This window comes from Scomber japonicus, chromosome 8, assembly GCF_027409825.1.
Source record: "Scomber japonicus isolate fScoJap1 chromosome 8, fScoJap1.pri, whole genome shotgun sequence".
Lineage (NCBI taxonomy): Eukaryota > Metazoa > Chordata > Actinopteri > Scombriformes > Scombridae > Scomber > Scomber japonicus.
This window is the reverse complement of record NC_070585.1, coordinates 13,489,635-13,611,530: the sequence shown is the minus strand read 5'-3', so window position 1 is coordinate 13,611,530 and position 121,896 is coordinate 13,489,635. Positions and strand designations below refer to the sequence as shown.

The 121,896-nt window shown below is 39.4% G+C and overlaps 1 protein-coding gene across 1 annotated transcript; it reads right to left on the bottom strand.

Annotated features, from left to right (window-relative positions):
- Positions 1–5,714: 5,714 nt before the first annotated feature.
- gria3b (glutamate receptor, ionotropic, AMPA 3b) lies at positions 5,715–88,541 on the bottom strand. Its single transcript, XM_053323369.1, has 16 exons — positions 88,418–88,541; positions 87,770–87,928; positions 63,790–64,029; positions 42,571–42,758; positions 31,478–31,531; positions 30,336–30,497; positions 29,341–29,508; positions 28,751–28,855; positions 26,597–26,701; positions 24,500–24,706; positions 21,849–22,222; positions 21,199–21,397; positions 13,376–13,623; positions 9,492–9,606; positions 7,778–8,025; positions 5,715–5,939 (listed from the first exon to the last, which is right to left on the bottom strand). The coding sequence occupies exons 1-15, from the start codon at positions 88,506–88,508 to the stop codon at positions 7,780–7,782; spliced, it is 2,661 nt and encodes an 886-aa protein (XP_053179344.1). The 5' UTR covers positions 88,509–88,541; the 3' UTR covers positions 5,715–5,939; positions 7,778–7,779.
- Between the last annotated feature and the right edge of the window lie 33,355 nt (positions 88,542–121,896).

The window sequence follows — 121,896 nt, the reverse complement described above, 5'->3', positions numbered from 1 at the left end:
ACAGTCAAAGATGGCATAAATCAGTACAGCACACTCAACACTCATGTGCAGAACATTTGGCTCGGACCAGGCAGGACTTCCTTTTACCTACACGGCAGCGGCATTAATCAAAGTGTGGATTCAGCAAGATGCTAGAAAGGCGCCACAGGGATATACTGTAAGTCCATGCATACTGGAGCTGTCATGCAGTACTTGCAGAGTTTGTAAATATATTGTTCCATCAGGTGCTGAATTTATTTGAGATCTGGGAACTATTAGATCAGATTTAAATAAAAATCCAACTTAACATGATATGTTGTAACTGTTGCCTAACAAATGAATATATCTGAACAGCAACAGTCATGTACTTTCAACCATTAATCCCTTTAGTTGTTTGTTGGTATATTTTGCAACATTATAAGCAGCATATTAATAAATGGTCTATAACACATTATGATGTAGGTGTAAAAATTCAGACATTTTAACTTAACTGTATTATAATGTATATATGTATTTATGTATTTATAAATACTTCCTGATATTAATCAATGTTTATAACATCTGTAATTAGGTATGTCCCAATCGTGGATTTTGGTCCTTTAATATTAGCTGCCTACTTAATATATGTCTATACTTACAGTATATGTTGATTAAATATGTAGGTGGAATATGTTTGAAATAGCAGACGTCCAAATATACTTGATCTGCAATACTGCTGGTCCTGGTTCAAAATTTGTAGGCTTAAATTACATAATATGAATGAATGTGACTCCTGACATTAACATGATGAGCTCGGTTAGATTGTTTCATTGGGGAATACTCAGTGTGTAATAGACCATTTATTAAGTTTTAATACACTGTTTAAAAATGCCAAATAGTATATGGTTTATTGTATTTCTGGGAAGATAAAGATAAGTGACTAAATAAAGATGCTATGATGATAAAGGCAGCTACAATAGATTTTAATCAGCCAACAATATCAAACAATTATTTTTCTTTTCTGGCCCTCAAAGTCATTTTATAAACTCAGCATATTGCACCAACACTAATACTGTGAGGAGGAGAAGTAAATTTCTCCACAGAGCCTCAGCAATTAATAATGTAATGCAGCTGCAAGATATTTTGTGTTTTGAGCAAGGGGTTCAACATCTTCTATAAAACTCTCCCTGAGCACAACTTTCACCTTCTTGGATGGAAATGAAAGAAATGTAGAAATATTATGACCTGAGGTATCACAGAGGCAAGGCTTAGGAAGAGTGAATACAACACTGACGATATGTTATGGAACTGGAGTTGAAAGTGGAGTTTTTCTTTAATCTGCTGCTACATTCCTGAACTAGAGAGTCGATGTGCTCACTCTGACTCTGACTCTGCTTCCACTTGGTCAGTCTCTCAGCCTGAGCAACCCTTGCCATCCTCACCTGACCTTTCAATTAGAGCTGTTTTTGTTGTTAGAGCTGCAGTTGTGTTCTGTGTATTTCTGGATTAATTCTCTATTAAATCTGAAGCCTGAGTCTGTTGTGCACAAAAAAATCTCACGAAGGCAGCTATTTCAGTGTGATACTAAAACTGGCACATCTATTGGCAGGGATCACAGCGATATCAAAGTCATATCATGCATCTTGCCCCTTCAGGTTAAGACAAACTGTAACAGGATCTTCTTTTGCTATCTACATGGTATCTGTGAGTCAGACCAGCATTACTCATCGTCTGGAGTGGTGAAGTTTTACATAAAGGGGAGACATAGCTCCAAAACGCGGTAAATCTTTTATGCAGCTGGTGATGATCTTGTTCAGTGGTGGCCAGAGTTCACGCAAATTGTTATCTCTTCAGTACAGAATGCTAATAGTGTTTCTGTGATAATATTTGTTTTTTTTTTGTATCTCATTCTTTCAACTCTGCCCCAGAGGCTTCACATATGATATCCATGTGTCTTCTTGTTACATCTTTATTGTCTTTGTAGTCATTAAAATGTGCTTTAAAGAGCTGGAAGAGCAGCAAACCAGAAATTGGAAAATGAGGAAAAGCAAATGAGGAAAGTATGAGAAACAGCACAAGTGCATGATTCTTTTGATTAATCTTAGTAATCCATTTGTCAATAAAATGTGCCTTTATTCATTTCATAGAGCCCTTGATGATGTCTTCAAATGTTTTGTTTTGATCAATGCCAAAAGATCCAATCAAATCCAGAGACATTCAGTTTCTCTGTCATGTATTATATGTATAAACCTCAAATCCTCTCATTTTTACTTTAACAATGGCTAAAATTATTATTTGATAATCAAAATAAGTGTCAGTCATAATTGTTTTATGTCAAAAGTCAATGCACAAAAATTTTCCTGAGCTGTTTTTTTGAATAGCACTGTACTGTAAGTGTTTGGGAAGCTGATCAATGTCACCTGAACTTAAATGTCAAGTGCGGTTTTGATTTGCCAGGACAGCCTTTCTCAGGTGCTCTTGAAGATAGTTGAAGAGTTAAAGTGTAGAAAGGAGGGAAATGGAACAAATGAGTTGGAATGTGATTTATTCATTGTGTCCTTGGAGAGAGAGAGATAGGGTGAAAGACTGCAGTACACTGCAAAGTGAGGGAGCTAGTGAACCAGAAAGCTTTTTTTTTTTTTTGCTGTGGCAGTAATCAAAGTAACCTGCCCATGACATGTCCTCGTTCAGCCTTTAGAGTTTTCTCCCTTGCCTCTTTTCTTTCTCACGCACACTCTCTTACTCTTCTTTTTTCCATCACGCACATACACACATACAACCATCGTTCCCTTAGTGGCGGAACCCATGTTAGATCAGATTAACTTTCACAGCCACAGGCCCGAAGAGGCAGCGAGCACCAGAAGCCAAACTAGTCTTACAGTTGCACACATGCAAGAAGTGAGCAGTGACACATACACAGCGAGGGATGATTAGTTGTCCTCTGGTGGAAGGAAATGTACTCTTCTGGTCCTGTGATTAGATTAACAGTCCCTTTCCCCATGTCACTTTCTGAATGAAAGGCTTCGCCCTAATTGCTTGTTGTCTCTCACTTTTTTCCTATTCTTTCAGGACAAAAATCACCACTGTGCTGCCCTCTTTGATAGGTGACTAAACCTATTCCACAGAATAGTCTCATGAGCATCATGTACTGCAGTGCAGTGCCATTCTCGTTCACCACTCCCCCACGTTGTGTTGTTCCTGTTTGAAAGCAGTCCAGGCATAACAATGAAAAAAAGAGAGGCACTGAGGCAAAGAAGAACAAAAAGCAATATCCTTTCATGCTTTGTCAGAAATGGGTTGTTTGGATTGTACAGTAGCATTTCTACAGCCCAAGTCTGTTCCACAGGACTGGTGCAGTGAATAAATCCTGAATCATAGTGTAGTGCATAGTGTCTGCATCCAAAAATGAAAAAAAAAAAAAAAAAAAAAAAAAATCCTGGTCTTTTGCCATGTTTGTTGGATTTGTTATTTGAGCTGTGGCAGGCTGGATCTCTGGAAGGAGGAATTAATTTTTACCACACAATGCAGACCTAGAGACCAGCAAAATGACACAGACTGTCTGGGCAATCCATTGTGTTGATTTACTATACAGTATATGTGAGAATTTACACTGTGGGGATAAGCAGGGTTTAAATGATTAACCATCCCTTTGCTGCATTTATTTAAGTAAATCCTGATGAAAATGCCCTCCCTAAAATATAGTTTTCATAGCTGGAAACTTGTGCTGGAATTATAAGCTACACAACGACCATGTGCCGTATGCTATGTAAGCAGTCGGTGGTTATAATAATACGTTATTGATTGTGTCACAAAGCATCTTATAAAGACAGAGTGAGAGAGAAAGATCACATGCCCGGTGAAGCTGTCAATGGAGCCTTCAATCAGTAGATGCAAGGAAGAAGAGCGAGAGTGAAGCAGATGGTGCTTACTATTGATCCAAAACATGCACACACACTTCCACTGACTAATGGCTCAATATTGGACCATTATAGGAAAAACTCTTCTGTTTGTGTATATGTCTGGAAGGGTCTGGTCAGGCCACTGGCACTCCACTGGTAACACACTGGACTCAAAATATGCAGCGTGTTTAACCGGAGCTGAGATGTGCTCCTGAAGGCCACACAATTCTCCACAGTGTTTTATTTAACATGGACCGCTTCAAATAATGTTGTGAAATGATATTAACACAGACACATTGACCACTTTCTGTACATTTTTATTTACAAAATGTATTAAAATTCTCTGTACAGCGCCTCACTAATGAGGTTCAGCAAATTATGCATGCATCTCTTGCTCTTTTGTACTCACTACTATGCCTGGCGATTTTAGTTTTGCAGAAGGTGAGACTTACAAAAACGAAAAAGGTGAAACAGACTTACAAAAGAATAACCAGGGCTGGATTTCTAACGTTAACCTAAGGTCAGTATGTGAGTAGCAGAGCTCATCAAGCATCACTGATTTCACATGCAATTTCTTAGAAAAGAATCAAGAGAAAAAAGGGAAACCAATCTTTCATCATGTAATATAAATAATTCTCATTTATCTAAATTTACACATCTTTCTCAAGTCATTGTTTTTCTTCACATTATCGGTTTCATTTTTTTAAAATACAAAACTATCTGCCCATGGTTTCAGGTGATTAGATAATTATCTTCCTAAATCCTATGGAATCACAGTCTTTTTGAAAGAAAACAAATTATTACAGCAATATGGAAATGTGCTAAGCTTCAGGACTCTCCCTGGTATAACCTTGTATAAATCTATTTTCTGTTGTATTCATATATTTTTCTTTTTCATTTACTAAGTATAGTCACCAAACACTGTAATGCTCATTAAAGGAAATCAAATTATAAAGCAAACCACAGATCATTGTAAAATGTGCAATTGTTAAAGAAAATGGTAAGGTAATCCAAAATACTACGGTTGAAAAGCCATTACTGTTATCCTTTAATTGGATTGCAGTTAATCTACAATTGAATTACCCTTTTTGTTTGGTTTTACTTTCATGTACAGAAGACTTGAATGACTCTAGACTTCAGGGAAAAACTGTTTGGAGCGACAAACCTCTGTGAGTTAGTGCTCCTTTGATATTTTACAAACTGTAAATCACAAACAGATTTCATAATCAAGCATGAACACTTTGCTTTACGCACTCATTGTCATACAAAACACACTCTTGGCAGTATTGGAAGTGCGTATTGTGACCTGGTTCTGTAGTGCGTAAAAGCCAAACCAGATCATCTTCTTCTCTTCGTGAGTCCCATCATACGTTTAGAAGACAATGGCAGCAGCACCAGAGTTTAGAGTACAAACAACACACTCATAATTGTTTTGGGTTAAATGGCATTTTCACTCAAATGAGATCAATCTGTCTTTTAAAACAAGAACAAGGTCACTATGAGTGACTTACAGCAGTATAAAAGCTAATGTCTAATAACCAGTGTCTTACAGTGCACTGAAGAGATCTAATAAACTTATTTTAACACATAACCAGTGAAAATCTGGCAGCAGAAGGATGAAGAGTAATCTGATCATATTGATTACAAGAAACCAATTAGACCCTTGTTATATAAGATTTGTCTTCTGTCTGGCACTTCAAAATGTGCTTAGGGTTGCAAATGATGGCTTTAGTTCTCTCATTCATTGTAACATGTCAAATGTACTATATATATATATATACATATACATATATATATGTATATATATATATCACTGCACCAGTCTTCTGTTTTATATGAGTTTCAAGCAAAAAGCAATATCATTGTGAGTGAGTTGCATTGATTGGACTCAGAGTTCCATAAGGCACTAAAGGGAGGGAACCGCATTGGCTCTTCCCATGACCAGTCCAGTCGTGTCGTCATTGCAGATTATCCTGCCGTATCCACCGAGAGGATTTGGCTCGATGCTCAATCCCTGTGATCCAGTCCTTTTTATATATGTTTAGTCACAGTTGTAAGGGACAATGGAAATGTTTCCTAAACCTGTGTCAACATACAGAACAAAAGCAAAAATGGCAAGAGTTGAGGCTTCATGTCAGGCAAACTGTGTATAACTCATGTTGGGTAAATACAGACCCCTCGACATTCTTAAAGATTATATATGGATACAAGAAAATATATAATACGCACAACGTCTTATCTTGTTCACTCAAGTTATTATCTTGTGTGAATTAGATCTGTTGCGCCCACAAGATGGAAAAACTTGTATAAAATATATTGTGCACAAGAGAAAATATGCTGTGCGCACAAGATAATATCTTGTTAACTTGTGCACGCGACATATTAAGATAATAATATCATGTGCATGTAAGATAAAAAATATATATTTTGGAACTTTGTGGGAACTGTGCATATCTGTGACAGTGAATTTAAAAAGTAAAATTTAAAGAGTAGTAAAAATGAAAGAATAAATCAGTAAAAATACTTGTAAAAGTACAGTTTATTTCATCCAACTAAAAATAAGCTGATTTTTCTCTAACTACTGTATCTCTATTGCCTCTATCTGTTGTTAAGCTCCTGAAAACTTGGTATAAAATCCACCAATCAACACAAGTTAAAGTTAAGAAAAGTTATTAATAATTTAACATTCAAAATCATCATCTGGATGGAGGGTGTAGTTTGATCAAATATGTAATAAGTAAGACACAGACTGAGAAAACATGTTTTCAGGGTCTGTTGTTGTGCTGTAAGTACAGCTGCACTCCTGTAAACAGACATGCATGCTTGCATATTTAACAAGATACAACAGAACACACATCCAATCAAACACAAGAATAATCATTTATATCAAAATGGTGTGAACACTGTCTGCTTCCCTTTGGCTGGTGCATTGCTTTAGAATTGCTTGAGTTTAATACTAATTTTATTATGAGTGGGCTTACAGTAGGTGGGACTACTTATTAACTTTCTACAGAAGAAATAGCCCCTGTTCACAGTGTATTCTGTGGATTGTTCAGAGTAATGGGAAGACAGGTTTTTAAAGCTCCACTTACAAATATTTTAAATTAACGATGCATTGAATAACTATGTGTAATATGAAAGTGATCGCTCATAGTGACAATCCCGAATTATCACCCATCTCAGATGTTCCCCTCAGCTTTACCGAGCATTTTAGTGTCATTTGATTTATTGTTTTGGATTTATAGTCCCCATTTTTACTGTTTGGGTTGAGTCTCACAGCTGTCGTCAGTGTTTCCAGCTGAAGCAGCCAGCTGTTTTCAGTAGGACCCCCTCCCCCCCACTAAAAAAACAAAAATAACTGATAACCTACCTAGCACCAAAAAAAGATCAAGTTGATGACTAGCCAGTGAACTTAGTGTGTAGCATGTAGTGAGACATGCACATAGCTAAAAGAAGAGTGCATATTGGACTTACTAGAGCCAGAAGATTGATGAATGCTAATGTTGCTCAGTGCCTGCTGGTTGCTATAATTAGGAACTACTTGCTACCACCTTCACTATATAAGCTTTATAAGGTGATAATATACCAATGTTGTGTTTCCAGGTTCTTCTTCTGAACTCAAGTGGCAAAAAAAGTCCATTTTAAAATAACTGTACATCGTGCTTTAGCATTCATGTAGCCTGAGGCACTATCCATGACGCTATACGTTACAAGGTGCAAAAAATATTTAAAAATATTTAAGTAGGCATGTGTGTTCTGTTGTATTCAACATGACAGCCATGAACCATTTCACAAACAGTAGCAATTCAGAAACACATATAAATGAATAATTTACTCTAACTGAAATGACAGGAAGCTAAATGATTCATCTCTTGTGGTACTCGGGGGGGCTTGGAGGACAGTAAGGAGATGCTACCTACCTCTAGATCTTAACGCTCTCGGTTCCGTATACGTTGTAGCCTTCTCTGTATGTGGCAAAGTTCTGGGTGTTGGTCGGGGGAGCCGGCTTAAAATTCTGGGCATTCTTGGCCAATTTCAGCCGTTTGGTTTCTTGTCTTGATTTATAACAGAACTCTATCAGAGCCACCATCATGGCCAGCCCCAGCCCTCCAACCAGAATATAGAAGACACCAGCCACATTGCTTAGGCTGAGAGCACTTGTCTTGTCCTGGGGGAAAGTGAACAAAACAGTTAAGAGTTTTGCAGTGGAGCAAGGACAACAGAATAAAATGCAGCCTGTATCCTTCAAACTGAGCCTCACATAGCCTTGACTGCTTTAGTAAATCATCATATTCTATCTTACTGGTGCTACTGATGGCAGATTATGGATACTAACAGCTACAAGCAACAAAACTGAAAATGTAATGAAGTTTCTATGGTTAGCTCCTATAATTTCGTCTGAACTGATTTTCCTATGGTTGTCACTAAGTTAAGAGGACCTTTAGACTACCATAGTCAAACCATTCTCCACTAAGGAGAAAGAAGCCAACTCTTTAATACACTGTTAATCTGTTGGTGAATGTAGAGCTTCTCCTTCCTTACACTACATGTATGTAAAGTGGCTTCTGCTCTTGACCATGTTAGGAAGCTGGTCAGTATCGCATAGGTCGACATCTCTGTAAATCCCTGTCTTTTCAATCCTCTTAGTGACATGTACGTATAACTCTCATGGCAACATTGTCATACAGTACAGTCAAATTCATAGTAGATGAAGTATATCTCCATTTAAGTTAAAAAAAAACACTAAAAATCAAACCATTTTGCTGCTGCTTACCTACCAAACATATTCATTAAAAATTTGTTCATTAGAGTTTTACTATTTGCAGTTTAACCCTATGAGCATGGACACATGTTGACGCTATCTGACGATCCAAACCTACAGTATAATCTGAGACATTGGTTGTATCTCAGAGGGTTAAATAGTGGGTTTATTACATTCCTCAACTTCTTGTGATGTGCAAACAAAGCCTCTAACCTCAACTCTGAGCAAGCCGCAAGATTTAGAGGACACCCTGCGGCACATTCGCTGCTTAGGGAAGTAGAATTTGTGTAACTCATCACAATAAGAGGCTTTGCCTGTGCACCACACCACAGGAGGCCAAAGAATCTAATAGACACGTCTCTATGCAAACTAGTAACAACACAAATAAATCAAATTTTCATTAACAGTTTGGTAAATAGGAACAGCAGCATAATGGTCAAAGTATCATGAATGTCAAGAGTGAAAATGAGCAAAAATAGCATTTATCAACAACTGGTAACTGCTGTGATTCAATTGAAATTTATCTTGACGGCACTTTAGCAATTTCCCCATAGCATTATCATTACAGTTCTTACAAAAAAGAGAGTTTCTACATTTTATATTGCATAAAAAAGTTTCTAATTTATATAGCATAAAAGAAAAAAAAAAAGAATTTGGGGAAGCAGTGCCTTGTATTAAAGCCACATGTACACTGTGTTACAGTTTGTGGCAGGGCAAAAATTAAAACACTAAAAAAAAAAAAAAAAAAAAAAAATTATGTGTAGCAAATGAACAAAATGTATACTATAGATGTTAGAGAAGTCTTGTCTTGCATATGAACAGTACGTCAAAATGCAATTTGGAATCAGTACAAAAGACCTGCAGCGACTGACCTTACTTCCAGAGTCCTTGGTTCCACATTCACCCTTATCGTACCACCATTTGTTTTTCAGCTTGTCTAAGATGCCTTGTTCACTGAGTTTCAATACTGCAAGGTTTACAGGAGTTCTTCACGTGGGAAATAACATAAATAACATTATATTATGTTATTTTATGTTATTCAACTTTTAAACTACTACATACTTTACAAAGCGATAAAGCAGGGCTCCTGGCTATCAACATCACAGAGAGCAGGCATTCTACCTATTACCTTTATAACCCCTATTCTAAAGCCAGGACCTACCCATATCGCTTTGAGTAATCGGCAGACGCTGTTAGCAGGGCGACAAGCAGGTACTGAAAGTACGATCTGCAGGTCTATGAATATCAAAAAGCACTTGGGTACATTGGATTAGGGTCAGGTCATGAATTAAAAGGGGTTTCTGAACAGCATTTAACAAGTTCAGTCCAACAGGAACTTTGTCTTAACAAACAAAAAAATATAAAAGATAGAGCTTTTGCTTTTTCCATTTCATAATCACTACCTTAACATACACAATATCATACTGTAGCAAATTCTGTGATGGCTAATACTACTGTCATTAGCATGACAACAATCAATTCTGCAGGTGCTACAACCAATTTCATATCCAAGAAACTATGCCCAAAAGTGAAAGCTTAATTAATTCTTATGTGTTTTATCCCGACATATCGCTAATAAAATCTTATCTTCCAATTACACCAGATTAGTGTCAGATGAGTGCATCCCAACCAAACTGCACAGAGCTACAGGACAAAGCTCAAAACTATCAGTGGAATAATGCATCTCTTATTTGCCTGTAGCTGCATAATATAATGTATAACACTGCTGTTTCTTGTTTTTTACATCTGTAGCAGTCACATCATCATGTTGTATTGTACTGTATGTTAACATAAAACATAATTTATTGAACAAAATTACAAGGGAACAAAAAACAATTGTACAGTGGAATGAAGATCGCATTTTGTGGTCATAAACTAACCCTGGACCATTTGTGGTTCAGGTCAGTCTCTCTGAAAAGCAAATTGGAACCACAGAGAAATAGTGCATCGATAAATAAGTGACCCGACTACTCCCTGGGAACAATGTCCCCCAAGGGGATCTATGCAATGCATAATGCACTGAGAGAAGATTACACCACTGTATATCCCTCATAGCCAATCTTGAGAAACGGATCGTGAAGACCGGATCATTGTCTTGGCTCAGAAAGACATTGATTAACAATGCAATTACCCTGTAACATGCTCTGTGTCTGAAACTCAATCTAGGCTGCACTGTGTTGTGCCGGGGGGCAAGAAAGTGTTAACTGTGAGTGAGTGGCTGTGCATGCAGCTGTGTGTATGATTATATGCATCTCCTGATGTCTGTTGGAACATGGAGCTATGAGTGGGATGGGGCCAAACAATGCGCTGTTTGGAACAGAGCGCTCTAGGCCACTTTATTCTGCCTAATCGGGCCTTTCCACTGAGTCCTGGAGAGCCAAAACAAGCCAGGAAACAGACAGTACATACCTGTGCCTGATAAAAGATCGATGACAGCACAAGAGACAGCTGCTTTCAAACGGCTCTTGAACAAGTTCTCAGTTGCACAGCAAGGCTTCCTGAGCTCGCTCAGTAACTACAGGACATAGCAATGTTAGCAATGCAAACATTGAAAAGGTAGACTCTTGAACATTTAAAATAAATAAATAAAATCCTTTCCAAAAATGAACCACAGTCATTTAGGAAGACATGCTTGTGCTGATGCTATTTTGCTATTAATGTGATTTTATGTTGCGTAAGTATTCATTGTGGACCAGGCCAATCCATGACAAATGATATTAAGAAAGTAATGGTGACATCTGCTGTACACAGGACATTGCATCTTGTCTGTTATTCAGCCAATTAACTGACCTATGACAGCATCATTTGTCATTAAATTGACCTGCATTGTAAAGAATATAATGCTGCTGGCTTGTACGTCATTTAGGGAAAATAGAACAATGCTTGATAGAAATATCATTCATCATTCAACAACGGGGGAAGAGGGAAATATCTGATGGTCAAAAAAGGTCAGAGCTGGGTTATTAATGACTTGGGAAAGGAACTGCATCTATTGGACTCAAACCACAGGTGGATCATCAGATGACCCATTAAAAGGAAATCACAAGTCTTTTGTTTAATTAGAGTTCTCACGTTTTCCTGCAATGCTTAGTCCCCTCAAGACGCCGCTGTTCCCCTTGCTTTCCTTTCGGCCTCAGCTGTGCAGCCATTTTGAGGCTTTTGCCATTAACGAAGAATTTGTCATGTTGGCTTTAGAGCTTACAGGTTCTGGGCCAGTGTCATGGATATAAAGCAGCTGTGCAATCAATAACTGCAAAGCCATCTTTTACAGGATAAGAGATTTGTGAGGGAAAGCTGGAGATTTTAAACTTTTTTGATGCAAAATAATCTAATGTTTACTGGCAAATGAAAGCCTATCTTCTTGTTGATTGACACGCCTAAAAATGCTTCATCTCAAACTATCAAAACTACCTAGACAAAGTCCTCACATCTGAGACCAGGTGATCTGCCCTACAGATATGAAAGGATGAATAAGCAAAGCTCAACCTTTCACAACTGTAGGGCAGCACATTCCTCATAGTCTCCTTCTATTAATTCCTAGAATTCCCAGTAAATACAACATAGTCATACAGAAAGAAAATCCCTACCTTAAATTTTATTTGCACTGTATTTAAGTCTGAGTACACTACAATTACAATAACTGCCAAGAACATTTATCTGTTGGCTAAGCAAGGGCTCCTTAGTTTGATCTGAGCTGTTAAACAGTGTGGTCAGGGTATCAGTTAATTTGGTAATCTGCTGTAGGGCAGCAGCAGGTTGATTGAAGTGGACAGTTGGTTTGGTTATGGTTGGGTTGTTGTAACAGCCTTGCCGATTACTCTGCACTATGGTACCCGATTGTGGTGACATCGAGGCTGACCTTGGAGTCACCTCCCCCGCTGCCGCACTCTCCCTTGTCGTACCACCATTTGTTTTTCAATTTGTCCAAGAGGCCTTGCTCATTCAGTTTTAAAACTGCCAGGTTAACAGCATTTCTTGAAACGATAAAACATAACTTGTAAGAAAATGCACAGGTCCGTGAGAAATCTAATGCAAAGTAATAATCGTATTAAGCATAATAATGATAGGTCATGGTAGTGAGACTACCACTGTCTATGCAGGGGCTTACGCACAGAATACTATCTGTTAATCAGAATGATCTAGGAAAGGACAAATTGTTTAAAAATTTAAGGAATATGGAAAGATAAGAAAGGCTCATATAAGGTAAAGACAGTGTTAAATCTTGGAAAAGGTGGCATGAAGGGTTACGTAGTTTAGAACTGAAGTGTGCGGGATGGGGACACTTGTCATTGAGAAGAAAAGTAACAACAACAAACATCATGCAATTAACATTCGTCACAAGTGACAGCGCAGCTTTTAAAGGCTAAATTGAAAAACCATTGAACTGTTAAATTAAAAGTGACAACACAACAGTCAGGTAGGACAGCACACGGGACAGAAGGAGAGATCGAAGGAGAGAGAAAAGCAACAGTAAGAGAGACATTAATAATGAAATGATTGTTAGCGTTAGCCTTATAATCTGGATTTGATTCCTCCACTGTAAAGTAACAACTCTTAACACATATATAAAACTCTATAAAAAGACATTATTACCATTATTAACCTTTGTATCAAAATGCACCGTGGCATACTACCGTTACCTCCATGTCCACCAAAATAACAAGAAAAGGAAGAGAAGAGAATGAAAACAAGGGGACATCAGGGTAGGTGGAATACTATAACAACATGGAAGATATTGTTATATTATCCCACCCACCTTAATGCTGAGCCTTTCGGCGTCGCCACACCGTAGCCTTTAGAGTCGAGGTTCCCTCCAACTTTCATGGTGTCGCATGGCTTCCGCTGCTCGATATACTCGTTCATGGTGGACTCAAGGAGAAAGGCGAACTTGCCTTTTGACTTTCGTACCCGGGCTACGCCATCGGGTGTGGTCTTAACAAACACTGAGGGCTCAGCAGATTTCATGTATGACCACATCTTCTCATACACTGCTATTTTGGATCGCTGTACAGGAAGGAAAAAAGAGAGGAGAAGTAGTTTAGAAACCCAAAAAACATAAGTGTTTAATGGATTTTGTAGGATTTTTTTTGTGCTTAATGATCACTTGATTTAAACTGGCATCATGAAGTATTTATAGACATCTTTTAATGTGGCTGTGTGATATCTTTAAATACTTCCAGGGAATATAGCTGGTGGAGTTTCAGATCATGAGGCACAAAAATTTACAAAATCCATTTCTCCTTATCAGCATAAATGTACTGATTTAAACATTATGTTGCCGCTTGAGGCTCAAATTCACTGAGTTTGAATGAGAATCACATACTGTATCACCTGTATAGTAAGTACTATCATGCAAATTGGATTTTTTGTGGAAAATCTAACATATGTATATCAGTGATTTGTGGGCTTGTTCATGCAAAAATATTCTCAATAATTAAACTTTTGTGACATTGAATTGTCGGTAATGATCACTTATATGAAAAGTGAGCAAAAGTTTTGGATCAGTATGTTGAAAATTCAGCTGAGTGAATTTGAGCCACAGTTGATTGACTCAATTTTAACTTGTAGAACTTATTACAGTCATTCATTTCAACAATACTGCCCCTGATGTTACATCCAAACTGTGACTCAGAGGAAGTGCGCATAGGAAGCAAGAGAAGTGAACAAGAAAGCGGGTTACACAGACACAAGGCAACCCATAACAAAGTGAAACAGATGAGCATTTTTCCAGCGCCTGGGGTCAGGCTTAGCGAGCCTGTAAAATCTGAGAGAGTTGAGCACTATCTATAATAAGCATCAATTAAATTATTCAATGCTGCTGGATTTATTTTGGCATAGGCATTTCACACTTTGAACAGATCCTGGTCCAAGCAGTGATGAGCCAGTCCCTGAGTGGCACTGTGTGTACTGCAGACTAGATCCCACATAAGAAAACATACTTTCTTTCAGTAAAGGCCAGAAAGAAATTGCTGGGGTTGGACGATTTTCAAGAACTGGCTGAATAAAAACATCTACTATCAACCAAAGGCTTTGAAAATGGAAGGACAAGCTGCTGATATACCAATATCTGCCAGAGATACTTTCTAGTTAGTTAAGAAATCTTCCCTCACAAGGTCACAAGTCATTACATTACCAATGAAATAATTAATAATCATCAATAGTAATCAACAAATAAGCAACATTTCTGAAGAAGTCTGCAGCCTCGCTAGTGTACTGAGGCACAGTGCTTTGAGCTAAATGCCAAAATAGTAGGATTCCTCATCTGGGAACCATGCCTGTCTGTACAACAATGTATGTCAATCCATCCAGTAGATGTTGAGGGATTTACCCTCTATGGGGACCATGAATGTGTGTACAAATTACCATGTAAATCCATCACACAGTTGTTGAAATATTCAATTGGAGACCAAAGTTGTGAAGAACCAATGGTTGCAAAGCCACTAGCATGGCTAAAAACTGACCTGATTATGGTTCTGATGATGGTTAGCCATGCTACTGCTGCATCTGGCTTCTCAAATTAAGTATGTTTCATGCCATGGTAAAATTATATATTTGAATGTTTGTACTTTCTTCTGACAGTGTACAGACTTAACACAATATTGAAAAAAACAAACTACAAGGTAATCAATAAAGGTATTAACAATATTTAACAAGGTTTAACGCAGTCCTAATTAACAAGTCGTTCCCTCAGTTATATGAAGTTCCTGTATTGTAAAGCTCAGCTACTGAAGTTGAAAATCAAGTACACTTAAGTAAGTGTCCATGCATACTGAGCTCTACGTCCACACATAAGGAGCAGTACACAGACTCATCGCTGTCCTGAATTTTAAAAAGCAAGAGCATATCCATCTCTAATGCATCCCTATTAATAAACAAAAGCATTAACCTTGACCTAATGGAAGTGCTTTACTGGCTTTATGTAATCACATACAATTTGTTTGTAGGCATCTGTCATGGTGCATCAGGCCAAGGGTGAGGATGAGATGAGACAGCAACAAACACAAATTAAAAAGTCTGCATGATGAATGTTCCCTGCTCAGATGGAAAAGTTTAAAGTTGGGACATTGGCTGTTGTATTTTCATGAAAATACAACAGCTGAGGGGGAAACAGTCAGAGTTAGATGTGATGTTTTTGTTGATAAGCCTGTTAAATGTGTTTCAATTTGCATGTGTCAGACATCCTGAAAAGGACACTAGTTTTAGAGGACAATTTCCCCAAAGACCCAGGGCTCATCTGCTAGGCAGTGGGAAAGCTCCAGACGCCTCTTCAAATGAAGAGAAAAGAATGGATCTGGGCATTGATTACTGACGACAGAGTGTGCTGCCTCAGTGCTTTATGAAGTCAATTCATCAATATCAGAGTGGGGGACAAAGTGCGACCAAAACCTATTCCACTGCAACTAAAGTAACCACTGCGATGCTTTAAGGGGCTTTTTACATGAGAGAAAAAACAAGATACAGTGAGAAAGCCCAGCAGGGAAAGAAAGATATTTGATTATTAACTGTTGGTGCACAAATGTGCATTCTCACAGAAACACACATACACATTTCTACACATGAACACATCATAACTGCATTGAATGTCTGCTCTCATCCCCTTAAAAATGTAATCATTCACATTCCAGTCTACGGTGGTCATTTAAAATTCAATTACGGAACAATGACTGCGAGAGTCCATCATCAATGAACAATTTGTTGAGCAATTATATACTGCCATAGATACAGCTTTATACATGTGGTTCTCTTTCACACCATATAATGGCCCTGTTGGAACATACAGCTGTATTCAAAATGAGCTCCCAGCCAATTAACAGGGAGTGGCTACATTTGAAAGCTATAGAATAAACTAAAGAGACAGGAGTCTATGTTGGGTAACTTGCAAATGGCATTACCTCCTCTTTTAAATGTCTTTCTAGGTAATACTAAAACAGTCATAATGATGCTATATTCATAATGAAGCACCTTAATAGTGGATCTTATCCAACCCTCCCACCTACACAGGCGACACAGTTATATCATCTGTGTAGGTGTTTTTCCTGCTAGTCCATCTGAATCAGTGGGTTTCCTACTGTTTTATAAAAGTCAGAAAACAAATGCAGGTCTCTTTTTCTTGGTGATGGCATAAAATGAAGCTATAGATGCACATGATCTTAATCAGGACACTGAAATTAGGTTCAACTATGGACCATTAGCATTTTTTAATGGGAAGACAATATCTATAACTATAGTTGTACAGATACAGTGCAGAGCCTGTATGTTTGAAATGTGTTTTCCCGAGTGGGGGTGTGTAGGGTCCCCATTTGAGAATGCCACCAACCTCCGAACAACCAGGGAGAGGATATTCATGGTATCATTTTTCTTTGTTGTACTTTTGTCAACTAAAAATTGATCACAAAAAGGTTAATGGTGCACTTGTTAGAATACAGTTGTTCATTTACGCACCCTGCAGCTAGCAACATTAGCATCTATTTGAATTCATGTTTCTGGCCATCAAGTCAAATACTTGCTGTCCTTATAGATCTGTTTTGGATTCCATCAGCTCCTGAGGGAAATATCTGGCTCTTTAGCTGGTAATCGCTCCACTATGTTAATCAGCTGGTCTGTTTGCTACTGTAGTTTGGTGCTAGGCAGGTAGTGTACAGTAGGTTTTGGCCAAACAGTATGCAAGCAGTGAATGTTCATGTTTTAAATGAGTGACAATTTAAATCATTTAATACTCATTTGGTAATTAAAAAACCCAAACAACTCATATTCACAAGTGTTAGCTCTGTTACACTACAAGAAATGACATTTAATTGATACATTTTACACAGTTATGGTTGAATGAACGCACTGTTGTTGTTGCCTTAGAATTTCTCTATTTTCATTGGTAAATGTATAGTTTGAAGATTTTGTTAATCCAGAATTCGTCTGAGAGGGGACAAGTGATTAAAGTGCAAACTCAAAGAAACTGCCCTCTCCATTCTAAGTAACCACTTAATCTGTATTGATCCTGCGGTACGTGTAGCTCCTCCACACCTGTGTCCACAGACCTCCAAACTGCAGCCTATTTTTTATTCTTCCTTTGGCATCGCATACTGCTTTCATTACAGCCTTTCCCCAATACGCTTCACTGCTTGTATATCTAAATGCCATCTCCAAACACCCACCAGTACATTTCCTTCTACTTAACTTGCCCTCCATTTTGTTTGTGGACATCACCACTTTCCCTCAATATCCTCTATGCCAGGTCTACCTGTATCTCAAGTATGCAGAAATGAAAGTTGAGGCTCTGGGGGTGTACTTTGTCATTGAAGTGCCACATGCTACGCCCTGAATACCAATTGCTCATCTTTGATGCTTGCTCTTGGACTCCAGTAGCTCCTTCCGCGCCTGCTGTTGTTGCTCATCTAAAGTTCCATGAGGCCCTCTGAGGACACTGCTTCCCCTTAGAGGTTACGCCTATCTCACACTAGTCTATCATCACTTTTGTCAGCTTTCTCTTTTATGCAAACAGCCTGTAATCTTTATAGGAGCCTCCCCTTCACTCTGCACTGTGCTGAAACACAAAGTGACACGAGCTCAGGGAGTTGTGTTACAATGTGCCGCATACGATTTCAGGGCAACCTAAGGATTCCTTGTATAAATCTCCTTGCCAGTTTCTCTTCATGCAACCCTGGACTAATGCAGGTCTGCTCTGCATAAAAAAGCTACTTACTAAACATTGTGTTGGACCATGCAAAAGCTATAGTGCCTGTGCCACAATAGTTGAGACGTGAAATTGATTTTCATGCTTTGTAAAATGCATTGGTTGCTGCACTCAAGCTGTTGTTCCCATCCTCACCACATCTGCAGATCAGTAAGATGCATGATGTTTGTTGTTGAGACTTTGGATAACGTATCGTCTTTTGAGGGGAAGAGAAAACAATGTTGCAGTCTCATTTCTCTGTGCAATTATCATTCTTTCATTGTTGCACAGTTAAATGAGGTGCATGAAGGGACAGCAGCGTGGTTGTCTTTGATGGTCTCACCCCGGTCTTTACACGTAATTAAACAGCCACATCAGCCCATTTTATCATCTCAGCCATTATTACTATCCAGCTTCTCCTACAATGTACATTTCAAAATGTAACTGAGCCAAGCCTTTTTTTTAATGGAATAAAACCTCATCAAGAGGATAAACATGGCCTCAGTGGCACAACTCATCATTTTCTAATCATCCAAAACACAAATATTCAGCTGACTGCATGAAAAGATCCATGACAAGAATTAAAATGATGAAACAAACCACAGTGGTGCAGCGGCGCATGACAGCTGTTATGTTGGGGAAGAGCAACACAAAGCTTGAAGCTATCCAGCTTTGTCTCAAGGTAAAGAAACAGACAGGCTGAAGACAGAGGAGAGAGGGTGCCCAAACAAGCAGGGTAGTCTAGGGAAGAGGAGCCAAGAGTGGGTTGAGACACACTGCCAAGCGCCTAGAGCCATTCAGTCTTCCGCTGGGCACGTCAACGGGCTCCCAGGCCAGCTGTCCTAGTTGGTTGTGAGCATCAGAACCAGGAGTTTCTGGGGGATCTATACAAGCGCCTCTCCTTTTGAAAATTCCTGCACAGCTTCGACTCATTCCCAACACCAAATGAAGACACAGACAATGCTGTGAATACTACCCATTTTTCAGACACAATAGCCATTTGACTAGCTTAAGGGTTCAAGAAATGGACTTACAGTACATCAAGACTGATTATAGACAATGGTTTTAATTCAGTCTTTCATTAGGGATTTATTAAAATATAAATCTAAACATAAACAAAGAGAAAGTACAACATATATAATATTGTATGTATATACTCTATGTTCTCTTTGTTTATTTGGTAGCTCAGAATTTGTATTGCTGCGTCTTACTTTTTGTCTTATCTTTGTTATCTTATTTAACTTTGCTCTATTTCTCAGGCAGCTTTGTAAAATAAACCAGGTGAAATCATCAAATATTAAAGCCAGGGGTGTCAGAGAAGATGGCATATGTCTTGTTTGAAACATCGGACTCGATTTAAAATTTCCAGCTGGCTGATGCCGTATGGGTCTAATTAAGCCTGAATGTATTTCCTGAAAAACAGATCTGAAATAGAACTTGAACTCCTATTAATCAGTGTGTTTTTTTCCTTGTCAGCCCTCTACAGCTTTAATTAAAAGTCCCTTGGAATAGCAGCTCACACATGTCATTTCTTATTTGAAGACTTGAGGATGTAACTAGGACACTCATTATACAGAACACAAGAAAACTGCGAGTCCCCGACTACCTCTAAGATTGTTCTACCTGCAGATCTGAGGTGGTTCTATTGTCAAGCTAGAAACCTAATCTGTAATTGGCATCCATCAACTCTGTGACACAAAGACATATACAGCACTGTGTATACACCTGTGCTGCAACTCTGATGAAAGGAAAAGTGATGACAGGTTTTGTGAGTTGCTCCACGGAGAATAATGTGTTGCTGTCATACACGTCACATGCCATGTTTCCCAGGATATATTATCTTCATAGTCCTTTTTTTACAACTGTCTCCTGACAGTTTACAGACTTAAAACAAAAGTCTTTTAAAAATGTAACATTGCACACTGTATCTCGTCCTTCTTTGTCTGAAAAAAAAGATTGCATATTTGATTGTGCATTTTGTTGTTCTGAGCATTTCAACCCAGGGGTAACACAAATGAATTGCTCTTTCTGCCAACAGGCTGCAGCTGTGAAACATATGAATTGTTTCTTTCCTGCTGATGAGTAATGAGGGAGTGTAAGATAAAAGACTGTAATATTGCCTTTTCGTCATCACCGGCACAGTGCTGTTTCATTAATTCTTTTTCAACTTATTGCGCTGCAAATGCAAAGGATTGGACTAGCGATGTAGCCATGCCAAAAGCAAAGACATCTATGAATTTCAGAATGAAATATGCAGGGCTGTTAAACTGCTTCCATAGCAAGCATGTGCTGGGCTTTCATTAACACACTCTCGCTGCAGATTTTAGTTAATTTATGCCTTAATTGCTAGGCTAGTCCCTCATGCCATTGGACATATTGCTTATTCCATCTGAACCGTCTTTCAGACTGCTCTGTTTGACCTACAGGGCTCTTCTTCATCAGGTCCAATTTGCCAGCCATGGCCAGCTAGCTAATTATATTTCATGAGCTGACCCCTCTGAGTTTGAGCCTGATGTGGTTCCTTTGATTGGCCTCCTGTTTTTATCACCTCTGAGTCTTCCACGTTGTTATCACACTTTCTGCTGACAGCCCCAGTGCCTCAAGGTTGCACGCTGCAGTACTGCCGCATAAATTTCACGTTCATGTCATGAGAGTTCAAGAACTGCTTCGCTGTCAACATGCCTCATTTGGAGCAATCTTGTGCAGGTCAAGAATGTTGCTTTAAAGGTATAAAATGGAAATCCTGCAAGGAGGAGTTCATCAAGGAATTTAAAAATCTTTTTATGGTTCAACAGACCTGATGTGCAAAATGCTTGGGTCTTTTTGAGATGAAAGTAAAAGAGCCACTTGCTGATTAGTCAGTTGGTGTGCGTGTGTGTGCGTGTGTGAAACCAAACTGTTGCATGACTCACCCTAAAAAACTCCTTTGTGGAGCCTGAGTCCAGAGTGCCATATGCTATCTCTGTCTGCTTGGCCAGATCTTCTGCACTTTCTATAGGAGAGACCATCCTCTCCACTGTTAAGAAGGCAGCCAGGTTGGCTGTGTAGGAGGAGATGATGATGAGGGTGAAGAACCACCACACACCACCAACGATACGGCCTGACAGAGACCTGAGAGAGGGCGGGGGATGACAGGGAAACAAGGAATGTAATTACTTGGTGACATGTGGTGCCTATCATCTGCTAAGATCTACCAGTTGTGTTTGCAGCATCCTAACAGCAACAACATTTCCAACGAAAGTAGTACAAATTGTAGAAAATGTACTCTAATCCAAGCCTTTAAATAGCTGTGAAACAATCAGGATCAAAGTTCATTTCATAGCCTGAAGAAAGTATTGACAAAAGCTTTTTAATAATGATCATTTCAGCAAAAACTGACAAAATCAATTACACTTATAGTAATGGCAATAAATATGAATGCCTAAAGGAAAAAGACATGCTTGGGTGACTCTTTGTACCTATTAAGAACACATCTCATAACACAGAGATAAAATTTCATGTAGCCTATATTTTTCTATTCTGCACTGCTGTCCAGTCCTGGTGTTATTTGGAGCTGACCCACCTGGGAGATATGTCACAGCCCTGCTGCATGAAGGCGCCCAGAGAAAACCAGAGGGAATTGAAGATGCCAAAGTCATTGGGAGGATCAGGTGGTGTCTGTGGGTCTTTGGTCTCATCCTGTTCCTCAAGATTCCACTCATAAGGACTGAATCGACTGACCAGGAACAGAACCACGCTCACCCCAATATAGGCAAATACAATACACATCCAGATCTCATAGGCCAGTGGGTCCAGGAAGGAGAAAACGCCAGGCTTGGACTTTTGGGGCTTCTTTATCATAATGGAGATGCCCAAGCTCATAAATGGCTTGGAAAAGTCTATCACCTCCTCTCGAACCAGAGTAATGGTGAGAGGTGCAACAGCTATATCTGCTCTCTGGAAACAGGGACATGCACAGCAAGCATTAGTTATGACCTGCATAAAGACTCATTTTAAATGTGTATATGTGTGTGCGCGAGCATGCGCATGTGTGTGTGTAAATGACTGGAGCTGATCGTTAGCTAGAGGAGAGAGAGGGAATATAAAAGGATGTTGTTATCACACATTTTACATATGATTATAACAAACAAACCACCGACTGCGACATTTGAAGGCAGGCTGAAAAACACATAGCACACACACACACACACACACACACACACACACACACTCGGGAAAAATAGAGCATTTCACAGTGTTATGACCTGGGATGGCAGCTAATACATCTGAGATTCATACTGTTAAATTAATCAAAGTTTTTACTGAAATGTGGCCACATTGTGGGAGGTAGAAAGAAGGGAAAGCTCATGGAGGCACTGCAAGACTTTCAGAGACAGCTTGGAAAAAAAATCCACCAAAGCAGATGGGTGATTTGAGTCATGTTTGACCAAATGCTTCCTTAATCGGGACCCAAGGAGATACAGAGGGGAAAAAATAAATAAGTTGAGCAATTTTGAAGTACAAGCTGTTTCAGAGTATATCTCACTATAACTTTTCCTGTTTAAGTAACTTAATTTTTTTGCCTTAAAATGCAAAGATGTACGATATCCTTAAAAAGCTGCTTTCAGAGAGTAACCTGTGTTAATAATTGGCAGTGATTTAAATACCACAATGTTAAAAGGCTGCTGTACAGAAAATAGCAAGCTGTGGCTGTGCAGACTTAATCACATGCCATTCAGTAGGCTGGATTTCCCAAACACAGCTTATTCTGGCATTAGCCTTTTTTTTCCCAAGCTGTTTCTCTTTATCTTCCTCCTTTGCTCTGCTGCTTCAATCACATTATATTATCTAAACACATCCATGGAGGTGGTGCTGCCTTTTTGGAAATCACAATGGGTTTCTTTGTAAAAGCAGAAGAAAATAATTAATCACATTAGACAGTGTTACTGCAGCGTGTGTGTATGTGATTAATTAAATAAATGCTTCTCTTCAAAGGAGCCGCTTCGTGAAGGAAAATTATTTGCATTGTGCTCTATTGTCTTTTTTTGTGTCGAAATTGAGAAAACATTGGATTGACGCAGGCACAAGCAGAGACTTTTTTTTTTAACAAGGTCAAACTAGGAGCAACACAAATAGATGCAATAAACATGACTGTTTTCTTTACCCTGTCAACACAACATTGTGAAGGGCTATAACCATTTAATCCTCGTGCAGGCGTAACCAGCACTCAATCAATGCTGTGCGAAACAAAGCAATAAAGAGCAGCCTCGGGCCTAACCTTTAAAAGACAATTAAAATCAAATTAATTTACTGGTCAAAAGGTCAAAATGTACAAAAGTATTAGTCCTGGCCCACCTGCTGTAAACAGGCCTGGAAAGACTTGACAGCAATGTGATTGAGGATATTTTTTTCACCTTCCATCTGCAGGGAGTGGACTTTTCCCATTTGAAAGATAATTTGGTGGCAATAGCACATCAAACCAGGCAATCTCTCAGGCTGATAGTTGGGAAATTGAACAGATGAGAAAGCCTAACGCTCATGCATTTTGTATTTGGCCCCTGTTCAACTATTGTGGAGAAAGGTGGGGAAGGGGGGTAATTTTGGAATGCTCGGGGTGTTGCGAGAGCCTGCTCACTCTGTCAGATGTAAAACACGGCATGACCCTTTGCTAATGTGAGAGGTTCAACCTTTATGGAGCACAACACATATGGATCTTGTTGTTCCTAACCGCAAACCACCATTTAGCTGTTGATTCGAAAGCAGATTTTCTCAGCTGTGAATTTACAATGTGGCATATTCATCATACACATCAAACATTGGACATAATTACACAATCACTTCAAAGGCATACAATCTTTCATTCATCAAAGTGATTACAGTGTGTTTGCCATATGGACTCATTGTTTTCATGTACCTACCTCTGTTTGCGTCTGTAAGAGAGAGAGCTTTCTAGGCTAAGCAAGAAAGATTAATTGCAATGAACAGCACTGAGAAATGATTTCATTTTCTCCGTCTCAAGATGATCACCAACTCCCCAATGCTTGAGGCTGCATTTGACAAATTCACTCACAGCTGAGCTTCCTGAGACAGCATTAGACTTTGAACTGGGCAAGAGCTGATGAGTTCACAACGAGTTGGTGATAACCTTAAGACAGAAAAATGAGATCTCCTCTCATGTTGAAGTTCCTTGCAAACTGTCATGTAATCAGCGAAAACGAGGCTCCCAGTACTCACCCCATAGACCAGTTCACCCACCATCCCGTTCCACGCCTTGGTCTCGGGGTCTCGGGCTCCGTACTTCCCATCCATTACTATAGACAGTTTGTACTTAATTCCAACATGTTTGGCAATCTCAGATGCTAAATCGACGCAGTAGCCTTCATATCTGTCATTCCCCTCCAGATGCATATAATTTTTCTTGTACATCACATAAGGAGCTTCCTGTTGATTCAAACACACGCTGGTTTATTCACTCCCATGCCCTAGCACACATTCAATTATACAGAAATATGCATACATGCGCTCATTTCTGCCCGTGCACACACAATCGCACGCACGCACGCACTCGCACACACCCACCTACCCACCCACACACCCACACATTGAACACACACACAGATTCAAGATATTATAAGCTGCTATGACCACATCCATGCAGTCATGCATACACAGATGATGCCCCGCAAATGCACAAATATGCACTGATATCAGCAACGTGATCATGTGGTCACACTGCTTGCATCAAGCCGTGGCAGCCAGCAGACACCAAGCCCAATTCAGACAACCCATTTTGAACCCAAGGGTGCATAAAGGAAGGGTTAAATTAAGGGAGAGCAGAGTTTTGTTTTTTCTGTAGGAGAGAACAGAGGGCCATGACTATTTTAATAGGGCTGGGAGTCATTGGTAGGCAAGGTGTGGGTCAGCTCAGAGGTGGGTGGGGATGGGAATGGGGATGGGTTTCATAAGTAAATGCCAGTGACAGGAGAGGGATCAGAGAGTGCCCATACTATCTCAACATATTCAGGCACATTGCACCAATGCGCAGTTAAAGGCTGTTTCATTCCAAACATAAATAAATAAATAAATAAATAAATAAGAAATAAAAGAACAAGAGCTGTTATTTGCTATCCAGAAAAAGTGCAAAAATACTCCATAAATAAAATAATTACATCAGGAGAGCGGGAGCGTGCTAGTTTTCCTCTCCTTTTCAAAACGCTGGTGCAGCTTGTCTTTTCTCTTACTGAGCACATCATCATTATCAAACAATAGGACCGCTCAGGAGAGCAGGCATTGTCATTACAGCCACACACAATTAGAGTGCAAGTAGGAGAGCAATGGTTTGTTTGTTCTGTGCTGAACGTATCCCCTCACCTTGGATCCATTCAGTGTTTTCCTCCAGTTAACACATGTTTACCTCATGACTGTATTCCTCATCTAGACGCGTTAAATGTTTCCACTTGCTATTGAGTGACGCTGGCTTATGCCTTGGAATACAAATAGAAATCTAACTGTGCACAAACAGCAGAGATTCTTATCGCTTTCCAAACATTTTTCTTTAGCATTTAAAATGTTTGTTTGCACAGAACGAGGTGCTGCATCAGGTAATTATAATGCCATTACACAGTCAGCAAATCTATTTGCAATGGAAGCTATCCCATAGACCTAAAACATTTAGCTGAGTAAACACAGATAAAAATAAAATGTTTTGTTTGTTTGTTTGTCATAGTTTGCCAGGATGGCATTGAAAAATGCCCAGAAAATGATCCTTCCTGATGCTGCTTCCTGATGTGCTGATTAGAGGTTATACTTCAACACAGAACACGTGGAGGAACAATACAAAATAGATTGGAGAGGGGATAACCAGGAAAATTACCGCCCCCTCTTATCCCTCCTCCAACACTGATTATTTTGCTTTGCCCGGCTGAAGAAACCATTGCAGTATCATCCTCTAGTCATTCTTCGGCCAGTCTATCCCAAGTGTCATTGAACATTTACTTGATGAGGACAGACAGGTCTACTTACGTATGCGTTTGTATGCTTTTGTAATTGATGGAGTCAACCATTATCATTTATACCATTATTGTGATGTCACTGCTACGACAGGCCACTGAAGTATGGAAAATCAAAATGCTTTGACACCCACACGGATACAGTTGAAACACTCCCCTTGTTTCGGATTGACTGTTTCAACGTGTAGTGAGTGGATGGAAAGCAACACAAAAAAGATGTGGTTCTACCCGCCCAGGACAGAATGTATCACTCATTGGAATCAACACCATGACCTTGAGTGGCAGAATACGTGAAACATTTAAAACTGCATGGAAAGTGTACCATAATAGTAGTGACCACAATCGTTCGGTTTTCCACTGAGGAGTCGTTGGTGACCTGCGGGTCCATAATATTTACAAATCGCGTGTACTCGTTCCAGTACCCAATCTGCAAAGAGAAGACAGTGGTTAGTGATGCCGCAGTCTTTTGAACTAAGCATTCTAGCCCTCAGACGATATGTAAGTGAGCATACAGTATAGCAGAGACACTTCTGGGAACTGCCAGGGTGCAGGGCTCATTAAAACAACACTGCATTTCCCAGAGGCCTGCTGAAGTTCGACCAAAATAGCAGTGAACGAGCAGAATACTAAAACAATAGAAGTGGCACAGCATGGAATACACAACAAGTTGGTATTTCTACATTCAGCATGCATAGCATCATGATCACAGCTATTATGAAAATATACTTTAGTTTTTTGATTTTGTCATCCATAGTTCAAACAGCAAACTGTGCAGGAACTAAATTGCTAAAATGCAGCAGACGAGCATACGGCAGACAACTTCAATCCCTCCCACCTTCAGCTTCCCAGGTTTTACGGTAAATAATTGATATTCAGGCCTGTGAACTGCATACACATTTAATAATTTAGCATAATATTCCAGTGGCTCCACAGTTTCTTCTACAAAGTCCTGCCATTGCATTTGCTCTGTTTTCTGCTGTACAGATGCTTAAGTCAAACCGATGTCAAGTGTTTGTTTGCCCATCTGAAATAAGGGCTGGTCTGGCTCACGATGAAACGTGTTGCATATGTTGCTGCCAATAGTCTAACTGTTGCTGGCTAGGATTTTTCCCTTCACATCTGGTCTGCATTTTTTCCCCCTCAGATCTTTAAATGTCTGGGCCAGACAGGTGTACAAGACTGCACAGTTTTTAAAACACCAAGTGGAGGCGCTAGAAAGCAGCAAACTTCTCTAACTTAAAACTCCAAACTGTGGTTACAGTTGTGGATATAGTTAGTGCACTTGCCAGACCGTTGAAAGCTCTAAATGTTTATTCCCCCCGTCTTGTCTGACAGTGATAGGGTATTTGAGAAGTGCCGTTTGGGGGACGAAGCCGTGTGGAGCTGTGTCATAGAGTGCTGCTCCAGAGGCAAAGTCCTGATGTCACCCTTAGCAGCTGGGACAGATATCAGCCCATACATCACTTGTGACAGTCACAGCTAAGAACCCTCATCCTCTAACTGTCACTGGGGTGACTGGGGCTCCAGTTCCTGACAAACTGCTGCCCGGCTTGTCTCATTTTCCCTTGCTCCCTCACTCTCTCCCCCTGACCTCCTTTTTCCCCTCTCTCCATCCCTCTCCCCATTTCTCTCCTCTCTGTTTGGCTTTGTGGGGATGGCTGTGAAGGCCATGTGATGCTAATTGAAGTGTGGGCTGTGAGGCAAGCAGCATAATCAAGCATCATATCAAACTGAGCCTACACTTATCCAGCTAACGAGAAATTCACAGCTGTCTCTTGGAACTCTCTGAGGTTAAAATAAAACCAGAGGTCATCATATGGTACCGGTTATAATGTGAATGTACCATGGGAATTACCGTTTTCAAGAGGAGCCAGAGGAATTCTTGGATCCCCTTTATAGTAATTGGTTATTTGAATGGTAATTACTGTCAGGAGAGGACCAAAAATCATGTCTGTGCTATACCCCGACACAGAAATAGTCTTATATCATTCTTTTGATAGGACAGTTTTAGCTATCAGATTGCAGACTGTGTGCGATTTGTGAGGCTTGTAATGCTTGGCATAGCTCATCAGTGCTGCTACCTAACAGAGGTAGAGAAAAGCAATCAGCATTACTCTGCACTGTCCTTTCAGCTCTGCTGGTCCCACATCACCACAAAAGCCCTTTGCACTTTAATAAATGGAGGTGTGGGCTTGTTTGAAAATGTCACACGATCATCCAAAAAGATTTAGGGCAAAATCTTGGCACGCCTAAACATGGGGTTAATATTCACTGAGTTCTGTTCTTTGGTACAGATTATCAATAAATCATACAAAATTACACGTTGGCCCAATTCCATGATTTTGACAAGTAATGAACCAAACCATGACATGTGCCAGCTGTATACTGTGTTTTGATAAGGACCAGGATTTTTGATCAGGTCTGGATTTGACAGTTGATGGATGGAAACGGATGGAGGTCACTTGCTCTATCTTACCTTCCTTGGCCCACCTGTTTTCATCTCATAACAATCTATGGTGTAGTTGGTCCTGCGGCCATAGTTGTCAAACTGGATGTTCCCAGTCATACCCTGCACTTGGACCTGCCATGTGACATAGACAGACAGACAGACAGACAGACATATACAGGGTAATGTGTAATAGCATTCACTTTGCATACTGCATATAGCTGGTATTAAGGTGCTCATGTCCATGGAGCTACTGGAGTGCGCTTAGTCTGTTAATCAAATGATGAACTGGATACGCTTTAATAAAAGATGTAGTTTTATGGTAATGAAGGCCTGGATTTGAGTGAGCTCTGTGCAGAGATATCTGGAGGCAGAGGGAGGAGAACAGCTCTGCACTCTCTTCCTTTCTCTCTGTCACTTTCCATCTTTATCACACTCTCACGCGCTATCTCTGCTTCACTTCTTCCAGCCTTTTCTTACTTATCAGCTTGCCACTCTCTCTCTCTCTCTCTCTCTCTCTCTCTGTCTCTCTCTCTCTCTCTCTCTCTTTCTCTCTCTCTCTCTCCCTCTCTCTCTCTCTCTCTCTCTCTCTCTCTTTTCATTTCCCACCACCCCCCTACCGTTTTGAGAGCTCTCTCGATGTCGATGCCTTGGCTCCAAGGTACAGCAGGATTGGCTAGACAGTCTCCAGCGCTGCCCCGGCGAGAAACATCCACTCGTTGGCGCCGCAGGTACCTGAAGGCCTCTGCTATCACCAGGATGGCATCATGGGTCAGAGCTGAAGTGTACTGTAAAACACCCAAAAAATACCAAAACACACAGTGAGACAAACATGTGGTGAGAGAGATAAAGATATATTAAGGAATCAAACTGTTTTTTGTATTAAAGCCATCACAGGTTCCTTAAGATGAAATGTATTTATACTGTGCAATGGTTGTGTAATGTTCTTTTTATTAATATGAATAATGACAAATAGCCACTATAGCTTTTATATGATTATCTTTCAAATTGTTCTGTGCAAGTTTTATAATGAGACAATCTCAATGAAAATTCTGGCAGTATCAACTCGTTTATCTGAGTGCCTCGGGGTCAGGTCAGTGTGGGTGGGATGGGAGCATTCTCTGACGCCTTGCTTGTGATAAAAATAGTCTGATTAGACAGATTTGATTAGAAAAGCCAGGGCTTGTCTAGTGGTCAGGACCTCTTTCAAAACTTTTACTGCAGACTAGAGCATTAATGCGTGATTTTATCTCCCACGCACTTCCCCTCCAACTTAGCCTGACCTTTCCACCACTGAGGGTTGGGCAACTTGTTTGTTGACCATTGCACCATGACAAAATCTAATTAAATGCCATTCAAAATCCATTTCTTTCTTGATCATTGTTTAATTAGATGTAAATTGAAGCTACGATATAACCTTGCCTTGCACTGCCTATCAATATATTGATTGCTGGGATGGATGCAAAGCAAAGAGGAGGAAGCGAGGGGTGGGAGGAAGAGAGAATGACAAAGGCAAACAGAGGATGAGAGGAGGGGAAGAACTGATAAAGAACTCTTCAGAGGGTGTGATCGTTGTATTCTGCATGCACAATGAAAGGCCTCGCAAGCAAAGTACCTTCAGCGGAGTGTTTCGGGCTTCTGGGAATTCTCTTTCATCTAGCCGCTCCCAGCGCTGCATAAACTGCTGCACAATCGGGTTCTCAGGGTTGACTATCTGAAACCCTGAAATGTTGGCTCCACCGGCGAAGACTTTGTCCAAGCTCACATTAGAAAATCCCTGAGATGAGACAAAAGGAAAGTGGGGGAGGAGAAGGCTCAAGTAACTTGTTTTTCTTTGAGGTTTTTTAGTATGACCTGGGGCTAAACACCACAAAATATTAGCAGTATTTTGGCCGTGTGCAAGGTGCATTTTATTAAGAACTCTTTGCTGTATGAGACGGCAACATGTGTTTGCTATTACACTGAGGCAACAATCCCTCTTCACACTTTGTGGTGTACTTCATCTACAGACAAACAACCTTCCAATTTATACTGAGGAATTTGTCAGATCAAGTAGAAGACAAAATATTTTACTTGAACCAGCTGACCTACTTTCATTCTGATTTTATTCCATGTTTAAAAAAAACTACATTTTCTAATGCATTTTACAAACCTCTGTTCCTCCATCTGCCTTTAAATTTCATTCTTCACCCTAGAGCCATGACATGGAGTTATTTTTTTTTATGGTCAAATTGCTGTTTTTTAAGTGCAGCATTGTGTCATGGCGTGCAAGGACATGTGTCTGCCTGCTGCATAGCTAATCACATCTTCTAAAGTCTGGGAAACAGCAGCGGGGGATCATCAACTGAGAGCAGGGCTGGCTTCCACCTAAAAACTCTCATGCTAATATCAAGGCTGAATGAACATTTCCATCCCCCAAGTGGGGATGGGATTGGGGGAAGGATGTCTGTCCTCCAAATGTGGTTAAAAAGGTTAAATGATATTTATTTATTACTTTAATTTAAAAATTGATAGGAGTAAATTCACAGGCATATACACAATGTAGTCTGCCAGATTGTGATTGATAAGACATGAAAAACAAAATAAGCCCTATACAGAGAAAAAACACAGGCCTTTTCTTTTCTCATTTCACACAAAAGCCCAAAATTCATTTATTGTGCATGCACATTTGTGTTCATGGCTGAGACTTAGTCCCATCACGTGCAGCCAAAAGCAGGTTCCACTCTCTCCCCAAGGAGTGGTTCGGTCATTACTCACAAGATTGGCCAGAATGTAGTGGTAACCACGACTGTTCTTCCCCAGGGTCACAACCTATGGAAGAAAAACATCGATACAGTAAACCATCCATGAGATGAGAGCTAAGAGCTGTGGCTCATATAAGTGGCTAAAACAATCTCTGTAAATGCAGCAGCGTCCTGCGAGCGCAGGATGCCACTAAAGTTGAAACAAAAGTGAAGATGCCTATATGGAATAACAAAAGGAAGGAAAGGAAGTGTTCATTAAGAAGGAGCTGATAATGAGAGAGAAACAGAAACAATGTGGAACACCCTTGAATACTCCATTCACTTTGAAGTGATTCACGATGCAGGGATGTGAGTCCTCGGCAACTGCTGTACGGAAGGTAAAAACAGGAAAAAATATTTCAAAGAAATTTACAGTGAGACAGTAAGATGTAGATCTCGCTCTGCTTTGAAAAAATCACACCTTTGGAGCATAACAGCATGTTTTAACCCACGCAGCCTGTCTGAAAATAGTAAGTGGTGTTCTAAGCCATTCCATCAGTGTGGTACCTACCATATGCTGCCTTTTATTCTACATTTTCCTTTTGTTCCGCCTTGCAGATATAAATACAATAGTGAAACTCTAAATTGTCCTGGCTCGCTGTGCATTACATGCTGGACATGCTTTTCAATTCAGCCTGTGAGGTCTGTTATTTATGAGTTTCCAGCATGCTGTGGATGGACTTCTGAGTGGCTGCCATGCAGAAACCTGTCAACCATGTCTCAGTTTTCATCTGCGTTCTACAAACACAGCAACACAAGTTTACAGCAAAATCAGCATGTTTGCACATGTTCTGGCTCTGGCTCTGTCACAAAAACAAACTGTCAGTTTATCATCTGTTTGTGTGTGCGTGTTAGGCCGGGGACGTCAGATATTTGTTTCTGTGGATCATTTACGACATTCCCGCTGAGTAGTAGAGAGTGATGAAAAGCAAACTTGTATCTTCACATCTGAGGCAGCAAAGAAAAAGAAAAAAAAAATCTTTGAAGGACGTTTTCAGTTTCAACCATTTCATCTACAATTACAATATTTCATTTAGCTCTGTTGAACTTTAGCTGACCTGGGAGCACAATTATACAGTGGAACCAAACAATTAGATCTTACCCCTACTTAGACTGAGCACCCTCCTAAATTAAATAAACCACTTCTCTCCTTCATTCAGGGACATCTGAAGGTTGTTCACAGAGGGGGAGAAAGTTGGTAGCGTTTCCTACAATAAGAGACACATGATGGAGAACAAACACACAAAACCTCTCTCTCATGCTATCAAGCTGCTTCGCTAGGTCCACATTCTCTGACAACTTCCACATCATTAAGGCTTTAAAACTTCCAGCACTGCAGGATGTCAGACAGACGGAAGCAACCACGAAAGTGAAATAAAAACAAAGAGAAAATGAGCTGATTATAAAGTAGAAATAGCAGGAGTTGGCTTTTAGAACCCATCAATCTGTATTTAATGAGTAAGTGACAGAAACCACCATGAACACCTCTGCTGCAGTGTTATAAGAGCTTGACAGATCGTGGCTACTTCTATTGTAATCGTTCACAAGTCCGACTCTAGGACTTTAACTGTGCTGCATTTTCTTGGACAAATCCCACGGCTGCATGTTCCTTCACCGTGTGCTAACCTTGACTCTGGCCGTAAGGCTCCTAACACCTGCCCTGGAGCTGGGCAGAGAAAGGCCTCACCCCCTGTCTGCAGCCTGCAGCTCACAGCCAGTCTGGCATCAGCTACAAGCAGCGACCTTGGGATGGAGCACGGCAAGACACTGATGACACAGGGATACACAGAACCTCCGGCCAACCTCTCCCCTCAACCTCCTTAATTAGGCAGACAGCAATACCCTGAGATGGGCAGTGGCGATGAACCGCCGTCTGCTCCGTCTGTGAAAACACTTAGATACTGCAGGGCATGATAACTATCTTTAAATAGTGAGATAATTCTCTTTTATTTCTTTTTATTTGAGAAATAATATGCTATTAACCGCAATAACAGTTTCTCAGCTTCAAAATAGGAATATATAAAACATTCCAGCAGAACAAGCAGGCTAAAATGTTTAAAGAAACACGTTAAAAGGCATAATTCAACATATACTTATATACTTTGTTTTTGAGAGAGAAATTATAAGATTAATGTTAAACTACATAGCTGGAGTTCAACATGTGAGCACTGAAAACATGGGGGGAACAGCAATATTCTGTCTAAAATTCAACAATATACCTACCAACACCTCTAAAGCTCAGTGTTTAACATGCCATACCTCATTTATTCAATTCAAACTGCACACACACAAAATATTAATATCAAGGCTAAACATTTCCCCCCAGTGGGATGAAAAAATGTCTGCCCTCCAAAGCTGGTTAAAAGATTAAATGTTATTAATTTCTGCCTAGGATATGAATTTATACTTATACAAGAATATATTCATTTCAGTAAATATGTAATGTGGTCTGACCACCAGATAATAATGGATAAATAGAAGCAAGTGGAACAGCTTGCCCAGTGCTATCCACAATCCAAAAATCCATTTACCATCAACCCTGAAGTTCATTAATTAATATATGTACCTTGTTTTATTAATGGTGCACAATTTTTTAAGGGGAGTTACAAGGAACTGATTCTTGAGGAAAAATGGTTTTAACCATTACAGGGTACAGGTTGCTTGATAGGGTGAATAAGTATTGGTTTTGAGTGTGTACAGCTAGATGTTACTAGTTGAGCAGAGGTAAAACCCTGTTAAATGGATGGATTTAAAACATGAGATTGATTAGTGGGTTTTAGAAATGTTGGAAGGGGTTGACAGAACTAAGCTAATCTATCTATCTTCACCTTTATGCTGCTCTATCTACCAAATCTAATTTTACAATAATCAAATCCTGACTCCAGCTCTGTACTTAATGCATGGACATGAGAGAGGTATCAATCTTCTAATCTCACTCCAAGAAAGAAAATAAGTGAATTTCCTAACATGTTGAATGATTACTTTAACAATGCTAATATGATTTTGCTCATCATTTTTGGCTTAAAATGGATATTTATGCCAGAAGCACAGATTGAAAACTAATTTTGCATTAGCTGTCAAAAAATATTCAGACACATTAAATTTCTATCATCCTGTATTTTTGGCGTCCCATTTTCCTTGAATTGATTCCTGTTGCTATTAATCTATATTACAGCACAAACATACAAATACACACACTCACCAATTATTCTGTTTCCCAGTGACACTGAAGAGAAGCAATGTGTTTAGTGTGTCTACCCCTTCAATAACATGATTCCCTTCTTTTTTCATACAGTGCACCCTCTTGCACATCGATCCACTAGCTGGCTCCAGCACCTTTTGTTCTGCTGCTGAAGGAGAGCCTCTATTTTTGCAGACTGGAGTTTTCCTTAAAGGCTGATGGGGACAGACAACCAGGATGACCTTGACTTCACCATCATCCACACTGGTCATGGCTCAGCCCGCTAGACAGACAGCCCTAAATTTAAAACTACAGCCACATTTTCGATAAACACCAGGCTGTTTTCCTCCAAGTTTGACCTTTCTACTGGGGAGTTTGCCGCAACACAGGAAGAGGCAGACTGAAAATGATAGGTTCCCTATAGTTTGTAAATATCATACCTTTGACTGAGGCATCTGAAAGACCAGTAGATAATGATGCAATTATTTTTTGCCTCTTACTGCACTACCAAAAAGCAAAGAGACCACAACACTTTTTTTATTTTTAACTAACCTGTTTATTATCTTTAAAATGAACTGATTAATCCTATAGTGAATGACATAATAATCATAGTCAGTCATAATTTTGTCCAACAGATACTCCATACCCAAGGATATTAACTTAACTAACTAACTAATTATGATGTAAAATAGAAAGTTTGGACACTGAAAAGGCTGAAAATAATTACTTTTTTGTATTTTCCCTTGATGAATGAATTTAACATTTAATCAGTTTTCAAAACGGTTTATTATCTGTTGATTGACTATTCCATTAGTCATTTTAGCACTAATTTGTATAATCTGTGATTGGGCCATAATGATCCAGGAACGGATCTATTGGGCATTCATCTATTGAAAACTATACACAAGGGAGACTGTATAAAATACTGTACTCCAAGTATACGCAACATAATGTATTTTAGACATATAACAAGTATATTTTATATTTTTTAAAGAAACTTAACAAATGAGAATTTTTTGCTAATTATGTAAATTAAAAAATAAGATAACAATAAAGATAGTACTCCCTTTGTACACACAGGTTTACCTGTGCCACTGATATATTTTAATCAGTATTTTGTTTGAAGTCAACTTAAAGAATTTTAGCAGCAACATAGAGACAGCACATCTGGTTTACTATGTTTATGTTTGTAGGTTATTTTTATTATTCTAATCAAAAGCAGATTATTGGTAGTGACTGCTATGTTGTTGTCAATATTAATAGCAATTGCTCTTGCTGCTGAGCTAATGTTAGCTACATTTTCACAAACATGAAAGGCTGCTGCTCTATATGTGTCCAGTGATCCTGATTAAGGGACATCGATGTGGTCTTTTCAAAAGTATGTCTGAGTGATTCCAACTATGATCTACTATTTGCTAGTGTTAGCTGTTGGGCCATAATCTACTGCTATGTAGCTATAATGAAGTGTGCTTACTGTATTAACCTTCCCAACTTTTTAAAATTAAAACGATACAGGAGTTTCTTTCTAATAAACCATCTTCACTCAACTGCACAGATATTGGTTTGCCATGCACATTTACTTAAATAGGTAACAGCCTACAGTTTAATTTTGTAGTTTGTGTAATTCACAAAATAAATGTTATGTTATGTAAAGATGTTAATACAGCTGATAAAATGTGAGTAACTTGCTAACAGCTTTGATGTTGCCCTTGAATTTATGGGGGATAATTGGGCATAGGGAGGTTGTAGTGAATGGACATTTTATTTTATACAGGGGTCAGTGACGCTGCAGAGGTATCACAGTACTTAACCTCACACACTATGGGACAGATGGATGAATCTGAGCACTGTATGCTCTGATACAGAAGGAATTTGGTCTCCATTTCTGCTTCAAGGCTCTTGGTAGAAGTGCTCTAGGTGGAGCACTCTGTAATTAACAGCCAGTAGTGGCTGTGGCTGAGTTGCTTTTCTTGGCAGCCATCATATATGCCCCCTGAAGATAGCACAAAAACTGGCCTTCCCCCAAATGCAGAACATTTTAGAAACACCTGACTCGTATTCAGATGATTATATCTATCATTGCTATGAGATACGAGAACTATTTGAGACTTGACACCTCAGGAGGAAGGAATCACTGACATTGCAGCAGAGACACCCTTGTGTATGTGTGCCAAATCTTGGCTTTCAAAGCAGTAATATGCTCTGTTTTCACTGAAAATAGGTAATGGGTAATCAGTGTAATTTTTCTTTGATTGATACATTTCAGTGGTTTACATACTGTATTGTAAGACTATATCCTTAATACATGTGTAAATGTTCACAGTACCAGCACACCAGTCTCAGCCTCACATTCAGTCGTGGAGTCAACAGGTCACTTTCTCTTTAATGATAACACTTTAATCCCATTTAATTCTATAATCGCAGTAGGTAAATGGCCCTCAACATCCAAGGTGGGTGCTAAGGATTTGAAAGCACAACGTGTCCCCGGCTTTACATTGAGCAGAAAGGGTTCAGCTATATTTCCGTCAGCCCCTCCTTTCAGCAGCCCAGGGACAATAAGCTACTGTAATGTTCAGGATCAGGAGCACCTTTCATATCAGACATTAGCTCACTTTCTTCCCTCTGTCCTCCTCTATCTTTTAGAACAAATTGAGAGGCATGCCAGGAAGTGTTATTAGAAAACAGAGTCAAAGTAATCAAGGAGCTTTGAATGCCTGAGAGGGTTTATATGGCAGATTTTATGATGTATCTTTTAGAAAATCAAAGAGTGCCAGAAAGCATTTTCATTTTTATCTTGATGTTATTTTAGTTTGCAACACGTCTGGTTACAGTATATCTATGCTTGCCAATATGTAACATGAGCATACAAATTCGTCCCCTGGTTTACACAACGCTGATGTTGCTCCCTGTTTGTATTTTACATGGATTGAGGACCTTTTTACTGCAGACATTTTTCTATCTGCTGCTTGCAGTCTGTAATCCAGACTGTATCCCACAACCTCTTATTAGATTTCTTTTCCTGTCTTGAATTTGATAAACACAGATTTCTGATTCTATAATGTGGCCAACTGTGGATTTTTTTCTTCATTCAAGAGCAATGAGAGGGATATGGAGGATCTCCAATTCTCCATGGGAAGACAATATTGCCACCCCTCATGCCTCTACAGGCGGCAGAATGTTGTTCTAACAAATCCCCAGATGCACCTCTCCATTTTTTTGAATCCTTTTCACTTCTTATTGTTTTTTTCTGCATGAAAATGTGCTTTGCGTCTGTAGAGCACGCACTGCCTGCCTGTCTTTGAACAGCTTGCATGCCCTGGGCCTGTCCCAGACGCCGTTTTTTTTTTTTCGCCTTTTTTTTTTTTTTTTTGCCTTTTCTCTTTACACTAGTGATGAGCAGGTTGTTGCCTCTGAGCAGACTCAAGCTCAGAATTCCCTGGAGGGAAGTGGGCCAGGAAGGAGCATGAAGGCAAAGATGAGGCTATATGTGCAATCTCCTAGATGGATCAGATTAGGCGTGAGCACATATAGTACAGTATACGGTGTAACACACATGCAGCTGCATACGATCAGAGATAGAGAGGCACACAAATATACATTCTGAAAAATCATCATTATGACAAGTGGTAGCAATACAAGGATGATTAACTTACACGCAATCATAGTTCTTGCTTACACTGCCCTTCTGTCATGGTCACAAACATTTTTTTTAAACATTTAATACCGTAAAACTAGATGGTACAATGAAGAACATTCATCGGATATGATTCAGAAAGCGGAGCTGGCAGAGGCTCTCCCATTTTTGTCGTAAGGGAAGGACTGCCATTGGGTTAATTTATCTGCAGTGCAGTGTATTGATGGAAAAGTCCTATGGGCGATAAATCCTGAGTGGTTGTTACAGCATAAAATGATAATGGCCCGGGTGTAGCATTCTCCTCAGCATCCCAGAACAAATTTGGTGGAAGATTCACTCTGCTCCTATATGAGCAAACACAACTGTGCCTGATGCAGCAGTATGCAAACACTTGTCTTACTGTGTTTCTACCTCATGTCAAATGATAAACAGAGCTAATAAAAGTGACATTCAACTGAGTGTGCTCATGACTGAGGAACAGACACATCCAGTATTATTGTGTACGTGATGAATCCTTCATCAACTTAAAGGAATTGTTTTCACACACTTTGGCACAGGATGAGGCTAAAGTGGAAACAAGTGTCATAATCACTTATCATACAATTAAAAAAATCTTAATTTAACAATGGTTTTGGTTGTTTCATTAAGAAAAAATGCCAAATATTTGCTGGTTCCAGCTTCTTAATTGAAGCCTTTTCCATATTTTCTGTGTTTTATATATTTTTTTAAATTTCATAACATAATGTATTGTTTGAACTCGTATTTTTCTGGACTTTCCAAAGACGAAATTGTTAATCAGGTAACTGAAAAAAAAACGATAATGAAAATAATAATTAGTTGCAGCCCTTGTTGAGATGTCTCTAGTAGTAGAGAAAGTATTCATATCTTTTTTATGTAAAAGCAATAACACAGTATAAAATGTTCCATATATCATACAGATTTGTAAAATCTAAGAGTACTCAATATACAGAATGACCCCTTTCTGTATATAATTGGATTGTTATATTATCGTTATGAATGCATTAAAAATGTAAGCAGCATTTCAGTTCTGTAGCTGATTGAAGTTGAGCTCATTTTAATTGCTTGATATATTGAGTAGGTTTAGAGTCCATATGTTTTAAATGAAAAATCATAATATGCACAGAAACATGGCACTACAGCCTTTAATGTAATATTTTATTTGTATTAGAGTATACAGTAAGTATAAAGTAGCAAAATATGTAAATGCCACTAAATCATACTGTAATATGATTAATGACATGAATGAATGTACTACCAGCCGATGACTCTTTAATCATTCACGAATATTATGGAAACACTGAAATACAGTGCAGTGCAGTGAACCAGTACAGCAACGAGGGCCTGGCTGGATCAAAGCATTAGCAGTAGTGACTGGTTCAAATGTGGTGCTAATGAAGAGCAGCATGGAAAGTTTTCTTTGTGTTCAACAATTGTACCAAATTGTGCAGGCTCGACACTTGCCCATTCAGGATATCTCTACGCTCTGAACTTCATTGGCCGATATAAAGACATTGGTTCTATGGTGGGATTACTCAGACTGAAATCATAAAACTAAGCCATTGAGCTGATTCCTATTTCCGCCAGCAATCAGCTAGCTGGATCTGTCCTGCCTCATGATCCTCTCTCAGCAGACAGTGACCTTGACGCACTGAAGTGACATGTCGACATTGCGACAAACAGACACTGGCCTGGGCACACAGGTTCCAGTTCAAACTCCTATCCTCCAGAGATGAGACTCTATCTGTCTATAGTTTTTTTGTTTTGGTTAATGGAAGTATAACTGCAGGTATACACAGCAGGTTTCCACATAGCTGCCACTGGGTGCCATTTTTGGTGTGATTTCCCTCATGGGAGACAGTCTATCCCTGTTTCAATGTATAATGGTATGACCCAATAGGGGGCAGCTGCAGAGTGAAGTCCAGCAGCTTCCCTGAATGCCTGTGACTCATCCATATTGGCAGAGCTAGCCAGATTATTTCAATTAACTTCAAAAAAAAAAGAAAAAAAAAGTCTCACGCTGAGATGTCACTGAAACAAGGGGTAAAATTGAGCATACTGCTGCTTTGAAGGTTAGCTGTTGTTAAAGCTTTATTTTCCCCTTCCGAGGTAAAATAAACTTTAGACATAAACATGTATGATGGTGGAGGTGGAGGAGTGGAATGAGACCCCTCTGGAAAGGGTCTCATTCCACTTAATGGGAGGAAAGGAAGGAACAAGAGAACATCAAAAAGATTATTGCCTATATCTTTATTATTGTTTGCAGGGGGAAGAGAGCAATTAAAGACGCACCCATTAATATGCCTCACATGTGATCTGTAATGAATATTCTAAGCTTTTCTTAAAAGGTGATGCATATTCTTAGCACAAAAAGAAAACAGATCTCAGTATAGTCCATGAATTGTAAAGGGAGAAAATGTGCAGCACAAGAATTAAATTAGACACAGCAAATTAATACTAAAAGCAATTCTACTTTAAACTATGACTCTGGGATCAAATTAGATTCATAAAAAACAAGTGAAACTAACAGTCGTTGAGGGGATATTGTGAGGCAGAGAGAAGCCAATATCTAAATGAATGTTAACGAGCAGAATCCAATTCGATAGCTGATTGCCTTATAAGCAGGCAGCGGCAGCAAGCAGAGGAGCATAGGGTAGTGCAGAGCAAGTGAACAGAGGAGATGCATGGCATAATAGCCACTCATCTATTCATGGTAATTGTGTTTCCCCTACTACAAGGACTGGTGGACCTTTCATTTCCTCCTCAGGCAGTGGACGTGATAGAGGAACAGAGGGGGTTTGGGGTTGTTAGAAGAGGATTAAAAAGGCTGCATCATCAGTGGTCTCTCCAAATGGCTGCTCACGCTCAGACCTCTCAACCTCAGGCTCTCGCACAGCTTCAACACAACATGTTGATTTTAAAACAACCTGGCCCCCAACTCACCAACCAAACAGTGTCAAATCGAACCCCTCAAACAGGTAGGATTACTGCTGTGCCTTCTATTCAACTCATCACACTGTTAAGCTCTTAGGAGGTTGCACAAACTGACTTTGAATTAGAGAGAACAAAGGATTTGGTGCCAAAATGAGATATCAGCCACCTGTAAAAATGTACATGTGAAATAAGCGGCAGTGCAAAAACTTAAAAAAGGAGTTAATTGTGGACTAAAATGTTCCTAAAATTAAAGAGGCATTCCAGAAATACAATATAATTATGGGGCTCATGAGACACTCTATTACATCATAAAGTTGATATATCAGCAACATGTTAGCAAACAGTTGCTTGTGTACATATCCAGCAGACACAGAGCAGCATTTTCATTCAAATGAAGTTGAATCTGATCTGACAATATTCACTCTCATTTTAGCTTTGTTTTGGTCTCCACCAACTCCTCCTCCTCCATGCAAATCATCGTTGCATAAGGGCTTCTTCAGCCTGAAGTCAGATTTGTTCCCTGGGCAACATTGTGATGAGCATTATTCTTGGTAAACTGACCCACTACCCTCCAGATATTACATGATTTTTTTTCTTCAAAACATAAGGTCACCTCACCAAGTGTGACACTCTCTTACTTTAGGCTCAGGTCTATCCAAAGAGAAGTCAAATCTGAATAGATGATCAGATCTACTAGAATGTACATTACAATTATTTGTTGTTGCACGGTTTTGGTTCAAGTAGATGATGGTGCATTCACAGACAATCTGTGTAAAACTGCCTTAACTTTGTTCTGCTCTGCACCTCAGCCCATCTGAACATGAAAAAAAAGAAGCTGTATACGTGGTGTGAGATCATGAGATCTGGCAGCTCTGTCTGGCATGTTAGCAGATAAATACACCACCACAGCAATTAGCTAGCTTTCCAGCTTTCCTTTTCCATAGTGCTCCTATATTCATACCGTACTCCACGTCCTGTTTCTCATAAAAAAATACCGGTCTCAAAATCTTACCCAAGTTTACTCAAGTGCAGAGTAATTTTCTTATGAAAAAATATCTCTGTGGGAGACACAGAGGACATTACACAACTGTTTTCACAGGCTGAGTAGTACTCAACATGACTAGTAAATTAACTTTGGCATTTAAAATTGAAGTGAAGTGGCCCTTTAATATTTGTTATTTTGTAAATTGAATTTGCTTGGCAATTATTTAACTAAGCAGAGGGCTGGATAGACAGTGTAAATGTTTGGCAAAGTAATCTACAAGCGTGTGACCACATGTACAGCAGCTCTGAGGCTCACCTGTTCTAATATGGTGTTGATCCTGTCCACCTCGCAGTCAATCACATAACGCTTCTCCTGCCTCCTGTCCATCTCCTCGATGATGCGCTTGAACTCTGCCGCATCTGTTGTGCTGCTAACAGAGCGAGCGGTCACCTGCCAGTTGTTAGCTACAGCTGCCTCCATGATGGCCTGCAGTATAGAGAAACCTAGAGAGAGAGATACAGGGAGAATGAGAGAGTGACAGAGAGGATTACACACAATAGGACTGGCACACAGTAACAATTATGCAAAAATTAAGTGGCTGCTAATTTATTCTAGAGAGGTTTTTACTTGAATTCAAAGGTTAAAGGCCATCTCATTACAATCTAAAATAGCATTTCAAAGTCTGCAGGCCTGCTGAAATATTGTTGAGAGTCTAGACTTTGTGTGCGAATTTACATTTGCATGTTGAGAAGCCAATATCATAATGAAGTGAAAGGAGGAATTGTATCTCCATATTATTAAAAGATCAGTGGGTGATGTTATTGCGCCTGGCACAATTAAACTATGGCATTTAGCTCAGCCACATGTTAACTCTGACAGTGCGGTGAAACACATCCCGGCCCGTGTCTCCTTGGAGGATTGTGCCAACTCATTTAAAGATAAAGACAATGAAAGATTCATCCAGGCCAGTGGTAGAAAGAGATCATTATGCCACCAGAAGAATGGAGAATGAGTCCTTCTAATGATTAATTCACACGTGAAATATTTTCATTTAACAGCGCGCTCAGAAACACTATGGTCAAATGACATACCACTGAATGAGTAATATAGTCCTATTTCTGGGGGGATGTATTGCACATAGCACGAGATGAAATAGAAATGGCTTAACTCTTCTCCAATGTAACAGACAAGAATGAACATGAAGGTTATTAATGAAAATCAAGCACAGTGCTGATATTTTATTAAGCCAATACAATGCAACTGCACACTGTATGTACAATAAGCTTCTTTTCCGCAACACTATTCATTTTTCATCACTCATCATGTGGTTAACTGATACAGAGAATGAAAATGAAAAAAAAACAAACTTGCAGCAACAGCAAATTCCGGCACATATTCAGACATATACAGATTTTATATGACGATTAATATGTGATTGGGTATTATGCAAATTGTCTGAACAGCAGTGGGCAAAGTAAACATTAGTCATATATTTTTTTTCACTGTGAGTCATTTCTCAGTAAAACCTTATCTCTATGAACCGGCTGCAGACAGCCAACAAAGCAAGCATAGAGACCAAAGAAACAACAACGGCTATAACAAGAAAACGACTTCCTTCATTTCTCTGCTTTTGCATTTCACTTCTTTTCCATTCCATCTGAATGGCCATGTAGCCTTTTTTCCGGAGAAGCAGTTCTCATAAATGCTCTGAGACTGCTGCACCGTGTGTGTCTGCGCTCCTGGTGTGCTTCCCCCCACCGCAGCACATAGCCACATCTCCACCAGATGACCTTTTGGCGAGCGGCACAGCGAGTAGCGAAGACCGATGCACAGTGTGTCATCTGTCCAGAGGAGCAATGGCATGCTGCCTGGAGACATTGGCCTGCCAGACCTCAAGGTTATCTGGCAACACGGTTATCAGGTCACATCTCTGAGGAGTTAAGCCAACAGTTTGTTAATGTAACTTGTAGCACAACACTGTGTTGAGATATGTTGAGGGCGTATAAAGGTACACATGTTTCCTTTGTGGCCTCTGGGTCACGGAGCTATTTAAGAGTGGTGGCACAGATCACAAGGCCTGAGATGACACAATGTAGAAAGGTAATAACAATATAGAAGGAGCACATGTATAGTTTAAAATTGTCATAATGTAGTTGTGAGTTGTGAGAGGAAAAAACTAATTTTTCTATTACAAAAAAACAAAAAGCTTTTCTGAAGTATCATCATTTTTACATGAGCACAGCAGCAGGAGTCTCTCATGTGCTACACTTCCTCACATCTCCTGCACCTGAAGCAAAAGTTACAGAATGAAGGTCTGAAGAACCTGGATTGCATTGTGCATTTTCCTCAGGCATATGCTCAGAACCCCAACAACCACAAGCCAGCTGGATAGCATGGCAGTCTTCCCAACAATAAAAGCTTCTCACATTAAGAGATGTCATGCAGATTAACTGTGTCAGAATGGTCTCTGTTGGTATGGGAAAAAAAACTGTGGAAGGTAAGGCTGGTAAAGGTAAAAAAAAAAAAAAAATGCCAATGAGCCATTTTGTACTCACTAATCACATTGGGTGTTCGACATGCCATGCATATGGGTTAAAATGATAGGGTGGGTATTTGTTTCAGAGCTTCAAGTATCTATTTGTTTACTGCATCACAATCACTGATTCCTACAATGCTTGAAATACATAATAACACGTCTAAGAATGTTTCACACAACAAAAGAAAACACAAATACTCACTCAGGGGAGAACTCTGGGGATTTGAACTCCTTATCTGTGAATATCTGTAGTGTTCTGTCTAAAATAAAAAACAGTGCATCTCCTATTTTTATTTCGGAGGTGCAAGAAAATGAGAAATGATGTTAACTCTTCAGTGAGAGGAGGAACAACGTGCTGTCAATCAGATTAGAATCGCTGAGGGCTTTTATTTTGAAATTGCTGATTTGTGCGACGCTCGTCTCCTCCGGCAAACCCTGAACTGAGTGGGAACAATTGGATTCATTTAAGATTCACAGAAGATTCCATGCCTGCCTAGTTTTACATTTGTATGGAAATTAAGAGATGGAATCTGGTAGTGGTAAATAGTCTGTCCAGAAATGGATTACTTTTGCTGCTGTTTCTCCTCAAGTCAGCAGAAAAGTTTCCTGATTTAGACTTCAGAATTGAAAATGGACAAAATCCTTTGAGCGAAACTTAATCTGATTGATCACTTTTAATCTCTACCAGCAAAGAAAACTAATAAATAGTACTCGATAGATAAAATGCATGTGTTGTTGTTGCTGGTCTGCATAGATTTACACCTACCAGTCACCTTCCCTGGACCAGAGTCCATTTTGAGCTATAGCTGATCAATGGATACAACCTCTTATGAGCGTGTGTGTGCGTGTGTGTGTGTGTGTGTGTGTGTGTGTATAACATAGCTACAATGCTCTTGGAAGGCAGCCCTGGTTGCTTAGGTCAGGACAGCTGGATCAGGGCAGACCTTTATGTATTTATTTTTATTGACTTTCCCTTCTTGCTATTTTTGATTGTTTGCTTGTGTTATCCTTTTTTATTCATAATTTTTGGCTCTTTTCCACTCTCCTCTTCCTTGTTCTCTTTGGTCCCACCTGCTTCAGACCACCATCAGGGCTGTGTGAGGTGGTTGACCTATTGCAGGTTATATTCCCTTTATAACAGTCCCCACCCCTACAGGAGGGCTTTCTACAATAGGTTCTGATGAGTAGCTTTCTATGTGGAGAGCGGTTTAGCAGGGATCAGGGCCTCTGAATCCAAGCCGTCCCAAACCCCCAAGGCTAAGGCTGGGGTAGTCCCATCATTCAGATATGGTTGGGATGAAGGGATGAATAAAACATGACAGAAGATAGAACATTAAGTATGCAAACAAGTTACTAAAAATAAAGGAATAAATAATAATGATAACTTTAAAGGTGAAGGAGGTTTAGTGTAATTATTAATCGTATGACTGTTTATTGTCACATTGATTAACTGAACTGAAACAAAAGACTGAAATTCTTCCTGTTACCAAACACTATGTTTTCTGTGTCTGCTAGTGTGTGTTATGTCAGTCACTGTGTTTACCCATGTTGTGTTTGAGGTGCCAGATGAGCTGATTGCAGTATCAAAATAGATCTGGAGCACCGTGGACAGCAGAGGTTCTCAAACTTATCATATGAAGGACCCCTAAACTGACACAAATTAGGCCATGGACCCCCATTATATTATGTTGAAGAGAAAAAGATGCACACAGGAAAGGCAGAGGAAGGGGTGGTAGGTCATTACCTTTGTAAATGAGCATCAATAATGAGGTGTTAAGGGATTAAATATGAGACAGTATGACAGTGAAAGGTTGAGTGTATGATGTTTATATGACTGCATGTGTATGTATGGGTAAGTCTGAGTATGTGGCTGGTTTAGTGGCATTAGCAAACAGCCAAGTTCTCAAATACTTGTTTCCTTATTTTTTCCATTGATGTATTGATATGTTCTGTGAGAAGATTCAGTGATTGACATTCACAGTTTTTTTGGTTCTCAAGTTTATAAGGATGACTTTCTTGAAGATAGTGAGGGCAACCAGTGTGGGTTTTGTGTGTTTTAATGGAAGTTCAACCTTAAACCAAGTGTTATACCAGTGGATACATCCATAACGGAGTGGATGTAGTCGTCGGTGGTACCTAGAGTGCATAGTGAATATTTATCTGTGTTGGAGAGACCCATTTCATGCATTTTGTTTGGAGTGATGGAGGATTTTACACTGGACTACTAGTAGATTTGTATCAAATGAGTTTCTGCAAACTGAGCAGTGGTTGGCAGAGAGGTGGATGTTGTTATCTATATTGGAAATTGGTGAATAAAAGGAAGGGTTTTGGTGGATATAGAATATTTTTTGGATATAATCCTGCTTGTTGGGGTTGTTGGAGTGGAGTACTTATTATATTCATATTATTTATATTATATTTCATTTGTAGGTATTGGTGAAAGTTTCCCCCACTGACCCTATACCCCTGGATCAGGTCTTTAATTTAGATAAATGAGTCGTCTTGAAATACATGGTGGAGATGTGTGATTCATTTTTGTTCCTGTGTGTTGAAGAGAAGGAGAGATTTGTTGAGGTGAAAGTCTGGGTTGTGCCAGAGAGGGGCATACATGCAACGAGTCAATAGTAATTAGCTGATTTTGAATGTTTTCCACCAGGCTATCAGAGTTGAAGAAATGAGTGGGTTTTTGAAGCAGCTGTGATGTTTGATGTTTGAGCCAATGAAAGGTAAATCAGAGACTGTTAAATTGTTGCAGTTATGTACAGTATGTAAATATGGTGGGTATCTGGGTGGGTAGTACAAGACAAAGAGATACAGGAAATAGAACAAAGGCAGAGAAATGAGACAAAGATACATGAGCCAAAGGGACTTCAACACACCAGTAAACAATACAAAACAAAAACAACAGGGGAGGATGACCATAGAATTGGGAATGGGGGAGGGAGGGTGCAAGTGGGAAAACAGAGAAGGAAGGTTGCTGTGATTGTGTGTAGCTTTGACAACTGTCTGTCTGGGTTTGGAGGGTTTGAATAGAGCTCTTTACTTAGAGGATTAATTGAAGAGTATTTTATGTTATACTGCTTAGAAGGAAATTGATTAATAAAAGGCTTAGGCTGTCCATCTACTGTATGTACAGTTTTTCCACAATGTATCCTGTTATTTGTTTCATTTGATGCTCTTATATGATGGGATAAAGGATTTTCCTCTGATTGTTTATTTCTCAGGTAAAATGACCATCAGTGCCAAACTTTGTTTCTTTAACTTCCCTTTCCTTGCTTTTTATGAGTCCTGTCTGTTTGTTGTGTTCCAGTTTTGCAATAATGGGTCAGGCGCATTTATTGGTGCAGTTTACCAAGTCTGTGAACACGATGGTTATGTTGTTTGCAATATCTGAGGGATTTTGAGCTGAGAGTGCATTTTGAGGGGAGCTTCTACGTCGTCAGATGTGTTTGTCCGGTATGCCAGAGAATATCAGGTTGTCATGCATACTCCATGTCTAAATGCTCAGCTAAAGGTTTCTTTAATGTCCTTTTTTTTCTTTTCTCAGAATATCCATTTGTTTAGTGAGGATCTTCATGGTGGTTTGGAGGGAGCTGTTTTCTCTTTGGATGTGTTCAATCTGGTTGTGGACAAAATCCAAGCTTGGTTGCATGTCTTTTATTTCAGTGTATCCAGCAGGTCAACTTTTTGGTTAATGGGTTGTAAAACACTAACCCCAATTTCTATTGTGATCAGATCGTCCATGTTGCATGCTCTGTGGGCCAATAACTACTCTGTTAAACATTTTAAAACATTTTTTGCAAACATTGTGCAATATATATGTATATCGGAAACTTCTAGAATAATTACATCTATGTATCCAAACACAGCACAACACTGTTTCTGTTGACTGCAAACTTGCATGTCAAAGTCGAACCAAGGTGAAGTGGATTTGAATGTAATACATGTATATATATATATATATATATAGATATGTATGTGTGTGTGTGTGTGTGTGTGTGTGTGTGTGTGTGAGAGAGAGAGAGAGAGAGAGGGGGGGGACATGTTCAAGCTCAAAGCTGTGTAATTTATAACACACACTTGAAACAACTCTGTACTTTGTGTAGCAGTGTGTATAAACCGTTGCTATTGATGAAAACTCAATTATTTCTGCATTTTCCTTTAAATTTATATCAGAACATTGCAGAGTCTGCTATCAAATCCTAGCGGAGCCTAATGACGCCCTGTGTGCTTATAAATCAGAGCTGTTGCAAATGAGATGTTGTGGCAGTGTAGAGTGCAGTGCCTGAGTGAGAGCTGCAGTCCTCTTCTTCGCCTGTGAACCGGATCTTAACAGGATGAGTTTTGAAGCGTCACCCGTGGCGGCTCAGCAGTAATTGAATTGAGTTGCATCTAATCTCATTGCCCAGCTCCTTTGGTTCCCTGCCTCTCATTAGGGTTCGGTGCAGAGTGTCACAGGCCTCCATCTCTCTCTCTCTCTTATTCACAACCCTTTTTCATATCTCACAGCTGATTCAGGCTAACAAGGCAAATCAGAGAAAACCTTATTGCAAATTTCTCCAAGCATACACCTCAGTATTTAGCCACAACTGACAGTCTGCTTTAGAGACACAACTATACCACATATTACAATGTATTATTACAGTGTATCATCATTGGGATTACACTAATCCACATCAATCCAAAATCTACTCTACTAATATGATCAAATAAATATGAGTAAATAAGTCACAATCAGCCAATCTACAATATTCGTTGAATGAAACAGAACCACAAATGTCTGATACTTCCAGCTAACAGCTAGGAGCAAGAACTGAAAGGCACAAACAACACGATCTGCACTCATTCCAGAAGGATCAAAATCTACACGCATGAAAAAAAGGCTGTGGTCGTTGAGCCAACTGTAAATGTGACTGCTCTCCCCTCTAAACTTGCCAATCCTCTGGTAAATGAAGGTCTCTGCTGAGTCGCAACGCCCTGCTGAGCACTGTCCAGGGTCTCAGAGGGCATCAGAAAGAACTGGATTGAAACCACAAAGATAATGGTTTCGACTCATAATTGTGTGATTGGCCTGATATCAAGTTTAGGAGGACTGAACATTTGCAGAGAATGCTGGAAAATGAGCTTTACAGGTGTTGACACTGATGCATTTGTAACAGTACCACAGTGATTTCCTTGCTGCTGCACATTGCTGAAATAGAATATTTCCTTACATGGGCAGTTCACTGAGATTACAAGAAATGTATTATTGGGCTGTATTTTTTAATATCAGTCAGTTCTAGTGGTATCATGCAATGAAGATGTATTTGGTTTTATTTATCCATGTTTGTCCAGGCTTTTTAGATATCTGTCTCCAAAATGTAACTCAGGAAATTCTAGTTGTACTGATATGGAGGCAGAAATATCAGAGATGGATATCTTCAGACATGAGCAAAGTATATAAAAAAAAGAAAAGAAAAAAGTAAATTTTCTGCATGGTTTGATTTTTCTTTCTTATTTTAAAAAGTAAGAGACACTATCAGAGGGTTATATGTTAGGCATTAAAGGTCAGGAACATCTTTTTAAAGATCAAATTCCTGGCATTAGTTTGTACATAGGCCTATTTCAATTAAAGTGAATGATGTGCAGATAAGATGAGGGCTGTAGGAGCCACTTAAGCATGTATTTGTTACATTTTTTATCATGTGTTTTGATATCACTGAAGTGCTGAAATACAGATAGCATACATATGTTTTCATTATTTAGGACAGGTGATCAATTGTGCATGTGTTCGAAGGTTTGCTAAAAACATGGTGGATCAAACCAAGCTTTTGTTATATTGTGTTAATAGAATATAATACAGAATAGAACATTGAGTCAGAAATGAACTGAACTGTGATATAATGTTTGAATGAGTCATTCATGGATTCAACAAAATGAACAATTGGAGAAGTCATAAAAATCACAGTTGAGAACTGCCTTCACCCCTCAGTGCTGCGAGGGACACTCTTCATTAACTGCATCTGTATGTATGTACCAGTTCATACATAGTCCAAACATGCTTTGTCTCCATTGTCTTTTGAGGGAGCCAAAATAAATACTTACAATATTTAGGGCCTGGTGACTGTTTGCCTTTGGGCTAAATTATGCTCACAGGGCTCTGAGGATTCCTCCAGTGTTTGCATAGTGGAGATCAAAATCTTGGGCTAGGAGATGAAGAAGGCTTTATATTTCATCTCATTAGTCATCTGGCATAGACCCATAGTTTGAATAAAATAGGCTGTGGTTTATATGACCTGTGCTCTGAACTTCTATTGAAAAAATATACAGTTGCAGTTGTAAAAACATGGCAAATGAAATGTCTTTAAAGGGAGGTGGCAATTAAAATATGAAGATAATGACGACTAAAAAACAGGGCTATATCAAATTAAAATGGGGGAAAAAATGTTACATGCAGTACGTCATAGCAACTCAAGCTACAGTATGAGCTCCAGTTCTCCCTGCCCACAGGAGAAGGCAGCTTTAAACGTTTCTACTGATGGTAGAGAAGGAGCATCCACCGTGAAGCGAATGCCAAAGTTGCCCAAAAGTGTGTAGCCAAGGCTTTGATGTGGTGTTTACAGTAGGCCTATAACCAAAACAGTTTCACTGCCAAGTGTTGTCCTAATCAGAAAGACAGCGCATGTCAAATCAAACAGAAGCAGCATGCGTCTGTATCTTTAGAAGTATATACATGCAGGAGGGAGGAGAATAGCTCTTTTCCACTGTGAAAATCCACCCACAGACTTTTCAAAGCTTCTTCATCTCTCCCTATCTGTCTTTGTTCCCTGGTCTCCCTCACACTCACGCTACATATCTGCACATACACACACACACACACACACACACACACGGATTGATTAAGTGCTACAAAGCTTTGGCTAAACAGCTGAAAATGGGGAAGAAGTGACAAAAAGATTGACTTACCTTTCACAAAAACAAAAACAAAAAAAGATCCAAATATTATTTTACTGTTGTGTTAATGCTGGTGAAAGACATATATGTTGTATTTGGTGCTTTAACAAATAAACTGGCCCTGTGACATGGTGTAACATTAAAGCAATCAGCCTATAGTATGGCTGCTCAAAGCAAAGGCCAGAATATTTTGTTATAATGGAAAAAAGAAGCTCCCAGCAGTAATTTCATGGCTGCTGAAGCTGGTGGTGAGTAGGTGGTAAAATGGCTTTATTCCAGGTTCAGTTTAAAAAAGGACACTGAGAGATCATAGAGGTTTATTGTGTGCTTATTGTGACAGACGATGGCTCTTGTATCACCTTTTTTTTTCAAGGCACAGGTGCTTAACTCGTAGTTTTTCAAGGGGTTACTGAATTACGAAGGTGTCTCCTGCAGGTTGAACTATCTGTATATTGGGTTGTCACTTTGCCAGTGATACTGGTTTATGTGTGCAAAATAGAAAGAGAGAGAAGTGCCAGTGATGCATAGCTTCATCCATATTTCTTTAATATTATTTTTCTTGTGCATTTTATGGGTTCTCTGATATGCCCTTTCTTGTCTGCGTGTCCAAGCTGATTTATTCTCCTGATGCATGCATAATTTAGTTGTTATGAAGTGGGCGTGAAGGAGAGGGCCACTAAAGCACAAGAGGCGTGTGTGTGTTTGTGTGTCTGTGTGTGTGTGTGTGTGTGTGTGTGTGTGTGTGTGTGTGTGTCTGTGTGCCTGTGTGTGTGTGTGTGTGTGTGTTTATAAAGTCTCAGCTGGGTGCAGCTGATGTGCCATTATAGTGGCTGTGATGAGACCACAAAGCCAAGGAAACAAGCCACTCTCTATGATATAGACATGGTTGCAGTAGGGAGCTGGCATTCACACTTATTATCTCACATTGTGAAGAAATCGTATAAATCAACAATTGCGGCTGACAATATTGCACTTGACAAGACATTATTTGTGTGAAATATGTCAGAATGGCGTAAAAATTACTTGCATAACAAATTGAAAAACAGCTGATAGTCTGCAGTATCACAAGGAAAAATACTGCTTTGGTTTACTAGACATACACAGAGGTGGTTAGAAGATAAGAGACACTGCACACCTTCTTAACAGGTTATGTTGAAGCAAAAGCCACATTTAATGTCTGTCTTGTCATGTGTTTAATCACTGGAGTTTGGACTATGCTTCATAATATTTGGTACTGTATCACTTGATTCACTATGCTGTTTACAACAGTATCAGTAATGCCAAACACTACAATCAAATTAAAGGACAGACTTGATTTGCTTTGCCATCAAAGGCATCCAGGAGAGCAGCGGGAGACATTTATTGTTTGACTCTTTTAGGAACAAAGGCAACTGTCTCTGGATAGCCAATTAGAGGGACTGTTGAAGAATAGGGAGCAAGGTTCGCTTTAGTTAGAGAGTAACTGACTCTGCTCCCCCTCCCCTCCCTTCCCCTCTCTGTCTTTCTATCTTTCTATCTAGCTTGGCAGGAGCAAGAAGAGATGAGGCTAACTATGTGCAGTCATCCAATTCTCCCATTCACGAGCCTCTTGGCCCTGTTGGCACATCACCCTGCCAATTTTGCCAGATTGGAGTTATCGTGTGTGCCTGTTTAACAGCTGATCTACAGTGTCTAAGGTGAGTTATGAGGATTTAATACAAAGCCAAGTGGTCTTTGATTGATGTAGTCAAAACATTATCAGCTTGATAGATCATTTCTACTTATTAGCATGGTTGCAAATCATTTCATCACACAACCACTCACATGAGCCGCCATGCTGGAGGTAACCACATGTGCAGTCTCGACCCTCAGTATAATTTAGCCCATTTACCTAAAACACCTGTTTATCAAGCCCATATAGGACAATGATCAGGTGTGGTTTTACAAGGGTGCAAAAGCATGAGTATCACCTTCAGTTTACATCATCATTTGAAATTTGATAATAAATGTGTTGTCATTTAATTGCAAGTGGTGAGTGGGACCAGTCGAGACCACGATCATGGGCTGGGTGTCTCTGGGTGTCTCAAAACTGGTTGGGGAGGCCGAAGTTGAAACCCAGTTGCCTCCACAGCTACAGAGACCAAGGCAGGTCATGGAGACAGCAGTAAGGTAACTACCATCAAAGTCATTTTAAAGAATCCAGCCAAAGTAAGCCTTTCTGTCTGAAATTTAGCACCCACCTCCAGCTTACTCCTGCTGCATGACTTGCCCCCACACCTTTTTGCCACAACTTCAAAAAGTGCCATATGGTTTAAAGAAATAGAATATTCCTGCAAAGACAACGCCATGTTTTTCTGCATAATTATAAACTATAGTCTTAAATAGGACAGTGACCTTGCTAAGATTATTAGCACCATCCCCTTTAATGCTTCGTACACATTGGATCAATGACCAAATTAAATAATTGGAATTCATGAATTAAATAATCTCTTAGGAAACTGTAAAATTGGAGATGGACCCCACTAGATGTGAGAATATTTCGATTGAGCTTCACTATGTGGATAAGAGTAAAAGTGTGAGAAAGACTTTTATTCATGGCAACTTGTAACAATATGATGCAACGTCTGCAACTGACTAAACTGGATTTATCACAGCTGAAACATACTAGGTTAAGTACAGAGAAGGTTCTTAGAAAGAGAGAGAGAGAGAGAAATACAGAGGGAAGTGTCTTGCGTGCACTGCTTTAATCACCAACTGTACTTGGTAACATTGCATGCAAGGATTAGGGTTACGGTTATGGTTATGGTTAGGGTAAGGGTCATCTCAGAACACATTGGAGAACTTTTTCAGTGTATGCAACTATCTCTACAAGTACTTCAGGCAAACTACTGTAGCTGTACTCTACACAGGACAACGATTGCTTAACCATCAGTGTTCTGGCCACTTATCTACAGTGCAGTGGTCATGAAATCCTCTAGCAACATTCTTCACCTGCTTCGTAAGATCGAAGGCACCCAAACCAGTGGCACAGAGGTTCAAATTGAGGCCACAGGGGTTTTGAAGGCCATTACCCAGCACAGCTTCCAGTTCATTGCCTGTATGGCACATCAAATATTGAGTTTGCTGGATCGGCCTAATACTCTACTCCAAGCACGAGCCACTGACCTCCACCCTGGTGTCAGACTGGTCCAAAGTGCCCTGGTGTGTGTGGAGGATAGTCAGTTTGACACACGCTGGGAGAAATTTACAGGAGTGAGACCACAGAACTTCCTGCAGCCTCTCCACAGAAATGACAAAGAGAAATTAGCCACCAGAGAGACTAAGTGATCAATAAAAAAGTTAGTCAGAAAGAAATGGGAGAGTTGACAGATTGCAAAAGACTGTATTTCAGTATCCTGGATGCTGCATTGGGAGAAACGCCAACGAGATTCAGTGAAAGAAATAACCAACCAGTAGAGGCTATGTGCGCCCTACACCCAGGAATTGAATATTTACTGGACACAAACAAAGCGAGACCACGGTCAGACTTAACAGGAACATAATTTAAGGAAGCTGAGTTTACTTTGGCATGGTGGTTTCTGCTGGATGAAGGGCACAGTCAGATAAAAACTGCAATAGAGGACAGTCTCTGGCAGCTATGCCTACTGTGATAGAAACACAGAAGCTCAGCTTAACCTGTGGAGCATCAGCACTGCACAGCAACAATTCATTTTCAACACTGAAGAATGTATTCAGTGAACACAGAAGGAGCATGCTACACAAAAGAAAAGCTCATCTGATTCAGCTTGCACTTGAGATGGACCTCACCAAAAGGTTTCAACGAGGCTGCAGCTCTTCTGAATGAGGGTGATCTTATCACTTTTCTGATTTTACTGCTGTTGTTGGTAAGTTTTATATTCATGATTACATGATTCTGCAGGAAGCTATAGTTATTACTGTTCAAGCAATGCTATTTCATCACTTAGTAGGGGGTGCCAAGTTCTATTAGATATCTAGTATCTATTTAAAATCTCATCCTATCTGTATCATGTATTATGGGCTTAGTTAATCCTTTGCCATCGCTGTCCAATTTGTGCCTGTGCTCTGTGGTGTCACTGCCACCATCTCGAAGGCTCCTACAGGACTGTCTTCATTCCACCTTTTTCTGCCTCCTCCTTCAAGGCCTTTTCTGGCCATATCCTGCCCTACGCTTGATATAACTTCTGACATCCACTAGCACAGCCCCGCCTCTAACTCTCTCTCTGTCTGTGTCTCTGCTATTGGAGAGCTCGCTCATAAGCAAATGTGCAGTCCTGCCTCGTCTTTAGTTGTGTGTGTGGTGCAGCGGAGCAGATGGAGAAGGAAGGGAAGAAGGGGAGACAGAGGCAGAAACAAGAGAAGGGGAAAGAGCAATGTAGACAGCTGAAGAGGGAACTGTTATCCATGAAATGGAGAACGGAGGATGACTGAATTATACAATGGCATGTTTATTGAGAAGACAAACTGTTGGCTGTGGAGTAAGTGAGCAGCTAGTATAAACCTAAACCTTTGCTATGGCATGTGACAGTAAACAAAATTCTCTTTAAAAAGTCTTAGCATCTTGATGAGCTGAAGAAAACATCCAAGATATTTTCCCACAGGATTGGAGGCAACCTGAGACTCTAAACATTTGATAAATTAGTCTCCGTGCAACATACTATTAAGACTCAAATATTTGTGTGTTTTTTTTTTACACCAATATGTAACAATTTATGGTTTAAATAATTGTATTCTTTCAGTAAAGCTCTTGACACACACTTGAAATGTTCTTGATATAAAAATCATGTCAAAGTTCATATCACTTCAGTTATGTAGTTTAACACATTTTCTATTAACTCAAGGTCAATTTAGAAAATGATTTCATATACAGTTAATGAAGAGAGCTAATTCAGAACGATAGCCCAAATAATTTTTGGCCACTGAAAAATCGACTGATTTATTACAGTAAACTGATATACTTTCAACTCTAAAGCTACTTACTGGAAATTCTGTGCACCAGCAGTCATTTTGTAACATGCTTTGGGCCTGATACTGTATCAGTAGCCTGTGTGATACTCACAAAAACAAATGGATTTTATGAGTCAAATACAAATAAGTTATTTTATTGTTTGTCTTGAAAGGACAACAAAAACAAATTTGGGACCACCAAATGTTATGCTCTTTTATGTCAGTAGATGGTAGTACTTAGCTGTGATTTCGCGAAAGACCAGATTTTTAAGGTGAGGGTATCATTTGTCCCCAATTCCTTATTAAATAAAAATCAAATACATTTAAAGATTGACTGACTGATATGCTCATTTCCAGCTCTATATTTTTAATCAGGGACTCCACTAGAGTAGTTTTGCATGATTCACAGAATGAAAAACAAGTTATTTATCTTATATTAGCCCTTTATGCAGCCCTTCAGTTCAGCCTGTGTCTCTAACAGGCAGTCCTAGCTCCCGTCTCTTTCAGGCACCTCTCCAAATAAGCCTGCTTTGTTTTCACTGGCCAGCTTTCTGGAAGCCTGCAGAGAGGCAGCCATATCAGAGTCAAGTTAAGTTACTGTGGATGCAAACCCAACTTCTCCTGCTTTACTGCTTCATATCAAAAGCTTTTAGATGTCTAAATAATGAGAAACTTTTATTGTGAATAATTTGCAGGAAATTCCTGTGTGTTCCTAACTGAATTAGCAGAGCTTTGTTAGCGGTGCTAAAAACCAGTCGACACAATAAGACATGCAGATATTTGCAACTATTTCAGAGAATGAATTAGAAATAATACAGGTAGTAATAGTACAAGCAGAATCAGCTACAGTGATAGCACACCTCCAACAGTTAAACTACTTATTTTACTTTGCCCTGTTGTATAATGGAAAAACACTCGCAGTGTTCCAGCTCATCTTGAGTTATGTTTTGGCATGACTACCTACAAATCAATGGAAAAATGCTATAATGTTAGCGGACTGGAGCAGTTAACTTTTTTGCTGTCATGAACTGACATTAGCTTCTACATATGTTTACCTCATTATTTGACACCTTCTGATATTGTAACATTGATAGAAAATAATGAAAAGCATAAAAGATTTATTTCAAGATGTTTTATTCCTAGCATTTGATAAATAGGAAGATAAGTTAAACTAATTTGAATGATTGCACTGTAATAAGTAATACACATTAGCTGGACAATAAGTTTTCAAAATAAAAACAGGTAGCCAACAGTATAGTACTGTATCCATTGTTGCTGAAAGGCTCTAATCAATTATAGACACACTGTCTAGACTACGCTGCTACATGTGACTGAAGTGCTACAGATCACACGCACAGTGTGAGCATGTCCTCTGTCAGTGTCACACTGGTTCCACTCAGTCATCTCTGTCACATGCAGTCAAGATCTCCTGACTGAGGCAACTAGACCCTCGATACAAAAAGGGACCCTTTAAAACAAAAAAAGGACATGAATACTGTGAATTCTAGCAAATTTGCTGACAGCAAAGTTGTAAAATTGTGTCTGCCTAAAAAAAACATGTCTGGTGTGTCTGGTTAAGGGTTATGTGTTGAATGATTAAAAAGTTCTTTTTACAGAAACATTAATGTATTATTTAAAAAACAAAACAAAAAAACAGCCTTTCAATGTAAAAGGATGCATGAGGTTACAGTGTGAAGGGCAACCTGTTGTGTACACAGCAGCTTTTTTTTCTGTTTGTGTTTTGCAACTCCCAAACATTTTTAGTGTTGTCAGATTATCAGACATTTAATTTGAGAGCTAAGAGCAAATAGATCAGTATGATGAGAGGTTTTTTACTGTACAGTACCTTTTTTACTGCTCTAACTGGCTTTGTTACCTTTTTATTACATTACTTTTTCTTTATACTTACATCTGCAACCATATATTTGGTAACTGGAAAAATAATGAATGTTATATTTGGACATATTGCATTTGTTTTTCTGGTGGACGGATTTAATTGAATTTTAATCAGCTGATTTAGGTTTAAAAACAACAGAAATGTATCATTGCTTCTACAGTGAGAAACCCGAATTTTCCTGTTTGATATAGGTTTAAGTTCAGACTGTTGTCTGGGAGATAGTTGCTTGACTGATAACGAAGGAAGCAAATAACTTATTTTAGAAAGAAAATTGAGGATAGCTCTGGTGCAGTTCAATGCCTCCATTTTATATAGTGCCATTGCTTCCTTGTAAAAACAATAATATCAACATTTTTAAAAACTTTTTTGAATATATCTGACAGAGTAACTTAAATAAATATCATAAGAATGTCTGCATATACAGTTTAGAGACTGTATAGGGGGTTAGAATGTGCACATATTTACTTGTAATGATAGTAAGCCCATCATGGTCAGAAATACTGCAGCAACTCTCAGATGATCAGCTGCAGTTGGGGTCATTGAAAATATTGACAGAGTGAATAAAAGAAATGCCCTGTAGACATTTTTACTGAATGCTGGAATACAGCTCCCACCTGACAGGTTTTTGTTCAAAGAGCATTTGACTTCCTGGTGCTATAATGAGGCTATGACATCGAACACTATTTCAACTGTAGTTTCACCTGTCAGCAGTATAATGATAAAAGTAAATAGCTCTGTGCTTTCTGTGCAGCGGTTATGTGTTGGATCGTTTTCTTCCTAACTGTATCACATTCAGAATATTGATTGGTAGAGGAAATGGAAGTAGACGACAGGAGGCCCAGCATTGTTCTTAATATGTCATCAACACGTTTGTTGTTGCGATGAATATTGTGAGACGGGCTCAAAACCTGTTGCTCACAGCACCATCATGAATTTTATGTGGCAGCCCCAGCTCTTACCACTTATTTCACTAGCCTTGTTCTCTCCTGACTGATGTCTGTCATTGTAAAATATAAGTGCTTTCACACTGCCAGAAGACTCATCATCAGTCATATTTACATCTCATGTGCATAAGTGTAAGGAATGGATTATTGGCTATAATGTAAGCTGTAATTGTTAGCATGTCCAAACATGAGTACTAATATTGGCCTGAACACCATCTTAGTTTGTGGGGTTGCAAGTTATGTTTTTATACTATGCCCCATTAATGTCGTATTTGTACCTAGCATTACATTTTCATTGCTATTAGGATGAAGACACTCATATGTGTTCATTCTAATAGCCTTCTCTCTTGTAACATTCAAAGTATTCTTTATTCTTTTGATCTCTGTCTGCTTTTACCTCTGTCTGAAAGCAAGGACCTATTGTTTAAAACATAAAATAAAAAATAATTAATGAGAGGTAAATGTGTTACCATTATCACTGCAGATGTTATAACAGAAAGCTTGACAGGCCTAGCAAAAAAGTGGTGGGTGGGTCTTGGGGAACAAACAGTACCAATATTCTAGTTAAGGATTTAACAGATTCTGAGCATTCAAAGTTGTTTTCAGTTGTCAAATTTATGTGGGTTTGTTTCTTTCCCAATTTGACAACTTTGCTCTTACTGTATTACAGAAGAAAAGACTGACCGCCGGCGCCTTAACACCACAATCACAGTGACATGCCTTAAGAAGGGGCATAAGAGAATGGTAAAAACATACAGTATAAGGAAGTGGTATAGAGGGTGAGACTGAGAGAAATAAAGAGAGAATGACTCATAAATCAAGTAGAGGTGAGATTGCTGAATCAGGGTTGATTGTGCCTGGGAGAGACAATAAAGCCTGCAATCATCTGTCTCTGCTGCACAGACCTGGCAATTATCTGCCCATACCTGACCGCCAGAACAGAAAGGGCAAGCTCCATCTACCTTCACCCTATACAGCTTCAGTTTTTTAAAGGGGAAATTCGTCTGCTGATGCAAACTGAAAGGATAGGGGGGCGAAAAAACTACATTCACTGTTGGAGAACTAAAAATTGGGAACACAGAGGATTTGGTTGAGGGGGATTGTCAGTTTTTCCTAGCCAGTCGTATCCGATGGTGATTTTTAGGAGAAGAATGAGTAATAATATCTTTCATCTCTCTCTACCCACACATAGTATAAATCACACACACACACACACACACACACACACACACATAAGGTACCCTGTCAATATATTACCCCAGACAAAAGAAGAGTAGCCCCTCATTAAACTGGTATAACACTGCCTTCAGAGGCTCCATTTGCTTGCAGTGCAGTTCCTTCATCATAACGTCTGCTTTCAAACAGCTGTCTGATACTGGCATTTAGGGTACAAATTTGCCTCCATTTCCTTCCAATACATCTGAGCCTGAAGCATATGGACCATCACTCTGTGCCTGAAAGCACTGCACTAAGGCCTAAAAGCATTTTTGCCAGCCCAATAACAGAGCCAAATGAATAGTGTGGTTGTAATTAATCTTTTCTATTGACTGAATAAAATCTCTTGATGGAACTCAGCTAGTGAATGCGTGTTTTTTGCGGTGGTGCTGTGCTTTCCCTCCCTAATAGGAGAGTTTGGAGAATAATTGCAAAGTTGCTTCCAGTATTGTGTATGATCAATGCTTTTATCAAACACAAATGAAAAGGCAAAAAGGCACTCAAGAAAATAATATGTCGCAACAGGTGCCCTGTGGCTCACATTATGAGCCGAGGGTCATTTGTTATTTGGGTTTGTTTACTTCACTGGTTATTAACTGCAAAATCAGAAATCTGTTAGAGGCACATGCAAACAAGGCAGTATAGGTACATATGTTGGATCTTTGTCACTTGTTTATGTTGAGATTATTTAAAGGTCACCAAGCAACTAGAGTACGAATGTCTGTCAAGGTCTGTTTTTTGCCCCCAACATCATTGACTCAATATCAGCCAATGTCCACGTAACTTTGGTCCAGACCGAAATATAAAGTATTGGAGGGATTGCCATGAGTCTTTGTGCAGATAGTCATGGTCCCCAGAGGATAAAGAGTACTATCTTTGGGCACGTAACCCTGGCTTTTTCTCTGCTACTACCACAATAGTGACATTTCTGTGAAGTGAAATGTGACAACTATCAGTTATATTGCAGTTTAATGTTTTATAGACATCCATGGTGGCCAGTTGATAAATTATAATGACTTTATATCTATTGTCACCATTAGATTAATTTTTTAATTGGTCCAAAACTAATCACATTCCCATTAGCCTGAACTGTACATATTTTAATCTAAGAATGTGAATATGTTAAACATTATACCTGCTGATAATGGACTCTTGCTCAGACAATACTAACACAAGAAAAAAAAAAGTTAAATAACTCAAATCTGATTTATCGCCTGAATACAGACGAAAGAAGCTGCCAGTCAATTTTTCATTTGCTGCAGGGTGAGATGGGGGGGGGGACATACACCCCTGAAGAATATTTTCCCTTGTCACTCCTTCTGGTTTAGCTAGCAGTCGGTGTCCATATTGCCAGGGGAGCTGCACTACCTGATAAGCAGAGGTAGAGGCTCTCTGACACATCTGTCTGCTTGATGAGCCAAGTGTCAAAGCCCCCCAAACTGCTGGATGGAGTGCATCAATAAACGACTTTAATCCCCTCCTGGGGCCAATGTCCTCCCACTAATAAGGGATCGTCTTACACCACTGGCAGTAAGGAGAGAGGTAAAAGTGGCTTGGCATGGGCTCCTGCATGGGGATGTACTGTACACAGGGAATTGTCTGTACACACGTAACAGGCTGTAAATCACATGAACCTGCTGTTGCTTTAATTGCTGGACTGGACTGGTGTTTTGTTTCCTCTTCCTCCTCCTCACTTTCCATCTCTCTGTTGCCCTCTGCTCGTTCTGTCTCTCTTTAAAGTAAATGTCTGTTTGTCATCACTCTTTCTCTCTCTAACACCTCTTCTGTTTTTGTATTTCAGACTCTTTTCCCCACCTCCGCTGTGCATCCAACTCTGCCCCAGACAGTCTGACTTGTCAGAGAGAAGAGGAAAAGCAGAGGGATGGGGACTGGTAGCTGGGCAGTATTGGTTGTGCTGAAGGACGTGTGGGTTGCTAGCATCCGCAGGGAAGATCCAATGAGTGTTCTAGTCAGAGTGACCCTAATTAACCACATATTATCTGCAGGCTGTTTGGAGGATTAAGGCCCTCAGCTCTGGACCCTGTAGGCCTGGAAACCCAAAGACAGAGGACTCTGTGCTCACTCTCCATATTCTGCCTCAAAGCAACATACAGAGAACGGTGGGGGTGTGAGGCTGGACCAGAAAAAAAAAGAACCAAACAGAGCAGAGAGCATGCTGCAGAGAAGACGGGTTGCTTGAGGCATATCTGCAGGTCAGGACCTTTCTATAATGAGCAAATAAACATAGCAAATCCAAGTTGCTGCGTACAGTGCAGGAGGAGTATGCAGTCACCCTTTTTTGGCATCCTCATATTGTTCCTGTTCAAAGAGGAAGACATAATGTGGCTTTGTCTGTCATATCCTGAACATATCTTTCTCTCCTGCCTAGGTGTTGTTTGAACAAATTGAAGTTTCTGTAGGAGGCGGGGATCATTACTCTATTGTGAGATAATGAGCTCATTTTCTCGTTTGACATTAGAAATCCCAGAAATGAACACTTCGACATGTTGACAGGTCGTCATACACGTGGCGAGCTGCCACATTCAACCAGTGTCTATTGTCAACAAGGCAATGCAATCTGGGAACTGCACAAAACCCTCATTGATGCAACACAATAAGCAGCCCCCACAGGCAGTCAGAGACTCTGATTTCAGCGGGAAACATTTTAGTAGCAGCTGTGACATACCTCATTTCAGATGAAAAACGAGCCAATATCAACATGATTTAACAGAAGATTAACTGACACGAACCACTCAACTGTTTGAAGAATCCAAGGGTTAGATCTCATATAACATGTCATTTCTTTAAGTGCTAATGTGTTATTACAAGTGTTACATGCTACTAAATTTAGCTAATATATTTCAGATTTACATAACAACAAAACTAATAGTGCAGTGTTAACAGTTCAAGCATTTACAGAGCTTTCCAAAAGTATTACAGGGTAAACCTATCCTCCGCTAACCCTGGTGTGCAGTTGCTATTCTGAGTCACTGAAACATTTCCTGTGGTTCCACACTGTAATTCAAGCTTTAAGTCCTTACTCAAGGCCCCATGCTGTCACCTACCTCGGTCTGTGTCGTAGAGGTAGACAAACTTCTGCCACTTGTAGTGAGAGAGCAGGCTGAGGACAGCACCCCGGAGGGCGGGGCGCATCTGGATGACAAACTGCACCTCATTATCGGTAGGGTAACTGGGTGTGACGAAGGAGGTGTGCAGAGCGCCGCAGAACGAGGTCAAGGTGTTCATGGACTTCTTGTCGTAGAATCCGAAGATAGCGTACACTCCGCGGGAGAACTGGGAACAAACTGCAGGGAGAGCAGAGGGCACAGAGGACACAAGTGTTAAGACGTGAGTCAGCTAAACACCACTATGCATGTTCACAAATGTGTGCTTCATCACTTTAGGTAGTACTAGATCGATTAGGTGGTTTGACCCACCACTAATGGCCAATTAAGAGTTCATATGCCTCTAAATAACCCCCAATGCACTTGACAAGGCATTGACAGCAGATCCTGGGAAATGAAATAAAATGAAACAGAAAATGTAAGTGTTGTTGGTTTGCTTTCTTATTCTTTGATGAGATAGTCCCTGATTTTAATGAATACTTTGGAAATTGTATCTAGGAAAATTAGAGCTCCTTGGGTTAAGATAGTTAACATATAACACTTAACTCTTTTTTTGTTAAATGAAGTGTTTTCTAGATAAACCTGCTTATATTCCTAATATCTCCAATTAGTCAATTAACCCAATAGTTGCCTGAAAATAAAATAATTTTGCAACCATTGACAACTAAATTAAACTGTAAATGCCAAAAATGCCCTTTGTGAGGATTCACTGCCTGTCTTAGTCTTTTGTGATGTTAAACTGAAATTGTTTGGACTGGTGGTCAGACCAAAATTGGCAATATGATGGGCTTTCCAAAATTGTGATGGGCACACTTCAAAATGTTCTTTAATATCTTTAATATCCGATACAATGAATTAATTAATGAAGAAAAAAATCTAAAGATAAATCAGACCCAACCCATGTGATCCCAACATAAAACTCATTTTATACCTGGTATTAACATTCAATCTTTACATCTCAATAATTTACCCACAGAAAAAACTGAATGTACAAAGGGACACCAAGCACAGCATCAAAAAGAAAATGAATGTGACCATAGCCTGGCTCACATGGTGACAGGATGTTGGCAAAAATCCCTGATGTGTTTGCATTGGTAAGAAAGTGGCTGCCAAATGATAGAATTGTTACAGCATTCACCATAGGTCTCCAGCTCCCACCAAGAGCTCCCACCAGTTACCGCTCTGTTCCCTCATCCACAGTGAATGGCCCACTGCAGCACTCACAGCAGCACTGTCGCTACTTGAGTTACGTCCTACAAAAGAGGAGAAAAAGACAACTCTTTCTGCCTCAAGTGAAAAATAAATATAGTTTCACTTTCAATGACCTTATACCCAGAAGATTTGTTTTTGACAATGTCAGTGTCAGCTACATACTTGGTATCTTTGCGAACTGTGAATGTCAAAGGAGATCTGAGCACAATAAAAGACAGAAAGCAAACAAAAATGCAAAGATTGTGTTAATGTTTATAGATAGAGATCACATCCTAACACGAATCTGAACTCCAAGGTTTACTGTTAAAGAAATAACAACCCCTTTCGACAAGTAATCACAGCCCTACGCAAAAACTAGACTGTTCAGTGAAATTACTATCTGAGGCGACAGCTACATAAATCATTTGAATATTTTTTCACTGTAACAAATCTATAACAACCACTATGGGGAATGAACATCTCAGCAATACAAGCAAGTTGCCTTTTTTTTTTGTTTTTTTAATCATCATGTGCATCTGATGACACTTCTTCGGAGGCAAAAACGCTTCCATTTGTTGATGTATTCATCATGCGCTCTAGTGGGACAGCGTAAATTGTCAGGCAGAGCAACTTCCATTCAGTCAGAAGCCATTAATGTGTAAACTAATATTCAGAGCTACAGGTGTGTTTTGCCTTCCTACCCTATCATGAATGGCTGTTCACTTATTCTGATTGACTCTCAAGTGTTCCTGCTGGGTAATCAAGCATTCTTAACATCCGTAAACACTTTGAATATTCCAGCACACTGGTTGAATGACAGGAAGGATGGCTTTATCCAATTTCACGTAATAGCTACTGTACGTTAAATATATGTTTCTGATTGGCTGAGGCTATCCATTCAAGCCTGTAGCTCACAGTCCAAATACTGCTCTAAGAGAGGACTGTCGGCATTCTCCAAGGTTATTGATGCCAAACTGGAAATAAATCTATCACTGACTGACATGATAGTTTGTGTTTTGTACCTTCATCTGAATCAAATGCAAGATTCAATCACATACACGTATGCACACACAATACCCTTTTTTTCTGCCAGTGAGAATTTATCGTTCTTTGTGAAGAACATTGTTACAGGATGCGCAAACCTTCCTGATACTCAGAGGACAACATGACAGTGCTCACGTAGAGTATTTGGCTCTTAAGCACAATTGCTGCGTGAATGAGAGATCTACTTGCTGGTGGGATTTGCCTCATCCTTTTTAATTCAATTCCCTCCCTATCTGTCCTGGTACAGACACCTCTCCCAAGGTATAAGCATCCACTCTCAGCATGCACACATACGGGCAGGCTCACACGCACAGAGATGCTCACATACAAGCATGCGCGCACACATAGGCACACACGCACACGCACACACACACACACACGCACACACACACACACACACACACACACACACGCACACACACACATTCACAACACAGCTTCTTGATAAGTGAATCAACAGATGGACAGCAGTATTGTGGGTAAGTGCTGCAGGGTGAGTGGTGCAATCTCCCACACTGAATGGGAGCCAGTAGGAGTTCCAGCCCTCTACGAAGCCCAGTTTCTCTGCACTCCCTCTTAATTTGGGCCAGTACTGACACAGAACCTTTCCTAGGGGAGAAGATCTGGCAGCCTCTTTCTCTCTGCTCAGCTGTCCTCTGATTATTACAAGCTTTAAGAAAACCCTTGCTTCAGTAACAGATATGTCTTCCCATAGTCTCCACACACACGCACCATCTCGCTCTCTGCCCTCACCTTTTGTTCTCTCATCTTGCCCCTGTAAATGATGCAGTGTCTTTGCACTGCACCCTTTTCTTTGTCCACGTGTTCTACTGATCCAATGAGCGTTGCCATCTAAAATTATCTTTAGGTAGATTCTCCCAGAGTAGCAAGCTTGATAGGGATCTTACACACAAACAATGACCTATTTTGTGTTGGGGTCATGCACTAACCTGTCTCACTGTACCAGATCTGCCAGCATCCTGCAATTCATCTTAAACACCTTTGCCACAAGAACTGCACCCCCCCCTTTCTTCACAATAAATCCATTCTCCACGTCCTCCCTCGCCAAAGTCTGGCAGCATAAGCATCATTTGTGACAGGTTACACAGCTGTAGGACTGGCATTCACAGACATATGCAGTGGTGCTGCCATAAATAGATACGACCACAGTTAGTGTAGCAAAACATACAAATAAAAGAAGCTTTGTTACTGATATTTCAGTGGAGTACCATAAGCTGTGCTGTCCAGAAATACATTTGTTTTCTCACTCCTAATCACTAACAAGCCACAGCACATGTTGAGGCTTCTTGGGTGTTTATACAGCCTAAAGGTGATGCTTAGAGCGAGTGCCAGGAACCTTCAAGTGGAACTAGCAGTGCTGCTAATCATGATGATTAAACAAATGTGTCATCTCATCAGTAAAAAATAATGCTTCCTTTAGCCAAGCAGCTACAATTATCACTTGTACAAACAGCTGTGAGAAAATGAGCTTGAACTGGTTGAAACTTGCTGTTCCAGCCAAAGACGCATTGTATCTCATCATAAGCTATGTTGTGTGAGAAATGAGCGAGTAGTCCTTGAAACTAGATCATGTATTTATGGATAACATCACTATATTATTTAAATTGATCTACATTTGGCAGAAGATGCACCAATTTGACACCTCACTAATTCGTTGAACATAAACTTTTTAATAATTTAATACATTCTAATTCCTTCAGTCAAGGGTGAATAACAAGAAAGCAGAACGAATGAGCAGAGAATATACTGGTAAATTTAAATGTAAACATCAAAAAAGCAATCAGTTGGAGAGTATTGACCAGTCAAACGCAGGATTTCAAAGTTTCTTTGCAGTGAAATGGAAAGTTAATGAAAGCATCACTTAATAACTTCAAAACATGAAAAATGCTTACAATTTGCACACAAAAGACTGTATGGATGTGCATTCATGAACTGGATTATCATTTTGAAGAAAAAACAAATAAACATACTTTGCATGTATTCTTACACTTCACTCCCTTTCTCCCATAAATGTCTCTTCATGCAGTACTGATCCCCTCCCTCTTCAAGTCTCGTCGTCTGTCTCTTCTATCCTCACCACTTTATTTGACCTCTCCTTTTGTTGCATGTCTTGTGCCTCAGCCATCTGGTCATCCCCCAAAGCATATATCCTCTTCAAGCATGGCAGTATCTCTCTCCACCTGAGTGCCTCTCTCTTTCCCCTCTCAGATTGTTTCCCCCATAATATCACCCTACTGCATCAGTGGAGCAGAGATGGGTGTTGGACTTCTTCTGCACAGTTCAGTCAGGGGAGAGAGCAGCACAGAAACGCCCTGGCCTCTGTCTCATCCCTCTCGGTAATTAAATAAAAATGAAACAAATGCCACACTGCAAGAGGAAATAAAGCGTCTGAACCTGTCTCCAACTCTGAAGGAATAACACATCAGTTAATATAATTCAGTGACTCAGTGAGTGTCACTTTGAATTTCAATAATACTAATTTACTCACAAGTCCTCAGACAACCATGCGCATGAACACAGAGTGATTACAGGCCTGCATGAGGACTGAATGGTAAACAACACAAAGATATCTCCCTCATCTGCTTCTCCTCTTTTCCTTCTTCTCCAATCTAATTTTCCCTTCTACTTTTTTTTTTTCCTTCCTCTGCAGCTAACCGTGCCTCCTCCTCCACCACCTCCTCCCCCTTCCTGCTGCAGGGAACCATGCATCCCATCTTCAGTTCACTGGTCAAACACACACAGTGTGCCGCCCTCATTCACTTCTATAATCAGGACACTCGGCAGTGCTACAGGGATGTTACATTTCTGATGCATCACTTGAGATGGCTGGCCTGGAATGCTAGTTCAGAGGGATATGTGTTATCCTGCAGGCACACTGGGCTAATTCATAAAAAAAACCCTTTTCATGCACTCAAAGTATTTGGACTTCCATGCTCTTTCGCCGCACATGAGCCAGAGCCTTGCACAGCCTTGGGAAGGGGGCCGGGAATAGTAAATGTCAACGATGATTGTATCTCTTTAGCTGTTTTCCTATTCTTCTTCATAAAACCCACATTCTCTCTTTGGCTCTATTGTTTCTCCTCTCAGCCACATGTCCTCCATTTTCTTGCCTGTGTCTAGGTCTCTTTCTCCCTCTGGCCCTTGTAGCTCTTCTTGCTGGTTCCCTCTCCCTTACCGCCTTCCTCCCCCCAGTTTCCTCCAGCTTACATCGGGACCAGCCCGTCCTGCACTGAAGAGGCATGCTGTCACGGGGAGATAGCTTGTAAGTGCCCTGGGGGGGATTGCATCAGCTCTTGTCATATAGAGTAGCGGTTCTCAAAGTAGGGTCCAGAGACCCCCAGAGGGTCCCAAACAAGAAGGGGAATAATGTATTTTCACTATAATTAGATCCATAAGTAAGCCAGTGTCAGAATGTATGACTATTTTGGTCATGGGATTCATACACTTTCCTTAATAAAACATCTAAAAGCAAAAATCTTATGAGATGGCGGACCCTGGGATAAAATCTCATCAAAAGGGGGTGAGTAGACTAACATGTGGCAGTTCAGGGGTTCTTGATGTGAAAAGTTTCAGAACTATTGATTGCTTGAAACTGTTTACTCAAATGCTAAACCCAGATTTAACAACTTGAAACATTAAAGGAAGCTGTTACTATTCCCACAGCATCAAAATCTCACAACTATTTACACTTCAAATGATCTGTTGTACTAATGATTTATACCTACAGCACAGTATATGTATCCTGTAATTTCCAGGACAATAATTCTATATTATTATTGTGTGTTGACTCTCAGTGGAATCACATTACAATTCAATGATCATGTTATTGTTTTATAAAACACCTGTTAAATGAATGTTTCCAAGCAAACAGTAATTATCTAACAAAATGAGTTGTTAATGTATGTAAAGACTGGTAACACATACCTTTTAATCATTTTCTATCATTTTTACATATACTTGCCATATACTGATATAGATTCATATTGTAAAAACATTCTTTATTGTGATATACATTTCAGCCATATACCCCAGCTGTCATAGACACACTGCTAACAAACTATGTAAATCATTCAGTATTAAACTAACTACAGTATTACTGTCTATTTAAGCCAATGAAAGCAAAGCAAAGCAGCTAAAATTCATTTTTTAATGAAGTGACCTCTGAATTTCTCTCCTGGCCTGTGCACACCCTGCTGGGTTGGGAATCCCCACTATCATCTGCTATTTGGGTTTGGAAAAAAAGTAATTCACTATTGAGTTCAGAGGTGTGTGTCTGTTTCTGTCTCTGTTTACCTACTCATATTGTAGGAACCTGCCTCTTTTATGGAGACAAAAAGCAAGTCCCCAAAACTCTTTTTAAGGTTAGGGTTAGGTTAGGTAAGTAATTGTTATGGTTGAGGTAAGATAAATCTAAATCATTTGTCTTTATTTAAACTAAAAATTGGGTAAAGCTGTTTATAAACAAGAGTTAAAAGGTCGATTTTACCAAGAGTAACCAATTAATTAATTTTTAAAGTGCTTTGTAGTGTGTTCCAGGTGGATGGTGCAAAGTGAAATGAATCTGAGTCAATGTAATGTCTTTGAAGTGATGCAAACACGACTGTGTGTGTTTGTTTCTTTGTTTATAGATTGAGGCTAGAATTGAATTTAGGTTCATTTTGAGGTAAAAGTTGGGATCAGGCATCTGTTTGTGATGATTAATGTTAGGGTAAGGGGCTAGGGCATGCATTATAGACATACGTGTGTGCACATGCGTACATGCACCCTTTTTTATGTATTTATGTGCAGTCTGTTGGACAGCTGGAGTATATGATGGATGATGGGGAAGGTAAGGAGTTTGGCCTGGGGATCCTCTGTCACCAAGGCTGGTTAGCCTGGAACTCACCCACCAAGAGATCAGCAACCCAGCATACTGGAGTCTCTAGTCATACCAGTCTTTAGCTCATTTTGTATCTATTATTTTAAACTTTTTATTTGAGATGCTCATGCATGCTATGAAATTATAAAACATTCTATAAACTTCACATAAAATAGTCTTTCTGTAAGAAGGTTATGTTGTAGGCATGTAAAGACATATAAACACAATATGGATGCATACGTTTTATTGAATCTACCAAGTGCACACAACTGCAGACTGTAAACACTCAATACATTCCCTCCTTTGTTAGATACATTAGTAAAAGTCACATCAAAAAAGGTTACTGGCCAGTAACTTTAATGGGTCAAATGAGTTTGTCTCTATCAAAGAAGGGGCTGCCTGTAATGCTATAATACTGGCTCTACACAATGGAATAGCATATAAACCTCTGTTTCTCCTCTGCCTGTCTGGATGGATGGAGAACAAATCAAATATTAAAGGAAATATAATCTTATTGTTACAACACAGATCATCTGTGAAGATATTTGTCAAGTATTTTTTACTTAGAAGTTTTGATCCAAATATATTGTGAGCAACAATACAGAGAATCTTCTATAACTATGGAGAAATATTTTAATACTTTACTGTACAATAACGTTTTGTCACCCCTGCTAATCATACTTGTGGTAAAACACATAGCACAACACTTTATGGTAGGAGAATAAGCAAACTAAAATGCTTTGCAGTTTATAGCAAGACTGTATGGGATAGGCATTTATTAGCATTGTATGCAATGGACATTTTACATGAGTTTGAGTAACATTTGTTTAAATGTATGCTATATTTTAATTGAAAAGAAGCTCACACAAGCTATCAGGCAACAAGTCAAATATCCTAATAAATAATACCTTATTGTAATTTTTACAGTACTAATTTTTAAAGCATTAAAAATAATAATTGCATTTTTTTCATCTGAGAATTAATTAATGGAAATTTTTGTCAAAGTACAAAATTCACATTCTAGTTTTGAGAAAAAATTTAGTCAGAGCTGGATGTTGAGGAGTGTATCAAATTGAGAAGGACATTATGGAAATTTGTATGAAAGCATAAAATTCAACTCCAGTGAGTGTGATTTATATTCTCTTTGAAGATTCGAGAATTAGACCTAAAAGACATCTGTAAGAAAACCACTTATCCCAAACCATACTATTGGCTCATATGATCTAAAACCCCCGTCAGTTCTAATAAGATGTGCCCAGACCTCTGCTATGTTGGCCAAACAAAAGAAGAATTAAAAGCTGAGATGTCACATCTGAATAACATGATATGATTCTATTTGTCAAATCTTTACTGGTTTGCCAGAGAAAGCCATGGAAGGATTACTTATGCAAACTAGAATTGTCTGCTTTATAAATTGACTCAATATTCTGATCAAACAAGATGTTTTAGAGCAATTTTGAGATGTCATTGAATTTAAGTTTTTGTTCAGCCACCATGTCTAATATAATCGTGTTTTTAAAAAAGACACCTAATATTAATATAACAAGGACTAACAGCAGCTATATTAAAATTAAGATGGAAAACACTAAAATGAGGAACAAATCTACTTCTATTGAACCATTGTTTCATCATTAATAATGCCTCTTATATCAGAGATGCTGCATTACTATGTAAAGTATACGGTGTGCTGCAGATATGAGATTGACCCGAGGATCAGAGGTACTGTGGTCAGATGCAGCTCCACAAGCTTGTACCTTCCTATCACTGGGGTTCATTTACTATTCTCTTTCCTCTCTTGTTTTTTTCTCTGCAGCCTTCAACCACCACCTCCTCCTTCTCTCCACCTGCCATCTTGATGATATAGTCCTGTACTTGTGAGAGTGGCTGATGTACAATCCCCAAGGAGTCAATGGCTCTCAACTCCATCTCCTTCTGACAGATATTTTCACCTTCAAGGTCTTACCATCATGCTTTGTTTGAACACACAGCAACACACAGGGCTGAAACATGGCGCAGGTCAAACAGACATACACGCCATTGAGAACTTGCACAATGTGGTGATTCTTTATCATCACTGAAATGCCTGAAATGTTTGAGCAACAAAAATCATTATGCAGAGCAAAAGAGCAGAAGGTTTGAACAAGGATGCTGTTCAAATGTTCAATATATTGGCCATTTTCAAAAGTTCAGATAACAGCGTTGTGATGACAGCTGCAAGATTTGATGAATAACCTATGGGGGGACATCAGTTTCATGATATATGCAGAAATCTCACTTTGCATGCCCTCGTCCACTGCATGTCATTTCTTGACACATGCAATTAAGGGCTATCTATGTGGGCAGATAACAGACCTAAACCCTTGGCCCTCGCTTCACCTCAAGAGCCACGCTCTGAGATCCCAGCCCATCACGTTGAACAAATAACAATCCCTTCTCTGACAGGCTTGTGCAGTCCACCATTTGCTGCAATGCAGAGGCGAGAGGAGTGCTACAGAACTTGTCTTATCCTCTAAAAGACGATCTCGCCCCACACCTCCCGGAAGATGTGACTACAGTACACGGTGGAGACAGCTGCTAAACACTGACCCTTTGAGTATGACTGTATGCATTTTTAAGGGGGATTCAACAGAGTATGAAACATGTAAGGCTTATGATATTCGGTAATTGGATTTCCCAGAAAGCTGGTGACAAAGTCCCTCACACACCACTAATCCTCCCAATCAGCACTGCAGGCCTAAAGCGTGCTCTTCGTTGCAGATGAATATGGAGGAAGGGAAGAGAATAGAGCGTGAAGCGAGGAAGAACGCAGGGATCGCAGATGAAGAGGGGTGTGGATTGTGCCATGACTGCATAAGGACGGACAGTCACTGAAGGCGTGCCAACATGTTCTAACACGCAATCTAATCACCATCTCAGTGCTGGGAGTGAGACGAGTTAGAATAGGAGGACAGCTGCAAAAGGAACAAACGAGACAGAGTTCAACATGTCAGACCACAACGACAAACATTCAAACTGTTGCTGTCAGAAGTGGTCTGAGGTTCTGCCTTCACAACAAACAGGGGAGATTAGCTTTGCTGAATCACAGGAAACAGATCCGTCTTGGACTTCATGGCACAGGCCTTGAAGAAAATAAGGCACAAGGAGAAAACTCTCAGCCCTATCAAAGAGATTAAAAGAATAGTTTAAGAAGATGCCTATAAATTATTTGACTTGACTGCAGGAGAGCTGGGCTCGCTTGAGTAAAGATTTGTGGTGATGTTTCAGGTGCAGAGCTCCGCACCCAATGGACTTGTTTTGAATCCAATTCTGCACAGCAGGGGAAATACCTGGCAGCTGAAAACCCTCTTGTTCCTGTTATTATTTGGATGATTGGGGAAAAACAAGCAGAGTTGTGGATTTCTGGCAGGCACACATATTTTTCCATCAATGTCAAAATACTGGATTGTATTTGCTGCCCCTCTATATACATCAGTAATATATGTTATTCAGTCTTGCCCACTAAACTAGTTCCTGTTTGTCATTTTCTCTTTTCCTCATTTGCAACATAGGACAGCAAGGAGTCTTGAATTTCCATATTCTAGTTACAGTGTGAACCAACATGAGGATAATGCTTCCTGACTGGTTGTTTCTGTCCTTTAGGGGGGATTTCAGATCTCTGAGTCTCATGTGTGGCTTATACACACATGCAAAGTCTGCCACATAGACAACCATGAGGGGATGAATATCTGCCACTCTCATGAGGTCCACTTCTTGCAAATGTAAAGTAAGCCTTTGCCCCCAGTGTCACTAATCAAATTACATGTCACAAGTCATATCCGATGGCAATGAAACAAACCAAGCCAAGTCATTGAGGGACTTGCATTGCGCAGCTTCATTACAGGCCTGTACTTTAAAATAGCACATCTCCAGGACTAGTCTCTCCCAGCTCTTTCTACGAAGAATAATAAAATATATCAATGAGGACCAGTTGTTTAACCTTGAAAACATCACTTAAAGAACTCCCTCTCCTTCTCAGCTTCAATCCAGCCTGGTTAAGTATGTAGAGTCCAACGCCACTTTTCATCTTATTAGTGCCCTTGCTGAGACAAGGCTTTGTCCCTGAATGATAATACTGGAGGTAGCAGAGAGAGAGAGAGAAATGGAAAACAGAGGGCTATGAGAGTGAGTGAGCAGTAATCCTATATATCTTTGAGAAAGCCCTTGAATATATCTTGCTTACCTTACTCTTCTAAAGCAAATTTTCCTTTAAAAAAAAAAAAGAAGAAGAAAAAAACATCAAAATCTCAGCAAGGGGTTTCACCTCAGAGCCATTTCATATAGCCACTTGGAGAGAGGAGACCAAGAATTTTCTCACATTCAATGAAAAGATATGCTCCATCTCACTTTTGTGGACCCTTCACTGTCTGGATATGTGCTGGGCACCAACAGCAATAAAATAATTTCACTGCAATTTGGTGGCAGTTAGATATCTTGTTTGAATGGTCACCATACTACAATGTAATCATGTCCCATATTCCCAAATATCTGTCAAATGAATAGAATATCAACAGTAAGAGGAATATTCCATTCACTTTCACTATGTTGGGGTGGAGACAGAAATGTCAGAGATGGGTATTTCAAAAATTTGATATCAACAATCGATCAAAGGTGTGTAGGGAATAAAGAACATAAAGTGTTCTGCTGCAGAGAAGAAAATACTCAGCTCAACAAAAAGTTCTGTGACTGAATGATGTATGGAAAAACACTCTTCTTAGACTATATAATTTCTCTAAGCAAATAAGAAAGATAATTTTACAGCCTATTTAATAACTATATGCTATAATTATATGGCACTGGACTCAAGCTTATATGAGCCATTAAAGTCATGAAACATAGGCAGTGGGAAACAGAAAGTTACAGTAGTATTGATTGTATACACACTTTTCTCAGACATTACATGAGAGACTAATTTTTGTCTGAAATTTTATGTCAGTCTGTGGTGATGAATCAGGTGCTGAGGCTATTTGTACCAACCCTCCAGGACTTGTGCTGGGTTTTGAAATCAATATAACATAGTGGCCAAACAGTGGAATTACAACTTGTGGGTCTGAATTGGGCCCAAAAAGCATTTTTCCCACACACAATCATTGGAAATTCTATTAGCCACACAGCCCTTGCAAAATGACTTATTTCACTGTCAGAATTTGATACTTTCAGTCTGATAACATTCGGAAAGTCTAAAGATCCACTCAACTGAATTGTGTTGTTAACATGATAATCAATATTACTGATGTGATATTAGATTAGTTCAGAGAGAGATTCACTTTAGATTAGCTGTATGGCAACAGACACATCACATTAGACTTTACTGAGGTGACGTTACATTGGTTGTATTAGTAACTAGATGGTGGCATTATTAAAGAGATGCTAAACTTGCAAACATAAACATGCTATTAACATAGATGACCAAAGTGCCATTATATTAGTTGTAGTAGTAACTGGCACAGTAGCTAGTAGCTAGATGTTACTAAAGCAATGTTAGAGGTACCAGTAGCTATAGATGATACTGAAGTGACTGTGGAGGTGGGCGTGGTTTGGGCAGTCAGCTGTCGGAGAGAGAGGCAGGGCAGAGCTGGCTCAGCAGGAGCAGGAGCAGGTGAGTTGATTAGCTCAGCTGGGGTGAGTTGACTAATCAACCTCTCTTTGTCTCGGCAGTAGTTGCTGGACTGGGATGAGCAGCACATGAAAAGTGCAGCTGAAGAAAAGGACTCCAAGTTTAAGTTTGTTTTTTGTGTTCTAAGTTTGTGTTGTCAGTGGAGATGGGACTGGACACCGGGCCACAGCACACCAGAGCTCTACAACAGTTTAAGTTCTCAAATAAAAAGCTCCAAACGTCACCTGCCTGTCTGTGGTCTCTCCTAGGAAAACCCCTCTGTGTCAGTGATTCTGCTACAGTGACATTTAGTAATTTATTAGTAACTTGCAACCGGGTGCACATAATGACAGGCATTACAAAGTGGGTTATTGGCTATTGGTCTGTGGTCGAAGTGACAGAATGTTTCTAAAGTGTGGTGAGAATCGCTGACTTTTCATGGAGAATAGGATAAAAAATTTGCAGTTCAGTGCTACCCCTCAGAAACCAGAGGTAAATGGGGAGTGGAATAATTAGCGCGTGGTATTGTGCTGCTGGTAATGATGGTTGTTGAGATGAATGAGAGATAATGCAAGCAGTTTGTTTAATGGGAAAGTTTGTGTAGAGTGAGGAACTTGAGGCTGCTGGACAATATAACCTGGCCCCCACCAGGGGATGCTGATGATGCAGCTGTTTCAGTGGAGGCGACAGGGCTCTGTGATGTCACACTTTCCGACAAAGGCAGTGATTGGGTTTGGCAAAGAAGCAAGAAGCGAGGGAAATGATAATGAAACAATCTGACTTTGTTGTTACTGCGGTTGAAGTGAATGCCTTCCCTTACAGGAATTGTTGGAGGGAGGTGACAGTTTAGTCACTGATGTCGGGTTCCATTTAAGACAGCCAGATCAATTGGTGGGTGCACCATGGGTTCACCATGGGATAACCCGGATTGAGAGACAGCTGATGAGGACAGAGCTGAAGCCACCTCCTCCAGCGCCTATGTCTGTCATGTCCATGGTTTTTAGCCCTCACTGATGGAGGAAAGAAAGTCTGAGATGTTATGGGAGGTTGAGTGGCGGTGCCGACAAGGCCAATATGTGCTGAACGGATGCTTGACTGTGGTCTGACTGCTGTGTCATGGCTGGGTTGATCTGCAGTTCGTGATCCATGGTGAGTTGACTTTTTCAAAGCGAATGTATCTGTGTTTTAGATAATGCAATTAGGCAGGAAGTATGATTTGTCTGTCGAGAAATCTGAGACAAAACAGCTAATCTAGTGGTGGCTTGAGCTTGTTACTGGAGTGACTGTGAGAAGGTAGACTTAGGCTGCATGCATGTGAAGCACAAAATACAAGAGCTGAGTTGGGGAGAGTTAGGTCATATTTATAGGAATGCTGGTAGTGGAGCAGTTGAGGTGTGAAACATTGCTAAATAACCTTCAATTAATGCATATTTGAGATCTAAATTGTGTTCTATACACAATTTGAGAGCAACGTTCCATCTTCAGATCCTTTAAGCGTAATAGCTTAGGAGTGGGACCTGTACAGTAGCAGCTGCATAGGTAGGAAGAAAATATGTTGCACAAAGTCCTGAGAAGAAAGCAGAGAACATAAAGCAAGTCTGGTGAGACTTAACTGTGCCCTTGACATATTTAAGAAAGGTATATTATTCAGTCTCACTGCCCATTTACAGTAAGAAAGAGCAAGGTATTCTTTCTCTTTAACCATCCACACATACTATGACTTCCTTTATGGTGAGTTAATTCCAAAGTAGACATCATGCCACTTTTGGCCACTGTCCACTTCACAGCCATTGTGGTTCTGCTATTGAATTTGTGCAGCTCATCTGCAGAGGCGTGTAAAGCCTCACACATCTACAGAAAGCAGATGCACAAAATTCAGCTAGGCTCAGTTCTATATAGAAGATAGGTATGTGGAGAGATGAAGGGGAAGAGTCTGTGCTATTTACTTACAATCCAGTTCACATCACACACGTGCACACACAGGCATACACAAACACAGTGGTTGGTCACTTCATCTCTCCATCTTCAGTGCTGTGCCTCTCTCCTCACTATTCCCTTCTCTCATAAACATCGCTAAGCCACTGATCTCTCCCAAGTCCTTTTTCATCATATTCTAGCACTGTCAGGGCTGCAAAGGGCACCAGCATCTGAGAGAAGCTTTCCATTGAGGCCTTTGGAATGGATTCACTCCAAACGGCCTTTTCATTCTGCAGCTGCGATGGATTAGCTCTGTCATGGGTCCAGATGAGGTTGCCTTCCTGATCTTGCACGCCATGCCATAGAAAATAAAGCCACACCACTGAGATAAAGACGGGAAGAAAAATAAAATTAAGGGACAGGAGTCACGCCGGGGGCTACCCATGGTCGATGATAGAACACTTCAATATTTCAACACACAGTCATGCATGGACACACAAACACGGACAGCGGCCGGGGAGCAACCGCCCACAGGTTTTACGTAGCCATGTGTGAAATGGCAAGAGCCACACAACAGCACTCTCCAAATTAACCATTGGAGGAAGAAACAGAGGAGGGTCATGGTTGAGCGAGCACATCATGTTCACTTAATTCTCACTCATGGGGATAGTAAGGGCTGAGGACAGGAGAACCACATTACAGATCATGTAAATATGACCACACCACTATATCATAATTAAATGTTTTTCTTTCTCTTTCACACCTATAAACGCATCAGTTTAGTAACTGTTAAGCAAGCAGTGATAGGATGAGTTCATGGACAGCAATGGAAACTGCCTCCTAGAGTGGCTGATTACCTTGAAGCCCTTTCAGTCGCCTACAACCAAATAATTCCCTGCATATTATTCATGATCATTTGATTATCGCTCCCATCTTTACAGCGTTTGTGCAGATTTGATTAAACTATTGTGAATCACTGAACAATCTGAAATATATTAGCGTGTGTTATGGTGACAAGGCAACACTTTGTTCCTCAGGCCTGCCAGAAGATATTTCTGTTTCAGTATCATCAGTTCTATATTCCAACACATCAACGAACCCTTCCCTGACACTGCTAGGGTCTTCAATCTTTTACTGCAAACACTGCAGTAATTATCTATAAATCTGCCCCTTGTCTCCAGAGGTGTTGGTCTGCATCATGTCTTTCATTACATAAGATGTGTTTAATATTAACCACAGAGGATATTCATGGCACCACATGTCTTATTTGCATCTCTATATCACTGCAAGGAATATGCTAATATGTGTTTTTTTAATTCCTCCTCTCCTTCAGCCTGTATGCTAGAGTGCCCATACACTAGTTTCACAAGGTTATGATGCTTCAGTGGCCCGGCGACTGTGAACTGTCACAAGCAATCAGTTATGATGGAGCCCTTGTTTCTGCACAGACATGCAGCTTTGGCAGGGCTCTGCTAGCGACTGCCTCTTTTGAAACAGGCCAGAAACGTGCAGAACAGTCTGCTCAGTCGGCAGACGGAGAGCTGGAAGCCCCGTTGCATTGTGATCCAATATTTACTAGTTGGGAGTGTACATCGTGACACTCCCTATTGATGCTTTGTATTCATCACAACACTGTCTGATGTCCTCTTCATTCTTGACTGTCTTTAGCAGAGAAATTATACTCTGCCACACACATACAGAGGGGAAGCCAAAACAATAAATAGCTGATAACACAGTCCAAGTGGACCAACAAGATTAGACAGCACATAGGTGCCAATACTTCTTTGTCTGACTTTCTCAAATAATAAAAGGCACAGAAGTGTTTTCTGTTCATAAACTGCCTGACCTTGGTCAGGACAATACAGTCAGTGGCTCCTATTGAGGAAGACCATACAGAGTTCTCTTTTTTCTTTTAGACTCAGTGAAGCCAGACCAATGCAGCAACTTCCAATGAAGCACGATGCAGATGTGCTGTTCCAGCTCAAGTAGAGGATTACTGATTCAATGATTACGGGGTATTGTAGGGGAGTTTAGTGAATGGCCAATAGCAAGCTGAGTGTGACTGCAACGGCTGCGGGAACATAGCTGTAATGGGCTTTGTGGGAAAGATTAAATATATATAAAGAGAGAGAGATAGAAAATAGAAAGACAGAGAGGAGAAGTAAAAATGCTGACTGCAATGTCAGAGATCTGTACAAGTGACAAGTTTTGAAAAGCTCTTCCTTTTCTCTTTCTTCACCTGCATCCCTGCCTTTTCACAACTGGTGCATGAGGGTAAATGACATTTAGAAATGAAAAATAATCTCTGCCTCAAACCACGTACCCCACTCTCCTTGAGAGCGTTTGCTCATTGAGAAAACAAAATGGAAAGCAGCCGTCACATGGAGCTCGGCTACTGGCAATCATATCCCTGATGCACCTGACATGAATAGTTCACAATAACAGCTTGGCCCCTGTTCATTTTTATTTCCAATGAACCAAATGTACAGCTTTTTTCTTATCATAAACACATTTTCCTTACAAAGAGCACAAAGGCAAAACTGTTTAATGCACCACTAAGATTTTATTTGTTTCCTCCAGTGTGGTCCCTTGTTGTGTTCATTGCTGTTTTTATATGGTCAGCCAGCTCCTCGTGTTCATCACAACGGAGTGCTGATCTCATCTTCAATAAGAGAACACAGACTTACCCTGTCATTGTTGACTTATAGTTCAGAAACCACCCTGTTATTTGAACAGTGGTGAGCAGATGTGTGGAGCATAGATGGGCTGTCATGTTGCATCATGTCTCCTGATGAAAAAGGGGCTTGATCTACGCCTTGCATTCATGAGTTTGCCATAAAGCTCACATATGGGTCAGTGTTTCACATGTTATTCTTAAGCCTGTACTTGGATGCTTAAGGGTAACATTATGGGGTTTTATTATTCAGTGGTGGCATAAATAGCTGTAATAGTTGTGAAAATGTTATCGTTGAACTGTTACAGCTGTACGGGGAATCCCATATGTCTAGCAGGACATTTGAAACACTCCTTGTAGTCCAAGAATTACTATTGTATACATCTTATCAAGATCACTTATCATGTAAAAACAATATACAGTTGTTCTGCACTGGCGTTGAAATTTATTTGAAATTATTGTTTGTTGTAGGGTGACGATATCTTGAGGGTGTTGTGACAGTCCATCCATAATCATTTCACCTTAATCCCCCTTCTCTCTCACAATTTATCATATTTGCCCCAGAAAACTGAGTAGATGGATATAGGAAATCAATAGGAAATTCAAAGACCCCGACATCCCCACTGCAGGTCTGAACACACCACAAAAGATTGATAACTGTCAGAGCCTGAGAGATCTTTGAAAATACCTATGAGTCTATAAGGTGAGCACTGATCTAGCGATATACAAGTCAGAAATCTGTCCCTGAACTATATGCTTTTTTTATAATCCATGGATGCTGAAATGGCCAAATGCCCAGTGTTTGTGAAGGATATATGGAGATTTGAAGCAAACAGAAGCGAGGCAGGAAAGCTGTTGTTTTATCAAACAACATCTGCCAGCGTCATTGATTCCAAGACAAATAACACCCCGACAGCAACACTTCTCAGGTTGGGTTTAAGAGGATCTTTTGATATTCTGATTAAAAATTCATTGTGTTGAATCTGCCTTGGAGTGTGTTCTATGTTTTCTATTCTGAATCTCATTACAGCTCCAGCCCTCTGCCTGGCTTTAAAGAAACAAATAAATGAAACTACAGTGGAGGGCATCTCATAGCCAGAAAATTAGGTCAAAAATAATGTTCCCTTTGGAGGTTTGGCCTTTAGAATAGTTCCAGCCTTTTATGTGTTTGCTGTATGAAAAAGGTTTAACCTCATGTGACCATGTGACCATAACAAACAGTACTAGTGATTGTAACTATAACAGTAAGAATTCAAGTAAATTGTAGGAAATTTAGGACAAGTCATTAGTATTTCATCAGAACTACATTTCTGCAATATACGCAATGTTTTGCTGTAATGTAGTTGCACTTAGCACTTTTGGTAACAATTTTACAATTTAGAATTCATACAAAATATTATTTTCTGCTGGACACTTTTAAACTCAAGTCAAATCAAAACATGCCCTTATTTCTATGCCTCATGCTATTCTATCTGAACTGTGCTGTCAGTGTCCTTTTTCTACTTACGTCCTGCTCCCCTCTTGGAGGCCTTGTATTTCCCAGAGCATGTAACCTCATCCAGGGCCGTTACTGCACAACTCATCTGACTGCGGCCTGCAACAAGCCACCTCAACAGGCCCCTGAGACTGCCTGGCCTGCTGGCCTCAAAATCCGACCGTTATGTTATTGTACGGCGGTTCATCTTTCTGCCAGAGACTCTGCTGTACAGTCACGATGAATCTCAAATATACTGTTCTTATTCTATTCTGTTATTATTCAGAATTCTTATTCTCTGCATTGTTTTTTCCATATCACACCATCCTACTGCTGAAAAGTGAGGCATATATTAAAAAATATATATTTTTTTTTCTTTTTCTAAAATTGTGTTAGCTGTGGGCACAAAGAGACACAGAGTAAGCCAGCAATATTTTTACCATGACCCTTGCTTTGGTTTAATGATGAAGTGTGTCATGGCAGCTTTTGAACAGAAAATCAAGATATACACATTAACCAATGAGTGAAGGGAGACTGACTGCGTTTGATTCTATACGCCTACAATGTGTGTGTATGTTTGTCTGCTGATGAGTGTGTGGCTATGTGCATATGCACACACATGCATGCATATGCACACGCCTTTGCGTCCATAAACAAACCTCCATCTGTGCCTTCAACACAGCTGGACTGTGATGGCGTGTCCCGATACAACCCCCCATAGCCTGGAGAAGTCTCTCCCACTCTCTCTCTCACACACACAAATGCACAAATGTGCTCGCCAATATAAGCAACCTCTAAAACATTCTTTAATTTAATTCTTTATTCTCTTGCTTTTTCTTACTGCACTCTTCTTCTCTATCCTCCCACCAAGCCCCCTCCACCCCCAACCCCTTTCCCAGCTTCTCCTGCCATGTTTCACTGGTCACACCTTTCAAGCTGAGTTGGAGTTACAGCCTGCAAGGATAAGAAGTGTGGCACCTCTACAATCACCTGAGGAGCTTTTCTCGACCATGGCCTGTCTCTGTCAGTCCATGCGCTGCAAAAACATGTCTCTCTTTTACTTTGTTTACCATCCATTCACACACCAACAACAACACCCCCAAAAGCTATACACAACAATACATGCGAAGATTTGGTAAGGGGCTTTTTCATCTGAGCTTCACAGCATATGCCATTTGCCACATGTGCTCAGTCATAGTGTAGGCCGCTGGCGGGAAGAGACTGTTGGGGTTTCTGGGCAACATGTGCACAGCTTGCACTCTTTGGGTGGGTGTAAAGGTCAGTGAAGAAGATGCTTTAAAAGATGTGTTGTGTCTAGACAATTAGGCTTGCTACTAAACATTTATGATAATCCTAATGAATTATATTGATGTCCAATACAGTATCCATGTAAATTCAAGCAACCGCTGGAGTTCTCTTCCTTACTATCACACATATTTTCTCATCCTTATGCTGTACCCAAGCTGACATTGCTAATCATGTGGATATTCCTCACTTATTATCACCATAGATCATCCTGCATTATGTGGAAAACAACATCCAACAATTCATTTTGATTCAAAATGACTATGCTAATACTGCAACATGAACTTCTATCATCACATAAGTCGTCTGCTATTCACTGAGAGTTAACCTCACCTCCTCTCCTCTCTGTTTACCCTAAGACACACTTGCACCTCACAGTCAGTCTGCTTTTATTTCTTGTCCTTCTCCTCTTTCTTGCCTTTAAGAAATGACAAATGCAATCACAGCAACACTTGTTTCATCCTGTCTTCTCTTCTATGCTCCTGCAGTGAGGCGGTTTCATCTACAGTAGCTAAGCGCGTCAGAAGAAGGTGGCTGAACAGTGCAGCCAAAAAAGCATCTTCTACCGCCAGCATTTAAAGACCTGGAGGATTCAATAAAAGAGGGGTAGGCACATGTAACAAGGCTGGCAGAGGGGACACAGACCATTAGCTTAATGACAGAATGAGGAATGAGGAATAGGCAGATGAGTTTCAAAAGCCAAGCATTGCAAAATTTGCCTTTAACAGGAATCAAGGCGAGTAATCTAATAAATAGCGTGGCAAGGAAAGGCGGAGGGGGGGCTTGATGTTTTTCTCGCCTCAGGTAGGAGGAAGAATAAGATGGGTAAACAGGAGAGAAAAGGATGGCGGTGTCATTAAGTTGGCTAGCTGTGACCATCAGGAACATTAATGCTGTCTGCTCTGCTTTCTTCAAACCGGTAGCCTTTGCTTTGAACTACCCCTGTTTTCTCTGTGAGCATACCTGACTCCTAGCTTCCACAGCTATTATGGACCCTGCACTGGTAATTACACATTTCACGATTTCTGATGTCACTTCAAAGCAACAACAGTCTTGCCACCAAAGCACAAATCACGCTGCTGCAGTACAAAGCCAAGCCTTAAGGATTACTGCAGCCACACATTGTTTTGCTGCCGGTCACTAATTCAATTAATAGCAAAAGGCTTTAAACTGACTTGAAAGAAACTGTTCTGACACAAGACTGTGCCTTCATTATACCTACGGATTTCCATACTTTGTTTCTAAAAAGCAAAATAAACTCCAGCGAGTTTAATTTGAATTACTGTGTGCATCCTCTTGTTCCTCTGCCTCTATTATATTACTTTTGAAGGATGTACAGCAAATGAGGGGGAGTGATCTACATGATGAGTCAGAGTGGAGGGCTTTGGCAGTGTCTGTCCCAGAGTTAAGAGAGAACATTGCACAGGAAAGCAAAACAACATCAGCTTCAAGAAAAGAGGAGTCCAAACAAAAACTGTTATTTCCACAAGTCTGGAGCCAGGTCTCATCTTGATCCAAGCAATGAAGCACTCCTCGAAACAGATTTACTCCCTAAAACCACAGAAATGCCACTTTTGTAAAAAATTTAGCTCAGACTGCCCCATCATAAAACAGATGTGCACTATTGCTGACAAAGGTCTGAGTCATCCACATGGGGCTATTGATGACAAAGGAAATTTGAATGTCCACTGAATAATTGTGACAGCTTGCAGAACAAACAGGGCTGACAAATCAAAAACTCATGCAGCACAGGAGGTCTTCACTCACTAGAGGCAAAGCCTCAAAGGCCTGGAAGTCAGCAGATAAGTGATATTTAATAACCGTCATCTCTATTTTGTTCACTACATTGGTAGAGACAATCTGAGGTGCTTGTGGACTGTTGTGAGCTCAGCATGAGCTGTCTGCGGTCTGTGAGCTCAGCTTGACAAGCGTCTCAGGGCACTACTTTGAAAAAATATCTCAGATCATACGTTACACAGATTAGTTCAGAAGGAAACCTGCATCTCAGACTGTTTTATGTGCAGTTTTTGCTCAACTTTTAATGCTTATCTTATGATAAAAACTTACACACGAAAAATACTTTTAGTGTGTATGTATAACACATCTGCTTGTATAATATAGCAGGCTACACATTCAGCATAGAAGAGAATTTTAAAGCAGAGCAGATTATAAATATGTACATCAAAAGGGAAAAAGATGCTCTCACCAAACATTATAACGACATTTGACAATTGCCCTCCTATTTTTGCATCACTGAGCAATAAATATCTTTGGAGCGCTGGTTTCGTTGCATCATTAAAAGCTCACAAGCTCTCGTGTATCTGAAGTTTAAGGCAGTCCTGAGACAGTGCTCTTGATGGAGATGCTAAGACGTGGCAGCAAGAAACGGGGCCATGGCTCCCATAGGAACCCCTTCCTCTCACCAAAGCTCTGTCTGCCCCTGAATTTAATTAGATTCTGATATCAAGCTTTTTCCTCCTATGCTTCCCTTCCTCTTCGACATGCGTGAAATTGCACAGCACTATCTATTATTTATTCACTCTCATTTGCTTATTGTTTCTTATGGATGCCTTCGTTAGGGTGCTTGCAGCTCTGTTGCCTGTGATATGACGCTCTGCTTCAGCTCCCTCACTGCTCAGACCCACCTCCTCTGCAGGTCTGAGCCCAACTCATTTGCTGGCGTTGGTTGGGGAGCTATGGATTTTTTTTCCCCTTTCACCCAATGACAGCACGGTGAGGTGCTATGAGGGCTGGGTGCTAATGAGCTGACTCTGCAATGCTGGGGGAGATGCTCTGTAACACAGGGGGAGTCAGAGGACGGAGCAGGCGGAGATGCTCTGGCGCACGGAGAGTCAGAGGGACCATTATGAGCATGCCACACAGTGGTAAGATGGACTGAACCACACCAATCAAAAAGCACTGTGTCTCTGAAGTCGGCCATTCAGCCAAACTAAACTCATCCTTTAAAATGACATCACAAAATGGCACTCTATTTCCTGCCTGTTTGTCCACTCTGTTTCTGCTGATTTCAAGAAACTGCAGCCAAAATGGGGTATAGAGGTTATTTGTGGGATCAGCCACATATCAAAGCAGCTCTGTGTACCAGTTGCACCACAGCAAGACCATAAACATATAATACGGCTCGTAAGGTAATGTGTATATAACAGATATTGCTATGTTTCATCCTCTGTGTGACTCATGAATGTGTTTAAATTAAAGACATTCAGAAAACACTTCCATCCAATTTTGTTCCACCACAAAGTATGCACTCCTCCAGCAGTCCTTGACACAGTGTTTGTGTTAGTGGCTGCATTCTCCTTTCAAGGCCAACATGTATAAAGCATGTTGCCAAGGGAACTTATTTTACAGCATGGAATTTATATATCTGTAAAATGTCACCTCAGTACAACTCAAGTCAGGCAAAAAAAAATATTATAAATGTGACAACAGCACTGTGGTTTCTAACCTTAGTCATTGTCTGTAAAATGTGTTCTGTAATGAATAAATACATAACAATTCTATACATAAAGTGGTACAATCCAAGAATGTTATGTGAGATGAATATTGGTAGAGCAATGTGTAGCTACGTTATAAAAATGCTGTTTCTATTCGCATTGCCAGAGACTCCATGAACCAGTGAGTGAGTTGAGATATCCACATCTTTGATTGAACTTGACTGCTTCCCCTGGATTGAGCTGTAAGCTTCTATAAGGTCCATATGAGTTTGACATAAATAATTCTGCTCATTCTGCTTGGACAGGAGTGGTGGGAATCCGGACATGACTGAAATAGAAGCACACTTACACGCATGAGTGACTGAAAAGCTGTTGGACGACTCGAGGTTGTCGACATTGTAGTTGAGGTGGAAAGGCTTTTCAGTGGTGTTTTGGTTGGTGTTGTAGAGTTGGACAGCAAACCTGAACGCGCTGTGCTCCTGCACCGTGGAACGCATGAACAGTCCCCCTTAAAGAGATGAAAACCAAGATCAGACAACGCTTTCACTGTCGTCTCTGGGTGAGTTTATGACATTGTATGTATGAGGAAGATCTCTAAACCAATAAAACTATACATGTGGGTAATTGTTTCTTTAAAAAAATTGTGTCATGTATTTTAGCACTTGACCAGTGCGCCTGACTCAAACTCCCCAGACAGAGCGGATGGACTGACCGTCTCCCCGCTTCTTTATTATACACTATACTTATTTTCATGCAGTGACTACAATAGCACAGCAAATACTTTATAACTAGCTGTACCTTTAATCTACATAGTTTATAGAATTAGCGGTCATAAGCTTGCAGCATAGGCTATATAAAATCAAGTTGGTCTCAATCATTGCGCAGAGCTCCGCGCTCCTTACAAATCTCTCCGGTACAATTTTTTTTTCTTGCAGTCTCATACATAATGTCCTTACATGCCACAATCTGTAGCCTTGGATAATAGCAAAACACTTACCGATATTGATCTGATTGGGAAATCCTGCGGATGATCTTCCAAACAGCCACAGTAGAAACAAAACCACGCGTTGTGCCATTTTCTCCGACATATCTGTTCAACTCCTTAAAGGGGTCTGTCTAAGCAAATTCATATGTTCTGGATGAAAGCGAAGGAAATCCAGAGGATAGATGATGGTCGGTCACAGTGCACCAATTAGGTTCATTGAGGTGCAGCCCAGCTGCAGAGCGGTTTTTGCAACTGAGAGAGACACAGAGAGAGAGAGGGGGGAGAGAGAGAGAGAGAGAGAGAGAGAGAGAGAGAGAGAGAGAGCGTGGGGGGAGGGAGGGGGGAGTGAGGGGAAGGAGCTGATCTGAACTCCGATTGGACCCGCCGCGGCAGGCCAGTGTTGGTCAAACTTGATCTCATGTTAAATGAAAAAGGCTCAAACAGCTAGATTACGACAGCTTGGAATAAACGCTGCACTTGTCAATATTAGCTTACTGTTGGACGAATCAATAGAAACACACAATCTCAGGTGGCCAATGACTCTGAATAGCCCGGCCACTTCTAGTTGGCCCTGCTACTGCATGTCATCCAGGTTCCATGTCAGGCAAGCACCAACTGCGGTTATTATCTACAGTGGGAGCATGTCTTAAAAGTTTGTCTTCACCATGTTAAATCTTCATGTTTGGATGTTAGATCTGCAGGTTACATTTTCATCTTCGCCATGATAGATGTTCGTGTTGAAAAGTATTATAGGAATTAAATGGAAATATGTAAAATTAAGTTTAATCACACAAGTACTGACAAAAAAAACACACGCAAGCTTGCAGAGGGAAATGTAGCAACACAGAGCCAACTGAACTGTCTATGGTCCTGAAAATGATAAAGAGACTGAACAAAAGCAAGAGCTCACTGCTTTTTCTATTTAACATGCCGAAAGTTGATATAAACACAAAGAGACTTACATTCAGCTTTGTTTGGAGGTTTGATGATAATACAATGACTGACACTTATTTTTAAAATCAGCATCTCATTTTATTTACTTTAAGTTTTGCTCTGTCTCTAATGAAACATCTATCATCCCTGTGATTCTGCCTAAGAGAGAACAATTAAGGGATTACTGGCCCATTTATCACCCTCAGCAAAGCGCTTTGAAAATTGAGTTTTTAATTGCATTGCAAAGTCTGACGCCTCAGCTATTGATACCCCAGGTTTACTTTAACATACTGTGTGTGTCCTGTTTTAAACTTTGTAGCTTCAAAACACACAAATGAACATGATCTTAAAGATATATGATAGACTGTTTTCAATGGTAAGAGCCAGTGGATGAGGCTCTGCTACTACAGTATGGATAATAAGGCATCAGTAAACAAATTCTGTGTTTATGTCTTCATGTTTCAAATCTGAGAAATATACTATAACCTATCATTTCACACCTATATAACATATCTGGGATCATGTGCTTGAAGGTGCTATTAATCATTCATGTCAGTAAAGTGATGATATGGTATGAGCTATAGTCATCAGAGGGGGAGATTTCCTTTACAAACGGGGTCAAAGTTGATGCCTATTCCCACAACTCACTGACTCTCTGGGGATGAATTTAGGATGACATCACATTGATCCTCTGGTCTGCACGGCCTCCATGTCAGAGTCACAGGACGTTGTTGGGTGACCTTAACAGCTGAAGTCATAATGACCAATGTCAAACTCTGACCCTCTGACTGCTCCGCTCTGCCATTCCCACAAACTCTCTTCACGTCACACCTGAATTAGCGATGTCAATACATCAACATGGTTGTTTTAGTAGAGCAGAAAATAAGCGGCCACCTGTGATGTCGGTTTACTAAAATGTTGTGTAAAACAATTAACTGAAAGAATCAATTCAACTACCAAAGGAGCAATTTAATTGGTCATTTACTGTGCATGCTGGCTCTCAGTTTGAACTAGCTAATCGTGCATCATTTCAAACAAAACCCATAAAGAAAAACCATTACTCTCTACAAGGGGAGCCTGAGTGGTTGAGATAAGGCCTTGATATAAATTATATTAAATGGTGATAATTGCGTTGCATTATTTGCAATTAGGGCACTCTGGACATGCTGCATTATCCTCTCAGCTCAACCTATGCAGGAATTCAATTTTGTCACAAGTGTAAAAAATTCACAGATATCATCTATACGAAAACAAATAATTATATGATATGCCTTTTGGATTTGAAAACACTCACAGGAGTGTAACTCTAGCAGGCAAAATGAAAAAAAACTGAAAAATAGATGAAAAGATGTTGCCTTTTATCTCATGATGATGATGATTCACAGGCTATAGCTCTGAGCAGTGCAGGCCTCACCAGGAAGAATTATTCATTTGCTCCCTGCCTTCTTCTCCTAACACAACAGGGTGAAATCTTCATCTTTGCTTTTTAGAGGATATGTGAGCAAATAAGTTAGCAAACTATAACATTTATTTTAAAATGACATTCTTTGCCCCCGTGGGAGTCTAGAGGCCATGAGTGTAATTATTTTTAGGTTTGATTTTCTCATGATTACTGATAATTATTCTGTCATCTTGACATTACAAGCTTGTGTTTTCTTGTGGTTGTAATGTGGCAATCATAGCTAGCAGATGCAAGGACCTTTTTGGAAAAGATTTTTTTTTACTTGTTCATATCATGATTGCTACTGGATTTTTGTGGTGGATGTCAATAAGAGTTTTAACTCATTTGATAATGACATATATGCCCCCATTATTTTTCTTCATAAATGTGTGAATTTTTTTTTCCATTTAAAATAAAGAGACATTATACAGTTGAGAAATGAATTTGCGTCTCTGTTTATAAACTACCTCAAACATATTTTGGAGCATTTCTGTGTGTCCGTTTGTTGTTTCTCTTGTTTCTTGTACACTGATACCTTATATAGAAGCAATGACCTAATATTAGTCTTAGTTGAGACCCTTCAAAATCAATCAATACTTGTGACTTAACATCACAGATCATAATGAATCAAACTGAAGAATATTTTTTCCATTTCAGATGGTTACATTTAAGGGATTTTCAAAGACCCAAGCAGGTGAGAGTAAAGCATTTTACAAGAAAAAAAGCCCAATTGGGGTTCCCAAGCCTCACTTTGAACACCACTGCTTTACGTTATCACTTAAATTTAACATCAGCGGGCACCCATCTGGTGCAGAGGCAAAACACTCGCCCATCGCTGCAGCAACCCAGGTCTAATCCCTGGCCCCAGCGCTTCCAGCTCCTTAAGACCCATTTGGCAGTGTTCCTTGCAGCTGCAGTGGTGACTCCTACTGGTTGGTCAGTGTGACTGTGTGGAGATCTGTGGGAGACTCTTTGAACCTCTGCATGCACCACACCCTCCTGGTGAAGCTCCTCGCTGTCCAGTGAAAAGAGGCAGCTGATAACTCTGTGTGTATCGGAGGAAGCACATGGCTGTCTACACCCTCCCCAGGCAAGCAGTGGGAGTTAGCGCAGCGGGCTCTGCAGTCCCAGGGATTTGGCCTTTACCAGTGGGAGAAATCAGGGGAAAATGCAATAAAACAACAGCAGCAGATAACATAGAGCATACTGCAGCGGCAACCAAGCAAAAAGTCTCTGTCATCAGTCAAATATTCTTGTTAGTACTTTAATATTTTCAAACAATATATAGATTAAAATACAGTTACCTTAAATTAGACATACAAGCACCAACGTTATCTATTAACCACAACAGAATCTTCATCTACTGATTATTAGAAGACATTTTAAGCTATCAGGTTTTTGATTGGTTAATCCTCGTCATGTGACAAGAACAAAACTTGCCACACACCTGCTCAAAAAACTTTTCTCATTTATGATCAATAGTTTAGCAACCAGTGATTTACAGATACAGAAGCAGGTGTTTGGATAAATTCTGAAATCTGGCACAGATTACCTCAGAGCTTTAATCTAATAGGGTGCAATGCATCAAGGCCATACGCTTGAAATCAAAGATGATGATTCCAATTTAGAAAGACTCATTTTATGCAAAAATACTGTTTAAACTGTGTGCATATGAGAGGGAAATTGCTTTTCATGTCAAAGATTTAAACACTTGACAACTTGGAAGTTCAATATTTTTTTAGATGGTCACATCATATGACTTGATCCATCTTTCAGTTTCTCTCTTTCTTACCATTTAGTGCACTGCCTCACATGAAATCTACCCTGCTGAGGAGCTAAATTCAGTAATCATAGAAATGGGTTCCTCTGGTGAAAGACACATAATGAGAGGGGGTGAATTAACATTGTGGGAAGGATGCAGTTAAACAAGCATTATGCAGCTAAAACTCAACGATATTTGGAGAGCTATTCCAAGAGCCTATCACTCTTGGCCAGATGTTATAGACTGATAAGAGACTCTGCTCTCAAGGAGCTTTTCTTTATTCTGTCAGTGCCTCTTCCCATGAAAGAGACTGTAGGAAGGCAATGGCCTAAGGAGATAGAGAAGCACTTGCCATTGTGGTAGAGTGTCACAAAGATGTAAAGAAACCCCAAATCTACTTGAACAAAATGTTCTGTTACAATGTGGAAATCACATTTGGTCAACAAAGTCTAAAAAAGATAAAAACCTGGTGTAAATCAAGTGATGGAAAAACTGTTTAGGAGGAACCACTGTGAACTCCCCATGAGGAAAATGGAAAAGCATCATGTGGCATAAGGTAAATGACGTGACACACTTCAAGGGATGAGAAAAGGTGCCTATCCCAATTTCACCATTTGAATACCGCTGTGTGCTGCGTCACAAAACCCATCATGCACTTTGGCTCCCCAGCAAACACTCTTTGGCCTGAGTGCGACAGAGGCGGTGTTATCAGCTGCACAGGCTGACATACTTCACTCTCTTGCCCTGGGCTTTGCGCAGTCAGAATCATGCGACCACAGCAGTGCAGTGGCAGGAAGACATCTTCACCAAATAAGGTTTGAGCTACATGGAACGGGCTGCACGCAGAAAATCACCCCCCACACCCCTCTCCCGCCCCCACCTAACACAAATATACATTAGACAAACATGTTACAGCACACATGCACAGTGTAAATCATACAGCTTTTCTCTTTGATCATGCTTTCAGTGCATACATGTGGGTGGTCATTGGGTGTTGTCTAGTGCTGAAATGATCAGTTGGTTTTTACACTAATCACTGAAGTTATTCAACAAGCACACATGCCAAAAAAAATGTTTCAACTGCTTTTTGCTTCTTTATATCATTATAGACCTAATGTTTATGGGAATTGGAAATAAAACCAGCATTTTGAAGATGTGTGGGAACTTGTAATTGGCTTCTTTGGCTGTTGTTTTGACATTGTTTTAATGAAATAATTAATTGATTACACAGTTGATTAATCAGTAACAAATCTGTGTTTCAGACCAAATGTGGTCATTATAGTGCATCAAGAAATACTGTCGCCTAGATCTTAGATTTATCTGTTTCCCAATTATGTTTGGAAGCGTAATTACTGCCTGGATTCTGTTCACAGGCAACCTTTTTTTCATTTGAGTGAATGAAGCACTACATTTCTGTACTGTGTACTTGGCTAGGCTGGATGATGGACATATAGGAATAGTGTCCTGTAGGTTTATGCAACAAAAGCACTTTGGTTAGGGTTAGGGAAAAAAATGTCTTGTGCCTCCAGTCACGGCACTATTTTTTCTGTATTGCACCAAGACCTACATACAAGTGATGTTAGTGGCCAGACACTAGGAGCAAATGCTGTATTGCAAAAAACTACAATGAGATACTGATAATATTTGAATTGATATGTTTAGTAATGATATCAAATGTAATTGCCAGATCATTAAGAACTGCAACAATTAGCCAATTGACAGAATGTTAACTAACTATTTTCCTATTCAACAAATAGTTTTCATTCATTTTTAAGAGAGAATTATGAGAAAAATGTATAATATTTCTTTAGTCTGCTATGATACTGAACTGAATATCTCTGTGGACATTTGAGGATGTCACTTTGGGAAAGAGTGATGGACTCTTCTAACCATTTTCTGAGTTTTTATATACCAAACAACTAATTATTTAAGAAAATAATCAACAGATTATTCAATAATGAAAATAATCATTAGCTGCAGTTCCATAATAATTGACTATATTTTCTTGTGATGTTGATAAAAAATGGAGTCAAGGTTCCTCTGAAATGCATTTGCTGTAGCAAATAAGTTGCATATAAACATTATTTGTAGAAGGCAGGCTTGGATCAGGAAATGTTTGAATGCTATCATTCAAGAGCAAACAGGATAAAAGCTTCTTTCTGTGGAACACTTTGATTCTCGGATCCTGTATGTGCAAGATGCAAGACTTGTTTGATCATATGGCTGTCTGACCATTTTAAAATTACTTATAGAGCTACCTTCAGTTGCAGCTAAAAAAGTCAAAGCCCACTGACTGGATTTCAGATGCCTTCATTATGGCTTGCCTTTTTTCTTCTTAATATTATTTGCATTGCAAATATTTAAAAATAATAATAATTTTAAAAGAAATCAAGATAAAACAAAAACACATTATGGTTTTGACCCAGATCAGGTTTCAGTGATCCATTATTTTAGACCTCTGAAAATGGGTGACAAAGGTTTAATAGTGGAGCAAGTTATGGTGGTGAGAATAAAGAGATGAAATGCAGCCAAGAAAACGCACGACACAATCCCTCAGCAGCAGCAGCAGCAGTGGTAGCAACAACAGTAGCCTGTTATTTTCCCTTCCCCCATGGCCTCTGTTGCCATATCCCAGTAATAGGAGATGGGTGTTGCTCACTGCCTGCGTGCTTAATTGAGAGGAAAACAAACTGGTTGCTACAGATAATGGGAAAGGTGAGGCAAAATACCATTAACAGTCAGTGATCCTTTTAAATAATTACCAGTGTCCACTGTGTCATGTTGCCAGCACTGTTTCTGTGATTGATGTCCCAGCTATGATGGGTGTTAAGATAAACCTGCTAATGCAAAGAGAAATAAATCTTACATATTATTATGTAGGTAAATAAATGCTACAGTTTGAGGTGATTTAACAACATGGTTACATAAGATTTTGTGTAGGCAGAATAGCACTGCATGTACATGTTCATAATATTGTGGTGACTGATGATAACCACAGGCACATTAGAAAAGCAAAATATTTATCTTAGTTTACATAATACAAATACAGGTTTTCTAGGCACATTTAATACATGATATTAACCTAATGGCTCTCCCTTGTATTTTGATTTCCAACATACAGGGATTCATGAAAGCAGGAAGCTGCATTCAAGGTCAAGCCTTTCATTGCAACAGCATGCTAAACCAACAGCGCATGATAAATGATAAACATACCATACTGCTATACTTCTTAATAATGCACTCCACATCTCTGCAGTTATAATGAAACATTCAGTAGCTGGGGGGATGAATATTGCATGTCATTAATGGATCAAAGAATCAGGAGGTCAGGAGCCTATGCATGCCTCGTCTTTTTCTTTTTTTGTGTGTGTGTGTCCACATTCGTGTGGTTGTGTGTCTGTCTGTGTGTGTTCCAGTGTAGTTTGTCAGGAGGGACGCTCCTGCTGTTTGTTAGTCCCTCACAGACTGTAATGCTTCAGTTATCCCATTGTTAGCCGGTTCTACTGTACCTGCAATTAAATTTCCAAAGTCAGAGGAGCTTAACTAATTACTCCCAGCAAATGCCCCCTTCTTTCCAATGCAAATAACACTGCAATATGCTGTAATAGTGCAGGAAGCCATAACATGGGCCTGGTGGATCTCACACTGTCAATCAATACAAAATTGGATTTGCAACATAATGTTATGTCAGCTATTTCTGTGCATTAATTTGTCAGATAAAACTGTAATCAAGCTAATGCAGTGCTCTCAACAGAATAGTTTAGCAGCACAAGTTGAAATAAGCCACTTTTTACTTTTTTCCCAGCTGAGCTGCATCTAATTTTTCAGCTGCAACATTTTTCATGAATGATACTGATGAGAGCTTGACAAGGCCAAGGCGAGACATCTTGTCTCCACAGGAATGAAAATGAAACTAGGCTTTTCCCATTAGGGGTCGCCACAGTGGATCATCCGTTTCCATTTCTTCCTGTCCTCTACATGTTTTTTTGTTGGGCCAACCACCTGCATCTCTTCCCTCGCCCTGTCCATAAACCTCTTCTTTGGCCTTCCTCTTTTTCCTTTTGCCTGGCAGCTCCATCTTCAGCTTTGTTTTACCATTTTAACTAGCGTGTGTCCAAACCATCTCAATTGCACCTCCTCTCGGTTTGTCTCCAAACCCTCCAACGTTAGCTGTCCCTCTAATATACTCATTCCTAATCCTATTCATCCTCATCACTCCCAATGGAAATCTTAGCATCTTCAACTCAGCCACCTCAAATTCCACTTCCTGTGTTTTCGACAGTGCCATTGCCTACAAGCCATAAAGCATAGCACATGTCACAGATCACTCCTGACACTCTTTCCACCCACTCCACCCTTCCTGAACATTTTTCTTCACATCACTTCGACACTTTGACATGACCCCAAGTATTCAAACTCATCTGGCTTCACCACCTCTACTCCTTGCATCCTCGCTGTTTCGCTATCCGCACTCCTATTAATGCACATGTATTCCTTGCTACTGACTTTCACTCCTGTTCTGTCAAGTTAATACCTCCACCTCTCCAGGCTCTCTTCAACCTATCCCCTACTCTCACTACAGGACACAATGTCATCTGCAAACATCATAGTCCATGGAGACTCCTGCCCGGTCTTGTCCATCAATCTGTCCGTCACCATTGTAAACAAGAAAGGGTTCAGAGCCGATCCTTGATGTAATTCCACCTCCACCTTGAACCTATCTATCACTTCAACTGCATACCTCACAGCTGTCACACTGCCATCATACATATCCTAAATTCCCAACTTCCCCATACAATATCACTGCTCCTCTCTCGGCTTATATGCCTTCTCTAGATCCACAAAGACACACTGCAACTACCTCTAACTTTCTCAATACTTCTCCATTCCCATTCCCAATTCAAACATCACATCTGTAGTACTCTTTCATGGCATGAAACCTTAATGCTGCCCACTAATCATCACCTCTCCTCATACTCTTTCCCATAACTTTTTCCACTCGTAAACATCACACTGTGCTCCTCCTTCTTCTTGAAATACATATTTACCACAGACATTTCCATCCTTTTTTTTTTTTTTACAAAATCCACCCCATCTGTTCTTCCACATTCCTCTTCTTGACAACATACCTGCCCATCACCTTGAACACTGAGGTTGAACACATTGAGGTTCCGCTCCAACCATTGTTATACACTCCGCCACTTCATCCGACTCACTGCAGAATTCTTCTTACTTTTCCATCTCACATCCAACTTGGGAGGCATATTCGACAACGTTCATCATGACACCTTCAATTTCCAGCTTCATACACATCATTCTTTCAGACACTATCTTCACCTCCAACACACTCTTGATATACACCTTCTTCAGGATTACCCCTGCCACATTTCTCTTCCCATCCACTCCATGGTAGAACAGTTTTTACCCTATGAAGAATGAAGTCTAATGTAAATTCTCTCTGTTTTGACGCATATTTGCATATTCTCATGTAGTGTGCTGTCAGTGGCAGCAGCGGGTGGCGGCAGAGCACAGAGACATTTCAGTGTTTGTTCAGTTCACCAGACAACTATTGCTATAATTTTATGAGGACATCTGCAAAGGCCACAGTTGGCATATAACCACCACCTGCAGTATACAAGGCATTCAAAAACATCTCTGCGAGCTTGTGACTGATGATAATGCTGCTACTGACAAATAACAAAAGTCAGCAGCAGCATATTCTGGTTAATTTAAGCAGTGTTTCTGTCACTTTTGTGAATGGCACAAGGTTAACTCAGTCCATACATTGTGTAAATTATATATTAAGTCAGGCTGAAGATGGAGTGTATTTTTTACTGATGCCAGCAGAGAAGACGCAGATGCTCTACTGTACTGTATGTCTAGAACATAGAGTTTACATCTGACAGCTGGAGGGGTTACTCTATAAGCACTTGAGTCACTTCATGTGTTCATAAAGATTTACTTTAATAGTGTGTGCTGTTTAACTGATAACCACAGAGCTGTCATGAGTGCTGTGCTTGCTGTGGTTTTAGTTTTTTATAGAATTGATCTACTTGCAATTTGGAGCCATTATGAAATAAAACTGAAATCATAACATGTCCATGCTTGAAGAAGACATTTTGTACCACAATTTTTTTTATTTTTTTTAACATTTATTTTTAACATCCTGTGCTTGTGACATTTCTTTGACATGCTGCAGATTATCACATTTCTCACTTTTCCTGAACACCACATCCCTCTTAGACTCATTAAATTTTCACATTTTCTTTTTTCATTTCTTCTTGAGATAAAGTGCACTGGATGTGTCATCCATGTGATCCAATTCACTCTGACAGAGGCCTTTATTGCTTTGCCACGTTTACTCCACATGTATGTCCTTGCAAAATAACCCTTATTCATTTCCATTAATTTTGACCAGTGGTGGAGCTGCAGCAACACCGGCAATAGAACAGCTCATTTATTTGACATGAAAGCTGATGATTACTGAAGACAGTTAGAGTGGTGACAACAAAGGCAGAGGAAATCCAGCGAAGATAGAGTTGGATTGATCTGCCTCAGAGCAAACAAATGGCCCTGTCACTGAGGGGAATAGTTATACTTTATCCTCTATTGCCCAGCTAGTAAACCCAGATTTTCTGTTTAATGTTATGTAGAAATAAAGCATTCTTTTGAGCATAAACCTAATATGACAGATTTCCTAAGATCTAAAAAGGCTGGTGGTAATGCATGTTATACAAGTCAAAAGGCAGGTCATTTCCGCTCAGTGGGAGTTGTGCTTTAAAAGGAGCATATCTGAATGATAACAAATTGCTGTGGGTTGTAAGATTCATCACTGTCAGACCTTCTATTTTGCCTCACTATAGGTCATGATGAGCCCCCTAAAACAGGAATTTTCTGAGAATACATATATTTTAAAACCTCTTCACCTGACATTTTAAAAGGTTAAGCTCTCTGGAAAGGGCAAGCTAATTAAATAATTTCTTCTCAAAAAGGAAAAAAAATCAGTTAATCATAGCCAAGACATATCTCACAAATATTAGATCATCATTTAGAGGCACTTTAGAGGAGGCTATGAAACTTGAGGATACAGTACAGGGAGGAAATACTACAATAGCTAGGGCAGCTGTGGCTCAGGAGGTTGAAAGGTCGTCCTCCAATTGGAAGATCGGCGGTTTGATTCCCGGCTCCTTCATTCCACATGCCCTTATGTGCAAGTTGGTACCCTGCAGTGTGTGAATGGGTGAATGAGATGTAATGTAAAAGCACTTTGAGTGGTTGTAACAACTGGAAAAGTGCTATGTAAGTACAGTCCATTTACCAATGTATTTTCATCACAGTTTCTTAAACTATGTATTATAAATTTTATCCCTGTTCTGCAATGATTGCTTTAAGTCATTTTTAAGAAGACATGTCCAAATTCTCTGATTCCAGCTTCTCAAATGTGTACAAACTGCTTTCTTAGTCCTCGATGACAGTAAACAGAATATCTTTTCTTATTACAAAATAAGACATTTGAAGACATAGGAAACAGCAATCAGCATTTCCCCCCATTTTTTTACATTTATGGACCAAACAATGAATCTATTAATCAAGAAAATAACAGATTAAGCAATAATGAAAATAATCATTATTTGCGGCCCTTTATTTGTCCAACCTTTTAATCATATTCGTATTAGGTCCTACCCTGCACAGTGTGCCCTTCTCACAGACACCCACACAAACAAACCCTGTTCATCATTGCCATACTATAACCTTTCCCCCAACTGTCAGACATGCAGAATTATTAGAACAAATTGGTGTGGTTTCATTGTGTTTTACTCAGACCTCTGGCACCTGTACAGTTTCTGTTCAATTTATGATAAACTATGATATCTAGAACTAAGGTTCATCTTGCTGTCTGGACATGAACAACACTAGCCAGCAGTAGATACAGAGATTAACAGGGATCCTCATATATGAACATCATCTTAATATTTTCACATTATGTCCTAGCCTTTGCATAAACTAATGCATTAATGTGATTAGGATCAGTGCAGGGGCGATAACGCTCGGTGCAGTCTAGGTGATTTCAGATTTGACACAGCGGGTTATGATATAAGACTGTATCCTATCAGACAGGATGAAATGGACAGACAAGACCAGTAGACTAATGTAGAGTGACACTCGCTCTCTCAACCATTCCCCTAATGGCCCACAGATAGACATACTAAAATGGGTGGCGTGAAGGGCACAGGGTTACAGGTTTATTCAACCACTTCTTTATCTAGCCTAATGTCTCCTGTTATTGTAGTATTCATATTTAAATACTCAACAGAAAAGGTCCTAAGTACATCCTTATTTGACATAAACATATTTATCATGTTCCTAAAGATAGAGATAGAACGCTATTTTATTTTTATTTTGAGCATTCTACAAATTAAAAAAAAAAGAAACCAACACAGAACAGTGAAGAATAGAACATAACTGTAATAAAAGTGCAAGTAGGTGTTTAGCCAAGTGACAGCATTCATTTGTCACCTTGCAGGCTACTGGTGGAACAGTGGAGTAGAGGTTATGTGTAGTGGCTTGTGTGGTTGTGTGCATGTGGATGTATGTTTCCCAGGAAAAGTGCTGGTGGCAGCGATGCTACGAATAAAAACGCTATTCTGCACAAATACTCAGTGATTGGAAATAAAGCAGCCATCTATAGTAACTCTCAGCATGTTGGTCTTTTTATTTTGCACTTCATATACAGAATGTTTAAGATTAAGTACACACAATTAACAACTGGTGCATGCACTCTAGAAATCATGCTTCTTTAGATGTTTTGGTTGTCCTCTGTTTGTCTCACATTATTAGCTTTCATATTGTACCTACAGTATGCTATGGTATAAACAGACACTGTCACTGACAACCTTAATCTGCCTTACTGTCCAGCATCAAGACATTATATAATCTGCCCATGCAGTGGCCCTGAGCACCATCGAGGCTTCTGTTGCAACTTCAGAGTGGGCACCTGCTTGCAGAAAATGTCCTGAAACTGAAAGCAGACAGTTTTTTGCACAGCTTATTCTTCTGATGTTGTCAAGAGACACTGGGACAGCTGCAGGCTGTTTCAAGCCAGTGAGTGAACGGTAACTACACTCAGAAAAGACATTCTCATTTGGGTAACTCTTATGCAGAAAATAAAGTATCAATGTTAATCTTGCTGTAGCCTATGTGATGATGATTTTAGGTAAATGTGGTCCATCGGTCTTCTGTGTATTCCCGTTCACTACTGAAACAAGTCATACCTGTGATAAAAGAATAAATATTCTACTATATGATGGCACATCTCTAAAAAAGCTTAATTTCAGACAACGTTATATAACATATGCAATATGATTGAATAGATTCAAGTAACTTTAAATCAAGCAAATTATTTAGGGGGTCAACCATATACAACACTGATAACTGCAGTTTCTACATCAATGGAACACAGATTTGAGTTTTACATCAAATCAAAAATCCTGTAAACTGTAATTTAAATCCTAATTCTGTTGTTTAAAGCTGAAAATGAGGACATCTTCTGGATACCTCTGAATCTCTTGCTTCTCTTACCACCAAGTCATTCAAGGGTTCCTATAACATTTTTATAGTCAACTTCATCTAGTGGATAAACTTACTATGCGGTCCATGAGCTATAGCTTTATATTTCATTTGGGTGGGCACTGTTAAATATGAGGATATTTGAGTCTATGCTTTTAAGTCCTGGCTAAGCTTTTTTTCTCCTCTGTGCTATAAATACACAGCTTGCCACAGAAAATCTGTCTATCTCAATGAAATCTGAAACAGGTATAGCAGAGTATATTGTACAGGCAGTCACCTCTCAGTCATAGGCTTCCTTCAAGACTTCTAAACATGGACCATAGTACAATATGTCATCCTATAATCTCACTCTAATTAAACAATGACAAGTCTGATATCCAAACCTTTGTATAAAAATGTAATTACAAGTAATAATCCTAGTAAATGTTGTAATAACATACAGCTGCTATATCCACCAGTGGACACCTAAAGGAACACTGTAGGTATGCATTATGCTTTTACTTCCACAGTTGGAAAACTCAATTCCAACCAATACAATATAATTACAAATATGTTTGAATCTGCTGTTTTGTTTGTGTGGTTCATGCCTCTCCAAAGAATATAAGTAATATAATTTGTATAAATAGTTGGCCCTGCCTCTAGTTTTTGCTGCAGAATGTTTTGCCTAAATAATGAACCTACATTACAATAAAGGCTTTACCCTCATGTTGCAACTTGTCAGGCAGCTACAGTAATTGGTAATGGGATTTTCACTGAGCTCAAAAGGCAAAGTCAAAAAAAACAATGCACTATAAAATGATTTATTTCTACATGAACCCCAATTGCAACACCTTTGTTTTTCCTCGAAAGTAACTGAATTCAAACTTTGTGACAAAAGCACCCACAGCTGTGCACTGGAATGCTGTATGTTTCCAAATTAAGGCCATTAAATCAGTAGAGGCAAAGTTACGTTTTCTATAATTTAAAATTATCTTTTTGGTTGTGTTTTAAGTGACTCATTACTATGAAGGTTTATCATTATTCAAAAAAGGAAAAATGCAGTCATTCAAAATTTAGAAACATCATGTAATTCCATGAAAATTGATAGTATGCTCACAGTGGTAGGGTATGCCTTGTATAATCTAGGAAAGAAAACTGCATATTGTTAGCACAATGACAACAGAAAAGTGCAATAAAATAAGCATTACATCTCAAAAATATCCCAAACTGCCCTACACACGTACACACACAAATACTGTAGCTTTCCCACCACAGAAGAATTATTTGCAAGAGACAGAATAAGAAAAAAAGAAAGAAGCATGTTTAAATCTTTGTTTGTCCAACAGTCCAACAGTTCATTCACACTGTAAAATATCCTGTTCAGTACATATCTTGGTTGAAATTATTTAATAGGAATACAATAATTAGTATACTGACTAGATATCTGGTCGTAGATATAACTGTTGTGGTAGACACATGAATATCCTGCTTCAACAGCATCATGCAATGGATAGCGTTTGTTTTCTAGTCTAGAAAACGTTTAGAAAACATTTATTATCATTTGACTGAATTTATTATAGTGCCTTTGGCTTTGTTATATTAATTGAGGAAGATGGTTATGTTTTACAAAGGATAATTTTAATTAACTTCAGTCACATATTCGTGAAAATCCATCCATCCATTTTCTGCTGCTTAGCCAGGGCCAGGTCGCGGTGGCATCATATACAATTAAACAATCACAGTCTATAAAACACCTTTTGTTAACTATCTTAAGATAGTGCTGTTTGGATTCGGACTGTTGCTATTGTGACAAAATAAAGCCCACCACCAGTAGACAACCCAAAACAGGAGTTGAAAGATCCAAGTCCCCCCCCAACACCAAATACCATTTCCCTAAGCCTAACCTGTATTTACACTAAATTGCATCAAATCGTTCACCATGTCCATATAAAGTGGATCTCATGCTGTCAGGTAATCCCAAAGTCAAGAATCATAATGATCCAACCTCCAGGGTTCAGTAAATAAAAACCTATGCATTCCTGTCAGAGGCCTACTGGAAATGCTTATATGCCTGGGCAGCATTGCAGCCTCATTTCTTCCCTTGACAATAATTAAAGGTGACCTCACAGAGTACATAGGCTATGAGCAACAAATTACTAACAACTTAATTAGCTGCCAACACTTTATTGGCTCCAGTCGTGGGGCTGCACTTATATAAACATCTGGAATACAATATGTGCAATTGAGATAAAAATGTACTTCATGGATAAACAACATACTATTTATATCCTACAGCAAATGAGGATCCACAGGCATTTAAAAAACAAACACACATAAAAATGAGCAGAATGATTTGCATATGAACTTTATTATTAAAATATATATATAATTTTTTTTATAATAAATAAAGCTAAAGACCAAATCTAAATAAATATTTCAATTGTTTTTCAGTTACAATATTTTCAATAAGACTTTTTTGAATTCTGTTAAATTAAGAATAAACAATTAATAAAAAATAACGCAAAAAATAAATTAATAAATGTGTGTATATGTGTGTGTGTGTGTGTGTGTGTGTGTGTGTGTGTGTGTGTGTGTGTTTTAAATAAAAGGAACGCTGAATGTATAATTAATGTAATTAAAGATGATAGGTGGCAACACAGGTGACAGATTAAGGGATGAAATATAAATCACAATTGAGTCACAGTGAACCACCAGAACCAGAGATACAAATATATCTATAGGCTTGTTGTCAGCTCTGTATATTGCTGTGCTGCCTTACAGGTGTCACCCAACACTTTGCCACTGTCAGGAAATGAAAGAAAAAATACACACAATACAGGTTTAAAAGATAAACACAGTTGTGGGGTATGAAAATATCTAGATTGAAATGTCTCCTATGAATTCAGAAGACATGCTACAGACCATTTCACCTTAAAAGTGAAAAAGGTTTCCACATTATGGACTGGCTCCATAGCAACGGTAACTGAGGGTCATGGGTATTGTAGCGCTTTCTGCTATCTAGGACTGTCTATAAATGTCTGCAACACAATATGTGCAGTTAAGATAGAGTCTAATTCTAATTGGGAGCAAATAACCAAAACAAGTAGAATGAATTATAAAATGATTTGTACATTGACTTTATTTTTATTATTTATTGTTATAAACTTTATGAACTTTTTTAACTTTATTAAAATGCATGAGGCTTTGTTATCAAATTAGAAACATCACTATCAGCATATCAGGTGATATGATCACTTTAGTTATTGTTAAGGGAAGAAACCATGCTGCAAGATGTGGAGGCAAATAAGCACATCTAGTAGGCTTCTGATAGGAATGAATAGACTATTTATACAACCCTGGACATTTTATGATTTTTGGTTTTAGGATTATATGTCAGCATGATTTCATCCATTCAATCGGAATCAGAATCTGTTTTAGCTAATGTAAGAATACAAAGAATGTGTCTTTAAGTTTGCTCCCACAAATGCAACATAGAATAATAAAAAAGGCAAAAGTAAGGTAATAATAATGATAATGACGTAAACAAAGTAATATTTAAGGAAATCTTCACAATTATTTTCATCATCATCATCATTTTTTTAAAAAGTGTTTAATTGGAGGAAAATGATAAAAGAGGTCCAACTTTGGGTACCTGGATGGCGAAATTTTGATGTCATGGGCTTAATCAGGTATATGTGCATATGAACTTCTTCACATTCACATATTTAGATTCAGTTCCCCACCAGGGTTTAAAACAGCACACAGTTTACACATGAGGTGAGAGTGAGTAGCTTAGGTCTAAGATTTAAGGATATAGCCTGACCACACCACCCAGGGACTTCCACCTAGGGAAATACAATTTCACAATATCAGACATACACTAACCCAATAAAGGGCACAGTAATGAAAGTCAAAGACATGTTGTTTCCAATATCAAAACTACAACGTTTCAACATTTTATTGAATGTTCACCAGTTATAAAGGCAATAACAAAGGTTTAAAGACACACACACAGTCAGCAAAATTTATACATGAACATAAGCTGTAAGCCAAAGACTGTACATCAGTGTGTTGCCCTGGCAGGACAGAGCGCCACACTAAACATGAAGTAAATCCACCTGATAATTTGTCATCCCACTACATACAATATACATTTCCTTGACTTGTTGTTATAACCCTCATACACGGTCGCCCATAAAGTTGGAATCAAATATTTTTTACTTCTTCTCATGATATTATAGATGTCCTTATCGGTTGATTTATCATTCATTGGCAAAATAAAAATAGTGAGTTCAATTATTTGTCATGTCTCATTATCCAATAATCACTTCTAATAGTAAATCATATAATAAACAAGCAACTGTGAACTAGTGCTTATTCCATGAAATCTTACAAAAAAAAGATCCATGTTTATGAATTTTACATACACCTTAATGTGCAGATAGGCAGTGCAGCACGCACTCACCATCAGGCCTGGGCTCTCCTGAGGTCTCACACTGTTGATTCTGTTTCCAATGGGGCTGCAGTGTCTTTAAGAGATCACAGTTCATTGACATGAGCGTGTCTGAAGCGAACAGCTTTCATTCCCTGGGCACTGATCCCCCTTCCTGCAACACTCCTCAGTGTGTTATGCTCAGTTTGGGTTTGTCACCCAAAGCTGCTGTGAACAAGGTGAATGAGTAAAGACAAGGCAATACCACCGAGCCATTTCAGCCTGGAATACAGACTACACTGGGCTTTGAGTCAAGGAAATGTTGAAATCGCATTTAATTTTTTGCAATAAAGTAAGTCCCATCACTGTTCCTCCTGCTCTCCTATTATTTCATGTTGCATAAAGCATAGTGTGACTTAGTAACAAAAGGAGAAGTTTGTTTACATCACGTCATTTCATTTGTAATGGTCGAAGGTCCTGACTTTTACTGGAACTGGAACTTTTTACATTACCATTAGTTGAGAAACTTGTGTTCAAATTGTTTCATTTTTCTGGCAATTTTGTCCCTCTATGTCTGGATTTTTGTCATTTATATTTTATTTTTTTCAATTATGACGCCTTAAAGCTTAAATACTGATTAGGCAGAAGTAGTCATTTGGCGGAGTCAGGAAACCAGCACTTGTTATTGTCGAACCTGACTATTGTGCCCGTTTATCTTGCAAAAACATTTGTTTCTGTTTCATGTTGTAGAAAACAGGGCACTCATATGAGAACATTCTTAAAATACTGGTGTTGCAGTATTCTGCAGAATTAGAGACCTTGCAGACTTAGGCCTGCACGAGGAGATAAGATAAACTTTGAATGATCAATCTCCTCTGTGGTCTACATATATGAATGGTCCAACGTTTGGTTTGTTATTGCTATTTTTTATTTATTTTGTTTGAGTTTTTTGAGTCTGAGTTTTTTTTTATTTGCACATTCATGCTGCAATTGTAGTCTGAAAGTCCACATAACTAAACCCTGTCTATTGAATCTATTAACAAGCCTCATGGTTGTGTTAAAATGCCCACTCTTAATAACAAGTCATTACACAGTAACCAGAAAGATTCTTCTAGGAAAGTAAAAAGTCAAGAGTTTATGGACCTAATGATAAAATGTGTCTTCCAACATCTCAGCACATGCTGGTTACAAGCTGGATATGGTGGTTTACGGGTGTGTAGTGAATATGGTTTTACCTAAGCTGAACTAATGTTGTTATACAGTATATTATAATCATCATGCCATGGTCTGCCAGAGATTCCACTACCACTTTCTTCCACTGCAATCTGTTGGCAGTCAAACCTCATGCCTCTCTGGCAGTGAGGCTAGTCCACATCTTGATGTTGTCAATCCAGGTTTCAGGTTGTCCTCTGTCTGCCTCGGGAGCAGATTCCTTCTACTTTGCCTTCAAACACAATGCGTTCCAGTGTGTCATCAGTTCTTGAGATGTGTCCAAAATAGCAAAGTTTCCTTGAGATAATGGTTTCCATAAGTATTAGTTTCATGCCAGTCTTTTCCTAGATGAAATCATTGGATTACCTTTCAGTCTATGATATCCTGAGAATGCATCTGTATGTCCACATCTCAAATGCTGACAACTTGTTTTCATCAGCTACTTTAAGTCAAGTCAAGCTTTATTTATAAAGCACATTTAAAAACAACCTTAGTTGAACCAAAGTGCTGCACAGTTATCAAAATACAAGAGTCCATGTCTCACAGCCATACAAGGCCACTGGCCAAATGAGATTCTTGAGGAGGCATATGTTGGTGCCATTGCTCACAGATCTATCTTTCCATATGTTCCAGAGCCTTGTAGTGCTTGTGCGTGACATTGCTATCCTTTGCCTTATTTACTTGCTGCATTTCAATCTGTGCCAAAGTATGCAAAGGAGGACACTTGTTCAATCATGTTGACAAACAATATTCTCTATGTTCATGATTTTTTTCCCCCTTTTAGTCTGCCTAAAATAAATGTTATTTCAAACTGGTTGCATGTGATTACTGATTTGCATACATTATAATACATTCCTAGTCCCAGGTTTGTAACCATATTAAAAATTATAACCTCATTTTGTGACTTTTGGAGACAATACAGTGTCATTTAGGGGGATTGCAAAAGCAATTATAATGTACAGTATCTCTATGTAATTTGGTGCCCCTGCCTTAGTAACACTAAGACTACATCAACACACACACACACACACACACACACACACACACACACACACAGAAAATATGATCTTATTTCATTAAGATTTTTTTTCTAAAGGCTGTTTAATGGGAGATACTCTACTAACAGTAGCATTCCAGTTTTTTCCTTTATTTTTTTATATTTCATGTTCATGCTATGTTTGAAAGCAGTAGAATAATCAAGTTGTTCCATCTGTGTTGGTTACTTAAGTGCCTTAAACCTGCAGTCTCTCTAATGGCCAGCAGAGGGCAACTCCACTAACAACAAAAAGTGTCACTTTGTGAAAAATTACCCTTCCTCTCACATGATTTATTGAGTTTATGGTTTCAATCGCTAGTATCAAGTCTTCTTCAATATAGTACGATGTTCATTTTGTAGTTTATTTCAATTATGTTGGATAAGTAATGTAAACATGGCGTATGTAGTCCGCCAGGAAAACAAAGAAGAAGAAGAAACATTGCGTGACTCCAGGATCACAGAGTACAGGTGTAGCCGTCGCGTCGCTATTTAAGTAGGGTTTCAGTTAATGGAAGTTCTTTGCAACATTTTTATCGTCTTGAAAATCTTGTTCAGTATCTGGTTATACTAAAGGACCTTCTAAAGCGTCGGATGTTCAGCTTTTCCGGTAAGTACATTTTTTTAATGGATTTAAGCCTGTGTTCGGCAAGCGAAAATTAGCATTAGCATTAGCATCACAGTTAATGTAAATGCACTGTGCTAACCTAGCTAGCAGCTAACATTAGGGTCAGCTCCACCCTCCTTAACCACTTAACGCACGCTGTTCCGTCTACGGGACGGGACGGATGTTAGGAGGTAGCCACAAGTTCTTCTGGATGTTTTAAACACCAACCCTTAAACATATATATTCATGCCGTACATCGTTGGAGCTTAGATTGTCCTGATTCATTCAAGACCACTTACGGCTTATATGGTTGCTCACAGCCGTAATAGTATTAGCGATTAGCTCGGCTAGCCCCTGAGCTAAGTAAGAAAAGCTATAATGCCTACATACCTTCAAAGTCTTCCCTTTATCCACAACGATCATCTTATGACTCAGCACTTTCTGTACAGCTCGTCAAGTATCCATTCTTGTGAAATATGAAATCCGTTTCCATAAAACCGAAATACTTTCCTCAATATGTCCATGTATTTAGTCCAACACATAACGTAATAACACAAATAACAAACCATATACGGTCCGTTTAGGTCATTTCCTGACCTGCACGTCCATCTCAGAGTACACGTGACTAGATTTTTACGACCGTGAGCCTCTTCTGCTTCTGACGACATCACACACAAGCCAATCGGTGTTTAGGATTAGGCAGTACATGTCTCCAAAGCCAATGAGGACATGTGACCGACAACAATGACGACATGGCTTTGATTGACTGCTGTTCTAGCCTATGGAAATATTCGGTGAAATGAAGTTGATAACCTTTTAGCCAATAGTCAGAGGTTTCCAACGGTGTATGACACTAAGCTATTAGTTTGGCTGTCCATAAACAAACTCCAAGCGTAACCGGCGTGCGCCCGGTGCGTAAAAGAGTTGAACCATATATCATTACGCACTCGGCATTTTGGTACACGGTTGGTTCTTCTTCGACTTAACATATGACTTATAGCAAAATAAACAGATAGATAGATAGATAGATATGGCCAAACAAAAAAATATGGTTATATGTAGTAATAATAATAATAATAATAATAATAATAATAATATGGCGTCAGCTTTCATTAGAGACCAAGATTTTGATTGTAGGCAAAGGGGATGTGAAGTTATAGGTGTTTGATTGTGGTTATACAGCTTTGGTAACCATGGTAACCAAGTGTCCATTTGGAGTCTCCAAAAAGGACCCGAGGAAAATGCATGGACATACCTGTTGAAAAATAATTCTGAAAAATTCATCTTTTGGTCTTTTGAATCCAAATTTGGACTGCATGAAGCCAAGACCTGTGGCTGTGGCCTCATTGTGTCTATATCCTGCTGAGAGGTCCCTGAATGTCTGTACACATGTCATTGTAAAGGCAAACCTATGGGCGAGTAAACAATCCCATCATTGTAACCTCTGCCACTCTTTGTCAGTAAGTCACAGAATCACACAGACACTTTTACAAGAATCCTGAGAGTGTTTCCTTTCCAATGATACCAGACACATCTCTGAGTCTCAAACTATGTGGGATCTGTGCTGCTCACAACTTGGGCATGTCGTTTAGGCTAACAGCATAAAAAACAGGGGCGTGTGTTATAGCGTCACTTTTGGCTCCAAAAATCAAAGATGGTGATGATCAAAATGGTAAACTCCAGGGTTTAAAACCACTGGGTGACATCATGGTTGCTACGTCTATTATTATTATTATTTTTACAATGTGATAAAACAGAAATTCTGGTGTGTACGTGAACATTACAGTAAAAACATTTGTGTTATATGTGTTTGACGATTAAGCTTAAATCTACCACTACTACTACTACTAACACAACCTTTTCAGCGTTAACTGAGATTTTAATTTTCTAGAACATAAAAATAACATTTGCCATTTAAGGATTGATGTTATACATTTTCATCAGTTATAGAAGAAGCAGGAAAAAAGGATGGTTCTTCCTTTGACAAAGCTGTCTTGAACACTTGTGTTTACAACAGAAGTAACAGCAGATTAGGGTGTTTCTATGTCAAAATCCACCCATTAAACAGACAGCCGTTTTTTATCCCTGTCCACAGCTTTTAAACCACTTACTGTACTGTAGGAATTTAGACTGCTCTGTTAAAAGGATTCTCTCTCTAATTCCCGTTTTGAAATGGAAAATAGCAACTCTATCAACATAGGCACTGAAATGTGTGGGGCACATTTACATTTCCTGGGCGTGAAACATGCTAAAAACAATCACAGTACTAAGCAGCATCCTGCTGGTTATTGGACGTGTTTCTGTAAGAATACTGTGAAATGTTGTGCCCTACTGTATTTTGGATATCTGAGGGGTTCAAGGAGCTGGAAAGATTAAAGTAGAGACCAGATATCATTGAACAGTGATTAAGACAAAGAGAGGCCATCTCTCATTCTGCCACTACTTGTTGTAGCACTAGTGTGACTAACAGCAGGCCTGAATGTCTTTTGTCAGTAAATGAGAGTTTAATATGTTGCACCATGGAGATGGGACGTAGAGTGTGTGGCCCCCGCTGTTTCCTTCATCAATGCCATGCCTTGTCACAGACAGCACCACATGAACCCACTCTCATCTTCAGGAGTCTAAAAGAGCACAAACCTGAGACCTTGTAACGCTTTCCTGAATGGCTGTCCAATGTGCATTCATCAAGACTGCTGGACTCAAATTTACCTAAAGGTATAAATCTCTATTAATATTCTCACAGACAGGAAAGGTCATTTGTCTTTTTTCCATTAAAGGAACACTAACTGTCGTCAAAAAATGAATGACTTTACAGCTGTTTTGGTGTGATGAAAGTACTGACACAGAGGGCTGTTTGGCTTTCAGGAAACACAGTTTGATTATGGCTAATTTGATAGTGTTATGGTGTAAAATAGCGGGGCTGTATCAATATTATACCTTCTACCGTGTATTGGCTTTGTAAGATTTTATGCCTGTGGGGTAGCTTGTGACGGTTAATGATGGACTTCCATCTAAGACTCATCATACATTTTAAAATATGGTATTAGTTTGCCACACATGTCATGGTTACACACATGATTCCCTACTATTGAGTAAATCTGTGCAGCTGTAGCAACCAGTCAGATAGCCAATGACCTAAATTACCTAATCCTAATTTGGTACACAATGTGTAAAATAAATGGCCAAACTTCTCAACCTTTTAGTCAGTTTTCACAACACATACTGCAGAGAGTTCTGCTACCAAACCAGACAAAATGAACCAGACATGTACCAACAAATTACATCACTGCGTCTAGTTTGACCAGTTAACTTGTGTACAGCTTTGGGTTGGGGTTGAGTTTGGTCTTTGAATTCTAAATGACTCTTTCTCTGTTTCTAGCTGCACCAATGGTCTGCATCACTGTACGTCATGTATTACAAGTGGAATTCCATAGCCTGGCCAGTCCAATTTACAGAGTGCCTCATTTATACTAATCAAAACTCAATTATTCTAATGGAATGATTGATAATTGCACTGCTCATTTTAATTGACTCATTCACCTGAAGTGATTTGCTATGAAAATGATTCAAATTCTCAGTTTCTTTTAAACATGACCATGTATTCCTTACTCTTTATCCAATACATGGAAAAGTTATTTCAGTGACCAAAACAAACCCTAGCTTAACTGTATGTATTTACATAGCAACAATTAACAAACAAACATAACTGACTGCCAATCATTGTCATATTGAGTAGCCTAGTAGCCTATTATATGAAATCAATAATTCTTACCATCAACGGGTCTCTTGCAGCATTAATCCTGTTTATACTTCACTTAATATAAAACAATTGTTGCAGGGTACAGAATGTGTAGTGTGGGTTACATTTGTTTAAAAGAACACAATAGTTTTGACTGTGATGAGAACAGGACCTAAAATGAGAAGCAGTGTCATTATCAGTCAAGTGAGTTTTACATAGCTTTAAAGCCTCTTACAGACGAAGCCATCAGATAAAGTGTAAGACATATCGAATGGGGCTGACGTGGTTTCTTTGAACTAAATGATAAAAAGGTCTTAGAAGAGTCACATTTTCTTTGATGGATTATATAATGATAATTATAGATGTCAGAGTTGATCGTGAACGTCCATAGTTTATAATCACAGCTTAAACACTTTGCTCATTACCATGTACACAGATATGAGGGGGCATATGCTGTATGGCGCTTTGTATTCTATGTCAGAAAGTAACTCTTTGATCCTCAGCAGAACTATGCACCACATTGTGTTAAGAATAATTATAAAGCCTAAACAAAATGCTATAGATTGATTACTTTACATTTTTTTATAGAAATCTTAATTTAACTCAAAAACTGTGAATGTGTGCCATGCCACAATGCACATAACTCAGCAATCAGTGTTACATATGAAATATTATATTACATTATAACATATTGATCTGTAACATAATTTGATATACTTTATGATAGTATAGGTAGGGCTATTTCAAAACTTGGATGTGTAGTTTCAATTATAGCAATCCAATTAGCACATTTGTGTCTTCATTCTCTGGCACATAGATTACACTATAACCTAACTTTAAGTGGCCTCATTTTAGTTTTTAAACTACTGTATCTATATAGAGTATCACCATGTGTTCAACAGGCAACTGTTACGTTTGTCCCAAAAGCACTACTGTATGTAAGATCAGTGAGGCAAAACTCACCTAAAATAAGGAGTGACATCACTTTTGAATTTGAACCAAGTTTGAGCTGGTCCAACTTTTGAAATGTATTCTTGCCATTTCCTTAGGGATATGGAACACAAAAGGCCTCCATGAAGAAAATTAACATTTTGCACAGTTCGTTGAGCTCATTTGAATGAATCAAAAGATGCAACTGGCTCATTTTCATATAGTATGGCAACGCTGCTGCAAAACACAGCTCGGCATTAGGCCCTACTGTATTTACATTGTTAAGAAAAAAAAAGCGGTTTCAAAGGGAGTCTGGGGGAGATTTCTTTTAAAGTAGTGTTAAGAATCTGGCTTTGAATTTAGCGTTGGTATGCTGAGTCATAAGGCAGTGGTCTAAACCTGCTATCACTGCACATTCTTGCATTGTGTATGTATTTTCTATTGGTGTATAGTCAGACACTATTATCACATAATAATGAAGTGAAAATGAACTTTTTTTGGCTGGATTGATTATGAAGTAGTACCTAGATACTCGACCAAACACTTAAGTTAAAAAAACTCTGGACAACTTTAACAATCGCGCATTAACTGACCTCTCCTTGACTCCAAACATAAGTAATGTTTGATACTTACCTTGGTAACTTTTGTTTATTTTGTAAATCTCAAGTTATCTAAAGTTCTTTGAAAGCATAGTAAAAGAAGTGGCCTGTTTAATTTTCTACAAGGTTTATGTCGGCATTTGATTTACAGCATATTTGGGGTATTTTGCATAGTCTCGGAATATTGCCACCAAACCAATCCCATGAAAAGTTATTTCCCTTGGAGGACCATTTATTTAGTCAAGGCCGGAGTAGTTTAGCGGGATGGCTTTCATTTCACGGTTCATACTCTCAATGTGATTAATAAGTAAAATGCTGTTGAAGAGAGAGAAAAGCCGTCATTCAATCCTATCTTCCTGGAATGGTAGGGGGACAGAATATCCTAGGGCATTAGGGGCTATTGTCAATCACTGCACGGAAAATCAAGCATATTTGGATCTGGTCTGACAAGTCCTCATCTTGTCTGACTATTTCCACAGCTAGCTAAGATAGGATTGAAAATACAAGGAATGGTAGTTAATATAGATGAGTGCATCAGTGTAACATCGGGGTGTTTAAACTGTACACCAGTTCTGCAAGCCAAGTGCTCATAAAGGATTTTTTGCAAGGGTTATTTTTATTATTTTATTTTGATGATTAATTCATTTGATGTGTGACATTTTGATAATGATCAATAATGATCTACTGGTTCCTCTGAGAACCATCCATCCAAACATTCATAGAACAAGACTCAATCTTACTGACTTTTTTTAAAACAGTTGAGATCAGTCAATCAAGCTGTTATATACTACTTGTCAGAATATTCAAATCATGTCTAATAATGCAATTACCAACAAGTAAACAACCAATGTCGTGGCTTGTTTGCTTCACATGTTCAAAACGAGGCATCACACACTACACTACAACACCACCTGAGTCATCAATGTAAATCTGGTCCGTTTGTTTACTTACATCTCCATTAGCTGCTACTGTACGCTTGGGTCCCATAATGTCAGAAATACTATAATAGGAACAATGGTCCATACTCACAGTAAGACTCACCAATACCTACGACAAGCGCTAAGACCAACACACCAAACAACACGATGGCTCAAAGCCTGTCTAGTTTCAGTTACTAAGGACTTTTCTTAGGACATGTTATAGCAACAAAGTCACGTAGTGCTTAAATACAATTCATAATTGCTTGATAGTCCACAGCTGTGCAGCATGTGTCCTAAATCAGACATACACACACAACAAATTATTCAACAAAAATTCCCTCGATAGTCAAAAGCATTAAAAAATAATCTGCACATAACCAGAAACCCAGCCCAAATGAAACTTTAGATTAATCTATGTGCAAATGTTAATCCCCCAAAAGAGTATATTAAAAACAAAGTTGGACACTATTTTTATTATGATATAATTATGATTAAAAACACAGCCCACACAGCTGAGGACTATGATGCAATTATGAATTGTATTTAAGCACTATGTCACTTTATTATGATAATATTTTGTGTATTCTGTCTGTGTATTGATATTATGTTTTAAATCACGGGCTATACTTTTTAAATTATACTCAGACTCAGTGCCAGTGCTGACCCCCGCCCAGGCACCACAGATGCAAATGAGCTCCTATAGCTATCTTTGGTGCAGTTCATTTACTGTGCATTGTCCCTGCTCAAATAAACAATAAAGAATACAATGTCTTGAGAAAGGTCCTCCTGACCGTAACGCAGACTCTTTTTAACAAATCGATGCAGAGGTGATGACTTTTTTTCTGCTTTGGAATCGAATCTTCAAGGAATTTGATTGCACCACAAGAAAGAGCAAGCAGTGTGTGTGTGTGTTGCCTCCTACTCTCTCAAAGCCTGTTTAGGACATAAGATAGGTCTACTAGGTCTACATACAGTAATAGTGGTCAGATTACGTCAGTCTCACAAAACCTTTTAGACACATTCAAAGTCCATGTGAAAAGTTAAAACATACTGATCACATGACTAAACACAATGCCTCGCTAATTAATTGATGAATAAGAATCAGCACTGAAAACTGTAAACACTGAAGACAAGGACGTCATCACTCTTTGATTGGGGGGTAGAAGATGCAACAACAACAACAAAATCAATACCACTTATATTTCCTCTAATTTTAATTAGTTATGGATTTGGTCCAAAGTGGCACTTCAACCAAGGCCAATCATCATCACATTTTTGGCTTTAACACTTCCATTTTTAAATTTATCTCTCAAAATCATCTTCTTCATTCCTGATTAGTATGTATCCATCTTGTCCAGTAATACAAGAAAACAGATATGTATGCTTTTAATGCTATCTTAACAGCTGCCTACTTGTTATTCTTGTTTTGTACATGTTGCACCTCTGGCCAAGCAAAGTGTCTATCAGCATGAAGATACAGAGCTCAGCCCGAAAACTCCATATTTCCCTTATGGGACTGTATGCATGATTAATACTGCCTGTGTGTGTGTGTGTGTGTGTATACAGTACACTCACCATGTAACCAGTGTCTGTCATGACTCATACACCCCTTGGCAGGTGGGACAATATCCATCTAATTTCCAAGGAGAGTGTTGGTGCCATCCTCCGCTTTGTCGTTTTTAACGGTGCACGATCACTTGTCATTTTGATTAAGTAAGCTCTTAAATCATCTACGGTGTTATTAACTTCAATTTCCATTTTTACCATACATACTCAAACACCATAGCTAGATAGAGGAAAAGGGGGGAAAAAAACTGTGACCTTTTTTGAAGTCTGGTCTCTAATGACTTGTCTCTTTCTGGATGCTCAGCAATGTTTTAAATATTGCATCAGCAACACACACTTTTTATGGTTGAATGATGAATGAATGTTGGTAGGGAAATATTTACTGAATATTATCAGCAGTGGACTACAGTACTATTGGTGTTGCAGTTAAGAATATTGTGTACCTGACCTATCCTGACTTATTATAATACAGTACTTGTGTGTGCATCTGTGTGTGTGTGTGTGTGTGACCATGCAGACACGTGAGAGACAGAGAGAGAGAGCAAGAGAGAGAGACAGAGACAGAGAGAGAGAGAGAGAGAGAGACACCCACTCACACATAGAGAGACAGTGAGAGATTGTACCAGAACACAAATGTTGGATTCAGGGACTGTGTGCAAATGTCAGCAGGCCTCCCAGCACCTCCCAAGCCATCTAACTGGAAATGGCACTGAGACGCTGCTGACCATATGGCTCTTGTAATTAATCGTGCCGATTAATTTTTGGCTCGCCCTCAATGTCTGCACAGTCACTTATGTAATACCAGAACTCTATGAGCAAGCACTCCCCTAGCTTTTCATTATGAATGTTAGAATATGAACAGAAGGCCGTGTAGTGGGAAGGTTAACTCCACAGCAGAGAGCTTGATTTCATTCACAAAAACGTAGAGCGGTAATTTAGATGAGTGTAATTATTTTATACTTCTTATTTCATAGCACAGGCCTTACATTAACAGAATGGAATAATTACAATTCATCAGACATTAGAAATTGCTCAGGTTCTTTTGGCAATGATTTTACTATTAAGAATAATTATGAATCAAAATGTATGGAGATAATTTAATTAAAGAGGACATATGTAACTTTACCAGGTCTATATTTAGATTCTGGGGCTCTACTGGTATATTTTTGCATGATTTACACTTCAAACAACTATTTCTTTATCTTTATAGTGACTCTTTATAAATGCAGTGCCTCAGTTCAGCCTGAAACAGGTTGTTTTAGCTCCTGTCCCTTTAAGGCCCCACTCTGGATTTTCTCTGTTCTGATTGGTTGCCTCCTCCTAGAGGCTGCACCTTGGCTGACTTCCTCCAGTTTCCGCTACATTAACAAACAGCAGCAGTATGATTTGAGTGATTTTTCTAGTTCTTTACTTGAAACAGAGGCCTCTGGAATACATCTGTACGTTTGACTCTGAATCTGATCCAAAATATGGGACTGGACAACACGAATAATCATTAGCACACACTTAGCAACAACCATGGCAACGAAAACTATAGAAAAAATGGCCATTTGCAGGCATGCACAAACAATCTGACATCACGAGAAGGAAGTAGAAGTGTCATTGCAAACGAAACATAGAGAGCAGCAATTCACATACATTCATCTGAAGTGTTGGACCTTTGACCATGATTAACATAGACTGCTGACATCAGAAAACTATAAAAGATAACATGATATATCCCCTTTAAGGAAGCTACTACTGTCTATACTATGGCAGTAAACCTCACTTTCTCTCATGTCCACGGGATAGAAATAGATATTTGGAATTTGACCATTACATGTAACGGCTGATTTAATCTAAAGACTAAATGCTGAAGGTGATCAGTGCTAAGATGACGTACTGCATTCAAATTGTGTATTTTATCCAAACAATAGTCAAAAAACAATATCCAAATGACACCGTTGGTATTTTCAGATACTTTAGTAAAACATTTCAAACTACCTAATGGCGAGAGAGAGGCTGTATCGCAGCATCCAGTGGTACAGAAACACTCGCTTCCCTCGGTTCACTGTCATCTCACATAGCATGTGATGTGCAACAATTCCGAGCACACATGGCCTTGATATAGACTAAAACACTTCAGAGTACAAGAGTTATCTATTATGTATTGTTTACCTCTCAGCTGAAGTAATGTATCCACCAGAAAGGTGAAGAATAGCCTGGAGGCATTTACCAGATGTTCATTTATAAAACAAAATATATATTCATTTTAAATGCTCCCATTGTTCTAGCGTACCTCTACTGAATTTTTAACAACCCACTGTGGCTGTGAACAATATGTGCTGCTGTCTCGTATCTGTGGTGATGCTTTCTCTGAGATAACATAGTCATATACTGAAGACATTGATGCTTGTCTTCGCCTATCTTTCGTAGTGTTCATAGTGTGCTTCATAATGTTTATGTGGGGGTTTGTGGTGAATTTGTGTTTTCCTTATTAGATTTTCGCCGAGACATTTGAAGTGACCCATAATAGAGGTGTGCTGTTTTTTCTGCAAGCCTTCATTTGTATGCACAGAGCTGTCAAAGACTCTGCGTCACTATACTAATCGTCCTTGGGATGACTAAAAAGCTTGGATTATTGCGCTAATTTTATTTCCTCATAGGAATGCAAAGGTGGGCCCTTCAGAATATTAGTTGGACTATCTATGTGTGTGGAGGCAGAGGGTGTTGCTGTGAGGGGGAGTTTAAGGGCTCATGCTAGTCGGTTTTTGAGTCTCATCCTTTTGCTGCTCTTTCACCTTAACTCTGGGAATGATAAGACTTCTGCTCCTGCAGCTGTGCTGCTCTGGAGCGTTGCACAGTGATAACAGACCAGCGAGACGTCAAGCTGTTATCTCCTTGATGCTGACATTCACCTCATATACTTGGTAACATGTGCCTAAAAGGTACAGTACTCTCACTGAGAAAGCTGCGGGGAACCTAAAAGGCAAAACATGGAAGACTGCTCACATTTTGACAATTGAACACAGACTGCAGTCACAAATGGAGGAACTATATCTGCTTACCTAAGCACAGATTATTATGTTTTTATATTAGTAGCATTACTTCTACTTCTAGCAATCATTATTGTTTGCTGACATGTCAAAAAGCTGTACGGCTGGTTAAGGAAGAAGTTATACTGCGGCTAATCTGAAGAGAATTAAACTCAGGTATTTCGGATACTTAGACTGAATAAATTAGACTTTGTTTCATAATTTATACAAAAATGTGATGACAGATATGCAATAGTTTAGAATAAAAATACAGTTGGACCTAATTTTACCAAACAATTGCACTGAAACAGTCCATGTAATACAGAAACTATCTCCAGTCAGAAAATGAAAGAAGACACAATACAGGCTTTGAAGCCATCATTCTTTTTTGTTTCAAACATGACTCAAGTTGGACAGAACCTGTTGTGAGACAATGTGTTTTGAGACACTTTGTTCTTCAGAATTAAATTAAGTTTTACATTAAAAAGAGGTTTGTACTTCATAAGCGCTGGCAATAAAAGGGAAGGATGTACCTTATCTCTGCCTGTACTCTCACTCGCTTTTATTACGGAGGTAATTTGCATTTTAATTTGGAGCTTGAACCTGCGCTTAATAGAATTAAACGGAGAGACACATTGACATGGTTTTCTGACCTCTCCAAGGCCTGCAAGTACAGAAGGGGCAGAATCACTCAAGTTGTAGGGAGGCATGACTTTGACCCCAGCTGAGATAAGCTTTAAAGGTAAACATTGGCTCCTTAAATGCCAATTATCAAAATAAATGTCTTCAAATTCCCTCCAGAGGCAGTGCATTAACCTATAAACTAGTGTGTTATTGAGAAAACACAAATCAACAAGAGTTTTTGATGTAGCACTCCTCATAAAATATGTCCTCTTTGGTGTACAGGATGGGAAGACCTTCCACTGAAAGCCAAACAGTATTGTCTTTCTCTCTTTAATGCGCTGAAAGATTGAAGTTTGTTTTGCCATAATATCTCCAAGGCCTGTATCTGTGAAACTGGAAGTGGGCTTGTCAGACATTTCAATGTTTACAGCAGCTTTGGATTTCCTATTCCAGTTAATATTTGGTTAGGCTATGGGGGAAATAGCTTGAGAGGGGAAAGTGCTATGAAGCATGAACAACCTAGCTGTTGACCTACGAGAACGAGACAGAATGAAGTTTGGCATTTTATAATTAGAGATGAGGGGCTGAAGCAGCAAACAATGCATTTCAATTGGCACACGTCAAAGTCTCCTACTGTAAGTACAATTTCCAGAGTGAGATGTAGCATGTGATGCCTGCTTCCAGTAATAATAACGGTGCAGCTCACCACGGTGGGTGATTGTTCGTTTTATTATATGATCGGTTTCACTGCTTTCAGACTTTATTGTCTCAAATCCTGAATGTTTTGTCGGCTTTCTATAAGCTCTGCTCTTTCTTCTGCATCAGTGTGATCTCGTCAAAGACAGACAAGTCTAAACACCACTTCCTTCTATAGCTGTCAAGCTTGACCTTTAAGGTGATTTTAATAAAGGCACAATTGACACTGAAAAGACAGAAAAACAAAAAGTTAGAAAAGGTCTAAATGAAACATAATGTGCCCCAAAGCCAAACAAGTGAGATCTGAGTATACAGTAGATCATGGTTAACCACTATTTCATACACTTTGCTGCTACTGTCTGCCCACACACCTTAAATATCTAGTCTGCCCTTGAAACATAAATAACGTGGTTAACTCTGTAAAAGCAAGAAATAGG

Coding starts and splice junctions, on each gene's coding strand:
- gria3b (XM_053323369.1), bottom strand. CDS start 88,508: ATGTCGGAGAAAATGGCACAACGCGTGGTTTTGTTTCTACTGTGGCTG. Junction 22,223..24,499: donor TGGGTGAACTGGTCTATGGG/GTGAGTACTGGG, acceptor CCCTGTTTCCAG/AGAGCAGATATAGCTGTTGC. Junction 8,026..9,491: donor CCAAGGACTCTGGAAGTAAG/GTCAGTCGCTGC, acceptor ACTTTCCCCCAG/GACAAGACAAGTGCTCTCAG.